We start from the raw sequence: 143628 nt of genomic DNA, 5'->3' as shown, positions 1-143628 counted from the left end.
AACACACTAAGCCACATCTCAGGCCTGAGAATTTTGACCGATTTTGAGTAAATGTTTATATATGGAGTGAGGTTGGGGTACAAATTCATTTCCTTTATGTAAATATCCAGCTGTCTTCCTAGTTGGAATGTTGATAGGAATTGTGCTGAAATTACTCCCAAAAAGTAAAGAATGGAATCTAGTTTTAAAAAGAAAAATGTGGGCCCGGCGCGGTGGCGCAAGTGGTTAAGGTCCTCGCCTTGCACCCCCGGGATCACATATGGGAGCCGGTTTTAATCCCGGCAGCCCCACTTCCCTTCCAGCTCCCTGCCTGTGGCCCGGGAAAGCAGTCGAGGACAGCCCAAAGCTTTGGGAACCTGCACCCACGTGGGAGACCTGGAGGAGGCTCCTGGCTTCGGATCGGCATAGCATCGGCCGTTGCGCTCACTTGGGGAGTGGATCATCGGATGGAGGATCTTCCTCTCTGTCTCTCCTCTCTGTATATCCACCTTTCCAATAAAAAAATAAAATAAATCTTTAAAAAAAGAAAAGAAAAGAAAAGAAAAATGTAGGAGGGATTGAGGGATTGTTTAAGAAAAGCCAAAAACAGTTTTTATGCAAAAGAATTTAGGAGAGGGCTGGTGCAATAGCTCAACTGGCTAATCCTCCAACTGCAAGCACCAGCAGCCCATATGGGGGCCAATTTGTATCCCCGCTGTTCTACTTCCCATCCAGCTCCTGCTGTGGCCTGGGAAAGCAGAGGAGGATGTCCCAAAGCTTTGGGAGCCTGCACCTGCGTGGAAGATCCAGAAGAAACTCCTGGCTTCAGCTTAGCTCAGCTCCAGCCATAGCAGCCATTTGGTGAGTGAACCAGCAAAGGAAGGATCTTTTCTCTGTCTTTCCTTCTCTCTGTAATCTGATCTGCCTTTCTAATGAAAATAAACAAGCCTTAAAAAAGAAAAGCTAGGATGGGTTGGGTCTGATGCTGTGGCCACTGGTCATGACACCAGCATCATCTCCTGTGGGGCCCCATTCAAGTCCTGGCTGCTTTCATTTCATTGCAGCTCCCTGCTGAGGGCCTGGAAAGCAGCAGCTGGCCTGGCTGTTGAACCCCGAACCTATAGGGAGATCATGAAGCTCTCGGTTCTGGCTTCAGCCTGGCTCAGTCTCACTCACTACCATCACTTGGTGAGTGAACAGGCAGATGGAAGATCTCTCTGCGTCTCTCTCTCTCTCTCTCTCTCTCTCTCTCTCACTTTGTAACTCTGCCTTTGAGATAAGTAAAATAAATCTTAATTTCAAAAGGTTTGGGAACATAAAAGAAAGTTCAAGAGCATGTGATATCAGAAACTCCAAGGGAAGACAAAGTGGATGTGGAAAAGAGGGCAGTTAACAATCTTGAAATCTGTAAGAACCTAGTCAATGTAAGAACTGGGAGCATCCATTGAGTTCGGTGACAAGGTAGCGAATGGAAACATCACTAGCGCAGTGTTTGTGGAGAGGTTAGAACTCACACTGGTCAAGGGTGAAGCAGATGAGGCAGACATTTGGTGCCGTGACTGAACTTCAGCTTGGGCCCCCAGTCCTGTCGCTGAGAGCCTGGGCTGGGGTTGAGGCTCCTCTCCCTGCCCCAGCCGTCTGGTTGTGTGCACAGCTGGAGGGAAGCAGCGGTGCGTCTTAGGTAATTGGATTCCTGCCACCCAAGTGGGGGGCCCAGATTAAACTTCCAGCTAACAGCTTCATCCTGGCCCAGCCCTGGCTTTGGGACAATGGGAAATGAACTAGCAAACCAAACATCTTTTTCCATCTGTCTGTTTCTATCTCTCTGAGTTTCAAACAATTACATTAAAAAAAGAAGAAGAAGAAGAATTTATTTGACACTTACACAGAGGGATAAACGGAGAGATCTTTAATTCGCTGGTTCACAGCTCAAATAGCCACAGCAGCTGGAGCTGGGCAGGTCAGAAGTCAGGAGGCAAGAGCTTCTTCCAGGTGCGGGGTCCCGGAAACTTGGTCCACCCTCTGCTGGTTTCTCAGGCACATTAGCAGAGAGTTAGGGCAGAAGTGGAGAAGTGTTTTCCCCTCCCTGCTGCCCCACCCAGACTTCAAGATCACAATCGTCCCTTCCCAGATGACCCTTACAGAGGCTCCCCGACTTCTTCCTGACATTTAGGGCAGCTGGACCAAAACCCAAAAGACACCATGCAAATTGTGTTCCTTAGTTCTATTCTCTCCCCTCTTCTCTGTTTCCTGAGGCTGCTGGATGGTTTTTAAATCGGCTCAGCTCTCATTTCCTCCAGGCATCTGGGTCCAGGGTTGATTTTCTGAACTTGTTTTCAGCACAACGGGGCATTCTCCTTTCAGACCAAAAAAAAAGAAAGAAAAAGAAAAACACCTCCCTCATCCTTTCTTCACCTGCTCAAAGATGCAATCCCACAAGCCCCATCTCCCTAAAAGCTTTCTGCAGCCCACTAAAAATATCCAATGTTGACAGATGCAAGCTATCAATACAGAGACTCAAGATCCCAGGGTGAGAAGTGGCCAGAGGCGAAGTCTTGATAAACAGCTCAAATGGGCTCTTACTCCACAGGTGACGCCTAGTTTATCTGGGTAATTGTAAAGGGCATTTTACAGCAAATCAATTAAATGAAAATCTTTTAAAGCCTTTTTAAATGGGGAAGTGAAGGGAGGGTGGAGAGAGTCAACCTTTGTAAGCTAACAGGTGATTTTAATTGGAACCAGCAGTGTTATACCATGGTTTTGACCCATTCGGGAAAGGCAGAAAAAGAAATCAATAAATTTCCATCAGCATTTGCCCTCCTGGAGTCTTATAAGTAGAATGGAGACACGAACCCCAGTTAATGGCTTCATCAAGCACCTCACTGATTCTTTAACAGAATTAAATAGGTTGCAGGTCTCTCACCCTTGTCCTGTTCCATTGAGATTCCAAATGCCCGGCGTGCGGGGTGCTTCTAGGTGACACGTCTGGTGCCATCCTGGACTTTACACACACACACAGATCCCCCACCCCTGCAGCCCACCACAGCACCTCCTAAAATCAGCCCGAGATCAGAGCTGTGGATCCATGCACTGGTTCTTCAGTACAAGCACGACACAGAAACTCTTCAGTTTTACCCTTGGAAATAGATGCACAGAGCAAGCACGGGATCTCGCAACCGGGCAGTTTGATGCCAGCCACATACTAGCTGTGTAACCTTGGACGCATGACTTAACCTTACTCATATGCTGTTTTCACATCTGTGTAAGTTAACAGTAACCCCAGCCCTCACTTCATTGTATTATTGCATGTCAAATTAGTTAGGAAGAATCCGTGTAAAAGATGGTTTTGTTTACTACCTTGATTTAGTCATGGCTCATTACATGCATGGACCACAGCATGCTAGGTGGCCCCTGAGTGTGTATGATTATAACTTATTAAAAATGTAACATATTTGCAGTATACTGGGTAAGGCGCCACCAGGGAAGTCCGCTTTGCCTACCAGAGTACCCGAGTTCGAGCCCTGGCTCTGCTTGCAATTCCCATTTCCTATGAAAGCTTTTCCTGGGACCTAGCAGGGATGGCTCCAGTTGCTGCATCTCTGCCACCATGGGGGAGGCACAGATTGAGCGTCTGGCTCCTGACTTTGAACCTGTGCCAGCCCCAGCTGCAGTGGGCATTTCAAGAGTGAGCTAGCAGATGGGAGATCTTTCTTTCTGTCTGTTTGTCTCACTCTTTGTTTTCCAAATTAAAAAGCAAAAATTATATTTTTAATTAGCTAATAAATTAATTTAAAAAATAATAAAAGCCCAGGCCCAGCACAATGGCTCAGTGTATACATTCTTGCCTTGCACACGCCAGAATCCCACATGAGTGCCAGCTCATATCCCACTTGCTTCACTTTCCATCCGGCTCACTGCTTATAATCTAGTAAAGCAATGGTGGATGACCCAAAGCTTCGGGACCCCGTACTCACATGGGAAACCTTGAAGAAGCTCCTGACTTCTGGGTTCAGCTCAGCTCAGCTCCAGTTGTTGCAGCCATTTGCTGAGTGATCCATGGATGAAATATATTTCTGGGACTTGATGCAGTAGCCTAATGGCTGAAATTTTGCCTAGTATGCACCGGGATCCCATATAGGTGCCAGTTCGTGTCCTGGCTTCTCTATTTCACACCCAACTTCCTGCCTGTGGCCTGGGAAAGCAGTTGGAGGACAGCTTGAAGCCTTGGGACCCTGCACCTGCGTGGGAGACCCAGAAAAAGCTCCTGGATCCTAGTTTCAGATCAGCTCAGCTCTGGCTGTTGTGGCCACTTGGGGAGTGTACCCACTGGGGACAGAAGATCTTCCTCTCCTCCTCTCTGCATATCTGCCTTTCCAATAAAAATAAATACATCTTTCCAGAAAATAAAAAGAAAAGAAAAATAGTTCTTTCTTCTCTGCAAATCTGACTTTTCAATAAAAATGAATAAATCTTAAAAAACCTGGCCCTCTCTTGCTTCCCTTTAGCACAACTAAAAAAAATACCAAAATTCAGGGCCCAAAAATGTTTGCCTACATCTCAAAGGGAACAAGGGGTTTTTAAATAAAAAGGCAAGTATGCAATCGTTTAAGTAACAAACCTTCTGGTGTGTGCTAGCTAAGCATGATGACAAACGAAAGGAAATGTACTAGCCGTCCCTTCTTGCTGTCTAGGGCTACTTTGTGCCCTGCTGCTGTCCAGCAGCTTGTCAGCATCCCAACCACACTACACACAGGCCTATAGGACATGATCGGCTCTGCGAACATCCCTTTGCCAGTTCCACGAGAGGAAATTCTATCTGTGGGGAGAAGGTGCTGTGGTGTTTAATTGAAGGGCTGGCACAATGGCATAACAAGCTCATCCCCTGCCAGTGGCTCTGGCATCCCTTATGGGCTCTAATTCGCATCTGGGTTGCTCCATTTCCGATCCAGCTCTCTGCTTATGACTTGATCAGTTCGTGGAGGAGGACGCAAGAGATGGGTCCCTGCGCCCACAGGGCAGACATGGGAGAAGCACTCGGTTCCAGGCTGCAGACTGTCTCAGCTCTGACCAGTGGGGACATTTGAAGAATGAGCCAGGGGATGAAAGATCTCTCCAATTAGTGTCTCTCCTTCTCTCTCTCTCGCTCTCAGTAAAGTCTGCCTTTCAAATAAAAATAAATACACCTTTAAGAGTCAAATATCCTCCTTTATAAAACGGGCAAAAAAACCCGTAGCCTAACATGTAGGATTGTGGTAAGGGATTAAATGAAAGCCAACCTGTACAGGCTTTAGCTAAGTTGGCATGTAGTAAGTTCTGGAAAAATATTTATTAGTAGTGATACACTGAGAAGAGCTTTGAGCACAGGAACACGAATCTATCACACTGCTAGCAATAAATGCTCACTGGATGAGTCGCTGTCTCGGGGGGCAAGGGAGCAGGAGGCCTGCCAGCAATAAAATCATTTGCCCAAGGTCACCACGCCACATAGCCACTTGAAAGCAGAACTTATAAATCTCTACAGTGTGGGGTGCCCTTTAAGTCTCTTGCTTCCTAAGTGTTTAGATTGGACCTGACTGAGCATAAGACTCAGGGAGAAAAGATTCAATCAAAGTTCCAAGTCTGATTCTATTCCAGCCCGAGCTGAGTGAGTGGTCTGTTTCTCTTTTTTCCCTGGGCCTGTCACAATCTCAACAAATAGGCTTTTAAATTAAGTAGTGATTTGGAATGTAAGTGAGTGCATTTAAGATGATAAGAGACAGAGAGATCCTAATGGCTGAAATATTTGTCATATCACAAGTAAACGGAGTGTTTCGGGGACTCACTAATATAACTAATTTTTTCCAAATCCTCCTCTGCTCGGTGTGAGAAGATGAGGTCAGTGCAGGTTGAGCCAGCCCGGAGCGAGCAGCTGTCGGGGGACTGAAGAGAATACTGATGGATGGCTAAGGCGCCCAGGCTGTTTTCTTCGGGAAGCCAGAGCCCAATTGTTCAAATTAAGCTGTGGCTGCCCAACAACCACAGAGCGTGGCTGCAGACAAAAAGATGGGGAGATGTTTGTGCAGCCCCCCACTGCCTCCCCAAGAGAGCAGGCAGGTACCGATGGTCTGGGCTCAGCACCTGTGCTGGGGGCCGTCAGAAGTAATGTAACGTGGCTCCCTTTCCTACCCCCACTCTTGACGTTCCTCCGCAGCTAATCTAAACCGTGTTCCTCAAGCCTCTGCTTGGACACTCTCAGGGCCTGGAATCTCACCATCTCCATTCCAGCCCGTTCCAGTCGGCTTAGCAGAACCCAGAGGCATCCTCTACTGCAGCCACACTGAGCTTCTTCTTGTGTTGATAGGGAACTAAAGCCACAAAACAGCTGCCTAAGGGGCACCCCGTGCCCAGGTCAGACAGTGCTGCTCAGTTCAGCTGTGCACATTGAGTGTTATATGTTTACAACTGAAAACCTCAGTTCAAGTCTTAGCCTCACCAACCGATCTACTGTGATGTCCTCAAGCAGGGAGACACCTGCTGAGACTCTTTCCTGATCGGTAAAAACAGCACGGCATCTGCCCACGTGCCTTCAACTTGGGCAAAGGAAGACACAGTCATTCTAAGGTCAATGGCATGGCTCAGCTGGCTAATCCTCTGCCTGCAGTGGGTGCCAGTTCTTGTTCTGCCTGTTCCACTTCCCATCCAGCTCCCTGCTTGTGGCCTGGGAAAGCAGTTGAGGACAGCCCAAAGCCTTGGGAAACAACACCCACCCACACAGGAGACTAGAAGAAGCTCTTGGTTCCTGGCTTCGGATTGGCTCAGTTCCAGCCGTCGCGGCCGCTTGGGGAGTGAACCATCGGACGGAAGATCTTCCTCTCTGTCTCTCCTCCTCCATATATCTGCCTTTCCAATAAAAATAAATAAATCTTTAAAAAAACACAAATACATAAAATAAGTCATTTAAAATATAATAAAATTAGTATTTCAGCGTGGTAACATTCTGCAATTTGGGAGTCTTTCCTACCGTCAGTAAGGTGGTGGGAAAATATTATAATAGAAGTCCATAGTCTGAGACTGTTCTGGACACTACTGCTATTTAAGAACAACAGAGGAAATGGTTTGGAGTAGCAATTCAAGCCATAAATCTCTGTGCCTAAGCTGAGCTCTCTCTGCTCCTTACCCTTGCATGACAATCCCTGGCACATGGACAAACTGTTCCTTCCACTTAGTTGCCTCATGGGCACCAGTTCTGACACGCAGAGTCACAGCAAATGGACCCACAGTTTGAGCTGTTCATCAGTAACTCTCCCAGCCTCGTCATGCTCTGCTTTGTCCAACTTTTCAGAGCCTTCAATTCGTGCCTCCCCCGAGGGCTCCTCAGGACAAGGAGTCCTCCATGACTCATTTCTGCGGCACTCTGCAGCCAGCCTGTTGCTGTTCGTATCATCAGGCGCTGTCTCAGGATCCATTTGAGTCATCAGGGTGCTACGCGTTAGGCAGCGTGTCTTTGTATTGCCCCCAAATCATCCTTTCTTTAAAATAAATAGCCTGCCCCAGCTATAGGCAACTGCCCAGGCCAGGTTGCATTGTACCTAGGCAAGTATTGCAATGCTGGCAGAAAAGCAGCTAATAGGTGATGGGAATTCTGGGTCTGGAATTTGTGTTAACTATACCGGTATGCCAGCATAGTTGCCTATTCTTTTTTTTTTTTTTTCAATATATGTGGATAACAGATGCCCATGCCCTGGCAGATGAGGTCTCTGGAATCATGCCCAAGCCTGCATGGGCCTCAGGCAGGCAGGAAGGGTCCCAGGACAACCTGGGCTTATGGATCTGCACCCTTGCTGGTTCATGTGGGTGATGGACTGAGCTGGAGGAGTCGGATCTGGGGTCCCCTCTGGTAGGATTTCTTTGGGAACCCTCCCAACTGGACCATGGAGAGACTCACAGGATGTGACCGTGGAATGCATGTGTCAGAACTGGCTGAGTCTCCATGCTTGAAGCCTGTGCAGCAGACACAGAGTGAATCAGTGGATGGAAGATCTTCCCCTCAGTCTCTCCTTCTCTCTGTATATCTGACCTTCCAATAAAAAAAATAAACAAAATTTTAAAACTAACACACAAACAAACCAGCCTTAGATTGGTGAGTGGCCATGTTAATATGGCTGAACTTGAAAGATTAATTGTTCTGAAGATTCGCTTATTTTTGTTGGGAAGGCAGACTTATAGAGAGCGAGACTGAAAAAAAGATCTTCCATCCACTGGCTCACTCCCCTGAGCGATTGCAACGGCTGGAGCTGAGCTGATCAGAGCTGACCCGATCTGAAACCAGGAATCAAGACGTTCTGGGTTTCCCACCTAAGTGCAGGGTCCCAAAGTTTTGGACTGTCCTCCACTGCTTTCCCAGTCCACAAGCAGGGCCACTGGGATTAGAACCAGTGCCCATGAGATCCATATGGGATTCATGTAAGCTGAGGACTTTAGCTGCTAGGCTATCATGCTGGGCCCTAAAGCTGGATTTTCTCTCATGTGATAGCCATTCAGGTTGAGAACTTTCAGTCACGCTTGAGTAAGTGGCAAAGGGAGAGTAGAAGGGTGTGGTGAAATGCCCCTTGTCCCTTTGCTGTGCTTGCCTTTTCCTCCTGGATCTCCTCACACTGTGGAGAGCTAGCCAAGGAGACCCTCTGGAACCGCAGTGAGATCTCAGGACCGGAGCCCACTTGGAACAACACTAACAGACCCTTGCCTGGGAGTCTTCCCTGGATGGAGTCATTCTGGTGTGAAGATTAACCAGACGGACCTTGGAGTCAGACTGCGTGTGTTCAAAATCCCAATCAAAGCTCACGTCAGAATTAATGTGATATGCTAAGTGGTAGGTTGGAAACAAAGCAACTGTGACTTTTTAAGGATTTATTTACTTATTTATTTATATTAGAAAAGCAGAGTTACACAGAAAAGAAGAGACAGAAAGATCTTCCATCTGGGGCCTAGTGCAGTAGCTTAGCGGCTAGAGTCCTTGCCATACATGCACCGGGATCCCATATGGGCACCGGTTCGTATCCTGGATGCTCCACTTCCCAGCCTGCTCTCTGCTTGTGGCCTGGAAAAGCCATGGAAGATAGCCCAAAGCCTTGGGACCCTGCACCCACGTGGCAGACCTGGAGGAGGTTCCAAGCTTTGTATCAGCTCAGCTCCAGCCGTTGCGGCCACTTAGGGAGTGAAATCAGTGGACAGAAGATCTTCCTCTCTATCTCCTTTTCTCTGTAAATCTGACTTTTCAATTAAAAAAAAAAAACTTTATAAAGAAAATAAGTATCTTCCATTCAAGCCATTAGTCAAGAGCCTCTTCTAGGTTTCCCACTAGGGTTCAAGTGCCCAAGGCTTTTGGTCCTCCTCCACTGGTTTCCCAGGCCATAAGGCTGAAGCTGGATGGCAAAGAGAGTAGCTGGGGCATGAACTGGTGTCCATCCGAGATGCTGGTACTTGCATTGGGAGGATTAGCCAGTTGAGCTATCATGCCAGGCTCATACTTAATAAGGACATATTACATTGTAGGTTGAAAGCAAATCAACTGTTTTGTCACTGTGGTCACCATTTTACTGAAGTGCTAGATAACACATTAAGAAAAGGAAGTAGAAGACCTTTCGCACTGATGGTCTAGAAAGAATGAGAAAGAGCATATTTACTTAAAGATTACAATAGTGCTTACAGAAAAAAAAATCTTAAGGAACCCAGCAAGCAGCAATTAGGGTTGATAAGTGAATGTCGCATGATCAAACAACATTTGGTAAATAACCTACATAGAAGTTACTGCAGTATGAAATTTAAAGACAAGCCCCTTTACTATAACATAAAACCAATAAAAATAGGAATCAATTTAAGAAGTTTCTTTGGGCCCAGTGTGATAGCTTAGCAACCAAAGACCTTGCCTTGCATGTGCCAGGATCCCATATGGTCGCCGGTTCTAATCCCAGGAGCCCCACTTCTCATCCAGCTCTCTGCTTGTGGCCTAGAAAAACAGTTGAGGATGGCCCAAATCCCTCACCTGCACCCACGTGGGAGCTGCGGAAGAGGCTCTGGGCTCCTGGCTTCGGTTCAGATCAGCTCTAGTCGTTGTGGCCACCTAGGGAGTGAACGATTGAACGGATCTTCCTCTCTGTCTATCTGACTTTCCAATAAAAATAAATTAAAAAAAAGTTTCTTTAAAACTTTAAGTTTTGGGCCCGGCGCGGTGGCGCAAGTGGTTAAGGTCCTCGCCTTGCACCCCCGGGATCCCATATGGGCGCCGGTTCTAATCCCGGCAGCCCCGCTTCCCTTCCAGCTCCCTGCCTGTGGCCTGGGAAAGCAGTCGAGGACGGCCCAAAGCTTTGGGAACCTGCACCCGCGTGGGAGACCCGGAAGAGGCTCCTGGCTTCGGATTGGCATAGCATCGGCCGTTGCGCTCACTTGGGGAGTGAATCATCGGATGGAAGATCTTCCTCTCTGTCTCTCCTCTCTGTATATCCGCTTTTCCAATAAAAAAAAAATAATAATAAAAATAAATCTAAAGAAAAAAACCTTTGTTTTAAAAAAGTTTCTTTAAAAACTTTCTTTTTTTTTCTTAAAAAAAAAGTTTCTTCATTTTGAGCTATGAAACATTGTTGACACAGATCAAAGAAGACACAGATGGAGAGATGCACCATATTTGGGAACGGGGATGCAATGTTGCTAAGATGTCACTTCTTCCCAATTTGGTGGCATGCTCTGTATGCAAAAGTCAAAGATCTAGAAGAACCAAAACGTTCTAGAAGGAGAATATCATTGGGGGGCTCATTCTGCTGGGTGTAAGGACTTCCTGTAAGGCCTAGGAATCACACTCAATTGAAGTCTATTCTAGTCAGCTCTCACTGTGCCACAAACTACCCCGAAACAATCACTTCAAGCCAGTGTGCATTTTTCCTGTGAAGCTGCAAGCGAGCTGAGCTGAGCTGAACGGCGCTGTTGGAGTCTGTGCTGAAGGAGCACTCAAGCGGTGACCGGGCAGCGGCCATCTCCAAGGCTTCTCCACTCCCGTCTGGTGCCTGCGCTAGGCTCTGCTCAGTGGGGCGAGGGGAGCCAAACCTCCTAAGAAGGTCTCCGTGCGGATATTCCCAATCGGCACTTGTGGCTAGGGGAGCGAGAATGACACCGGCTACAGGACAGCTGCAGCGCACAGCCAGGGAAAGGTGCAAGCAGCCTGGTGGCAATCACCTGGCCCGGGGAAGCCACCTTTCCCCACAGCGTCCCTTCCCCAAAGCTCCTGAGGCCAGCCCATATTCAAAGGGAAACTGGGTGCACTTGAACAAGAAACATGCCAAAAGAACACTGTAAATGTGTTAAAGCCACCTCATGAACTAAAGGAAAGGACCTGAAATAAAAACCACTCTTGGCCTTTAAAAAGGATGGGACAAGCAAGAATGGCGCTGAGTGACACTCGGGACTGGAGGTTTTCGTCAGGCTCTCACTTTGTTAGAATGAGGCCTGGGGGAGGCACCTTTCCTACCCACCTACCAAGTGTGAGCCCACTCAAGTCCAGGAGGCCCCCAAATCTCATGTGTTCTCTCCACTGTTAGACCTTTGGAAAACGCTGTTCTTAAAGATTTATTATGATTGGGGCCTGGTGCAGTGGCTACAGTCCTCACCTTGAATGCACCGGGATCCCACGCAGCTCTGACGGTTACGGTCACTTGGGGAGTGAATTATCAGACAGAAGATCTTCCTGTCTTTTCTTCTTACGGTATATCTAACTTTAAAATAAAAAATAAATCTTTTTTAAAAAAAGTTATTATTGGGGCTGGAGCTGTGGCATAGTGCATAAAGCCACCATCTGCAGTACCAGTACCTCATATGGGAACCAGTTTAAACACCACTTCCGATCCAGTTCCTTGCTCATGCACTTGGGAAAGCAGTGGGTGGCCCAAGGACTTGAGCCCCTGCACCCGTGTAGGAGACCTGGAAGAAGCTCCTGGCTCCTGCCTTCATCCCGGCTGGAGATCTCCCTTTATCATTCTGCCTGTCAAATAATAATTTTTTTTTTCTTTCAAAGGCACAGTTGCAGAGAGGGAGGCAGTGGGTGAACGAGGGAAGAGCAGAGGGAGGACTTCCATCTGCTGGTTCACTCCCCAAAAGGCTGCAACCGTAGGAAGTGGACCAGGACAAAGCCAGGAATCCAGCAATCCTGGAGCTCCCTCTGGGTTTCCTGTCTGGGCAGCAGGGCCCCAAGCACGCAGCCTGCTGTCTGCCTGCCGCTCTGCCAGGAGCATCAGCCGGAAGCCGCACAGGGAGCAGAGCTCCGCGATGCCGGCATCAGAGAGGGCAGCTTGCCTGACTCTCACACAGTGCCAGTCCCTGTCTCGTGGCCATCTCCTCCTTCAGGCTCAGCGTAGGCACTTATTTGTTCTTCTGGAAACCTGCTCGAGTGGTAAGGCTGGATCGAGGGGTACTCCCCACAAAGTGCCTTAACACCCTGTACTTTGCTCTTTCCCAGTGTGCCAAGTGTAGCTTCCTTGAGGGAACAAGGCCGGGGTGCACACTGCACCCTAGCAAGAACCACGAAATGTCTTCAGTGAGGTAGTTTCCTGAGCTCAGAGAACTCGCAGCCACATGGACAGATGCAAGGGCCCTCGCCCTGCCGCCGGATCTGGCCGACCGCCTCCCCGCACAGACCTACTGGAGTGGGCAAAGAAGGTCTGGCGGGATGATTATCTAGTCCCTAGTGTGAGCAGCCAGCATTGCAATCTGCTCAACCGTGCCCTTGCCTCCAGTCTCCCCAAATCAGCCAACTCTTCCCAGTTCCTCTCTAGGGGTAGATCGACCTGCTTCCCACTAAAACCTTAGACGCGATAATAGGAGAGAAAAATATAAAGGGCTAGAGTAGGACAATTGGTGGCAATGAGAGGAACAGATTAGTGCTGCAGACCTCGCCCTGGCCTCCCCGGCCTGGCCTGGGGAAGGTTCATAGTTGATACCCATTAAAGGGATTAATGAAGTAATTATAATTCACACCCCAGAGCATCAAAGATTCAATGCTGGGGAACTGTGAGCCACTCTGGGGGTGGCCTCCCACTGCTTTCACAGTCAGGGCGGCGGGCAGAGCTGGCCAAGTAAATGCAGCTGAGCTGGATGCTGCATTAAGAGGGCTGTAAGAGATTAAAAGCTGCCGGGATCCCAGGGAGTGGCTGTCAATACCCTTTCTTCCCTACCTCGCCCCAATCCTGTCCCTTCCACGCCGTTAGTCCCAATCGATGGGCTGTCAATTGCCATCACTAGCTTCAGCATGACCGCCAGCTCACAAAAGCAGCACAGCCCTTGTCCCATCACTTTTCTTGCTGCCAAATCACCATGTAACCCAGAACTTGGCAGTTTGTTTCATGTGGAATTGGACTTAACATTTCACAGCCAAGTCTCATCACAAACCTGATGACAAGCTGCTCCCCGAGGGGTTACCACTGGAAATTTAATTCGGCATGGTTTGGAAAGTTGGGGGAGATACAAGAGGAACTTGACCTTCAGCTGGGGGCCTGCTGTAGTAGCAGCTTCAGATAGATTGCAATTACAAGCTCCTCTTTGTTGACCATTCGTTCCATTACAGAGCAGTATCCCACGTTTCCCAGCACTTAAGTTTGACTGCAAGGAGCATTACTTCCTATCTTCTGACCAATAACCTCAGAACACTGGAATCAAGCAACGCTGCAGTCCTAACCCCTAAAACCTCACACTTATTCAAGGCCCCAGGAAAACAGAAAATGGTGGACTGCAAGAATTTGGGGCCTCCACACACAGGGGACATTGATAATCCCAATTTAGCAAGCGCTTCACTGCAACTGTGGGAGAACGGTTCACTTGTAGTTTTGAAATTAATGAAATTGCAAATTTGTTGGCACCTCCCCACTCAAAAATGCAATTTTTCATGCCTTCCAACTTCTCTAAGGTCTAGTAAGCCCTACTGCACAGCCCTGCACGTTAGAGTACCTTACACTTCACTTATATGCCCCAACTGTTTACCCCTACCAGCCACTTACAAGTGGCTTAAAATTTTTCATGAAAGTTACTGTGGGTGCTAGGTCCTGTCGTTTTATACTACTGCCACCTAGTGGTCAAATAGACCATTACAGCATTAATAAGCAAGGATTTTTTGCACTGAGGTCTATGAACTTGGAAAATTTGCACCCAGCTGCTATTTCCTGTGCTTAAAACATCCAAATGCTGAGACATGGTTTTCACTAACTACACTGATTAATGTGCTGCTACTGTACAGGACTGTCCTCCCTAACACCAACTAGTCATACTACCCCATCTCAGACCTCAGGACTGCCTTAAGTTGTGAAAACAGCTGTAATACTGTTCATAACAAAGACCTCCTTCAAGTTAGGGCCACCTGACTGGAGCAGTGCTGCCAGAAGCCTCCTACCTACACAATAGGGAGGTAGGACATTCAAGACATGGTCATTTTAAGTGTTTAACACAAGTCCAAGAATCAGCTGTACCCACTGCTGAAAGTAACCACTAGCTGGCAGATTAACACAAGCATTAAAACCATCTGAAATCCTTAAAATCGCTCTATTGGAGCCATCATTCTAACCCCTTATTCTAGAATCTCCAAACCCAAAGCCTGTCCAATCAGGACAAATCAGTTATAAATCCACCCACAGTTCTGTGGCTACAGTACACTACACAGGCTCACCGCTCCCAGCACATCCAGCACCTGGCTGCACCTACCCAGGTACTTTAGAAAGCCAGACGACCATTCAGTGCCAATTTTAAAGTTTTATTTGACATTGCATTTTCCACTTAGACACAGTGCATATAAAGTGCAATGTTACTTCTTTTCCCTGTGCACATGTTCCATATTCAAGTATTGAGAATGCCCAGTAATTTACTATAGCAGCCGAAACTTTAAAACGGCCAGAATTTGCTACAAATTTGGGTCCTTCCATCTTTTAGTGTGGAACAATGCTGCATCTACACTGGGGTTGGTTTAATCCACCTCCTCAATGGTGGGCCCCGAGGAAGCGCCCCCAGAGGGAGGAGCTCCTCCACCAGGGAAGCCGCCTGGCATCCCTCCTGGCATGCCCCCTGCACTCTGGTACAGCTTGGTGATGATGGGGTTGCAGACTTTCTCCAGCTCCTTCTGCTGATGTTCAAACTCCTCCTTTTCTGCAGTCTGAAAACAAGAAAAAACGACTTTTAGTGTAATCTAAAAGTGGGGAAGCCTAGTAACAAAGCCTGAGTAAGCCTCTAGCCAGGACAGAAACCTTGGTCACTCAGACATCCAAGGAAGGTAATTGCCAACAGCGTTTAATTCTGGTGGAAACCGCGAATGTTTGGACCATTCATCATTGTGACCCCATCTTTTCCTAAGCCCACCCCGTCACCTCGTAAATGACAGACCTGGTTCTTATCCAGCCAATTGATGATCTCATTGCACTTATCAAGAATCTTCTGTTTGTCCTCATCATTGATCTTGCCCTGAAGTTTTTCATCTTCAACAGTTGCTTTCATGTTGAATGCGTAAGACTCGAGGGAATTCTTGGAAGACACCTTGTCTCTCTGCTTCTCATCTTCAGCTTTGTACTTCTCAGCTTCCTGCACCATCCGCTCAATATCTTCCTTGCTCAAACGGCCTGTAAATAATGCAATGGTTTAAATGCTGCCTTTGTTTACGATGCGGCCTATAACCTGTCAAAGATGGCACCTTGAAGCCCAAGCCTTACCCTTGTCATTGGTGATGGTGATCTTGTTCTCTTTGCCAGTGCTCTTGTCCACAGCAGAGACGTTAAGGATGCCGTTGGCATCAATATCGAAGGTGACTTCAATCTGAGGAACACCACGGGGTGCAGGTGGTATGCCTGTGAGTTCAAACTTGCCAAGCAAGTTGTTATCCTTGGTCATAGCGCGTTCACCTTCATAGACCTTTAAAAGAACACATATACATGAAAATGAGGTTTTCGTCCTAGTTCCAAGCATCTAAGCCCAACTGGGAAGACTGATCGCTCAGACATCCAAGGAAGGAACTTGCCAACAAGGATTGTTCTGGTGGAAACTACGAATGGTTTTGGAGTCAATCATCACAGCGGCCCTTCCCCCAACCTCCTGGACTGTCTACACTGTGCCCCACAAACCTGAATGAGCACACCAGGCTGGTTGTCCGAGTAGGTGGTGAAGGTCTGCGTCTGCTTGGTGGGAATGGTGGTGTTGCGTTTGATGAGCACGGTCATGACTCCACCAGCAGTCTCGATGCCAAGGGAGAGAGGAGTGACGTCCAACAGCAACAGATCCTGAACGTTCTCGGACTTGTCTCCAGAAAGGATGGCTGCCTGCACAGCTGGCAAAATACAGTCAAGGTTAAAATCTGGTGCCATACACACACATAACCTCTTATGAACTGATCTGTCGCTCAGACATCCAAGGAAGTTAGGCCATCATCAGCCAAGCTTTCGGTGGAAACTACGAATGTTTAAGAATCATTCATCATAGCGGTCAGCTTGGTCCCCCCTCCACCCCTGGCTGAGTTAAAATGATTACCTGCACCATAGGCCACAGCCTCATCGGGGTTGATGCTCTTGTTCAGCTCTTTCCCATTGAAGAAATCCTGAAGCAGTTTCTGGATCTTGGGAATTCTGGTGGAACCACCCACCAGGACTATGTCATGGATCTGCGACTTGTCTAACTTGGCATCTCGAAGGGCCTTCTCGACGGGGTCCAGGGTGCCACGGAAAAGGTCAGCATTCAACTCTTCAAATCGAGCCCGGGTAATGGAGGTGTAGAAGTCGATTCCCTCATACAGGGAATCTATCTCAATGCTTGCCTGGGTGCTGGAAGACAGGGTGCGCTTAGCCCGCTCACAAGCAGTGCGCAGGCGCCTGACTGCTCTCTTGTTCTCACTGATGTCCTTCTTATGCTTGCGCTTGAACTCTGCGATGAAATGGTTGACCATGCGGTTATCAAAGTCTTCTCCACCCAGATGGGTGTCTCCAGCTGTGGACTTGACCTCAAAGATTCCATCTTCAATTGTGAGGATAGACACATCAAAAGTGCCACCTCCCAGGTCAAAAATCAGCACATTCCTTTCAGCTCCAACCTACAATTTAAGTTTTAAGATGATGAACTTAATGTAACAGGCCTTGCTATTCCTCATCTGAAGTTGTGATCAGATGTCACCTACCTTCTTGTCCAAGCCATAAGCAATGGCAGCAGCAGTTGGCTCATTGATGATCCGAAGGACATTGAGACCGGCGATGGTTCCAGCGTCCTTGGTGGCCTGGCGCTGAGAGTCGTTGAAGTAGGCGGGCACTGTGACCACAGCGTTGGTAACAGTCTAGGAAGGAAAGCAAGACTCCAAGTTATTGCTCATGCCAGGAAATGTTAACCCAGTCCAAAGCTCATTCTTCCCAGAATCACAAATCCAGCCAGCTAAGCACCCACTTTGGAATTCTCAAAAATACCCATCAGGGAATACAAATTATTGCTGCATAATAAAATCACTCCAGCCTTAAGCTCACCTTGCCAAGGTAGGCTTCCGCGATCTCCTTCATTTTGGTCAGAACCATGGAGGACACCTCCTCCGGATAGAAGCTCTTCGTCTCCCCCTTGTATTCCACCTGCACCTTGGGCCTGCCAGCATCATTCACCACCATGAAGGGCCAGTGCTTCATGTCAGACTGGACGACAGCATCATCGAATCTACGTCCAATCAGTCGTTTGGCATCTAATAAAGGGTTAAGCATGTCTTAATACTTTCCTAATCCGTACAATAAAAGCAAGCCCTTACGTGCAATCTCACAGTAACATCCAAATGTTCGTAGCAGACCAACTGCTTCCTGGAAGCGGCCCAATATCCCCCGCCACATCTAGGCCCTTAAAAAAATTACTGAAGAAAAATCAGCGGCTCACCAAAAACCGTGTTGGTGGGGTTCATCGCCACTTGGTTCTTTGCAGCGTCACCGATGAGTCGCTCGGTGTCAGTGAAGGCGACATAGCTCGGGGTGGTTCGGTTGCCCTGATCATTGGCGATGATCTCCACCTTGCCGTGCTGGAAGACGCCCACGCACGAGTAGGTGGTGCCAAGATCGATGCCGACAGCGGGTCCCTTAGACATGGCTGCTGTAAGAGGAACGGGAGCGTGAGGCGGGGCGCTCAGCACGCGGCTCCTCGGGGCTGCGGAAGCGCCCGTCGCGGCAGCCCGGGTTGCCGTGCCAACGCAGCGGGGCGCGCCCGGCCGCCATGGCCGCGAGCACGTGGAGCGCCCCCGCCGCCTGCAGGCCCCGCGTCCCCCCAGCCGCAGCCCGGTGCTGGGCGCCCGCCAAGGCCGGCGGCCCCTCGGAAGGACGGGCTCCCCGAGACGGGGGCGAGCGCCGACGCCATGGGCGCGCCCGGGGCCGAGCGGGCGGCGATGCCCCCGGCCGCGCGCCAAGGCCTGCCCCGCAGCGGCCACCCCGCGGAGGACACCGCCCGGCCATCCCGCCTGCGAGGACACCGCCTCGCTCACCACCGCCCGCCCCGGAGCCTCTCCCTGCACACACCCCGCTCGGCTCGCGCCTCGTCCCCGCCCAACAACCCCGACGGCTCGAAGGACAAAGGCCTTACCGCGCGCGTAGGCCCGGCTCCGCTCAAAAGCACGGCAAGCCCAGCAGCTGAGAGCGACCCCAATGAGACCGGTTTCCGCCCGCCACCCTCTCTCTTATACCCCGTCTCAGAACCTTCCAGAAGGGGCCCGCCCCTGCCGGCCGTCCATCATGGGGCCTCGGCCAATAGCGTCCAAGATCAGCCGCGCGCTCCAATGGCCAGCCCGGCTCCACTCCCCGGGCCCCGCCCAGCCCCGCCCCGCGATGACGCACCACCGCGGCGTTCTGGAACTTTCAGGCTCGCCCCCGCTCTCCGAGCGGTCCCGGGGAAAGCGCGGGCGGGGCGGACGGAGCCCGCGCGCGGGAGTCCTCAGTCACCCCGGGCGCGGGGAGGGGCGCGGGCCGCTGCTGCGCACGCGCGTCAGGTCGGCGCGGGCGGGGCGGCCGGAAGGAGCGCGAGGAAGGAGGGCGGGCGCACTGGCAGGTGACCAATGAGAGCAGCGTGAGCCGGGCTCCTGGCGGTCTCGGAACCGGGAGACAGGCAGGGCCTGAAGGGAGGAGAAGACGGAAGTGGAGCGAGGACAAAATGGCTGCGAAGGTTGTTGCTCCCCTCCCCCATCCAGGTTTTCCTTCACCCTCATCCAGCTAGTGCACTCTGTCCTCTAGACCCATTCGGTTCTCACGGAGGCTCGCTTCGTAGCAGCGTGTCTTCGCGCCTGGGCTGACCTCGAGGGGCTGCAGCCGACCATCCGTTTGCGAGAAGGAGGGGGGGGTTCTGCTGAAGTTAACGTGTCTGGGGGGCACCCCGATTTGCCGTTGGAGGGAGCCGCCGGGCCGCTGCGGTCTCACCTTTTGCGCCGAGCGGGATAGTTAGCAGGTTCCCGGGAGACTCATTGCACTGCACCGCCGTTGGCAGGCAGCCCAGCAGCGGAGGTTGGAGGGCCTCGACCTTTCAAAGACCCCCCCAAAATATGATCCTATGCACGAGCAAATAGGTGGCCAAACCCGTTTGAGTTTGGATCCTGGCGTTTTTCCCTTCCTTTGGACGGAACTCATTCACTTTTTGATGCATCCCCTCCCCCACGTGCCCTAGCCCAACAGCTCTGTTATTATGAAAGAAATACTGAAGGTGCAATCGTTCCCCGTCCTCCCCCCCTTGAAATCGGCAGACATTAGAAAAATCCTAGTTTCGGTAGCGACATAGGTTTTTCTTTTTGTGCGTTTTTACTCTCCAGAAACGATTTCTTGCCTACCTTTCATAAGAAAATTAAATGGCAAGCAATGCCGAGACGCCTTTAGGAAAAAAAAAAAAAGCGTGACTAAGCCCAGTACGGGAAACAATGGTGCCTCGACCTGTTGGTGGGGCGGGCTGGCAGGCCCTTGGGGCCGTGTTGTGAAGGCCCCAAGTGTTCCTTGGGTGCTTGCCAGGTGACCTTTCTTACCGGTCAGGGCAGCTAGTATTCCTGCTTTGTAGATGCCTGTTTAGTAGGTGCGGGTGGGGGAGGCGGTCTTTTTAAGGCTACCCAGCAGAATTTTCAGGAGAGCTAGAATTCCACACAGCAGGAATGAAGCAGGCCAAGGCGTTAAGGACACCTTGTCCTTGGCAGCGCCCAGTACAGCCAGGACACTGCCGACTTGAGTGTGAAGGGTGTTTTCTCATCTGCCTTTGGCGGGGAAGATGTGCTTGGAGTTTGGGGGAGAGAGAGAGATTCAGCTTGTCCCAACAATTTAATTTTTCCTCCCCCGTGTGCATACTGCTCGTTGGTTATGTCATCATTAAAACGGTTTTCGGAGGTGTATTATTCACCCCTATCAAAAAAAAAATAGAGTTTGTAAATGTTACTGTTGTGGAGATAAACAGCTGGCCGAGGTGGAGAAAAACCTAGCGCTTTTTGTGTCCCAAATCTTCGGTCTTTTTTTTATTAATTGGACTGCAGTGTAATTCAGGGAACACTCCAGAAGGAGGAAGATGTGTGCTGCGGGCCACTCCTTTCAGTTTCCTTTGGTGTGTGTGGTCTTTCTTGGTACACCGGAAGTGCAAATCTGAGGAAGTCGTTTCTGAACAATAGTCTGCATTTTTTCAGTTAGCCTTTGAAAGGCATAGAGCATCTTAGTTTTAAGAGATTTTCTATCACTGACTTTGAAATAAGTAAGCATGGTTCAATCCCCAGATGGTGGCAGTGCCTGGGAGCCAAGAGCTTCTTGCAGGTTTCCCATCAAGGCAGCAGAGACGCAGGCACTTGGGCCACCTTCTACTGCTTTTCCCAGCTGTTTGCCTTATCTGAAGTGGGGCAGACAGACAGGCACATAGGGGCTGCCAGCTCACAGGTGGCTGCCTGTATCGCTGGCCTGCTTTTTAGTTACTGAATCACGGGGTAATAGAACTGGGGTTAGCCTCCACTGGTTTTGCAGCATTCCACCCAATAGCAGTGATTAAGGCAGAACAAATAACCTGTTTCTGATCACTCCCAAAATAGGTGCTAAGATTTGGACTTTGTTCTTTATAAATGGAATGATTCAAAGTTTATGCATTTAAAGCTCAAGGTAAGAGGTCTGTCTGCGTCTCTTGCAGCATTCATTCACATTCATTCACGATCTAGGGTTGAACTTTAGGTACAGGAGACCGCAGTGGAGTGTGCTGCCTAGTGCTCTGGACGGAGAGTAGGGTATTGACTAATATTTTTGTGTGTCTGTCACATGGCAAGCCGTGGCTTTAAGCTCGGCATGTGTTTGATTCTCACTGCAAATCTGAGGCGTAGCAGCTGTTGGGGTCCTCATTTTGTAGATGAGGAAATGTAATGTGCTGACCCAACATGGGATTGTGCAACCTGGAATTCACACCCAGTCTGGCTATGGCGCCTTCAGAAAACATCTGCTTCCTGCTGTGTGAAACACCATGAGAACATGTGGAAGTCATTAAGATGAAGATTGAATATTCCAGTTGGAGAGAGTAAACTAACACTCCCTTTCTCTGGCACTCAAATAAATAAAAACTACAAATCAAAAAGGGCCCAGTGCGGTAGCTCAGCAGCTAAAGTCCTTGCCTGGCATGTGTTCGGATCCCATATAGGTGCCAGTTCTAATCCCAGTGGTCCTGCTTCCCATCCGGCTCCCTGCTTGTGGCCTGGGAAAACAGTGGAGGGCAGCTTGGTGGGATGGGCCCCGCACATGGGAGACCTGGAAGAGGCTCCAGGCTCCTGGCTTTGGATCAGCTCAACTCTGACTGTTGCAGTCACTTGGGGAGTGAATCATCGGATGGAAGATCTTCCTCTATATCTGACTTTCCAATAAAAATAAATAAATCTTTAAAAAAATACAAATCAAGTGCTTAGAGTCTTGTTCTGTGCAATAAAACAGCAGTGACAAGGATTTCACTGTCAGTTACTAATCCAGGCACCGGAGTTCTAACACATAATGTGGTTAGAGAGACAACAGGGAAAAAGATACTGAGGTTACTCGGTATGCTGTTCAACAGTGATGATCAGTGCTTGGCTGGGTTATCCCTTAGTCCTCAGTTGTGTCCAGCTGCAATGTGCCTTTGCAGTTGTTTTCTCAGTATCAAGGATCTGTCTTTGTTTCAAGATTTATTTATTTTTATTGAAAAGTCAGATATACAGATAGAAGGAGACAGGGAAAGATCTTCTGTTCACTGATTTACTCCCCAAGTGGCCACAGCAGCCAGAGCTTAGCTGAGCTGAACCAAACTAAGGAGTCGGGAGCTTCTTCTAGGTCTCCCACGTGGGTGCAGGATCCCAAGGCTTTGGGCTGTCCTCGACTGCTTTCCCAGGCCACAAGCAGGGAGCTGGATGGGGAAGTGGAGTAGCCAGGATTAGAACCAGTGCCCATATGGGATCCTGGCACATGCAAAGCGAGGACTTGAACCACTAGGCTACTGCGCCAGCCCAAGAATCTGCTTTTGTTGTGAGAAGCATGGTGGGATGGAAAGAATATGGACTTTTATTTAGATCCAAAGCTGAATGAAAATTTAAAACTTTTATATGCCAAAGAGATTGTTTCCTTGGATTTTTTTTTTAACTCTTCAGGATTGCTGTAGGAATAAATAAAAATAACTAGGAAAGCAGGTTATTCCTGTGCATTCCTTCGCTTGAGCCCAAGGATTCTTAAAGGTGCTGTCAGGATCCAGCGTCTCTCACATCCTCAGACATCTGAGAGCCAGGAAGGCAGGAACTTGATTTGATCTCTTTCAAAGCTGTCGTGCCAAGGGAGGTATGGTAGGGGCCGTGGACTGGGTACTCGGTTTGCTTGTAGCTGAAAGGCCCATAGAACATGAATTCAGAGCAAGTCCTTTCTGGGATAGCTGTTGGGGCAGCAACTTCAAGTGTTTCAGAAGAAGGGGAAGCACACCTTAAAATGGCCAGGCCAGAGCAAGGAAGGACGAACTAAGGGTTATTTTTGTGTCGTTACTGGTTATTAAGGTAATTGTTAGAGTACTGTTGATTGAATAAACTTTTAAATCAGTATTTTTTTCATGTAGTTTTTGTTTTTAATGTTTACATAGTTGAGAGAGATGCATGCCCATTTGGGCCTCTGATTAGGGTGGGGAGGATCAAGGTATGGAGAGGTGGGTGGAACAAATATTTCAGGTTTTTTGTTTTCCTTTTATTCTCCTGTGTCTGCAGGGAGTGGGGAAGGGGTTGGGGCTGTGCTTGGCTGGATGGGGTAAAGTCATTTGATAACATTCCAGAGACCTCTGCGTGGGGAAGAACCTGCCGAGGGTGGCATTTGAGTCGTTTTCATTGTTCTGAGATATCATTGGCTTCATTGCCAACCAGGGTTGAAAAAGGTCTGTTGGCTGAACAGGTCCCCCCAGCCCAGCCCAGCACTGACCCAGTCCTCATGTACACCATTGGGTGCCACAACGTAGTCAGGGCAACCCCCTAATAACTCCGTCCCCTGCCTCGCTCCCTGGTTTTTGCCTGTGCTGGCGTGTTCCACAGCCTAGCCTGACCCATCCAGCACTCGTCGAACTCATGCATACCCTCAATCCTGTGGCTCAGCTCAGCCTGCCTACCTCCAGCCCTTGTGCTTCTGGTAAGCAGCAGGAGATACAGCCTAGCAGGGTAGACTAAATAAATGACTGAAATTACCATAAATTCAGGCCTGGCACAATAGTGTAGTGGTTAATGTCCTCGCCTTGATCGCACTGGGATCCCATATGGGTGCCGGTTCTAATCCTGGCGGCCCCATTTCCCATCCAGCTCCCTGCTTGTGACCTGGGAAAGCAGTTGAGGACAGCCCAAAGCCTTGGGACCCTGCACCTGCATAGGAGACCTGGAGGAGAGTTCCTGGCTCCTGGCTTCAGATCGGCGTAGCACCGGCTGTTGTGGTCACTTGGAGAGTGAATCATTGGATGGAAGATCATCTTCTCTGTCTCTCCTCCTCTCAGTATATCTGACTTTGCAATAAAAAAAGAATGAATAAATAAATATTAAAAAAGAAAAAAAAAACCTCAGATGTTAAAAACAGCCTTTGTTGAACCCAATGACATGATTAAAAGACGCAGTTCATGTGCTGACTGTCCCAAGACTTTATTGATTGCACTTCCTCAGAGAAATTTGAAACCAGAAGAATGTCTTGAGCTGTTCTGAATACTTTGGCTTTCCAAATGCCACTAAACAAATTATGGCTGCTGGAGAACAGCATCCAAGTAGCCCCAGCCTCTTCCCCACCGTGTCTTACCTGTCTAACCAGACCATGCCTGAGAACACACTAAGCCCAGTGAGTGGACGCTTACTGATAATGAAGTCCTCGCTGTGTTGGCTTGATTGTGCAGGATGTGCTAAAAGGTTCTGTTCTCTGTTTAGCTGACAGGGAGAGAAAGGGACCCGTCAGCACTGGTTCAGTCCCCCAATGTCTACACGGGAGCAGGGCAGAGTTCAGAGCTGGGATCGAGGACCTAAGCCACATCTCTTGTGCCTTGAGCTTTTAAAATATCTTGTTAAGCCCCACCCAGCAGTCAGATGCGCTATATAAGCTTGACTGTGTATTATTGTATGTATATGTTGGTGATGCTTTCAAGTAGCAAACTAATTGAATTTCCTTTTTTTCTTCTTCTTCTAACATTTGTCCATTTGGAAGTATGCTAAATGCAGGATATAAAAACTACACGAGGGGTCCAGTGCAGTAGCCTAGTGGCTAAAGTCCTTGCCTTGAATGCGCTGGGATCCCATATGGGTACCGGTTCGTGTCCTGGCTACTCCACTTCCCATCCAGCCCCCTGCTGATGGCCTGGGAAAGCAGTTGAGGAAGGCCCAAAGCCTTGGGACCCTGCACCTATGCAGAAGACCCAGAAAGAAGCTCCTGGCTTCTGATTGACTCAAGCATTGCAGACACTTGGGGAGTGGATCAGCAGAGAGATCTTCCTCTCTGTCTCTACTCTCTTTATATCTGATTTTCTAATAAAATAAATAAATACGAAAAAATCTTTAAAAAAAAAACCTACATGAGGGCCCAGCATGGTAGCCTAGTGGCTAGATCACTTAGCATGTGCCACAATCCCATGTGGCACCGGTTCATGTCCCGGCTGCCCCACTTCCCTTCCAACTCTCTGCTTGTGGCCTGGGAAAGCAGTAGAAGATGGCCCAAAGCCTTGGGACCCTGCATTCACGTGGGAGACCTGGAGGAGGCTCCTGGCTCCTTGGCTTTGGATAGGCCTAGCTATGATTTTACTCATTTGGGTAGTGAACTTGCAGATGAAAATCTTTCTTCCTCTGTAAATTTGACTTTCCAATAAAAATAAGTAAATATTTAAAAAAAAAAAAACTACAGGGAGAACAAAGTCCTAAGTGTGGAATGCGTGAGGGTTTTAATGTCTGTATTTATTTATTTAAAGATTCATCTACTTTTTGAAAAGGCAGATTTATGTAGAGTGGGAGAGACAAAGATCTTCCATCTACCTGTTTAGTCCCCATATGGTTGCAGCAACTGGATCTGAGCTGATCCAAAACCAGGAACTAGGAGCTCCTCCAGGTCTCCCATGCGGATGCAGGGTCCCAAGGTCTTGAGCCATCCTCCACTGCTTTCCCAGGCCACAGGCAGGGAGCTGGATGGGAAGCGGGGCATCCAGGATTAGAACTGGCGCCCATATGGGATCCTGGCACTTCACAAGTGGTGGATTAGTTGAGCCATTACTCTGGAACTAGTGTTTAGTCTTTTAAAACATTTTTACTAAATTTATTTCCTTTAAGAATCTTTGGAGAATCAACTGTGTGTATTTGCATTTTTTTTTTTTTTTTAGTATTCACATATTTTTCTATTGGAAAAGCATATTTCTGTAAGAGGTTTTACCCACTGGTTCACTCCCCAAATGGTCCCCTGCTGCTTTCCCAGGCCATGAGCAGGGAGCTGGATGGGAAGTGGAGCAGTGGTGCTGGGGCTGACACCCCTGTGGGATGCCAGGGTCCCAGTGGAGGATTATTAGCCTGCTGCACCTGCGCACCAGCCACTGCTTGGGAGTTTTCAGTGTGGTTGATGTGTTCACCGCACTCTGGTTAACATTCAGCGAAAATTATGTGAGTCATCATAAGCTAAGCCCAACATTATAACTTTACCATATGAAAAGTCATAGGGCCTGGCCTGGCACGATGGCTCAGTGGGTAAATTCTTTCCTTGCATCCACCAGGATCCCATATGAGGCCAGTTCATGCTCCAGCTGCTCCGCTTCCCATCTAGCTCCCTGCTTGCCTGGGAAAGCAGTAGAGGACAGGTTAAAATCCTGGGATCTCACACTCATGTGGGAGACCTGGAGGAAACTCCTGGCTCCTGGCTTCAGATTGACTCATACCTGGCTGTTGCCACCACTTGGGGAGTAAGCCAGAGGGTGGAAGATCTTTGTCTCTCTTTTTCTCTGTTAATCTGACTTTACAATTAAACACATACACACACATACATACACACACACTATAGGGATAGGGCCAGCATGATGGCTCAATTGGCTAATCCTCTACCTACAAGTGCAAGCATCCCATATGAGCATCAGTTTGTGTACTGGCTGCTTCTCTTTTACCTGTCCAAGAAAAATAAATAAAAATCTTTTCTAAAATATTTTAATTTATTTTTCATTGCAAAGTCAGATACACAGAGAGGAGGAGAGACGAAGAGGAAGATCTTCCATCTGTTGATTCACTCCCTGTGACCGCAACGGTGGGCCAATCCAAAGCCAGGAGGCTGGAGCTCTTCTGGGTCTGCTACATGGGTGCAGGTCCCAAGGCTTTGGGCCGTCCTCTACTGCTTTCCCAGGCCACAAGCAGGGAGCTGGATGGGAAGTGGGGCTGCCAGGTTAGAACTGGCACCCATATGGGATCCCAGCATGTTTAAGGCAAGAGGCAAGTACTGTAGCCACTAGGTCACTGTGCTGGGCCCAAAAATAAATAAATCTTTTTTAAAAAAAAGCATGGACAGTGTTGTAAATTTAATACTAATGTGCAAACCAAAGGCAGCCTATAACAATTTGGGCTTCACTGTATAAGTGAAAAGCTTTAAGGCAATGAAGAAAGCAAGAAGAGAAAAGCCAGTTTGGCATAAAGGTTTGAGGCTATCAGGAGTGAAAGTGGTGACTAATCTGTGGCAGTTCTGATGGAATATGCTGCATGGAAGCTGGGTTTACATCCTGGTTGTGCTACTGACTTAACCACTGTGACTTGGTTTCCTGAAATCCTTCCCTATGGGGTTAGACTGTGCACAGAGTGTCTGGCACAAGACGATGGCTCAGTGAGTGACTGCTGTCACTGCTGCTCTGCTGTTCTCACGACCCTCCACTGTTTCTCAGTTATATCTGAGTCTTTCAGTGTGGACTTCCCTTTCCAGCGTATTTGAATCCCTTTACTGTGTGCGTCTCTGTTGGCACTTTATCACACACACAATCAGCTAAACCCTCCTCCACATTTCTTAGCATTTTACCTTCTGGGAGAAAAGTACTTTGTATATTTGGAATGAAATCAATAAATAGTTGATGATATTCAGTCTCCTTGTTGGAACAAGCTGATAAACAAGTTTCCAGGGTTAGTTATATGAGTTTCAGCCTCTCCTACAGTATCACCTTCTTTATTCTTTCTTAAATTGCTGATACAGATGCATTTATAATCAATAGTTGGTTTTTGTGATGCTTAAACACAGTCCCAATTACAAGGCAATTTATAAGTTGAAATATAAACAGCTTAACACCAGAAAGGAAGCAAAATTGTATATGTGTTTTTGGAACAGTTTTGACATTTTTATGCAGCATAACAACAAAGTCTTTAACCTCTGTATTTTACAAATTTATGATTGATGTAAGTATTTTACTGAAATGGTTATTTTCTAGACATCCACATCCTACCATCTACTTTTTTCTGTTTTGTTTGTTTCATATAAAAGAATTGGATTTCTTTGACTTGGCAGAATTGATGGAATATGATTTGGAGCCAGTATGGTTCTCTACCTTTATTGTAAGGCCCAGAGACTGTGTTATCTGAAACCCAGATATCTGACGTGAGAAGTACAGTATCATCGCCAAGACTTAAGGGTCTTATGTCTCAGAATCTTCAGTTCTGCAGAATTTCCGGGGCTTTTAGTGTACTCTGTTTTGTTTTGTTGTTGTTGTTGTAGATTTTCACTGTCAGTATAGTTAGAAAATAATTTCTATATTCAACTGGTGCTGTAGTCTTCTGGTAACTAACATGTTCAGACTAAACGTTCCTTTCATGCACAAGCAATTCCTGCTTTCAAAGACCTAGGCAGGCAACCTCAGGCTCAAAAGTACTAAACAGTAAGAACAGATTACTGGTGACGACACAGTTGCAGTTTCCACAGCATACTTGCTTGCTCCAGTACTCTAGGAATGAAAATTTCTGAGTTACATACCAGGAGAGATATGTTGCCTGGATACCACACTGCCAGAGAATAAAAATGTAGTTAGATCAAGGGATTTTATCTCTTACAATGAGGCAGTGCAGAAAGCATTCCAAATATGTGAGTAGTCTTAAGCTAGTAGCAGGCACTCTTTGTTTCTTCCTCAGGTCTCGTTTCCTACCCTTCTTAAAGGATAAAACATTCTCCCAAAGACAAATTGCTAGGGACTTTGAGAGGACTCTATGGTGAGCATTAAACTTTATAGGAATGGAAACCGGAAAAATGGGGCAGAATTTCAAATCAGCCTTACTTTTTAAGTATCTGCTTTACCTTTCAGAAATAATGCATTCATCACCATATTCAGCATTACGCTTTCTTTCCTCTAGCCTTTCTTAATAAGAAGAAATACTCTGCTCTACCAAGGGTGACCAGTTGATACTTGTGCCAGTTCCTTGATGGGCAATTTTGCAGCTGTATTGTAGTGTCTTAGTCAAAAAGGCAGGAGACCTTTTACTTTCTTTTTATTTCTCAGATATCTTTCTTCTGTGCATCAACTTTGCATATAGCTGTATTGGCGAATCTTTTCTGTCAATTCTAGATTTCATATTTTTAAAGATTGATTTTTTTTTTATTTGAAAGGGAGATTTGTACAGAGGAGAGAGAGATTGAGCTTCTGTTTGCTGGTTCGCTCCCCAGATGGCCACAGTGGTTAGAGTTGAGCTGATCTGAAGCCAGGAGCTTCCTCTAGGTCTCCATGTGGGTGCAGGGGCCCAAGGACCTCAGCCATCCTTTTACTGCTTTCCCAGATTGTAAGCAAGGAGCTGGATTGGAAGTGGAACTGCTGGTGCCATAGGCAGAGGATTAGCCTGTGATGCTCCTGCAACAGCCCCTAGACTTTATTTTTTTTAAAAAAAATTTAATTTATGTATTTGAAAGGAAGAAAGAAAGAGAAAGAAACAGGTCTTTGATTTGTTTGTTCATTCCCCAAATGGTCACAGTGGTGGAGCAGAGCCAGGCTGAAACCAGGAGTCCAGAATGTTGGCCGGGTCTGCTATGGGTAGCAAGAGCCCAAGTACTTGAGCTGTCTTATGCTGCCTTCTCAGACACGTTGGTTGGAATCTGAGCTGGAAACACAGCAGTGGGGGCTCATGTAGTTGCTCATAGGGGATGTCCAGTGTTGCTAATACACTCCTCTTTTGCCTATTTGCTTGATACTGAGTACCAAAATATCAGTAGGTATTTGCCCACCTTCTCTCTTGACTCACAAGTTACTTTCATCATCTCTCATCTGTCTCCTAATTGTTAATTCCCTTTCTTTGCAGTGCCAAGCTAGATTTCCTTAGCCTCCCAAGAGGAATTGATTTTAGCATATACTTGCAATGTCTTTAGGAAATGTTAGCAACTTCTGATCTTTTTGATGTTTTAAGACCTAGGATTATTAAAAGTCTTCATTTCACATCCTTCTAAAATGAAAGAAATGGAGAAAGCTGCATGTGTGGTACAATGCTAAACTTCCTTATTATCAGCCTTACCATATTCAAAGGAAATGGATCAAATCTTTTGCACTCTATGGAATTGTACAATAAAATTCAAAATTCAGAATAAAAAAAAAAGAAAGGTATAGAGAAGAAGATAATTAAAGCAAAAAAAAATGTTCTGCAGTATAGTCATTCTTCAAATTCTGGTTTCACATGTTCTTAGAAGAGATTATAGTAGTATATTAGTTAATTTCCCAGCCTTCCCAGATCTCTCTTTATCTAGATTTCTTTCTTGGGATATGGTTAAATGGCATATAATGAATATTTTCTTTCTCTTAAGCAGGAAAAAGCCCTTGAGGGGCATCTAATTTGAGAGAAAACTCCTCAGTTACTCCAGTATATATTTCTGGTGTTGGCCGGCAATCACGAAGACATCATTAGGATGGAAAGCTTTTCATTGTCCCTTGTCACATTCTAGACTCACTTCTTAGTGTACTTCAGGGTTTAGTTAACTAGGAAGATCATCAATAGATAGAGTGTGAGAAAATCTTCATCATCTTCCACTGTTTAAACCCCTGGGAACCTAGGACAAATGCAGTCAAGTCAAAATAGAAGAGATGTGTTTTGTTTTTTGGAGTTTCTTACAGGTGGTTATATGGTAAAGATGGGTGTGATAGAATAAGGCTGTGGGTTCTGCTTCAGTATCTGTATAATTACAGTAATCCAGTAGATTTCAGAAATGCATAGAAAATTTACAAACAATACCCCTCATCTTCTTGACAATGATGTGTACAACATCCAGGTAAGAAGTTTTGGTGTATTCACCTCATATTTACCCAACATTTTCATCATAGTTCCTGGTCAACAAATAGATCTGAACACCTGCTTTCCCACTAATCTAAAGGCATAGTGGCATGCCTTTGTGGGGATGATCAGCTTGCATCCCTTTGCTCATCTGGTGTCACACAAGGAAAGCATGCATCAGTCTATTCCACACAATGCTCACTGCAACTTAAATGACACCTTATCTGATCTGAAAGGGGGTGTGGCTGGTGGCTGAGCTCCAATGGCTAGTAGAGTCCTAAGACCTGATTCTAGGCAAGCATGGGAGTCAAGTTCACGTTAATTCACACAGTTTGGAAGGCTCTGCTCTGGCTGGGGGTCATGCTGGATACGGTTTCTGCTTTGGTCAGAGTAGCGTGATGGACTTTCTTTGGTTCAGAAGCTTTTGCCTCTGGCCTCATTAGGCCGTACGCCCGGGTGGCCAGCCCTGGCTGGGGTGCTGCATCAGTCGACAGTGTCCGTTGGCTGCGTGAGGTACTGTTTGCTGTGGAACGAGTAGAGGAAGAGCCAGAGCGTGAGCTCTGAGAGCCTGAGGAAGAGGAGCTGGGTTTCACAAGGCGGGCTTTCGGGGCTTCAGCGTCTTCTCTGAAGAGAAACACAGCAAAGATAAACTTTATTACTGGCAGGACCTGGCATAGCTTCTACTATGGTTGCTTCATCTGAGGTTTCCTAATCAATTCCTCGACCCGTAAACCTCTAATAATACCACTGGGAAGCAGCCAAGTGAGTCAGTAGGCACTTGGTCATTTCTAATGCTTACCTCAGGCAAAGTGTATGTTTTGTTAACACAGAGTGCCACCCTGTTATCCTGGGAAGGTCTATACCCTCTTGTCAATGAGAAAAATGTAATGGGCTGTCTCCTGTGTGCCCCTTACAAATAGAAGTAAACCAGACGCAATGGGAAACACAACATTTAAGACTGTGTTGTGGACAGTTTCATGATGAAGACAGGTAGGGAAACCACACCTTGCATCCCTAGGCTAGAACGTCACCCTGAGTAATCCTTTAGCAGATTCATGGGAGGACACTGGGGACAGAGCTGGCCTCAGAAAAGAATCCTGGCAGAAGTGGGGACTTACCGAATCTCATTAGGTCTCTCTTCTTCCTCATATCTCTTTTTATCTTTCCTTCGGATTAGCAGCCATATCAAGAGGAAAATGAGCAGAGCTCCAGCTACTATGCCTGTCACTGCTCCTGCAACCATGCCGATGCTTTGTACATCTGTTTTCTCAGAAGCAAAAGCACAAGAAAAAGCAACAATAAGCTGGGAAATACAGGAACTCCAAAAACAAGCAAACAAAAACCACTGGACAGGCTTAGTATTTCTAGGACCCCATCACTGTTTGTCTTCCTGAGTAGAACTCACTTGGATGACTATCTCAATATTCTTGCAGTTGGCAGTTACTAAATCACACTCTTCATCAGTGTTTGGTGCAGACTTTACTGGAGGAGACTGAGTTGATTCAAAAGATAAAGCTAGGGTGGGGAGGGTAGACATATATGCTGTATATTCAAAGATTTGTCAACCTTGCTGGGGCAATGTTTGAGGGGTCCTCTGGCTCTGTGAAGTTCTTGCCCTGCTTCCTCTAAATTGCCCTTCTCCCATCAATAAAATAAAGGGAAGTATAATGTTAGACTCTGTATAGGATTTGCCTATGGGTCCTCAAAATTCAGAACTCAAGGTCAATGCGATTTGCACATTAGTTAACACCGATTGGTAACTGGCTCATCAGAAGGTAGCCATTCTTTGTTTCATACACCAGATACTTATTATCACCTTGCTCTAGGCACATCCCAAGGCAATGGTGAAGACTGGCAAGGTTTCTGCTTTTGTGAGTTTACCTTCCAGAAAGGAAAAAACAGGTAACACAATAAAGGTAATTTCAGACCATAGATAAATTCTATGAAGGCAGAGGATGAGTAACATTTCAGAGGAGGATTGGAGAATTAACTGCTTAAATTTGGGTTATCAGAACTCTGAGGAGGTGACACTGGAAACATGAATGACATGAAAGACTGTATTACGATGATCAAGGCACAGAGCATCCCAGGCAGAAGGAATGTCCAGTGTGACGCACGTGAGTAGGTCTGAAGCACAGCACGGAGAGTGATGGGAGCTGAGGTGCTGGTCACGGAACTAGACGGGAACAGCTCACACCATGCCCTGCGGAAGCAGTGCAGGAGTCACAGGAGCCACTCCAGCTGAGAAAGTGTGCCCTGATGACTCAGGAAGAGTGCACTGTGAGGTAAGGGAGGAGGCAAGGACATGGGCTAAGATGCTGCCGGAGTACACACTAGGTACATTTCATTTGTGTTTTCAAGGTATAATCAGCAGACTTCGCTGTTTACTCATGTCCTACTACCTTTATAAGAACTAAATCACGGGCCTGGTGGCATGGCCTAGTGGCTAAAGTCCTCGCCTTGAAAGCGCCAGGATTCCATATGGGCGCCTGTTCTAATCCTGGCACCGGCCGTTGTGGCTCACTTGAGGAGTGAATCATCTGATGGAAGATCTTCCCCTCTGTCTCTCCTCCTCTCTGTATATCTGACTTTGTAACAAAAAGTAAATAAATCTTTTTTTTTAAAAAAAAAAGAACAAAATTACCACTTGATATAAAACTCATTATTAAGGAATTGAGCTTCAAAAATATTTACTACCTGAGTACTTTACAATTAGAGAATGCTAATTATCAGGTAATAGAATGCACTTTCTCCATCTGAAGTAGACTTCATCATAAATTTTGGTAAATAAATTTCATAGAAGAAGGAAAATGAACACAGATCTAAGAAGCAACAGTACTAAATCTTAAAAACGTTATGAACAGTGAAAGATGCCAGTCAGAGATGAAATGACTTTATTTAAGATTCTACTACAAATATTTATTTATTTGGAAGGCAGAATGACAGAGAACGAGAGAGGCTGAGTTCAGTCTTCTGTCTGTTTGGCTCATTCCTCAAATATGCCCAAAGTCACCAGGCTAATCCAGGCCCAAGCCAGGAACCTGGAACTGCTTCCAGGTCTCAGTGACAGGAGTCATCTTCCATGCTTTCCCAGGTGTGTTAGCAGGGAGCTGGTCAGTAGCACAGCAGCCAGGAGTCAAACTGGCAGTGTGAGATGGGATGCCAGTGTAGCAAGTAACAGCTTCTTACATTTTTTTTTTTCAAAAAGGCAGATGTACAGAGGAAGATCTGCCTGCTTATTCACTCCCCAAGCAGCCACAACAGCTGGTGTTGAGCTGATCCGAAAGGAAGGAGCCTGCAGCTTCATCCAAGTCTCCCATTCAGGTACAGGGTCCCAAAACTTTGGGCTGTCCTCAATTGCTTTCACAAGCTGCAAGCAGGGAGCTGGATGGGAAATGGGGCCGCTGGGATTAGAAGTGGTGCCCATAATGAAGGCCCATAATCACCTACCTTTTTAAAATTTTTAAATGGGGACCCAGTGCAGTAGTCCAGTGGCTAAAGTCCTCGCTCGCATGTACCAGGATCCCATAGGGGCACTGGTTTGTATCCCAGCTGCTCCACTTCCCATCCAGCTCCCTGCTTGTGACCTGGGAATGCAGTCAAGGTCAGCCCAAAGCCTTGGGAGTGTGCACCCGTATGGAATACCTGGAAGAAGTTCCTGATGCCTGGCTTTAGATCAGTACAGCACCGGCCATTGCGTTCACTTGAGGAGTGAATTGTCAGATGGAAGATCTTCCTCTCTGTCTCTCTTCCTCTCTGTATATCTGATTTTCCCATAAAAATAAAATAAATCTTTAAAAAGATAAATAGACCAAAAAGTACATTGGTAGGCAATTTTTAAAAAGATTTCTTTATTTTATTGGAAAGGCAGATGAGATTTATAGACAGGAGACTAGTCTATCACTTCCCCAGGCCATAAGCAGGGAGCAGGATGGGAAGTGGAACAACTGGGACACAGACTGGTGCCCATATGGATCCTGGTGCTTACTCCAGGATTAGTGAGTTAAGCTAACACACTTGGCCCAGTAGGCAAGTGTCAACTCTAAAGGTAACTGGTAGACCTCTGTCCAACAGAGGTGGAAGTAATTATTCCAGCTAAACTAACAACCCCGGAACGTGGTCTGTGATGTAGCTTTGTAGGACATTAACCTGATGGATGCCTAAACTAGCATTTTTTTTTTTTTGCTTGCTTGTTAAATTGTTTCTATTTACCTAACTTCTTAATGCACTTTGGACCAGTTTTTACATTTTACTGGCCTTCTGAGTAAAGCACTAAACAAAACCTTTAATTTGTCATTGTCAATATTTTACTTATTTAGAAATTACACTTCAACAGTAGTCTGCTTAGTTTGAATAGCGAGTTCACGGTTTTGAAAGTTCTTTATTATGTGTTTTTATGCTTTATTAGATTTTCCACTCCTGTGGCTTCATAAATATGTCCACAGAATTATTATTTTTATTTGTAAAGATTTATTTATTTTATTTTTATTGCAAAGTCAGATATACAGAGAGGAGGAAAGACAGAGAGGAAGATCTTCCACCCAAAGATTCACTCCCCAAGTGACCACAACAGCCAGTGCTGCGCCAATCCAAAGCCAGGAACCTGGAGCTCTTCTGGGTCTGCTATGTGGGTGCAGGACCCCAGGCTTCGGGCCGTCCTCGACTGCTTTCCCAGGCCACAAGCAGGGAGCTGGATGGGAAGTACAGCTGCCAGGATTAGAACCAGCGCCCTAATGGGATTCTGGTGTTTTCAAGTCAAGGACTTTAGCTGCTAGGCCACATCGCCGGGCCCTGCCCATAGAATTATTTACTTCATTTTTCTTCTTTAGAATGTGGTCTGGACTTTGTAAACCAATTTAAATGAATATAATATAGTAAAAGTGATGGTATGTCAAATCTGAGCCCATATCATAATGAAGTTTTGCAGATCTTTCTCGGGTCTTGAATTTCTAAGATCTCAGATCACTCATTTTGTGGAAGCCAGATGCTATGTTTACAAGCCTTATGTGGCAGTCCATGTGGTAAACTGAGGCCTCCAGTCACAGCCATGTGAATGAACTGTCTTAGAGGCCGAACTTGCTGCACCAGGCAAGCCTCGCCGTAACTATCACTGGTTGGTCTTATTGGCAGTATCTCCTGAGAAAATGGTGAGCAGGCCACCCCCCCAGTGAAGCCATTCTCAAATTCTGATCGACTTACACAAGTTAAGGGGTAATAAAGATAATTTAAGATACTAAGTCTTGGAGTATTTGGTTATATAACAATAGATACCAGAGACATAATAGATACCAAAAACAGTTTTATGGCTCAACTGACTAATCATCTACCTGCAAGCGACAGGATAACATATGGGTGCTCCACTTCCCATCCAGCTCCTTGCTTGTGGCCTGGGAAAGCCGTAGAGCATGGATCAAAACCTTGGGAACCTGAACCCACATGGACGACCCAGAAGAGACTGCTGGCTCCTGGCTTTTGATCAGCTAAGCTCTGTTGTGGCCATTCAAACAGATGGCAGATGTAAGCTGTTTGTCTCTCCTTTCCATTAATCTGCCTTTCCAGGAATAAATAAATCTTTAAAAATAAAAAGGCCCTGGATGTGGTACACAGGCATTTGAACAAGTAGACAAAATGCTCATGGTTACTTTTGTCTTTTAATTTGGTTTATCCTGTCTTGTCTTTAAGATTTATTTTATTTATCTGAAAGACAGAGAGACAAAGATCTTCCATCAACTGGTTTATTCCCCTAAAAGACCACAGCAGGCGGGACTGGGCCAGCCTGAAGCCAGGAACCAGAACTCCATTTGGTCTCCTACATGGGTGATCAGGGCACAAGCACTGGGGGGACTATATTCCAGTGTTTTCCTAGGAGCAGGGAACTGTAGTTAACAGAGAGCTAAACCAGAAATGTAACAGCTAAGACCTGAACCAGCACCACCACATAAAATGCATAGTTTAATGTGCTGTGCCACAATACTAATGGCTATGCTGTCATTTTTGAAGACTCAAACTCTAGATTATGAGCCCAGAGTATGATGTATTACACGGAATAAATGCTTACACTGCCAGCATGTTTTGAGGACACGGGCTTTGGTTCAGAGCTGATTAGCAGAAAATAATAATAGCTAATGTTATTGAATACACATTAGTTGTCAGCCACTGTTCCTAGGCAGTGATGTGTAAATATACAGTTTACTTTGTTTTCATGACTCCATGAACCAGATACTGTTTTTCTGCTGTATAGATTCAAAATATGGAACAGTTAGGTAGCAGGAGTATATAGTTATATTATACATATACTATATAGTATATATATATATATTATAACCCAGGCTAGTATATAGTTAATAGATGAGATTAAAATCCAGGCAGTTGCCTGATTCCAAAGCTAATGTTCTTAATCACCTTCATGCTGCCTGACATCTATAATTTGAAGCAATTCTAATTCTAATTCTGGATTATAACACATGCATACACATGTGTTCACTCACAAGGACTTTGGGGAACAAATAAATGTATCTATTTGCCTAGGATAGTGAGTGGGATATTAGTAGCTGGGTAGTTTTGCTTTTGTTTTGTTCCCCTCTTGGGTATAGTAAGTTTCACATTTTCTAGGTATTGAGTCAGCAACAGTTGTTGAAAGGTCCACACAACTACTGAGTTTATTTTGAAGGTATCTGTAGCATTCTGGAAATAAAGACTCTGATTTTGACGTCATGATCTCAGTCATGACTGAAATGTCTTCCGTGGAATGATGACGCAAACACGAAACAGCCCTGTGGGATACTTACACTGCACCGTGACTCGTACCACACAACTTTCCTTTCCAGCCTCGTTGCCTGCCGTGCACTGATAGAGTCCGGAAGAGGACATGGTGAGATTCTGCAGCAGAACTCGCCCAGGGTTGTTGTAGTCTGCACAAACAGAGTGACATTAAATCCCCCGTGTCCACGTTGTGCTGCATCATCAACATCAAATTCTCATGAAACTGGATAAGAATGAAATGGTAGAGCCCTTTTTGGAGTATGAGAAGAAGGGAAAACATTCTTGTAAACTGTGGCTCATCCTCAAACGCTTCTGAAGATTATGAACAGTAAATAAATGCTAAACAAGGTAATGATAATGGACTTATACAGTACTTTGTTATTTTACATCCCATTTGAGGAAAGAAATTTCATAGTTAATGGATGAAGAAATGGAAGTTGAAGAGGTTCAGCAGTGTGTCCAGGCCCAATGATGTAGAGTTCATGAGTAGAGTACTATTGTGCTGGCTCACTGGCATGGTAGAAAGACGCCTTACCAATTCTGGATTTGGGAGGCAGATGTTCATCTTCTCCCTCCTTCTCCTTGATCCGCTGCCAGTAGTAGACAATGGGCTTTGTGCCAGAGGATGACTCGCACTGTAAAGTCAGGTCGCTTCCTTCTGTCAGCTCTCCTTCCAGCTCACACTTGGGCTTAGATGGTCTCACTGGTAAGAGAAAAGTCATGATTCAAAGACCCCCCACACACCAGATTCCACTGAGAACGATTCTCTGTTGCTTCTCTAGTCATCCTGTAAGGTCAGCTTCAGAGTGGAGACTCTTCTAGCCATGATTTATATTGCTCTCTTTAAGTAGCCTTCACACACACACACGTACATGTCCTGGTGCTATTAGTGGTACTGTAATTTTCAGGAATAGCCTCAGAAATCTGCTCATTACTTTTTAAAGAAGAGGTTTTTATTATTTATTAGAAATTTAGAGAAACTTGAGTGTCATTTTACTGATGCTAAAACAGGGATAGACATTCATTAATTTAGAAGCAATTAAGTAGGACCATGTAACTCTTGCTGCCAAAACCCAGAAATGAATTTAAATCATAGATGAAAACTCAATGGTCAATATAAGGATGCTATTCAAACATTAGAGGGGACCTCAGTTGCTTAAAGAGGCTACCATAGGAAATTATGATCATACTTTTTTATCTTTATGGCTAAAACACTTCTTCCAGGAAACTGGGCTCACTGACTTTTTACTGTAAGCTTGCTTGTAAGCTTGAACTTCCGTAGCACCATGATGCATTCAGCTGTCCAGACTAGAGAGCTTATAAAAAGATGTGGGTATTTACCTTGGCATCATTCCTTACCTAAGACTTTTAGGATGACATGGCTCCACACATAGCGCCCTGAATTCTTCACCTTACAGGTGTACCTGCCCTCATCACTGGGCTTCAAAGGCTCAATCTGCAGAGAGGCATCTCCTGCCAGGAAATTGGAAGCAAAGGCTACTCGGCCCTTCTGTTCCTCAGTCAGGTTGTTGTAGACATGACGGCTGGAGTAAGTGATCACCTGTGGGACGCGAAAGGCAAGGGCAAGCAGTGTGGCTGTCAGCATTCCTCTTTTGTCAAGATGACAGAAAGGGGGCCTGGAGTGATGGCTCAGTGGCTAAATCTTTGCCTTGCACATGCCAGGATCCCATAGGGGACCGATTTGTGTCCCAGATATTTCACTTCCCATCCAGCTTTCTACTTTTGGCCTGGGAAAGCAGTAGAGGATGGCCCAAAGCCTTGGGACCCTGCACCCACGTGGGAGACCCAGAAGAAATTTTGGGCTCCTGGCTTTGGATTGGCTCAGCTCTGGCTGTTGCAGCCACTTGGAGGAATAAACCAGTGGACAAAAGATCTTTCTCTCTGTATCTCCTTCTCTCTGTAAATCTGCCTTCGGTACAAATTGATAAATCGTAAAAAAAAAAAAATTAGTCTCTGAGGGGGTCATGCAGTATCTCAACATGTTAATCTCTGCCTTGCCTGTGCGCTGTGATCCTAGATGGGTGCCAGTTCATGTCCCAGATGTTCCACCTCCCATCCAGTTCTCTGATTATAGCCTAGAAAAGCAGTGGATGATGAACCAAGTCCTTGGGATCTTGCACCAAACGGAAGACCCAGAAAAGCTCCTGGCTTCAGATCAGCTCAGCTTCAGCCATTGTGGCCATTTGAGGAGTAAACCAGTGGATAGAAGATCTTTCTGTCTATCCTCTCTGTAAATCCACCTTTCATTTCATGCATCTGAAATGTATCAGTCTTATTTTGGCTTGAGTAACACCTATACAGGCTCTAGGTACTAGGGCCTCCCTTTCTTATGTACATAGTATTTCTTGGATCTGTATTTATTTATTCAGTAAACAAATCAAGATTTATTAAAGATATTAAAAATGGAAATCTGTCAGGGGCAGGAGAGGGTTTTCAGAAGAGAAAAATCAGGGCATGATGCAATAGTTCATCTGGCTAATCCTCTACCTCCAGGAGCTGGGCTCCCATATGGGTGCTGGTTAGTGCCCCCGCTGCTCCATTTCCCATCCGGCCCCCTGCTTATGGCCTGGGGAAAGTAGTTGAGGATGATCCAAAGCCTTGGGACCCTGTACCTGCATGGGAGACCTAGAGTAAGCTCCTGGCTTCAGATAAGCTCAGCTTCAGCCATTGTGGGCAACTGGGGAGTGAACCAACACGTGAAAAAAATCTTTGCTTATCTAAAAATAAGAAAATTTTTTAAAAGGGAGAGAAAATTCCTTGGATTTCCATTTAGAATGGTGACTCCATCCTCAAAGCATCAGTGTTTGGGGCATAGCTCTAACATAGTGTTTAGCACATTCAAGTATACCTTTGTGTATTTTCTTCTCTTCCCCCATATTCTGTTCCAATAGTTTTTTTTTTTTTAAAGAATTGTTTCTTTTTATTGTAAAGTCAGCTTTACAGACAGGAGAGACAGAGAGGAAGATCTTCCATCCGATGATTTAGTCCCCAAGTGGCTGAAACAGAGCTGAGCTGATCAGAAGCTAGGAGCCTGGAGCCTCTTCTGGGTCTCCCATGTGGATGCAGGGTCCCAAGGTTTTGGGCTGTCCTCTACTGCTTTTCCAGGCCACAAGCAAGGAGCTGGAAGGAAAGGAATTGGAGCAGTCGGGATTAGAATCGGTACTTGTATGGGATCCCCGTGCATGCAAGGTGAAGACATTAGCTACTAGACTATCACACTGGAATTCACCACTACCACCCCTTTTTTTAAGGATTTATTTTGTATTTATTTGAAAGGCAGAGCAGGGCCCGGCGCGGTGGCATAGTGGTTAAAGTCATCACCTTGCAAGCGCCAGGATCCCATATGGTCACTGGTTCTAGTCCCGATGGCCCTGCTTCCCATCCAGCTCCCTGCTTGTGGCCTGGGAGAGCAGTGGAGGATGGCCCAAAAACCTTGGGACCCTGCACCTGCATTGGAGACCCAGAAGAGCTCCTGGTTCCTGGCTTCGAATTGGCTCAGCTCCAGCCGTTGCAGCCACTGGGGAGTGAATCATCAGACAGAGGGTCTTCCTCTCTGTCTCTCCTTCTCTGTATATCTGCCTTTCCAATAAAAATAAATAAATCTTAAAAAAAAAAAAAAGAAAGGAAGGAAAGGCAGAGCAACAGAGAGAAAGAAAGTGGTCTTCCATCCGCCTGTCACTGCTCAAATGGCCACAGCGGTTGGAGCTGAACTAATCTGAAGCCAGAAGTTTCTTTGAGATCTCCCACATGGCTGCGGGGGCCTAAGGACTTAGGCCATCCTCCACTGCTTTCCAAGGCCATATGTCAGGAGGTGGATGGGAAGCAGCCAAAACACAAACCTGGCAGAAGCTTAACCCACTATGGTACAGTGCTGCCCTCCTACTGAAGAACCAAAATCCCAACCATTTGTTAATGGCACATTGCTACTAAGAAACTGTGTGAGCTTGCAGGCTGAACGGCCTATGTGACCTTTAGCACTAATGGGTCTCAATTCTTATGAATCAAGGCCCACCTAAGTCTGGTTATCTTACAGGTGACTTCAAGTAATTAAGTGGGTGCTTACTTTAGTAGCTGGAGACATGGGCTGTCCAGATAGGTAGGGAATGTATGGTATTTCCCCTCAGCTTACAGGCTATTGTGAATTGCCACTTTTCAAGCTATGTGGACTGCCCCTAGAAAAACCCTATGGATGTGCTATTCGGGGCCACACTCCAGTAAGGGGTGTTGGTCCCGGCTGGCCGGTTGGTCAGGCAGCTGCCTGCTCTCAACCAAGAACCCAGGTTCGGATGTGCTGAGCTTGAATAAACCATCCTTGTGCACTTGGATCAACTTCAGACTCCTGGTGATTTCTGGGGATCTCAAAATCTGTGCGCAACACTACCAGCCCCCACCATATTTCATGAAGTAAAACCAGGCAACATACAGATAAGAATGTGCCAGCACTGTGGCACAGCAGCAGAAACTACCTGCAATGCTGGCAGCCCACATGGTGCCAGTGTGTCCCAGCTCTTCTGATCCAGCTTCTTGTAGATGACCAACCACATAGGAGACCTTGATGAAGCTCCTGGTTTGGTTCGGCCAGCCCTGGGCATCATGGCCATCTGGGGCAATGAATCGGCTTAGGGAAAAATCTCTTTCTCTCTCTAATTCATTCATTGATTCATTCTTTCTTTCTTTTAAAGATTTATTTATTTTTATTGGAAAGGTAGATGTACAGAGAGGAGGAGAGACAAAGAGGAAGATCTTCCATCCAGTGATTTACTCCCCAAGTGACTGCAATGGCTGCTGCTGTACCAATCTGAAGCCAGGATCCAGGAACTTCTTTTGGGTCTCCCATGTGGGTGCAGGGTCCCAATGCTCTGGGCCGTCCTCGACTGCTTTCCCAGGCCACAAGCAGGGAGCTAGATGGGAAGTAGAGCTGCCGGGATTAGATCCGGTGCCCATATGGGATCCCAGTGCATTTAAGGCGAGGACCTTAACCATTACGCTATCGCGTTTGGCCCTCTCTAATTCTTTCAAATAAGTAAATTATGTTTTATTAACATTTTGGGGGTAGTCTGCTAGTTCAGGGTCACCAGCTTGGAAGTCACTCCTCCCACCACCTAGGTGTTCCCTCCTGCCCACCTGTTAGTCTCACCCACCATCATCTGGAACCGGGGAGGGGGCGGCACTGCATTGTTGTGTAACCACTCCCCTCGGAGCCCCCAGAAAGGCCCATGACAGGGAAGGGCTCGCCGTCTTGGTCACAAGCTTCCATCACTCTAGCGTCGTCAACTCTTTGCCTCCCTAGTACCTGCTTACTCTCTGCTTCCTGTAGACAGACTCCAAGGACAGGTAAGCCCCTGCACATGCCCCTGTGTGTCTGTATTCCTCACCCTCTGTTCACTGCTTTGGCGGGACAGTAAAGATAGCAATGCTAAGATGCTTTGTATTTCTAATTGGTGTACTTTTAAGAGTTCCAGGAGAGGTTAGGCCTAGCAGTAATGGAATGTGGGCAGAGAAGCCAGAGAAAGGTGAATGCCTGCAGCATTTTAAGTGTGTCCTGATTATTCACTGCATGTCTCTTAGGGTAAGTTACATTGCTGAGGAAGCTGGGACATAGTCTTCAGTGTAATGGATGGCCTTCATGGTAATGACTGTTTGTTCCTCTTGGGGTTTCGGTTATATGGACTTGTGATTTGGTATCTCTAATGGGCCCTGTTATCACCAAGCTCGGTTAATAGACTCCTTAACACACCTTAGACTTGTCTGGCATGGTCTTGCTCACACCTTGCAAAGGTTAATAAATAATATATATTTTTAAAGAATTTGACATCTTCAGGAAGCACAGATAATAAATTAGCAGAGTAACCTTACAACTATTTAAGGTGAAAATTTCACACACACTTCAGACAGGCACTGAGGCTCAGTTATAGCCTTGCTGCTGAGCTGTTTGATGTTACACTTTGAATCCCAGATGCTTACATGCCTCTTTGCTTTTTTCGTTTTTGATATTTTATTTATTTTTATTGGAAAAGCAAAGAGGAGGAAAGACAGAGAGGAAGAACTTCTGTCCGTTGATTCACACCCAAAAAGGCAGTAATGGCTGGAGCTGAGCCAGTCCGAAGCCAGGAGCCAGGAGCCCGTTTCAGGTCTCCCATGTGGATGCAGGGTCCCAAGGCTTTGGGCCATCCTCAGCTGCCTTCCTGGGTCACAGGTAGGGAGCTGGATGGGAGGCTGGGCCACCAGGATTAGAACCAGCGCCCATATGGGAGCCTGGCATGGTCAAGGTGAGGACTTTAGCCACTAGGCTACCGTGCCAAGCCCTTTTTGTTTTATTTTGATTGTAATTCCAGGAAATGTAGTGTTGAGATAAAGCCATTCATCAGGGCATGATGGAATAACAATGAACATCAGTTTAATCCTTTTGCAAACAAGCCCAAAAAATCATACACATGGATTTCAGCTGCTATGAGACTGTTGGTTTTATGACATTCCTGGTGGAGCTAAAACAATCTGTTAGGACTTGAATGTGGAAGGTGAGTCAGCCTAATCTGGCAGTTGCTGTGCTGTGCCATGGCCTGCCTGCTTAGCAATCACAGAGCTGCTCTTAACAGCGATGAATTCAGATCTCTGTTCAGGTCAGGACTTATGTTGAGCAAAGCCAAAGGGAAGGAGAAAGTGCAGTGAGAGAGGCTAGGCACAGGAACTGGACACCCCTGTCCTCCCCTCTCCACCTGGAAATAAAGAATGATATCTACGGGGTGTTCCTGATGGGCCTTGCCTGCCTTGGACATTTTGGAAAACTGGTTTCCATTCCTTCATCAGGAAGAAAACTCCAGGTTTTAGTTGCTGTGTTATCAAGATGGAAATTCAAATATTCTGGAAGCTCTAACATTCTCCAAATGTTCCCTGCCTACTCTGAGCATCCTAGATAAAAGGGATGAAAACATTTCTCCTCAGACTGCAATGCAAGGCTAAACTTGGGACCTGCGTCATTGCTTAACCTACTTTGAGCACCAGTCATTGCAGTACTTCCTTCTCCAGTCACCCTCACTCTCGTTCCCAACATCCTGCCAGTGCACGTCTTGGCAGCTTTACCCACTAAATAGTAATCCTCTTGGTATTCCAACTTAACCGTCACTGTTATTTAAGCCCTTTATGTGTAGTCTTTTTTTTTAAAAAAAAAAAATTATTTTATTTTTTATTGTGAAGTCCGATATACAGAGAAGAAGAGAAACAGGAAGATCTTCCATTTGATGATGCACTTCCCAAATGACCACAATGGCCAGTGCTGAGCTGATTCGAAGCAGGAGCCTGGAGCTTCATCTGGGTCTCCTGTGTGGGTGCAGGGTCCCAAGGCATTGGGTCGTCCTCGACTGCTTTCCCTGGCCACAAACAGGGAGCTGGATGGGAAGCGGGCTGCCATCCAGGGATTAGAACCGGTGCCTATATGGGATCCTGGCACTTTCAAGGCGAGAACATTAGGCACTAGGCCAACGCACTGGGCCCTTGTGTAGTCCTAACTTGCTCAACTGATCTTGGTTTTGCTTAAGTCTCTCTTTACTATGCAGTATCACTGATTGGTACAAAATGAAAATACGTTCCTTGCACTTTAAAAAATCATTTATTTATTTGAAACATAGATGGACAAAGATTGAGAATCTTGCATCCACTAATTTGTTCCCCAGATGGCAGCAACCACCAGGACCAGAAGCCAGGAACTCCATCCAGGTCTCCCAGACGCAGGAACCCCAGTTACCTGAGCCATTGTTCTCTGTGAGGCACATTAACAGGGAGCCGGGTCAGAGTAGGCAGCTGGAACTGAGAACAGCACTTTCATATGGGATGTTGGTGTTGCAATCAGTGGTTTAACTTGTTACACCACAACGTCAGTTCCTGTTCCTCGCAATGTTTAAATCTTTTGAGAATTCATGGCATTAGAAGGAAAAAGCTAAGCCCCATAGCAGGTTGGTCTGATCCTACAATTCTGAAAGTTAATATCTGACACTCTGTCAGCTGCTTAGGATCTCCCAGCATTGGTATTTGCACTGTCTTGATTTATTCAGGGCAGTCTCTTCCATCAAGACTTAGATCAGCTGTGCCTCTCACAGATAGAATTCCGGGCCTCTTCCTTCCTTCAGCTACTCTTGCACAGCGATTTCTTCATAAAATAGTTTTCTTATCTCCTTGATTTCAGTTACATATTGTCATCTCTGATCTCTGAAAATGTTAAATGAAAAATTCCAGAATAGCTAATTCCTGAGTTTGAAATTGTGCATTTTTCTGAGTAGTATGATGAGATCTTGTGCCATCCTACCCAAGATATGAACCATCCCCTTGTCGAGTGCATTGACACAGTGTACGCGACCTGCCCATTAGTCATTTCATAGCTGTCTTGGTTAATGGATAGATGGTAGTGTTAATCACATTGCTTGTGTCCAAGTAACTTTTACTTTAGTTCATAATGTCCCCAAAATACAGGACTAGTGGTGCAGCCAATTCAGATATGCCAAAAAGAAGCTTAAAAAGTTATTCCTTTAGGTGAAAACTCCCAGCAATGAAAGAAAAAAAAAATCAAATGGTGAGGTTACCAATATCTGCAGTAAAAATCAATCTTCTATGTATGAAATTGTGAGGGAGGAAAATTGTATAGTATCACTCCTCTCACTGCAAAATGGGGCCGGTGCTGTGACATATCAAGCTAAACCTCTGACTGCAGTGCTGGCATCCCAAATGGGCACCAGTTTGAGTCCTGGCTGCTCCACTTCCAATGCAGCTTCCTGCCAATGCACCTGGGAAAACAGATGATGGCCCAAGTGCTTGGTCCCTGTACCCACATGAGAAACCTGGAAGAATTTCCTGCTTGACTCCTGGCTTCAAACCAGTTCAGCTCTGGCTGTTTCAGCCACTTGGCAAGTAAACCAGTTGATGAAAGCTCTCTTTCTCTCTCCATCTCTAACTCTGCCTTTCAAATTAATTCAATAAATAAATAAATATGTCCAAGTCAGATATACAGAGAGCAAGATTTTCCATCCGATGATTCACCCCCAAGTGACCACATGGGCTGGAACTGCGCCAATCTGAAACCAGGAGCCAGGAACTTCTTTTGGATCTCCCAGGCGGATGCAGGATCCCAAGGCTTTGGGTCATCCTCGACTGCTTTCCCAGGCCACAAGCAGGGAGCTGGATGGCAAGCAGGGCTGCCAGGCTTAGAACCAGCGCCCATATGGGATCCTGGCACATTCAACAAGAGGACTTTAGCTGCTAGGCCACTGTACCATGCCCAATGAATAAATCTTTAAAAAAAAAGTTATGGCCAGAGGCTGGCACTGTGGTGTAGCAGGTGAAACCAGTGCCTGTGTGTTGGCCTCCCAAATAGGTGTTGGTTTGCTGCTTCCCTTCCAATCCAGCTCCCTGTTAGTGAGTCTGGGAAATCAGCAAAGGATAGCCCAAACCCCTGGGGCCCTAGACCCATGCGGGGGGCCCTAAACAAGCTCCTGGCTCTTGGCTTTAGGCCAACCCAGCTGCAGCTGCTGCGGCCACTGGGAAATGAACCAGCAGATGTAAGATTTCTCTGTCTCTCCCTCGTCTCTCCAACTCTGCCTTTCAAATAGTCTTTAAAGGAATTATTTAATATATATTAATTAAAGAAATTTAAATATGTGTATATATATATATCACCTATGCCCTAAGGTTATTTATGAAGGTGATATAGCTAGTGCTTAATACCTGATATCAAAATGCATAATTTAAAAATGCAAAATGGATGATCTGAGGCAGTTTGCTTACTTGGTGCCTGAGTGTGTGCCAGCACATACAAGCTTCAGGTTTTGACTGTGGATGGGCCTAACAATCCCGGTCTCACAGAGTAAATTAAGAGGCACTACCTGAAACACCAATTTCTGTCTGGAACGTAGCGAATTTTGCCCCTCAGTCTTTCCCTTTTCCTCCTGCTTTCTGCTGTCACTCCCATTCTTCCTTCTTCCTAATGTCTGTCTTCGCTGAGAGCCCCAAGAAGGCAGGGCATGTGCTGTTTTCTTCATTGCTGTGTCTCGCAGTATCTCGTAAGTGCTACCTAAAGTTGTATACTTAGAGCATCAGCTAAAGACAAACAGGGAATTGTGACCACTGAAAGTCCTGTCGGTGAGCTTTCAAAATCAACAGTTCTTTTTTAAATTGTTGTAGTCACTTGGCTACATTAATTGATCAGCTTTTTTTTTTTTAAGTTGAGTTCCAATGCAAACACTTGGGTGAAAAGTATGTGGAGCTACTAAGAAAATTACTTCATGATATTTGTTAAAGATGGTATAGCAGATTTTCTTCAAGGTACCTTTGTATGTGGGTCTTGCAGTGGAGAAACAGAGCTTGGGTCAGTGGATGGAAAACTAAGAAAAAACGTCAGTAGGGAGGGGATCCTGACAGGAGTTCATGCTGGAAGCAGGCCAGGGTGATAAGACAGAGTAATCGGATACCAAAGGTGGGATTGCCACCAACCAGGCAGAGCTGGATTCTTGCTCAAACTGGATTCCACAGGGGCAGGAAGGAAGGCACAAGATAAGTCCAATCAGATAGCACTCCGGGGCCTGGCGCAATGGCCTAGTGGCTAAAGTCTTTGTCTTGAAGGTGTCCAGATCCTACATGGGTGCTGGTTCTAATCCCAGCAGCTCCACTTCCCTTCCAGCTCCCTGCTTGTGGCCTGGGAAAGCAGTCGAGGACGGCCCAAAGCCTTTGGATCCTGCACCCGTGTGGGAGACCTGGAAGAGGCTCCAGGCTTGTGGCATCGGACTGGCTTAGCTCCGGCCGTTGCAGCCACTTGGGGAGTAAATCAGCGGACAAATCTTCCTCTCTGTCTCTCCTCCTCTCTGTACATCTGACTTTCCAATAAATAAATAAATCTTTACAAAAAAAGAAAAAAAAAAGAAAACACTCCGGATCCTGATCCAGGCACGATCAAAGGAATTTTTATGAGAGCCATTCCTGGATTATTATTATTATCTATTTTCATGTAAATTTTTAAATTTCACTTTTATTATTTATTTATTTTTACAGGAACCTGAGCTTAATTCTTACTTTATTGAGAACCAAGAATGTCATATCTAAGAATGATGAAGAAGTTGCTGGAATAAATATGTTCAGGTTAAGGTGACCTTGCTCTTAGGAGAGAATAGATTATTTTAGGATGATACGTTATGAGAACAAAGCAGGATCAAAATAACAAGGTGACATAAATAGCTGTTCAAACAAGTTAAATTCCAACAGAGCGCCTGGACTTCATTCTCGGAAACCTTGGCATTTCTCAGTACAAACCCTCGGTGGAAATGAGTATAGACAGAGAAGAGGAAAGGAGGTATGTACACACACAGAGATTTAGCAGGGCAAGAAGTAAAGCGAAAAAAGGAAAGGCTTTCCAAAGATACAGATTTTTAATTCAAAACATTTTTAACAAAAACATACATATGTTTTAAAGATTTACTTATCTTTTACTGGAAAGGCAGATTTACAGGGAGAAGTAGAGACACAGAAAGAAGTATCTTCCATCCACTGTTCACTCCCCAAACAGCTGCAACAGTTAGAATTGAGCCAATCCAAAGCCAGGAGCCAGGAACACCTTCCGGGTCTCTGCGTGGGTGCAGAGGCACCCTCTACTGCCTTCCCAGGCCATCAGCAGGGATACGGATGGGAAGTGGAGAAGCCAAGACATGAACCAGCTCCCACATGGGATGCCAGCGGTTGCAGATGGAGGATTAATCATTGAGCCATTGCACCAGTCCCCCAAAAAGGTATATAGTTATTTTTATCAGAAAGTCAGTATACAGAGAGAGGGAGAGATCAAGAGAAAAATTTTCCATCCACCAGTTCACTCCCCAAGTAGCCACAATGACCAGAGTTGAACCAATCTGAATCCAGGAGCCAGGAGCCTCTTCTGGGTCTCCCACATGGGTGCAGGGTCTCAAGGTTTTGGGCCATCCTTGACTGTTTTCTCAGACCACAAGCAGAGAGCTGGATGGGAAGTGGAGCAGCCGGGACATGAACCAGCGCTCATGTGGGATCGCAACACATGCAAGGTGAGGATTTAGCCACTAGGCTTTCACGCCAGACCCCCAAAAGATATATTTTAACAAGAACAACAAAATAAGTCAATGGACAAAGGAAGTGAGAGTAGTTACACTACAAAACCTGGATTAAGGAGAGCTTCTATGGTTCTAGACAGACTGGGGAGAAAGGGCAGTAAGGGAGGTTATTTATTTGTCATTCTCTAGTTCAGGCTTCCCCTTGGGCTGTCAGGAGGGAGAGTACTGTACATTCTCACGCTGCCACCGGTGAGCATGAGAACGAGGTGTGTATGAGAGCCGAATGGGATGCAGGATGGACTGGACCAGTCTGCTGTACACACCAGCTTATGCAGGAGCTGAGGTTGTGGGGCGGGCATGGGGGCAGATATTAGAGGCCACTCCGACTAGGCTGTAGTTCTGGCTGGTGTGCATGAGGACTGAGGGCGCAGAGGGCAGTGTTAGGCTGGGCCACAGTATCCATTGGTTTGGATATGAGATGGGGTTGGGGACAGAACTAACCAGGTAACTACAGTCAGTATGAGTGATGGACTGAGCCAGACCCTGCACTGGCTGGCACACACAGCAGTCAGGTCTGGGGTCACTTGCGGTGAGATTTCTTCGGGAACACTCCCACCCCGCAACTGGACTGTGAGACTCAGGACTCCAACCATGGGGAAGATCACAGGCTCTGTGGTCCGAGTGGAGTGTGCCAGAACCAAGCCTGCTTGGTTGCTGAAGCCTGTGCAGCGAATGCCAGATGCACATGAGGACATGTCAGGTCATTGAGGCCTGCAGAGACCTTCTAGTACCGTGGAGGGCAGAACAAGTTCAGCTCTCCTGGTCAAACTTTTAGAGTGAGTATCTGGGTGAGTGGATGCACTAGGGTGGTCTATGTCAGCCAGTGGACCTTGGAAAGATTTCCTGAACCTTGAAGCAACAAAAACAACAGCATTTCAGAACTATCGAAACCACTTGAGCAATACCCTTGGAACATGTTCCACATCGGGGACCTTGGAATAACATCGAGTGGCTGCCCCCTATCCCCAGGTACTGGCACTGCTGGATTTCTGGGGGTGGCCTTCTTCCCTTCCCTCCCCCTTCTCCAAGATACAAGAAGGAAAATGGAGATTGGAGATAGTTGTCTTATCCACTTTCCCTGTTCCTTGACCCTTCCCACTCTGATCAGACCCACATTGGCATGCATCCTTCTCAATTATGTAAACATCATCAATAATAAAATAAATAATTATTAAAAATAACATATGAACTAAAAGCATATGAACCTATTGACCACTGTGGTTCCCTTCAATCTGGGACCCCAAACCAAGGGCCTGCTCCTTTGCTTTCTAGCTTCAGAACCAGTGTCAGTGCTCTGGCCAAGTATGCTTGCATGAAGCATTTCATTCTGTCCTCCCTTTGGTCCTCTCCACATCTTTTCCTTAGTCATGTATCTTGCAAGTCATGACTTTGCAAAGGTGAACCATAAGCAGGTGGCAGTGTCTTAAAGGGAAGGAGAGCAAGGCCTAATATGGGTCTTGGATTCTGGCTGATTATCGCAGGAAATCAAGCTGCTGCATCTTAGTCTCCTTACGTGAAATATATTAGTAGTGAAGATTTCTCTCTTACAGCAAATGTTGATGGTTTTCTTATATTTCTGGCTTGCTCAAAGAATGTACAGGCCCTTACAACCCAAATATCTCTTGCTCTAGAGTATTGTATCTACAGTTTTAAATATAAGCCAAGTCTTTGAGTCTTAGTGGGAATGGCAGGAAGATGGACACAAGGCAAGCACGGGAGGACGAGGTGGAAGGGGCTTTCAGCCAGCGGACACTTACCACTTTTTGATTGCCTTCATTATCGGTGAGCAGCCATTCAATATCCAGGGTGTCTTTTTCTGGGAGCCCCAGTTGATGGTGACAGGGCAGAGTGACCTTCTCCTCTGCCACTCTCTTGATCTCAGTGTGAGTCCCCAAGGTTCCAACATAAAAGGAAACTGGAAGAGATAAACCTCTAATGAGCAATGTGGAAACTGGGTGGCTATGGATGGAGAGGAAACATCACAGCAAACGATTGTTGAATGTCCCATGGGCAAGAAGAAGGTCAAGGTGTTGGGGAAGAATCCTGTTGTCGCTCACAGTCTCCCCTGTTAATGGAATTCATCATGTCTTGAACCCCCTAAGTTACTCCAGCTTACACTATTTTTTTTTTACCTCATCCAATTTTTTATAGATAATGAAATCACTGGGGTCAACTATCGTGCCTTTTATCTCTCAGTCTTCCAGCAGAGCCTTCCAAAAGAACATTGCTCATGGAAACCACACACCAGGTGTCCCAATAACTCACATTTTTTAACGTATAGAATCAGAATCTTGGGAGGCTATAGAAAACTCAAGACGAATCTTCTTACTTTACCAGAGGCTTTCTTTTTTTCAAGATTTTTTTTTTTCCTTTTTTTTGGAAAGGCAGATTTATAGAGGAGAGATAGAGAGAAAGATCTTCCATCTGCTGGCTGGTTCCCCAAGTGTCCACAATGGCCAGAGCTGAGCTGATTCAAAGCCAGGAGCTTCTTCCAGGTATCCCAGTGCGGGTGCAGGGTCCCAAGGCTTTGGGCTATCCTTGACTGCTTTCCTAGGTCACAAACAGGGAGATGGATGGGAAGTGGAGCAGCCAGGACACGAACTGGTGTTCATATGGGATCCCAGTGCTTGCAAGGCAAGGATTTAGCCACTAGGCCATCACACTGAGCCCTAAAGGCTTTTTAAAATCCAACAGCAGTTGTTGCGACCAGTAGCATATACTTTAGAGTATGAAAAGACAACTACACAAGCATCATAATTTGAAGGGAATTTATTCATCATCCAAGGACTGCAATTTGGGGACGGTAATTACAGGCAATTAATTATAGGGTTCAGGAGGAACATAAATCTTTCAAGAATTTTATAAATATTAGGCATACTCTATGTAAATCATCTGATATAGTATTTAACACTTAATGACTCTGAATAAAAGTAATTGATTTTATTATCAAGAAGATGGTATTTCATTTACACTCTGGAAAGCAGAATTCACTTGGATAGAAATAGAAGAAGAGGAAAGGTTAAGGGGAGGAAGGCGTAGGAAGGAACAGTCTTGCATGGGATGTTGGGGGCTATGGGTGGGACTGCTAACAAATAGCTTGGCTGGCATGAAGATGTGGGAAGGAAGTAACACATTACACAGATCAGTGAAGCAGGTGAAGTGGTGAAAGAAAGGCCTTGTTTGCGGCAGTGGGCTTCATGATATAATTCCTTGCCTTGCTTGAGGAAGAGAGGTTTAGGAGCTGTACACACACGTACACATAAAAAGGATACTAAAACATGCCTTTGGGAAAGCTGCTACATTTTGGAGAGCAAATCTCCAGGATAAGTTATAAAAATGATTTTAAAGAAATGAGAAGTAATGAAGTCGAAGCGATATAACACAAATGGAATTAAGAAAATGATGACTGGTCCTGGTGCGGTGGCCTAGCGGCTAAAGTCCATGCCTTGAAGGTGCCGGGATCCCATATGGGCACCGGTTCTAATCCAGGCAGCTCCACTTCCCATCCAGCTCCCTGCTTGTAGCCTGGGAAAGCAGTCGAGGACGGCTCAAAGCCTTGGGACCATGCACCTGCGTGGGATACCTGGAGCAAGTTCCTGGCTCCTAGCTTTGGATTGGCACAGCACTAGCTGTTGCGGTCACTTGGAGTGAGTCATCGGATGGAAGATCTTCCTCTTTGTCTCTCCTCCTTTCTGTATATCTGACTTTCCAATAAAAATAAATAAATCTTTAAAAAAGAAGATGATGATGACTGCATAGGCAGTAATAGGAGCACCAGGAACACACTGTGTTTTCTTTGGTTGGGAAATCGAAATGATAGACACTAAGTCTGAATTTAAATATGTTGTGTAGTCTAGGCAGCAATGCCCAAAAGACAGCTCTGGGCTCTGTTTTTGACCACAGTGCCTCCCTTTGCCCTGCAGATAACCCATAGAGCTCCTCCATGACAAGCTTCAATTGATATATTGGAGAAAACTCCAGCACCCTGGGCATGGCTTGCTTATCCAGTGTCTCATAAATCAAGCTCCTGCAGATACTCCTGCTCCATCTGTTGTGCTAAATCGTGTCAGGTCCCTACATGTCCATTGGTTATTCCATGGAAGCATCGTTATGTGGGAGTTGGCATCTTCCCTACACAGATTCCAGTGTTAAATCATGTAAAGGAAACATCCTCAGGCACATTTTAAGAATAAAAAAATGCAAAGAATCCATCCTCCCTCAATCCCCATGAAGCATTTGTAGAGCAGCTGGGAAATCTGCCAGTCTGCCTGGTGCTAAACGAAGCTTGTAAGGAGGCGATCTGACTTCTGTTACTGCTGAACACAGCAGTGCTCGGACGGTCCTGCTAGGGACCAGACAAAGCTAGGGAAGGGGAGAGATGAAGGGAGAGGCCCCACCCATTCCCAACCATCCCAGGGTCCCCAGATGTGGTGCTCCTGGGGCCCTGCTCAAGCGGTTTTGATAGTTCAGCTATTCTGAATTGCTGACAATCTCGCCATTCCAAGCACGATGAAATCTCTCCAGAATCCACTGGCTGACATAGTCCATCTTGGAGTCTCCGTTTGGACTTTGGGCATTTAGTAAGCATTTACTATCCAAAATAATAATTTTTAAAAAGAGACTGACTCTGCTTTGAAAGTTGCTCAGTTCAGCCGCTAGAGGGAATCAAAGGCTCAGATTTGGTTGATGTCCTTTTAGGACAGGAACCTAGTGGTGGGTGGTGTGCTTTGCAGCACACCAAGCTCTATTTATATCACACCCAGAATTAAATAGAGCAGTGTGGCAAGTGGGCCCTGGTGAATACAAACGCTCCTCGCGAGGCACAGAGCCTCAACCAAAGCACTTGAACATATAATCTCACCTAAACCTCAGCATCTCAGTCTTAGGATTTCACAAGGGTTCCCACAAATCTCTAGGGTCCTTCAACACCTCGTGTCTCTATACTCTTATCCACATCCTGAATGGCCAGGGCCCGGGTTCTCCGTTTCATTCTCAGACTTGGCAGTGATCACGGGGCTGACGAATGTGCATCTTCCATCCAGGGCTAAGAAGGATGCAAGGGGCAGTCCGCCACCCTGAAGCTGGGCTAGGATTCTCTGGGCATTGAGACAGCCATCTTCATTAAGAACTTGGAGATCATCCTTTAACTTAGGGGGACATTCTTAGCTCAGAGAAGTGAAATATCGAGTCACAAATGTAGTAAGTGGCAAAACAGTATCCAACTAAGTACCTGGGATTTTAAGGCAATATTTTTGCTTGTGGGAAGAGTTGCTGGATGCTGTTCATGGTAAGGAGGACCTCTGTATACACGTGCAAAATGCATCTCTGGAAGCTGCAAGCTCTTCCTAACTCAAGGTTCTACATGCAGCTCAGGTGCTTAACTGATAGTCGGTGGGAGCTTGGGAGAATTACCTGCTTTGAGCCTTAATTTTCTCAGCTGCAGAATAGAAAGAACTGAGGTAATACATGAGGTAGCACAATGACATGATAGGGTCTTCCTTCCAGCATGCCATTTGCTTTCCTTTGCTTACCTGGGACTTTATGTCAGATGCCTGCTGCCTACATTCAGCTAAGATGGGCTGAAGGTTTGACTCTCTAAAGGTAACAACAGCATTTTATTAATGATTCTCTTGGACCTGCAATACCTCCAAAGAGATAGGCCGGGGTAACTTTTAATAGCAACAAGAATGCTGCTTTTAAAAAATCGATTTCTCGGGCCCGGCGCGGTGGCGCAAGTGGTTAAGGTCCTCGCCTTGCACGCCCGGGATCCCATATGGGCGCCGGTTCTAATCCCGGCAGCCTCGCTTCCCTTCCAGCTCCCTGCCTGTGGCCGGGGAAAGCAGTCGAGGACGGCCCAAAGCTTTGGGAACCTGCACCCACGTGGGAGACCTGGAAGAGGCTCCTGGCTTCGGATCGGCATAGCATCGGCCGTTGCGCTCACTTGGGGAGTGAAACATCGGACGGAAGATCTTCCTCTCTGTCTCTCCTCTCTGTATATCCGCCTTTCCAATAAAAAAATAATAATAAAAATAAATCTTAAAAAAAATCGATTTCTCTCTTAATTTCCTAACAGAAAGTTCTTCAGTTTGGCAAATGCTTATTAGATGCCTACAAGGCATGATTTTCCCTCTAGATCCCCATACTGTGTCCGCCAGCATGGTCACTATCAGATGGGCACCCAACATTTCTTGGGACAGGAACAGGTTGCTTCTTTCCTTAGAAGTGAGTTATTCTGCAAGTTGTATAGACCAATAGTTCACAAGTCACAGAGTCAGGGAACCACAGAGGGCTGTCTAATGCCAGGGGCAGGAACTGTGCCTTGCATGCAGCCTAGTGGCTGAAGGAGCACCCTCCCGGGTGCCTGGGGTAGGGAAGCAGCTCCTTCTGCGCGGTGAGTGCACCCTTTTCAGGGCACTTCATACAGTCCACTGTTCACTGACAGGAAAGCGGATGTGACACTTCTCATGGAATAGTTGAGAAAGCCTCAGGAAAATCGATCACTAAATGCCAGTCATAAAAATAAAGAGACTGCAGAAACCTTCCACTCAATCTCTGTCATAATATAGATCAAGAAACTGAGGCTTGGAGAGAAGCGACTCAGTCCTGATCATATCCTGTGTTTATATTATGTATATAACATATACCATATACATGCTTATATGTGTTTATATCCATATATTATATATCCACATATTTAAACTCTGCAGGTATTTTTTTGTGTGTATGCATATGCATAAACTTTTAGATTGTTTGTGGAACACCGTATGTAATTAAGACAGCATGATATAAAGCAGGCAGTTTGTATACAGACTTGGGTTTAAGTAGTTTCTGTAAGACAAGGTCACTCCCGGATCACTCTGAGCCTTTTCCTTCTCACAAACTGAGAATGAAAGCATGGACTTTGAGAGGCTGCTATAAGGACTGTACTTTTACCTACCGTATGCAAAGGATCTAGCACTGGCAAGGGATATGCAGTACACCCTCACCACTGACTATTATTAGTATCAATAATGTATGCACTGCATCTTCAATGACAAGAAAACCACAAGGCACATCAAAAAGGTAAACCAGGAGCTTGAAGATTCTGAAAATCATTCTACTTGACAACTATTTGTCCACACATACTTGATTTCTATGTCTCTCTTCATGGTATCATGTGCCAGCTAAAGGTAAGTTCCAGAAGGTATGATGCTTTACTTTCACATGTTTGAGCACATATCTCCTGAAAATAAAGATGTTCTTCCCCAAACCACAGCATCACTAAGAAAGTTACACAGGGACCAGCGCTGTGCTCTGGTGGATAAAGCCACTTCCTGTGGCACCAGCATCCCATGTGGGCACTAGTTTGAGTGCCAGTTGCTCCACTTCTGATCCAGCTCCCTGATGATGTGCCTGGGAAAAGCTGTGGGGCATGGCCTAAACACAAGGGCCCATGCAGCCATGTGGGAAACCTAAAAGAGTTGGCTTCAGCCCAGCCAAACTCACTGTAGTGGCCATTTGGGGAGTGAACCAGAGGATGGAAAAACCCTGTATTTGTCTCCCTCTCTCCTGTAACTCTCCTTTTCAAATAAATAACTTTAAAAATCTATTAAAAAATTCCATTGGGGCCCAGCACGATAGTGTAGTGGTTAAAATTCTTGCCTTGAACGCACCAGGATCCCATACGGGCGCTGGTTTTAATCCCAGTGGCCCAGTTTCTATCCAGCTCTCTGCTTGTGGCCTGGGAAAGCAATAGAGGACGGCCAAAAGCCTTGGGACCTTGCATCCACGTAGGAGACCTGAAAGAAGCTCCTGGCTCCTGGCTTCGGATTGGCTCAGCTCCAGCCATTGTGGTCACTTGGGGAGTGAATCAATGGACAGAAGATCTTCCTCTCTGTCTCTCCTCTTCTCTGTATATCTGACTTTCCAATAGAAACAACTCTTTTTTTTTTTTAAAGATTTATTTTTATTATTTTCTTATTGGAAAGGCGGATATACAGAGAGGAGAGACAGAGAGGAAGATCTTCTGTCCATTGATTCACTCCCCAAGTGAGTACAACAGCCAATGCTATGCCGATCCAAAGCCGATCCGAAGCCAGGAGCCTCTTCCGGGTCTCCCACATGGGTGCAGATTCCCAAAGCCTTGGGCCGTCCTTGACTGCCTTCCCGGGCCACAGGCAGGGAGCTGGAAGGGAAGCGAGGCTGCCGGGATTAGAACCGGCGCCCATATGGGATCCCGGGCGTGCAAGGCGAGGACCTTAACCACTTGCACCACCGCGCCGGGCCCCAATAGAAACAAATCTTAAAAAAAAAAATTCTATTAACCACTAGCGTGACGTGGCCTGGGGCCGTGATGTTCTAAACATGAAGACAACACCACTGTGTTCATTTCTAGATGCCTCACACTGGAGGGATTTTGACAAAAAAGCATTTAAAGGGTTATATGATGCAGTGCTACGGCCTAGAGAATATAGCACGAGGAATAGCTTCTCACGAGGCCAGAGGCCCAATTATACACACAACAGCTAGGAAGGTGGAGTAAGGGGCAGCTCGTAGCTGCCCTCCTTCGTTCAAATGCTACCAAGCAAATAATAATTGAGCTTTGTATCATAGGGTACAATAAGGTACAGATGGTGTCATAAATTCAACCATAAAATGACAGGTTGAGAGGCCTTCATAACTCTTTCTCAATTCTGTTTTGTGATTCTGTCACAAAAGACTTATGTGATTTGGGCTTAACCTGATGACAGAAGAATGAGTTGTATCATTTAGCAAATTTTCTATGTCATACGAGTAGAATATTTCAAGGGCTTTGAAAGGGATCCTTAGCTGTGGATGTTAAACTCAATATTGAAAGTTCTAACTATAATGTTCCAAGTAATACTTGAAGTTCGTGGTATATTTAAGCCACCGTCAGCAGAATGTGATACAAAATATAAAATGAAAACGTATGCCATCAGCTATTATATGTATTTTGTCACCATCAACGAACTCTCTCAAAGACAGAGAGTCTTTGTTTTGTTCCTTTGTCAACCTGCCGTTTGAAGATTCTTAATGGCTCTTTGCAAGAATTGAAAGGAACGCGCCCACAGGAACTGTATCATTTCCCATCTGTGGATGTTTCTTCCACCAGGGGGCAGAATCTACCTAGGCAAAATTAGCCATCTTTCAACTTTTTATTACAAGAAACAAGGATTTTTAAAAAAGATTTATTTATTTTTATTGGAAAGTCAGATATACAGAGAGGAGGAGAGACAGAGAAGAAGATCTTCCATCCATGATTCACTCCACAAGTGGCCCCAATGGTCGGAGCTGAGCTGATCAGGAGCCAGAAGCCACCTCTGGGGTCACCCAAGTGGGTGCAGGGTGCCAAGGCTTCAACCACCTTCCCAGGCCACAAGCAGGGAGCTGGATGGAAAGTGGGGCCACTAGGATTAGAACCAGTGCCCACACTGGATCCCGGTATGCACACAGTGAAGACTTTAGCCACTAGACCACTGCGTTGGGCCAGAAACAAGGACTTTAATTGACAAAAATTGTGTACTATTTTGAATTCTGATTCAATAAGTATTTTGTTCCCACGTGTGGTCCTGTAATACACTTCCAACCACAGGCAGTTAATTTTCAAGGATCTGTGGCCAAAACGAATATCTTAGAAAATACAGTCAGGTATTTTGAGAGAAACTTTACCCAGGAAATGAAAACATTCATTATTTCAGTAATTTTTAGTAGTACTAGGTCACCGTTTTTTACTTCTTTCAACTGAAACAGATGTTTACTTTGTCTAAAGCCAAAACACATTTAAATTGCCGAATCTGTTATGAAGTAAATAATTTACTCAGATGCTGTCCAATATTGCTCTAGGGAGTTAATAAGAACAAGCAAAGAAGGAGGAATAAAAATCTGCCCCAGGTGGTTCAGAGGAGCTAAAGAATCTTGAAGCTTAGTCTTTGTTCTAGGCCAACAATTTAACCTGAATTATAAAGTTCTAGAATACTCTGCCTATCTGTAATCCAGGTGTTTAGCTGGCATACACCTGCAAAAAGTTGATGAGGCTTACCGAGGTGTTGGCTCCATCAGTTCCCTGTGTGAAACTGGTCTAGGGACTGGCATTGTGGTGTAGCAGGTCAAGCCAATGCCTGAGATTAGTGATCTAGGAAAGCAGCAACAGATGATCCAAGTGCTGGGCCTCTGTGCATGTGGGAGACCCAGGAGCAGCTCTGGTTTCCTGGCTTCAGTCTGGTATAGCCCCTCTGCTGCAGCCACATGGGGAGTAAAACAGCAAATGGAAGTGGGTCAAACTGTTCATATTCTCTTGTCACTGAGAATGCGAAATCACAGCACAACTGTGATCCTGATGAGATTGCAGTAGCTATCCTTTTATTATTGTGTGTCCTAAGCTATTCGGGGAACATGATTCTACAAGCTTTCCTTAACTATTATCTTTTCCCCTCTGCTTCTGGTTCTGGGTGCCAGTACTAACAAAATACTAAAATAATAACAAAATGCCAGTACTGATAAAATAACTGGCATTCAGACAGAAGTAACCAGAAGGGAGCACTTATTTAAAAGATCTAAGTGATTGGAGCTGGCAGCACGGCTCAATTGGCTAATCCTCCACCGTCAAGCACTAGCATCTCATATGGGCACCTTTTCATGTCCCGGCTGCTCCACTTCCCATCCAGTTCCTTGTTTATGACCTGAAAAAGTGGGGTGACCAAGTCCTTGGGACCTTGCATGTGTGGGATAACTGGAAGATTAGCTCAGCTCCGGCTGTTGTAGCCATGTGGGGAGTGAATCAGTCAGTGGAAGCTCTTTCCCTCTCTATCCTTCTCTCTGCAAAAGTGCCTTTTGAATAAAAATAGATAAATCTAAAAAAAAAAGGTAAGAGATTCTCCTGTTACCTTACTCGATGCTATAGAGATAAATGTCCTTGTTTTTAGAGATGACAGTCTAATAGAGGAATAAAGCAGGCACTCAACAAGCTCACTTCAAGGCATTGCATAGCCTACATTGTGTGGATCAGAAAAGGGAACTGGCGAACCAAGGTTCCTACGGCCATCAGGGTGGCTTCATGCAAAGGAAGTATGCCTGTGTCCTGGAGGACAGATTGAATTTTGACAATTATAAATGATAGACAGTGACTTCCAAATCCTGTGAGTGGCAGCCTGCCTGGTCAACAAACCGATCACCGAGCCAATGTCAGCATCAGGCGGAGGGATGGGAGGGGTGCTCGGTCTGACAGGGAGAAGGCGGAAGGTCAGTGACACCACATACTCAGCGTGTGGCTGTGTTACCGGGCCACGGGCTGGAGACGGGTTAACTCAACATCATGCTTATCCCATTTTTCCCACAAAGCTACAGATCCAGTCCACAGAAATCATCCCACCATTCAGAAACCCAGCAGTAAAGTCGTTAGAATTCTGCCTACAGCTCTATGTTCGTACATGTTCCATGCATTATGTACATAGGGACATACACAGAGTATCAGTGCAGATCAGGCCAGGAGGCATGCATGCCGTTATTCCTCGACTCTCAGAGAACTAGAGCCCACGCTAACCTGCTTCATAGACCTGTCATCTACTTATAGCTTCTATCACATTCCAAATGCTGAAGCTTTTATTACCTTCAGTAGAAAGATCTGAACAGTAGGAAAAGTTCAAAATAGGTACAGACTTACTACTGAGAGTAACAGTCCATTCTTAGTAATCCTTGGCCGTGAAGAAATGAGAGTATGTGGATAATTTAAATTCTATTGATAAATCAAAACCTCAGCTCAGCCTTCAAGTGTGTTCTCTCCTCTCTATGAAAGCCAATAGCACAGAGCTGGTGACTGGGCTGGCCTCCATCCCCGCCCCGCAGTCACTGCCTCCCTGGAAAGGGACAGAAGAGCCAGGAGGGAAGAAAAAAGAGAGAGTTCGGAGGAAGCTTCACTTTCTACTCAGAAGAACCACCTCCTAGGAGATAAAAATAACGCATGGTACAAATTTGTTTTCCTGTGTATTATCAATTCCCTCTGATGGAAACATTTTTTTGAAGATATGACAAATTTCTCAAAATTTCTTGGAAGTCTCCTTATACAAGCTTGTTCTCTCCTTCTCTCTCTTTAAGTTCTACTTATTTTTATTTGAAAGGTAGTTTGCAGAGAGAAAGAGAAACAGAGGGAGAGGTATTCCATCCATTGGTTCACACCCCAGATGGCTGTAACAGCCAGAACTGAGCTGTTCTGAAGCCAGGAGCCAGGGGTTTCTTCCGGATCTCCCATGAGGGTGCAGGGTCCTAAGCACCTGAGCCATCTTCTACTGCTTTTTCTGGCCATAAGCAGGGACCTGAATCAGAAATAGAGCCGGGCCTAGTGCAGCAGTTTAGTGGTAAAGGTCCTTGCCTTGCATGCACCAGGATCCCATATGGGTGTCAGTTCTAATCCCGACGGCCCTGCTTCCAACCAGCTCCCTGCTTGTGGCCTGGGAAAACAATCAAAGATGATCCAAAGCCTTGCATCCGCGTGGGAGACCCAGAAGAGGCTCCTGGCTTCGGATCAGTGCAGCTCTGAGTGTGGCGGCCTCTTGGGGAGTGAATCATTAAACAGAAGATTTTCCTCTCTGTCTCTCCTCTCTGTATATCTGCCTTTCCAATAAAAATAAATGAATCTTTAAAAAGAAAGAAAGAAAGAAATGGAGCAGCCTGGGGCCTGGTGCAATAGCCAAGTGTCTAAAGTCCTTGCCTTGCATCTGTCAATATCCCACATGTGCCCCGCTTTGTATCCCAGCTGCTCTGCTTCCCTTCCAGCTCCCTGCTTGTGGCCTGGGAAAGCAGTAAAGAAGAGCCCAAAGCCTTGGGACCCCGTGACCACGTGGCAGACCTGGAAGAGGCTCCTGGCCACTTGGGGGGTGTACCAGCGGCTGGAGGATCTTTCTGTTTCTGCATCACTTTGTAAATCTGCCTTTCCAATGAAAATAAGTAAATCTTAAAAAAAAAAAAAAAGGAGCAGCCAGGATTTTAACTGGCACCCATATGTGATACTGGTGCCGCAGGGAGAGGATTAATTTGTTTAGCTGCTACATCACCACAAAACATTTTTTATAATAGGCAGCAATTGTTGGACACTTATTACATGCAAAGGGTTGCTACTTGACTCATTCATTTCTATTTTTCATCTTCAGAATTACCTTGTGAGCTAAGAACTATAATTATCCTCATTCTACAGAGAATGAAATATGGAAAAATGAATTGCTCACACAATTAGAAGTCCACCTAATTCACTGAGCTCTAAGAGCCCTTCTTAACAGTTTTTTATGTTGCTTCCCGGCACACACAGTTGACATTTCATGCTGTAGAGAGTCCTCGGAGCTCCTCATCCTCTCCTCCATTCTTGGTCACGTAGAACTGTGTCTCTCAGGCTTTACCTAATTGCATATGTTCTCACACACTCTTCCCTACCATGGCTGGGACAAGTCAAACAATGCCATTTTAGAAACAGCTTTCAAAGACAACACAGAGGGAAGCAGTGCTGGTGGAAAGAACATTCTATGCGATTCCACTCACGTAAGGCACAGAAAGCTAGAACACTGATCGGGGCTCTTATAAATCTTAGACGTGGGCATTTGTTAATCTGGGCACATTCATGTTGTAAAATTCATCAAGCTGTACAGAATGGGCTTCATTTCTCCACATGACTGTTACACTTTGCGTGGTCTATTGCTACATGAAAAAATACTTCGCCGTTTGCAACAACACCCGGCTGTTAGCTCAGAGTTGCGGTTGGTGAGGAGTCTGGCCTGAGTCAGATGGGTAGCTCAGGCTCAGGAGCTCGCATGCAGGCCGTCACGGCTGCGCTCAGTCTCCACTGAGGTGGACGGAGCTTGTGGACAGGGAGCGACTTCTTAGTCCTCTACCAAAGGAACATTTCCACAGGACCCGCTGGTTCTCCCCAGAGAGAGGGACGCGCAGAAGCCCGCAGTGGCGACTCCGACGAGGCACTTAATCACCACTGCTTTCCATGGGTCTATATAATTAATTCAAACATCCCAACACACACTCCAGGAGTGGGCCCCATCCCAGACACTGCCGCCACATACTGTAGAAGATATTTTAGGAAGTATGTTATGGGGCTGCTGTGGTGCGTTGTGGGCTAAGCTTCTGCCTGTGGCACTGGCATCCCATTAAGGCACTGGATTGGGTCCTACTTGTTCTAGGTCTGATCCAGCTCTCTGCTATGGCCTGGAGAACAGCAGAGGATGGCCCAAAACCCTGGGTCACTGCACCTATGTGGGAGTCCTCGAAGAAGCTCCTGGTTCCTGCCTTTGGATCGGCTCAGCTCCGGCCATTGCAGCCACTTGGGGAATGAAATCAGCAGATGGAAGATCTGTCTCTCCTTCTCTCTGTAAGCCTGCCTTTCCAATAAAAACCAAAAACTCTTAAAAAAAATCTTCTCTGCACTAGTTGACTCCCCTAGTGGCCACAATGGCTGGAGATGCACCAATCCAAAGTCAGGAGCCATGAGCCTCCTCCGAGTCTCCAAGCAGCTACAGGGTCCTAGAGCTTTGAGCCATTCTCCACTGCCCTCCCAGGTCACAAACATGGAGTTGGATGGAAGTGGGGCAGCTGGGACATGTGGGATCCTGGTGGGTGCAAGGCGAGGACCTTAGCCACTAGGCTATGGCACTGGGCCTACAATGAATAACTTAAAAAAAAAAACAGAGAAAGAGAAAGTATGCATGCACTTCCTCTGCCTCTCCATTTGCAATAATTAAAATGCTTTAACATCTCCCTCGTTTTTTTGGTAATCACAGCATCTCTTAATGATATGAGCTATAATGTTGTTCTATTTTATATAAATGTAATAAGCTTCTATTTCTTTATGCTGTCTAGCAGTTTTTAGACTTTACAACCATTTTCCAAGCATACTGTGAATCTTTAAAATGCAGAATAGGTGGGAAAGGTAGTTTGGTGTTAGTTAATCTGATAACACTCTAAATTTATAAAAAAAATTGCTCACAATATTAGTACCTATCATATGAATGTTTTCCATATGTCAGCTACCATACACTAAGGGATACACATGGAATATATACACATGTATCGCCTACATTATGCAAATTGGAAACCCCATGAAGCAAAATTTTGCCTCAGTTTTACAGAGCAAAATCTAAAACCCAGACAGGATAAGTAATTGGTTAAGATCTCAGAACCAATGATTAATAGGATAAAAATTCCAACATGAAGAGGCAGACTTTAAACCGAAGCCCTCCAAGTGACGTCAAGTAACATGTTCACGTTACTGCGGTGAGACATTTTACTGGAATATGTCACGGAGGCATTTACAAAGGCTGTGGCATCCCTGTCCCACGGGGTTGGAGAATCATCTTCAAAGATGATAGCAAGTACACTGTGAAAGACAGTCATTAATTGTCTGCATGGCATTTGTATCTAATATGAAAGAAAGAATAGTCTTTCTCCAAGAGGTTTATGCTATTAACCTAAGGATCATTTGGGATAAATGTTTAGAAAATATTCTTGGTAACATATTCATTAAATTTGGCCATTGATCATATGACTTAAGAACAACAGCGGAGCCAGATGAGTGTTTCAAAGGTACAATGGGTTTAGAGCCTGGTGACGTGGCCTAGTGGCTAAAGTTCTCACCTTGAACGCGCCAGTATCCCATATGGGTGCTGGTTCTAATCCCAGCAGCTCCACTTCCCATCCAGCTCCCTGCTTGTGGCCTGGAAAAGCAGTCAAGGACGGCCCAAAGCCTTGGGACCCTGTACCCGCATGGGAGACCTGGAGGAAGCTCCAGGCTCCTGGCTTCGGATTGGCTCAGCTCCAGCCGTTGCAGCCGCATGGGGAGTGAATCATCAGACGGAAGATATTTCTCTCTATCTCTCCTCCTCTCTGTATATCTGACTTTCCAATAAAAAGTATCTTTTTTTTTTTTTAAAGTACAATGGATTTAAGAAGCTTCTTGCATCCAGAGTGTGAGCCATAATCGGAGTTAGCTCATGCTTGGCCAGCGATGTCTTGGAGCTTCTTTTCTCTCAGGAATAGATAATGGTGATTAAAATCCTGGACTTGATGTGCACATTACTTAATGATGCTATGCAGAGAAATGAGCTTCTCACATTAAGGTGGCGAGAACAGACCCAGCTTTGCAGCCCGGCTCCGGCACCAATCCACATCTCTGCAAAAAGTGGCAAGTCTCAGCCAGGGAGGATTTGTAATCCCAAGTAATTGCTCGGAACTTGATTCTCTTCCTGTCACTCAGCCACACCCAAATGACTCAGAGAGCTGCCTCACAGTCGAAGAAGTGAAGATTCATGCACTCACGAATTTGTTCAAATGATCTAACTATGAGATTGGGTCTTGCCTGGGGGTAGTCTTCACAAGTAATCTTCGCATTTTTCATCAGGGCGCAGATCTGTTCGGGCTGACCTCCCTTCCCACGGATGAGGTGTACTTCATGCTTGTAGTATGAAGCATGTACCCTGTTCCTGTGGCTAGTGAGGAACAAGAAGTCACCTATATAGAATATAGGCACTTTCAAGGATAGCCCATTGTTAGCACTCCTTAGAAAGCTTTAAAAATCTTTGTGCTGGTATGGCGGCTTGTCAAGTTAATCCTCTGCCTGCAGCGCTAACATTCAATGTGGGCACTGGTTCTAATCCCAGCAGCTCCACTTCCCATCCAGTTCCCTGCTTGTGGCCTGGAAAAACAGTGGAAGATGGCCCCAAAACAGATTGGGTAATGTCAGCATATGATAAACATTCAAACAGAGCAAAATGATACACAGTAAAAGGTTAAGTTCCTCCTGCCCTGTTAACCTCCCTTCCCCTCCTGCAGCTAACACCTGTCTCATGTGGGTCCTAGGATACACGCCCGATTCATTATTTGACTGGACATACAATGTTAGGTTGGATCTAGTTTCCACTCGAATTTTACAAGCTGTTGCTGCACTGATTTCTAGCTTCCAATTACTACGGAGACATCTAACGTCACTTTTCTCATGCCAGTATTTTATAAATCACCTTTTGTTCTCTGGGAGTTTTTAGGATCTTATCTTTGACTCTGGAGCGATAAAATTTTACAATTCCGGGTTTTGGTGTAGGGTTCCACTTTTCTTTATTTAGTGTGATCGGCTATTTTACCTGTAGACTCGTTTAAGTGCCAGAAAGTGCAGTACCATTTAAAACATATTTCTTGTCATTTTCTCTTCTTGGTATTTTATCTCCAGATGTTGGACCACCTGTGTTGATCTCTAATTTTTCCATCTTTTCCCTCATGTTATTCACCGAGTTACCCGGAGGTGTTTCTCCAGTGAGCTCTTGGAAGACATTGTAAGAAGGTTGTTAAATACCAGATATGCTCCTTCCTAGTTAAATAGCCTTTGGAAAAGTCATTATCCTTCCTATCTCTGTCTTCTCATCTATAAGATGGGGGAAATAATTGTACACAGTTCATGAGCATGAAAGAAGGATTATGGCATAGGATGAGAATTAAATTGATTTTAAAACATACCTGCTCTACAGCGGATGTTCAACAACACATTCCTGTGATTATTGCTGTTCCTCTGTTCTTGTTCTAATGCCTACAGTGTCTTCCCTCTGTCCCTGGGGACATGAATCATAGTGTTCCTTGCTTAGTCTCTGCATCTCTGATCTGTTTTCCATTGTCATAAGTTGGAGAACTACAAAGAAGCTGTCTGGAGATGCTGCTGGTGAACAGGGCGTGGGGCTCGCTGTAGCTTTCTCCATTGTGGACTTCCAAACGCCCATGTGTGTAGGCACTTTTTTTTGGAGCTGACGCAGATTCTTGGAGAACAACTCTTCAGGCACCAGTGTGTCAGCGGGAGGTGGGAAATGCTGTCTTCTCCGAGCTGGGTAAGTTGGGCGGCCATGGGAGTCCCACCCAGCTTCAGCACTGCTCTTCCTGGTGCCTGACGTACCCCAAAATGTCCCTTCTCCTGAGATGGCAGAGAACTCAAAAAACCCTGGAGAGCTTTTTAAAAATAGATTGGTCGGGCCCGGCGCGGTGGCGCAAGTGGTTAAAGGTCCTCGACTTGCACGCCCGGGATCCCATATGGGCGCCGGTTCTAATCCCGGCAGCCCCACTTCCCTTCCAGCTCCCTGCCTGGGGCCTGGGAGGGAGGACGGCCCAAGGCCTTGGGAACCTGCACCCGCGTGGGAGACCCAGAGGAGGCTCCTGGCTTCAGATCGGCATAGTATCGGCCCGTTGCGCTCACTTGGGGAGTGAATCATCGGACGGAGGATCTTCCTCTCTGTCTCTCCTCTCTATATATCCGCCTTTCCAATAAAAAAATAATAAAAATAAATCTTAAAAAAAAATAGATTTGTCACCTGATCCCCCAGCTTTGGGCCCCTTGCTGCAGCCCGTACCTCTGTAATTTCTAGCGCTTGAGGCCTTGGATGAACTGGTGCGGCCTCCCATCCGCCCTGGGGTGTCAGCCACCTGTTCCTCATCTGCCGTTCTCAGCCAGACACCTGTCAACATCTTCCTTTCACATTTAGTTCCGCCCTCAGCGCCTTCTGCTTGTGGATAACCTTGGTTTTATTCCTTAATTTTCATCCTTGTTGCTTTTGGAGAGGAAAGGAGTGAAAAACACACGTGTGCCGCCCATCTCATTACATCAGATACCAGGAAGTGTTTGGCTGGGGGACACTTATTGTCTGCTAGACTGTAGATGTCTCAGCTCACTTCTGAGAACTGAACGTGTGGTTATACTATGTCTTTTTAGCCTCCCACTCCTATCCGACATGAGCACTTTGTCCTAGCTGAGTCTTGATTATGACACTGCTCTTTAACTGTAGCCCAGGTAGACCATCCTTCTGGAAATGGGATAGCTTGTCTTTGGACTTAACATGCTCATTTGGGTATAGGGTGGCTCCACTACAAGGAAGTAATCTTTTAAAATAAAGATTTATTGGGCCCGGCAATGTGGCCTAGTGGCTAAAATCCTCGCCTTGAATGTGCTGAGATCCCATATGGGCGCCGGTTCTAATCCCGGCAGCTCTATTTCCCATCCAGCTCCCTGCTTGTGGTCTGGGAAAGCAGTTGAGGACGGCCCAATGCTTTGGGACCCTGCACCCACATGGAAGACCTGGAAGAGGTTCCTGGTTCCCGGCTTCAGATTGGCGCAGCTCACTTGGGAATGACTCATCGGATGGAAGATCTTCCTCTCTGTCTCTCCTTCTCTCTGTATATCTGACTTTGTAAACAAAATAAATAAATCTTAAAAAAAAAAACCCCAAAGATTTATTTATTTTTTGGAAACGTGGATTTACAGAGAGAAGGAGAGACAGAGAAAGATCTTCCATTTATTGGCTCACTCTCCAAGTGGCCGCAACAGCCGGGTCTGAGCCTATCTGAACTCTGGAGCCAGGAGTTTCTCTCGGGTCTCTCAGGTGGGTGAAGGTTCCCAAGGCTTTGGACTGTTCTCAACTGCTTTCCCATGGCACAAGCAAGGAGCTGGATGGGAAGTGGAGCAGCTGGGACTCAAACCAGTACGCATATGGGATTCCAACGCTTGCAAGGTGAGGTGTTTAACCACTAGGCTATTCCACTCGGCCCCGGAAATAATTTCTGCTGCAACAGCCCCTGCTCAGCGTGATAGAAAAGGAGGCGAGGCTGCTGTCTCCCTCTTGTTTCCTGGGAGGCAGGCAACAGAAAGGGGAAAGCAGGTCTCATCAGGAATGAAGTTTTCCACCACAGTGCCAATTTTGACCTAAGAAGGAAAAAGCAGAAGGGGTTTTGCGGTATAGCAACTTAATCCATCACTTAGGACCCCACCAATCCGTGCTGGAGTGCTGGTTCAAGTCCCAAACACTTCATGGTCCCCGACATCTACGTGAGGAATCCAGATGGAGTCTTAGGTTCCTGGCTTCAGTGTGGCCCAGTCCTGGCCGTTGTTGAGTAAACCAGCAGATGCAAGATCTCGCCCTCTCTCTTTGTACCTTTGCCTTTCAAATAAATTGCATAAATCATTAAAAAAAAATAAAAAGAAGCATGGAGGGGCAGTTTAAACACTATTGTGCTTTTTCATTCTGTTACTCCCTCCCTTCTTCCTTCCTTTGCTCTTTCTGTCTCCCAGGAATGTTGTATTTAAGCTATCTAGTTTCAGAGTAGGGGAAATGAATCAAGGGTTTCAGATCCCTTTAAAGCAGTACAGAAATCCTCAGGACGATGCCACCCCACCCACCATAAATGCAGCCCTGTTCTTCCCAGCAGCCCTCTTTTCTCCACCCTCATGTCTTTTGCTGTGTTTGCAGCTAGGAAATCTACCAGAGTCAGGCCTTCCTAAGAAAAATATTTGTTTAAAACTCCCATTTTTCTTTTTTCCAGTCTTTAAAAGCCACTATGGTTTGTGAGTTCTGGAATCAGCTTTCTCGGCATGTGTCACTGGCCTCCAGCTGCGGTCTCTGCGAGGGCATGAACTGTGCTGCATTCCAGCTGAGATCTGAAGGTTCTTGTGCATGAGAAAGTGGTCAGGAGTCCTATGAAGACCAACAGGGAACGTGCAGCCAGTTATCCTGGCCTGCTGTCTATCAGGCACGGATCGACCGGGAAGCGGCAGCTTGACCACCTGCTGTGTTCCGGAGTGGTACAGCAATTCTGTAGACGATCGCAGAGTCAAGATGAACACGCAATATCTGAATTTCCAATAAAATTAAATAAATCTTTAAAAAAAATTCACTCTTGCCTATATGTATCAGGTTTAAAAAAAAAAAAAGATGCACACACAAGTGCTGACTATTGCTATCATGATGCATCCAACACAGTCTCACGTACACAAGAATTAATCAATCCTGCAAGATGGTACCAAATTAGCACTTCCTCTCTAGCCACAGGAGTAGGAGGAGACGGCAGCCAATGATTCAGTGAAGGAGACAAGATCTGGGGTCTGAGGGTCATGGCATTTCAGCAGGAAGGGCGGGAGGAGGGGTGGATGGACCTTGCAGAGGCTGAGAGTTTGGGATGAGGCTGTGAGGGGAAACGGTGGGAATGAATTGATCAATCAAGGCTGGATTGCAAGGGAAAGAAAAGGAGCAGAGAGCTGGCAGCGTTCACCAAGCCGACTTAAAAGTAGCAAGTGTCTAGATAAATGTGGCTACAACTGCCCCTTTTAGAACAGCTCTAATTTTTCAGGGGGTTGTTGTCTGGCTGAATATGAAATCCCTGCCTCTGTCTACAGTCTCCCTCGCTGGTTTTTCTGCAGTTCTTTGAGATTGTTCTGGAAGCAGGTAGAGCTCTGTGTCTGCCCCTGTGTTTCTGTAGAACCTCCTAAATCTTCCAGCTCTTGGTGGGCTGCAGTGAAGCAGGGAGGTGAATTGAAATGGAAGGGATTTGTATACATTTCATTCAGTATACAGACCTGCCTGGCAGCAGACAGTGTAAGGGCCGAATCCCAACAGTCATTTTGCCTCTTCACTAATCTAATAGCCTTCTGTAAGATCTATTTAATCATCATATCATTCCATGTGCAGCATTCATTCACTTAATAAAAATGTATCAAACATCTGCAGTGATGGGTCAGGCATTATTTGAGGTGCTGGGGATACGGATATTCTCTCTCTCTCTCTCTCTCTCTCTCTCTGTGTTAAAGACTTACTTATTTTCATTGGAAAGTCAGATTTTACAGAGTGAAGGAGAGACAGAAAGAAAGATCTTTTCTCCATGGATTCACTCAGCAAGTGCCTACAACAGTTGGAGCTGAACCAATCTGAATTCTGGAGCTAGGAGCTTCTTTCGGGTCTCACACGCAGGTGTAGGGTCCCAAGGTCTGGGCCATCCACTACTGCTTTCCCAGGCCACAACCAGGGAACTGGAAACGAAGTAGAAAAGCCTGGAAATGAACCAGTGCCCATATGGGATCCCAAGGCATGCAAGGCAAGGGCTTTGCCCACTTAGCTACCGCGCCAGGTCCACAGATATTCCCTTTTTAAAAAATGATTTCTTTTCAAGGTCTTGGGACATCTGCTGCCTTCCCAGCACATTAACAGGGAGCTGGATCAGAAGTGGAACAATCAGGACTCAATTGGTTCCCATCTGGGCTGCTCACATTTCAGGTGTTAGCATCCCTCACTATGTCACAGCACCAATCCCTTGCGATTTTCCTTCTCTGATCCTTTTCAACAGGGTGTTTGCAGTGAGACACTGTCACACTGAGAGAATAATTATACAGTCAATGTATTTTCTTGTGGTGTCATTTTATTGAATGGCAACTGAAAACCAAGCCCTGCATTCAAAATATGTATGTATGTATGTATGTACGTATAGAGGGCTGATAAAATGGGTCAATGGCTAAATCCTCAGCTTGCAAACACCATGATCCCAAAGAGGTACTGGTTTTTGTCCTGGCTGCTCCACTTCCTAGCTAGTTCCCTGTTTGTGGCCTGGGAGGGCAGTCGAGGATGGTTCAAAGTTTTGGGACCCTGCACCTGCATGGGAGACCTGGAAGAGGCGCCTGGTTCTGGCTCCAGATTGGCTCAGCTCCAGCTGTTGCGGCCACTTGGAGCGTGAACCAGCAGACACAAGATCTTTCTTTCTGTTTCTACTTCTCTCTGTAAATCTGCCTTCCCAATAAAAAGAAATACGACTTAAAAAAAAATCTTTTGCTTACCTCATTCAAATATTTTTGAACTGTATCTTTAGCTGTTTCAGCTCTAGAGACAATGATTTTCTTGTTGGTAAGTGAGACTTACTGTATAAGACAAATCAGAGGGGCAGGCTTTTTCATATTTATAGGCTAAAGCTAACCATTCCCAAGGAAGAGAAATAGAAAACTTCTCACAAACTCTTTTCAGAATATAGAGGAAGGCGCCCTTTCCAACACATTTTTACAGCATTGCTCTGATGCCCCAAACCAGAAAAAGATACCATACACACAAGGAAATTACAGGCCATGTCATTCATGAATACAGATGCAATCGTCCTTTAAGAAATCAAATCGAAGAGCAGAAGCAAAGAATAAAGCATCAGACCATGGGGGCTTTATGCTTGATTTAACATTAAAAAAAAAAAAACCCACAATCATTGCAATTCTCCAGATATATAAAGAAAAAAAAAAGCAGTGTTAGTGTAGCAGATGCAAAAAAAAAAAAAAAGCAAGTTAAACAAACTTGATTGGTTCATGAGTTCTCTCACCGTCTGTTTCACTCTCTCAAATGCCCTGAACAAGGGGGAGGGTTGTGCCCAGGCTGCAAGTCAGGAATCTGATGCAGGTCTCCCAGGCAGGGAGCAGGCAGCGATCACTGATGCTCCAGTTGGTGCTTCCCAGCAGCTGCTTGACCTGACGGCAGGATGCTAGAACTGCACCATGGCGAACCCAGCTCTCTGACGTCGCAATACAGACTTCCTAACCACCAGGCAGACGCCCACCCTGAAAGGACACGTGTTTTGTCCCCCTAAAGATTTATTTATCATTTTAAAGGCAAAGATACAGAGAGAAGGGGAGGATACACAAAGAGAGGTCTTCCATCTGGCTCACTCCTCAAATAGCCACGATGGTTAAGCGTGGGGTCAGGCTGAAGCCAGGAGCCTGGAGCTCCCTCCTGATCTCCTATAAGGTTGCCAGGGACCCATGTACTTCAGCTGTCATCTGCTGCCTTCGTAGGCACATTAGCAGAGGCCTAGATCAGAACGGGAGCAGTTAGCACTTGAACTGTTGCTCTACATGGGATGCCAGCATTGCAGGTGGAGGCTTAACTTACTGTATCCCAGCATTGACTTTGAAAATAAACTTTGGGACTCTGCTGGACGGAACCCTGCCGGGGTCTCGGCCACAAGGCGGGGACAGAGACCCAGGCCTTGGGCGGCCATTGCACCAAGTGGTGCCAGGCTCTGCCTGCTGGCCGCCCAGCGGCGAGCTCTGGGGTTTTGATGATATGAAATAGCTGCTTTGGGACACCCATAAGTAAGACCAGCGTTAGCGTAGGTTAGACACTAATTTCTGGTGGTTCCCAGGAACAGGGACATGAAACCTCAATGCAAGTGTGGGACTGAGAGCTGAATGTTCGGACTAAGCAAACCTTAGTCCACAAACATGATTGGAACACAGGGTGCAGCACAGGACATGCCCAGCTTGGTTTTGGCTCCAACTGGTCCACATTAAGCACAGAGTTGAGCCACAGTATCTAAGGCAGGGGTCGTGACAGGTGGATGGGGCTGCGGCCGGGTCTGGATACAGTTGTCGTCTCCCTTGGCACAAGTGTGGACTGGAAAAAGACGTACCGGGCCAGGCCAGACCATAACACCTTCTGGTGCCTTGGAGTACCAGGGTAGATGTGGGACGGACTAGGCTAAGTCCCAATCTCAACTGAGCCATATACGAGCTATATGGGGGTGTGGACGACCGTGGCTGGGCTGAAACACTCTACAGCAAGAACCAGAACGGGATGATGGCCAGTTAGGAAAGGCCACTGTTCCTGCTAGGACAGGAGGCGAACTGGCACATGGACCCACTGGTATGTGCGAAACCTGGCACATGGAGGGGTTCTGATGGAGGAGCCCGGGCAACTCCTCTGGCAGGACACAGACCCCGCAGGTCAGCGCAAGGAACATGGAAGGTAACAGCCAAGAGGTCATAGAAAGTGTCCCATTGGCATGCATTTGGCATGGGTCAGGGGCAGACCAGGCTGAATCTGTTCCTGTCATCCACTGGTAAATCCGAACGCCAGAACAGAGTGTGGGTCGAACCAGGTCCGGTCGTGACAAAAGCAACACACAATTTGGAATGCCAAGGCAAGGTAGCCTGAGCTGGATGCAGCCGCAGCACCCAACCAGCACACGTGAGAACCAGGAAAGGAGGAGGCAGAGCTGACAGGGGAATAAGGGGTGGTTCCCTAGCCGAACAGCAACTTACACTGAGGAGCGTGAGCTGGGTAGGGGGTAGACCAGACCAGGCAGGGACACAGCACCTGCGCACATCATGTGGACCAGATTGGGGTGAAAACCAGGCTGGGCTGACTATTCCCACTGGTGCAAGCTACAATCAGAGTTGGTGAGGGTTGTTGGGGCTTAGTTGTAGCATCAGCTGGCGGAAGCTGGCACAAAGGGTTAGACATGTTGAGTTGAACCACAGGGCCAACTGGAGAGGGCACAACTGGAATGGGAGCGACCTGGGAGGGAAATAGTGGGCTCCTCCCTCGTGGGTCATCACCTTCCACGGGAGGGCATGGGAACTAGGACAGGGGCTGGGGTGGCTAGACAGACACCCAACAACATCCGTTAGGGACGGTTGGATGAGATGGTTGGATGGAAGTAGGTTGCAACACTTGTTGGCAAGTATATGAACAGAAGGGTATTTGGGACAGACTGGACTAGTATGCCATACATACTGGCAAGCCAGGGTAGGGGGTGGGCCTGGTTGGGGTTACTGTGGGCCGCCCTGACTGGGCTGCAACTCCTACTGGTACGTGCGAGGGCCAAGTGTGTCCAGGGCGGAACCAGGCCGGACTGCAAGAGGACACGGGTGGAGACAGAACCGACCCAGCAACTGCAACCACCAGCTGATCGGAACAATGGACTGTGCCGGGCCCTGTGCTTACTAGAACACACAGGAATCTGGACTGGGAATACCTCAAAATTTCTTTGAGGATCTCCCCAGTCGAGACACTGGACTCAGAGTCCTAACCAAGAAAAGACAGAACAAGTCAAGCAACAACCTCAGCTATCTGTTGGCAGCAAAATACTGGGCAAATGGAGACTCTAGAAGGGACTGTGTCAATCAATGGACTCTTCAACGACCACATGGTGCTTGGAGTGGTGAGACTGGCAGCGCCCCATGAATGGTGAACTATTGGAACCACTTGATCGAGTATCTCAGAGCATGCCCCACATCCGGGACTTAGGGTGGGTGGGAAACTGGGTGGGGCTTCTTCCTCTATATCCCCCTTTAGGCCTTGAACCTTTTTTAACCCCAATTAAATATGTAAGGATTGTCAAAATAAAAAAAAAAAGAAAAGAAAAAAAAAAAAAGAAAAGAAACTTTGGGGACCGGCGTGATAGCCAAGTGGCTAAATGCCTCGTTTTGCATCTGCAGGATCCCATATGGGCACCGGTTCATGGCCTGGCTGCTCTACTTCTCTTCCAGCTTCCTGCTTGTAGCCTGGGGAAGCAGTCCAGGGTGGCCCAAAGCCTTAGGACCTTGTACTTGCATAGGAGACCCAGAAGAAGCTCCTGGCTCCAGACTTCAGACTGGCTCAGTTCCAATCATTGCAGCCACCTGGGGAGCCAGCCGACAGAAGACCTTTCTCTCTGTCTCTCTCTAAATCTGCCTTTCCAATAAAATTTAATAATTTTTTTTTAAAAATTCTTTTAAAAAACTGTGTATTAAAAAGTGAAAATAAAATTTAATCATCAAGATGACTAATAAATTTAGTCATCAAACAATTAATTTTCTTTTTTTTAAGATTTATTTTTTTTTTATTGGAAAGTCAGATATACAGAGAGGAGGTGAGACAGAGAGGAAGATCTTCCATCCAAGGATTCACTCCCCAAGTGAGTGCAACAGCCAGTGTTGCGCCGATCCGAAGCCAGGAGCCAGGAATTTCCTCCAGGTCTCCCACGAAGGTGCAGGGTCCCAAAGCTTTGTGCTACCCTCAACTGCTTTCCCAGACCACAAGCAGGGAGCTGGATGGGAAGTGGAGCTGCCGGGATTAGAACCGACGCCCATGTGGGATCCCGGCATGTTCAAGGTGAGGACTTTAACCACTAGGCCATCATACCAGGCCCTCAAACAATTTTCAAATAGAATCTTAAAATACATGTGGAGTGGGATGGGCATTTGGCACAACAGGGTTAAGCCACTCCCTGCAATGCCAGTATTTCCTATGGCCACCAGTTTGAGTCCCAGCTGCTCCACTTCCAATCCAGTTCCTTGCTAATTGCCTAGGAAAGCAGTGGGAGATGGCCCAAGAGCTTAGATCCTTGCACCTATGTGGGAGACCCAGAAGAAGTTTCTGAGTCCTAGTTTCAGCCTGGTCTCTTGGCAACCATTTGTGAAGTGAACCAGTGAATGGAAGACCTCTCTCTGTATTTCTCTCTCTCCATAACTCTTTCAAGTAAGTAAGTAAGTAAATCCTTATACAGTAAAATGTAGTTGGAAAGAACTTTACTGAATCACTGTGCTAACAGCTAACTTTGAGTCCTTACTAAGCGTCCTCCATGAACACCACCTTATTGATCCTTACAGCAACCCTGTGCGACATGGGCTTTCATCTCTGTGTAACAGACGAGGAAGCTGAGGCCTAGAGAAGAAATCAACTGAATTTTTAAGGAAATACTGCTAGTGAATGGCATAACCTGTATTTGAATGGAAGATCAATCCATTTTGGGGTTGGTGCTTGTCAAACATTTTTGTATAACTTCTCATGTGAAAATTTCACTTTCTAAATTGGGCAGCTGCGTGTCAAGTCACAGTGGTGAAGTGAATGGTAAAGTTAGGACCAAAACCAAGGCTTTCTGCCACCCTGGACACTATTTTTTTTTTCTAGAAACTGTTACATTCACATTTAATCCACCAACTCCTTCCTTTTCGTCAAAATACACATTTTTCCTCTTTGGAAGCTCCAGGTCTGAAACACTAGAGCAATAACTACAGCTTACAGAGCCAAGGATTCAATTTCACCTCTGGCTCTGTTTAGCACTCACAACCACCAAGCCACACAGCAAACTCCTCCCACCCTCAGAAAAGAACATGTTAAAGCAAGACTGAGCAGGATCCTCCCCTCACAGGAATGCTGATGGTGGAAAAGAGTAAAAATATCGACGGGAAAGGGATGTAAAGAAAATTACGGTTGGGCCTGGAGAACACTTCATGCATTCATCTCTCCAAAACTGGCAACGCTGCACCTGTACAGGGGAGTCCCCCGGGGCTGCAAGTGCCCAAGGAGGCCCCAGAACGGCCCTTTTGTGGAGAAAAATCAGTCGCCATCATCCCCTCTCACAGCCACCAGGGTTTCCGAGTGATGCCGGGGAGAGATAAAATTAAAAACGAAGAATTCTTTGCCTTCCAAGCAATGTTAAATCAAGAGAAAAAACAATGCCGGCCGTGTGGTCAGACCAAGTCAAAGATGAAAACCTCATTCTCCTTTGCTTTTATGTCCTCACCCAGGTGGAGAGAAGCCTGCCTTCTCTGGTAGGTGCCGTCTCAACTGCATCCTTGTGCCCACCCAGCGCAGGGGTCTGCAGAGCAAGCAGGAGTGAGGGTTGAGCGGTTGGGGTTGGTTGGGAGAAAAAGTGGCTCAGGAGTTAGAAGTGAATTCACAAATCACAAGCTCCATTGAAGCTTACTTTAAAGCACCATAAAACAGTACAGGCGATAGTCACACAACGACAGTGGGCAGTCCTTTAAGGCCACCACTGTGACTGACGCAGCAACTGTGGGAAGGAAGTTCATGCCCAGCCACCTACTTCAGAGGAAACAAGTGGCCCTGCACTTCCTTCCCCCATGGCAAGGCGACAGCTAAAATGTGTCGGAACCACACCAGGAGTTATCTTTGTACCTAGATTCAGAACCTGTTTTGCTGGTGGCAAGACCACTGGCTTTGGTACGATTTGTGAGTTCATGGGTTATGCAGAGAAAAATGAACCTCAACGTAGACTTACTTCATGAGAAGAAAAAGGCCATAAAAAACACCAAAAGTAATGTAAGAGCAAAACTAAGGGAGTCTAGGGGACTGTGAAGGCCAGTGTGTGTGCTGGCAACAAGTGAGCTACAGCACCGGAGGAAAGATTCCACAAGGACTCTACCAGCAGAGCCTGGATTTTTCACAAGATTGATAAACAATAAAGAAATGTGGTTGGGAGTGCTGGTGCGGCGGCATAGTGAGTTAAACTGCCACCTGAAGTACTGGAATCCACGTGAGTTCCTTGCTAAAGCATCTGGGAAAGCAGCTCCTGGAACTTGTCTTCAGCCTGCCACCCCTGCTCACTGTGGCCACCTAGAGGCTGAGTCAGTGCATAGATCTCCCTCAGTCTCCACCTCTCTGTAACTCTGCCTTTCAAATAAATAAATCTTACACACACACTCATATACACACACTAATAGGATGAGATAACCAAAGAACAATAAAGATAGGTCATCAAGGACTCACTCATGTACTATTAGATGGAACATAAAGAACAAGTACCCATCAGCAAGGTATGAGAGATTTCTCTGCAACACCCCCCAAAATCGTTGCACACCTCAATTGATGAGGTGTCATTGAAATAGTTGTAGGAGGTAGTCAAGAACTTACATGTAATTTTAACATATTGTCTACTCAATACTATGTCAGACATCTAATGTTTGCCTTGATTTAACCTGTGATTTATGCTTGGTTGATTGTTACTTTTTGAACCTGTCACTGATACTGTCTAAACCCGGATGTTTTGAAGAATTGAACTTTTTTTTTTTAACATATTGTTCACTCAATACTATACCAATTAATCCCATAACATTGTATATCGACGCTGAAGTTTCGTTGGGGGTTTTAACTGACCGGATCTTTACTCTGTTAGCTCTACCTTCAGACCAGAGAAGGTCTTCCCAAGAGGCCACTGAACTTATCTGGACAATAAGATGCTGGACTTTATGCTAGGTATATGCTTGCAATGAAGGAATTTCAACTGCAGCAAGGTGGAGGAATCCACTATGGGAGGAGGGGTGTGGGAGGGGTGGGGGGACTCCCCAGTGCTTATAAAACTGTATCACATAATACAATGTTAATAACAAATAAAAAAAATAAATCTTTAGAAAAAAAAAGTAGAAGTAGTGTTCGATCTTTGTTTCTCTTCTCCAAAATGGGTTTCAGAATATGTCATTTCAACAAAGAATTTGCATGACTGTTTTTCTTCCCTCAAAGTAATTTGTTTGTTTGTTTCTTTAAAGATGTATTTATTTTTATTGGAAAGGCAGATATACAGAGAGGAGGAGAGACAGAGAGAAAGATCTTCCACCTGATGATTCACTCTCCAAGTGGCCGCAATGGCCGGAGCTGAGCCAATCTGAAGCTGGGAGCTAGGAGCTCTTCTGGGTCTTCCACGCGGGTGCAGGGTCCCAAAACTTTGGGCCGTCTTTGACTGCTTTCCCAGGCCACAAGCAGGGAGCTGGATGGGAAACAGGGCCACCGGGATTAGAACCGGCACCCATATGGGATTCCAACACATTCAAGGAGAGGGCTTTAACCGCTACACTACGCTATCGTGCCGGATCCACCCTCAAAGTAATTTGACCACTCAGTTTTAGATGTTTGTTTCCTGCCTCAAATGTAAAGGGTGTAGGAATTTCACTTGATCTTTCAGTTCTGATAACAAGCATTTTGGACAGGCTAGTATGATGGCTCAATTGGCTAATCCTCTCCTTGCAAGCACGGACATCCTTTATGGGTATTGGTTTGTGTCCCAGCTGCTCCACTTCCCATCCAGCTCCCTGCTTGTGCCCTGGGAAAGCAGTCGAGGATGGCCCAAAGCCTTCAGACCCTGTATCCACATGGGAGACCTGGAAGAAGCTCTTGGCTCCCATTTTTGGATAGGCTCAGCTCTGGTCATCGTGGCCGTTTGGGGGAGTAAACCAGTGGAACCTTTTTCTCTCTGTACCTCCTCTCTGTAAATCTGCCTTTCCAATAAAAATAAATGAAAAAGAAGTGGCATTCTGAGTAGCCAGAAAGACTAGGAAAAAATAGAAAAAAGAATAGTTTGAGTCTTGAAGGGAATTTTTAACTCCTCTTAGTTTAATTGTATGTATTTCAGATTAGAAATGAACAACCCAATGAACAACAACAAAAATGAGAACATTCCACACTGACCTTCAGACTTTTAACATACTAGGTTTGACAACTGTGGAAGTGGTTGCCTGAGCTGGTTTGGGTCGGATGGGAGTTCTGATGCTGCCTATTCACTATACTGGCCTTAAGAAGATCCTTAATTTTTTGAAACCCAGTCGGGCTAATAGTAGGACTTTCCCCGTATGACTTTGTAAGAATCAGACACAATAATACATGTCTTAGAGTGCATAACACATGGTAGCAAAGAATTCTGTCTTGGCTGTGATTGGAACTACAGAAGGAAGCCGGGGGAGGAGTCATATGTGTAAGAAATCTCTAAGGCGACAGAACCAAACCTTTGCTCACACAAATAGCACTTTTATAAAAAAAGGCAATTTGCAGGAAAACGTGAGTTCTGCTTCCTCCCAGCTGAGGCTCAGGGCACATGGCCGATGAGTGGCAGCAGCCCTATTAAGGGACTCAACAAAGGTATGATTATTTTGGGGGAACTGTCAACAGGGAGAGCTGTTCAGAGGGTCCACATAGACACAGCTGCGTTCTAAATAACAGTTTCCGTTGCATTTCCTGTTGCTCTGAGGTCATGACTGCCCACTAAAGAATCCTAGAATTATTGGGATGATCTGCAAATATGTGCTGGGGGGTGGGGGGAGATGAGAAGTTTCCAATGACTTCAGTATAGAATCAACAAGGATCGAATGACTAGATCTGATCCTCAGCATGCAAACACCAGCATCCCAAATGGGCTAAAGTTCATGTCCCGGATGCTTTACTTCCCTTCCAGCTTGTGGATTGGGAAGGCAGCAGAGGACGGCCCAAAGCCTTGGGACCCTCAAGGAAAGCTCTTGGCTTCAGATCAGCTCAGCTCTGGCCATTGTGGCCACTCGGGAAGTGATAGAGCAGCAGATGGAAGATCTCTTTTTCTGTCTCTCCTTCTCTGTCTGTAACTCTGCTTTTCAAATAAACATAATTAAATCTTTAAAAAAGGGGGGAGAGGAGAGGGTCAGCTCAGGGAAAAATTGCACAGTGTAACTAATGTATGAGACACTTTCCTTAGTCTAATTCAAGTCAGTGCTTTTGAGTCTTCCTTTTCACTCGGCCTGAACTTGGGCTGCATTTTGGCCCACTAGCGCCAGGTTTAGCAAGGGTCTTGAAGAATGATCTCAGTGAAAAATCCCCAGCACTTGGTCTGATCACCTTCAATGATGTATCGCCCTGGCCTGCCTCCCAGCAAAATGTTACAGTTAGGTCAATTTAGTGAAGAATCGCCCTATTCCATAGCAACTTCCCAACAGCCCATCCCTCTACCCTGCTTGTTGGGCTAGTAATTTCCACTTTTCCTTACTGCAATCAGAGTTGATCTTTCACTCTCCTGCTACAAAACCCGTACGGACTATCCACTAGTTTGGGACATGCTGCTTCGAAACAGGATGCGTTTCTGTACTGCGTGCTCAAGCTGAACGAATCCTACACAGCCAGTGTAGGAAGGAGTCTTGGCAGCTCACCAGACCCTCACCAGAGAGGTGCCCTCTGTGTACTGTGAGCAAAGCTCAAGGCAGAGGAACAGAGAGGAATCTAAACAAGCAGCCTTTGCGAAATTTCCCTCCGTTTATGACTCCTAGCTTATCCCCTTTTTCCATGACACCCACTCCGTCAAGCCTAACGCAGAAACACTGAGGGTTCACCATTTTGTTTCCTCATGAACAATCACACGTTGTGTAAAACTTACACTCAATAAAATTCTACGCTTTTCTCTTGCTGATCAATACATTGTTCCAGGACCCCAGCTGAGAACCAAGATTTCATTCCTTTCTTGGGACAAAAACGTCCTGACCCTCTTTGACATGTGCCACATTTTTTTTTCCTGTAAGGATAATATGCTAAAGTTTATCCTTGGTGCACAGGCAAAGGGAAGCCAATGGGGTTTTGAAGTATGCCTGTTTGATGTTCAAGTTCATCTTCCATGTGCACTCTGTGAGCCGTGTGACTAATGCACTGCGGAGGAGGGTTTGCTTGCACAGGGACCAGCTGCAAGAAATCCAAGAGCAGCAACCAACACATTAACTCTTGTCGATCCTGTGAAATTTTCCTTCTGTCTCTGTCACCTGGGGGACAACCGCGTGCAAGAGAGAGTTGTCAAACATCTTCGCAGTGTTGGTGCTGACGTTCTCGACACTAATGATTTCAGTAAGAATGTCAACCCTGACTCACGAAGCCTATACACTCTGTGTATGAAGTCAGAGCTAGGGACCAACAGCGGGTCATGTCACAAGAAGGAACAAGAAGCAGAATGGGCGCGGGGGTCACACGTGTTTCACCGGGTGCAGGTCAGGTTGTTGGAAGTAAGGCGATTACCTCTGTGTTTCTAGAGTAACATTTAATGGTATTATTACTTTTGAAATACAGCCTCAAAGAAGGACTTTAACTAGTAGGTTACCATAAATGGAGCCTTACTTATGGGCCGCCTAACAGCGTTTGGTTTCAGATGTGGCAGGCTGCCAACATAGGCCGACTGCACATTAGTCTGCTTTCCAAACTGGGAAAGTAAACCCTGTGTGTCCCTGAGTTCCATAGAACCTTTGCATTCAGTACTTTTCTTCCAGCAAACCAACTAATCTTTCCACAGTGGAATGCTGAATTCTCCTTGCAGATCCTTTTTCAATTCACAAAGTGGTATCAAATTCAGAAGCACCATTCAGAAAGAGCAAGGGGGAGATCTGGGAGTGAAAGGCAGAGAAGGCTGGTGGAACGGCCAGCAGGGTCCCACGGGGCAGATGGCCATCTCCTAAGGATAAACAGTTTCACCAGAGGCCGACTTGGACCATGTGCTCAGTATTTGCTTTGGACAACCTTGGCCAAGAGGTCTCAGGGTTAGGCTGTCCCCCGAGATCAGGAGCGGCCCCTTGCAGCCACAGCTCCCTGGAGCCTGCTGCCTGTAGTCTGTCGCGGCGGGGGGGGGGGGGGGGGGGGGGGTAGGCCGCCCTGTGATTTCCGGAATTTTCTACAAAGTGGAAGGCCAAACTGAAAATTTCTCCCAAAGGCAGTCACCCCAGCTGGGCCCTGCTCCCTGCAAACAAAGCAGTTGGTTGGACACCCCCCACCACCACCACCCCGCCCTAACTGCTGGGTTTGTGCACTGGGCGGAAGGCGCCAGGCATGGTGATTGAAACCACATGTGCTGGAAGTTTCCGAGAGCAGTGACCCAGACACCAGGGCCCAGGACAGGCTGCTGCTGCTGCATTTCTTCTGTCCCTTGGGTCTCCAGAGTCAGATCCTTTCTAAGAGCTCTAGACCACCACGATCCCGGCAGAAAGAGCAGTTAAGTTTTGCTTTTTTATTTAATGAAAGGGCATTTTCTTACACACACACGTATCACATGACAGAATGACCAGAAGTCCCCAAGGCCCAGGCCTCAGCCTCCAAGCCGGCCCTGGATTTGTTCAGTTCTGGGAGGTCTCCTAGCTTGCTCAGATAGACAGCAAGAAAAGATGGACTTTATTTTTTTGGTGGGAGGCAAGTTGACTTAATTTACATTACAGCATACATATGTGTGTTTAGAGATTTCTTCATTTATTTGTTTGAAAGGCAGCATTACAGAGAAAGAAGGAGACGACAACAGACAGATCTCCCATCCGCTGTCTTAGTCTCTCAATGGCTGGAACGTGGCAGTTTGAAGCCAGGAGCCTCGAGCCTCTTCAGGGTCTTTGAGAGAACACAGGGGCCTAAGCTACAACAATCCTACCATCAAAACAAGCTGAATACAGATGGCCCCTAACTTACCAGGACTCAGAGTAATGTTTCAACTCTAGGAAGGTACAAAAGCAACAAGCATTCAGTGGAAACCATCCTTCCAGCTTTCATCTCTTCCCAGGCTAGCACAACTCTGTCCAGTGGTTTTTTCACTGTGCACAAGTGGCAGCAGCTGCAGGTCCCCACCAGCTCCATGATCACTTGGGGAAGCAGTTGGTCCTCCACGGCATGCTCTGGGGCCATGCTGTGGTGTTCGGCAGGTTAGGTGCATTCCTTGCACTGCTGACTTTCATCTTGCCATGGCTTTATTGGGTTTTACCCCATTGTAAGCCAAGGAACATCCATACTACCAAAAGACACATTGCTCCCCACTGAGCCTCCAGATGAAAGCCATGCTCAGGCTTATACGTCATTGTAACCTTTGGGAACTCTTGGCAAAGGATCCTGCTGAACTGTGTCTGATCTCCTGACCCACTGACATGAGGCCATAATAAATCTGTGTTGTTTGAAATTGCAACGTCCGTGGTCATTTGTTACACAGCAACGGATAACTATTACAGCTCCTTTTCTGGTCTGTGCTGTGAGAACTTTGTAAACCACAGTGCATGAGTATATTCATGAGTGACTGCTAGATCTGGTATTCAGTACAGTGACAGGCGCACTGTACTTGCAATAAGTATATGTGGATGTGTGGTTTTGGTTAAATAAGGTTATGATCATGATAGGAAAGAAATCCTATGAAGTGACAGGTGGAGGGTTTTCTGGAATCCAGAGTGCCCTTTTCCTTGCAGATTCGTTGGCTGGCTGCACGTGGGCCTCAGATCCCAGCTGGCTTCCTTCTAGTGCATCTCAGGCTGTATGGCGGAGCCTAGCCATCCCTACTGTCGTAGCTCCCTAGATCTACAAGGTCTAGGACTTCATTAGCAACTCAACCACATGTGGCAGTTAAGCATTTGAGACATGGCTACATAGAACTGAGATGGGCTATTAAAATGAAACACATCCTGGAGTGCAAAAAGAATGTAAGCTATTGTGTTGGCAATTTTTTGTATTGATTATAAGGTTGGTAATAAATATTTTTAAAGTTTATTATTATTTTTTAAAAAGCAGCCTGGCAATGGTGGTGAGGTGTATAGGAGCTTTCTGTCTGCTGGGTTACTCCTCAGATGCCCACAGCAGCTGGGGCCGGCAGAAATGCCATCTGTGGCTCCCTTAGGAGTCGTAGGGACCCAAGTATCTAAGCCATCATCTTCTTCCTCCCAAGATGAGAATTAACAGGAAGCCAGATAGGAAGCAGAGGTGGGATTTATTCCGTAGCACTCCAACATGGGATGTGGACCCCCTCAAGCAGCAGCTTAACCCGCAGTGTCACAACACCCACCCTAAACTAATGTTTCATGGAGTGTTAAGTACAGCATTAAAAATTCACTCCACCTGTTTCTCTTTGATCTTCCTACCACCATGGCTCTGAAAACCTTAAATTGCATGTGGGCTTGCACCATATTTCTGCCTTTTATGGTGGCCTACACTGTTATGGAGTGCAATTTATGGGTTAACTTTGTGCTCTGATTTCTGCCAACCAACCATGACTCCCTGGTTGAAAACTACTGCTCAGTCAGTGTTATCAGCTCTATTAACCCAACTGACAGGGTCTGGGTCCCTGGAGCCTGAAGTGAGAGGATCCTCGGTTCACTTGCACACCGTTGAGTGTGCCAGCACGGGCTCAGTGGTGGTTTCAGTTCAGCTATGGGTTTAAATGTGCCGAGAGCGCTGTGCTGCTCACCACATAATGCAGAATGACACTGCATCTGTGGCCTCCGTGAGCTTGCTGAACGTGATGGGAAATCGGCACCTAGCACATCGTCTCATCTGTCACCTGGCATATCTCCCCCTGCTCCTCAGCTCACACCTGTAGTCCTCCCTGGAGGTAAACATCTATGGTAGCAGCAAACTTGTCTGGGCCAGGCACAGGTAGCCACTAAATGCCCATTGTGGCCAGTCAGAGGACAGGCATCATGACTGCTCACGCGAGAAGCTTTGCTGTAAACCTCCCTGCATGATTCCCTCATAATTCTCGCAATGGTGTTTGCAACTCTACCAGAGAGATACTCATAATGGCATTAGAATCTTTTTTTTTTCCTGTTAAAAGCCAGATATCCTTGCAAAGAGCAGTAACTTCCACTATTATCTTTCATTTGATGGAAGGCAGTCTCAGGTGGGGATTAAAATAAGGGCACTGGAGTTAAGACTGCCTGGGATTGAAATGAAATCTGATTACTTAACAGCTGTGCGCTCTCTAGCATGTTGCTTAACTTCTCTGTGCCTACAGAATGCAGCTAAGCATTCCCTTTGTGTCATATTGTATTGCATTGTGGAAAGAACACTTAATGAGATCTACTTTCTTAACAAACATTTGACGTGTGCACTACATTACCACTGACAATAGGTACAGAGCCTTCCAGCAGGTCTCTCCTATTCATTTTGCCTGACTGGCACCTTACGGCCATTGATCAGTAGCTGCCAGGCTCCCCTCCACATTCTGTCCCCTGCTCCTCTGGGTCTGCCCGTGTTCCCTCCCGTAAATGGAGCCATGAGCTAGCTGTCCTTGCGTGGCTTGAGTGCCCTGCTCTGAATTCTCATTGCTCCAGCTGCATATTTCAGCCCTGTACTCTGTACTGTGATACCTAACTCCAACAGGATGCTAGTGCCCAGAGTGTCTTCCTCACTGGATCTTCAGCTTCTTCGGCAGTGCTGAGCAGGAAGCTGGTGCTCAGGACATGGGTATTGAAGACGTAAATGGAGATGATGCAACTTACAGCAGGCAGTATGTGCAGAGGATAAAGACACTGACTCAATGTAAAGTCAACACCAATCCAAATCTTGGCTCTGCAGCTTACTCAGAAACAAGCGTCATCTCAGACCCCCATTTATGAAGAGGAGATAACAATAGTACAAATCTCATGAACTTGTGTTAAGAATTGAACCAGGTGATATTTGTAGGATATAGAGAATAGTGTATGGCATGGGCTAAGTGCTCTGTAATGTAGCTTTGTGCTTAGTTTCAGAGCTGTGCAGTAGCATCCAAAGCTTCACCCGGGGCTGTCTGGCCTCAGAGCTTATGCAGCAACTACACCATGCCGTTGCAGATTAGAAAGAGAAAAAGCATCAGTCTACAACTCAGGCAGCTTCAAGCTTAGCATGCAAGGACATGCTAATAGCAAAAGAACTAAGAGAAACTTGACTCCCTAAATAAAGAACATTGGAAATATATGCATTCATAACATTAGGGTGGTTCCTGTTCTACTTTTTTTTTAAAGAGAGATTTATTTATTTATTTATTTATTTATTTATATTGTAAAGTCAGATTTACAGAGAGAAGGAGAGACAGAGAGAAAGAGATTCCATCCACTAGTTCACTCCCCAAGTGGCCACAACAGCTGGAATTGAGCTGGTCTGAAGCCAGCAATCAGGAGCTTCTTCTGGATCTCCCACAAGGGTGCAGGGTCCCAAGGCTTTGAGCTGTCCTCGACTGCTTTCCCAGGCCACAAGCAGGAAGCAGGAAGGGAAGTGGAGCAGCTGGGACAAGAACTAGTGCCCTTATGGGATCCCAATGCATTCTTTTTTTTTAAGACTTATTTATTTTTATTGGAAAGATAGATATACAGAGAGGAAGATCTTCCATCTGATGTTTCTGTGCTGATCCGAAGCCGGGAACCTGGAACTTCCTCCAGGTCTCTTATGTGGGTGCAGGGTCCCAAGGCTTTGGGCTGTCCTCGACTGCTTTCCCAGGCCACAAGCAGGGAGCTGGATGGGAAGTGGAGCTGCCAGGATTAGAACCAGTGACCATATGGGATCCTGGCGCGTGCAAGGCGAGGACTTTAACCACTGTGCTATCGCGCTGGGCCCCTCAATGCATTCTTGTTGTACCTTTCTTCACTTTCGTGTAGCAATACATAATTGGTTTGGCTGAGCAGGAGCGAAGAGCACTGGATGCCCAGCACTGTGTCCTTGGGCAATGGGGATCAGAAGCCTCAGACTGCAGACTTTCTAAGACATGAAAAGATCCTGTACTAAAAAACTCCAAGGCTGGAAGCCAAATCCCCGACACGTCCATCCTCCTACCCTGGAGGCCACGTCCACATCTTCCCGACATTTACAGAAGGGAAGACAGTTGGTGCATGGCCCAGATTCTGTTCATTACTAAAATACATACATTAGCAAGATGTCTTCTTGGCCGACTTACAGCCTATGTTGTACTCCAGAGTGTGCCTAATGTCTTGGCTTCTTTTTGAAAAATCAGCCCTTTGCTAGAAGAACATCTTAGTGGTGAAGTCCATGCAGTTACGACTACAGCCCAACAGAATATTCTTTTCAAGGGAAGAATTATATCCTGTCTCCTGTATTGTCAAATCAAGGGCTCAAACAAGGGAAGATAGTGGTGAGGGAGATATTAGGGGTCCTGCATTGTTATGGAGCAGTCTCTAAACCATCACCAGAAGGTATGGGCATAAAGGGAGTGCTACCACATGGCTCTGAAGAGCTCACTGGGCTGTGATCAGAACATGATGTTCAGTTTCTCAAAATCTTTGCCCTTTTGTCTCATGCATGAGAATGGCATTAGCTCATTGGTAGTAGAAAAGGGCATAGCACAAATTCAGCACCAGCCAAGAAGACAATTTTCTTCCTCTAGGATGAATCCCTGGAAGGCAGGGACTCTTGTTACTGTCTCTGTGGCTCCCCCAGTGCTTACTTACAGCAACTAGCTGATTTAGGAGCCGCTGGGCAGTTACAGCTCAGTGGAATAAAAGAGTGGTGGACCAAGACAAGCCACATGACCTTGTAGAGAGAAGTGTTAAGAGGAGAATCAAGTCAGTCTGATTTCAGGACTTTCCATGCCATCCCACCACCATGCCTGTACCCAGCAGACTGCGCCATGCGGGTGGCAGCAGGAAGGTCAGGGTACCCTAGGGCACCTATAGCAAGGGACCTCTACAGAGCTAATGGGGCAGAGCCACAACAAAGGAATTATTGATTTATGCCTAGAAACCTTATCTAAGAAAAGCCTGTGTCAGATCATCTTTGCCATTTGCCCCAGCAGCTCCGAGTGCTAAAGTCCCTGCGAGAACAAGGCAATCAAGCTGGAGGTCAAGGTCACTCTGTGCTTCCTGGTGCTATAGAGTTTTGCTTCAGGTTAGATCTACCTAATTGCTCCTAAGGTTGCCTTGGGGTTCCTGTAAAATCAATGGGCACCCTCTTCAAGGTCCTTGGTCTCTGTTCCCTCTCATTCATTCATTCAAAAGGTGTTTACCACAGAAGCATTTCACTAGGTATTAGATATGCAAAGATGAATAAAATCTGTCACCATCCAGCTGAGAGCTCCTACTATGGTGAGGAAGATGGGTGTATGAATGTATAGTAACAGCTCAAGCGCTATATGCCTACAGCAGGCATGAGAACACAGCTATACCTACTGTCTCCCCGTTTCTGCTTAACCAAGTCAGGGCAGAAAAACTGAAAACTTCATTCCAAAGTCAGATGGGAGCTATATGTGCAATTTTTCCCAGGGACATTTTGACTAGTTCATAGTATCTTCAGTTTTAGCATGTTTATTAATTAGAGCCAACAACTCTGTTAATTTTTTTTAGTTCTAGTATCATTCTCCTACTGCCAGCTTTTACCACTTTACTCCTAATTTTGAATGGCTCTCTGCCTCCTGCCTCTTCTCTCCCCAGAGCATCCTTCACAAGCCTGTCAGACTAATTCACTTATAGCACAGCTCCAACTGTAGCGCTGAAATCTGCCAACCCAGCCATTTCAGCTCCCTCCAGCTCACTTTCCTACAGTAACCAATGCTGCTGAATGGTTAAAATGAGCCCCTGATGATTTCATTGAATATCAGGAGTCACAAAAATGAAATACGTCTGAAAAACCTTCAAAACAGTAAAAGGCTATCCATGTGGGTTTTTATTGTTTGGCCAGTGTCAGCGTTGGGGTTATCTCCAGGCCCACCCTGCACACTTTGGTTTCTGCTCTCTTCCCAAGGTATTTCCCTGGCCCACACAGTGACTGCAGGTTCCAGCTGCCCCAGGTTCACCTGGTCAGCATCCATGCAGCCACATCTGCACATCTGCAGTATTGAGTATTCATACTCAGCCCTGCACCCTGCTCCCTGCTGCTGCCTTCTCTCTAGTCACTTGCCTTCCCTGCTCACTCAGCTCCCACCTCCAGGGTGGGGCCTTCATTTCAGCCCTGCCTTGGCTGTTGGCAATGTCTCCATTTCCTGAGTTCTCACCGGTGATACCACAGGCAGGGCAGGTAGCACAGCAGCCCTGTTGACATGACCTATTTGTATAAATTTTCACATTTGTGAGAACTGTTTTTTTCTCTAAATCCAAAGACCCTCATTACAGGCTGCATTGTGTCTTCCTAAAATTCATATGTTGATGTCCTAAACCCAGTCCCTCAGAACATAATTCTGCTTAAGAGAAGGCCTTTCTGGTTCCTGTCTTAGCTGCTCCACTTATGATCCGCTTCTGTGTCTACAGCCAGGGAAAGCAGCAGAGGATGGCTCAAGGCCTAGGGATCATGTACCCTCTTGAGAGATACAGAGTAACCTCTGGGCTCCTGGCTTCAGATTAGCTCAATGTACAACATAAACAGTTCTAGCCAGTGCAGCCATTTGGGAAGTGAACCAGAGGATGGAAGGTCTTTGTTACTCCTTCTCTCTGTAATGCTGCCATTCCAATAAAATTAGCATGCATCAAACCCAGTGCAACGGGTGTCCTAAGAAGAGAGACCAGGCACAGAAAGATGGGAAAACAAGCCAAAGAGAGTCCTCAGAAGAAACCAACCCAGCTTTGCTCTTAGACTTCTCACTTCCAAGAAAACAAATGTCTTTATGCCCCAGTACCACAGATTGAGCGGATTAGAATAGAGTCTCACAAAGTGACACCCCTCACCAAGGAAAGCCACTTTTGATTGGCCTCGCCGCCAGCTATCTTGTCACTGTGTCCCTTTGCCCCAGTATTTCCCTGTATACCTGTTTATGTTGTACATTGTAGGTATAAATTCTTCCAAAAGGTTCCTGAAAGTGGAACGAAATAATTTCGATGCAAAGTTTTTTAAAAAAAATTCTTCCGTTTTTTCATAACACACATTTTCAGGAACTTTTCAAAAACTTCTCACATGCATAAATTTCAAATTCCTCACTTTTAAATATGTATTTATTGGAGAGAGACAGAGCAAGTCACCACTGACTGATTCACTGCTCAAATGCCTGCCGCGGCCAGGGCTAGACTAGGGGCTGACGCTAGGAGGTAGGAACTCAATCCTGCCCTCCAACACGGGAGACAGGAACCCAATCATCTGAGCCGCCACTGCTGCCTCCAAGGGCCTGCATCAGCAGGAAGCCGACGTCATGAGCCAGAGCCAGATATTTGATTCATAACCTCTAGTGTGGGACATGGGCTTCTTACCTATGGTCTTAACCAACACAGTAAAAACCTGCTCCCTCAAAATCATTTTGTACCAAAATAAACTTTTCTTTTAATTCCATGTTCATCAGCCCTTTTTGAAATACCCTCATATACGCCCCCAGCCACAGGCTCCCTGGTGCCTCGTAAGGGACCCCAAGCACTGAGGCTGCGTGAGAAGTGCCTGGCAGGGAAGCAGATTGGGAAAAGCATCCGAACCGCTGATGACTCTCCCAGAAAGCTCACTGAGGACATCTGTTCTTCTTTTCTGAAGGTTTTCCTCTAGAAAACAGATCCTCCTGCCATGAAATACATCTGGCTGTGGCAGTATGGAGCAGTGACATTAAGTGCAATTGACATTAGAGCATCTCTCTGGACCACTGCTGATGGGGCTCCCAAGGTTTCAGGGCTGGCATGTGCAGCAAGCACTGACATTCAAGCTTGCCAGTCATCTGGAACACTGAACTCCTTCTCTCCCCAGGCCCAGCGCAGCCTCCAGGGTTTGAGCAAATAAGTTTCACATATTTCCTCTCCAGGGGAGAAGGGCTCCGCTAAAAACTTTGATCTGATCTGGTTCTTTAATGGTCCTTTTTTTCTTTGACAACTTGTGTCATGACTGTCCCCAGGGATTTACCCCTTCTGCTTGGTTGTTTGGCCCATGTATAGAAAATACAAAGTGTTCTTTCCTTATGCCCCTAAATAAAGCTGAGGCAGGCTGGAACATTCACAAAGCAAATCTTACTAAAAACTAGAGCTGAATGGGATTCCCCATCCCCAAACCCATTGTCAGCACACACACAGAAGGAGCAAAATAACAAGGAAACTGCCTTGCACCCTACCCTGACCTATTTTCCAATTTGTACTTGTTTAAGGAGCGGAAAAAAGAGAGCACGCCCATCTAGTGTTCATTTCCCCAAATTCCCATAATGACAGTGGCCAGGCCAAGGCTGGGCCGGGTCAAAGGTGGGAGTTGGGGAGCACCAACCAGGCCTCCCATGTTGGGGGCAGGAACCCAGTTACCTGATCCTTGAGAAGTGTCCTACGGTGCACTCTGGCAGGAAGCTGAAGTCAGGAGCTGGTCTTGAACCCAGACCCTCAAATATGGGACAAGGGCTGCACTAAATGCCCACTCCTGATTTGGCTTTTGATTAGTTGATGAGAAGCTGGTTTCCCTTTGTGATGGGAATACAGGCCAATGAATAGGCAGACACAAAATTGGCCCCTGTCCTAAAGCTCTGACAAAACAGCTGTAGAACTTCCCAGGCTTGTGGCCAGGTGAGAAGATCTACACACAGTAGCACAGCAATGTGGGCCCAAACTCACAGTTTTGTGACTGCCCTATAATCAAGGCTTTGACATTTTATCATGGAGTTTTACAATGTTGTGCTGGATGAGATGTTATCTGTCTTATTGCAGATGTCATGCAATGTTGCATGATATATCATGTCAAAATAGAGTGAGCACTCAGAATCAGGGATCCATCATTGGTTCGGAACCAGAAGGTCCAGGCTTGAATTCTGCTCTGTCATTAGTTATGCTGGATGACCCTGGATAAAGCTCTCTCCTCCAGGACCCCTAACATAATAATCATTTTACTTTTCACTGAAATAAATGGTCACTTTGCCTCCGATGGGCCATTGTATATGTATATTGAAACGTTTTTGTCTTGTACTATCATCATACAAGGAAAGTATGTGAAGGCTGGATAAGTGCTGAAGGTGGCAATAGCAGCTTGTCGGGGACCAGAGAAGGTTCGAGGAAAGAAAGAGTGTTTTCCTGATGACCACTGTTCAGTTTACAGCAAACCCTATTCTCTTATTCAATATTTACAGGGAAAGTATCATCCTGCTGATACAGAAGCAGATGCAGGCAGATACAGGTTTTGCACAGCTTACAAGTGGGAGCTAAGATTTAATTCCAGCTGCAGGTTCTGATGGTTCACAGGCTTTTTCAAACAACACAGGGTCTTTTTATCCATGGATATGGCAGCCATCCTCCAAGTGGCTTCCAGTGACTCTTACCCTCTCAGAATATCCCCGGCAGCAGTGCATAAACCTCACAGATATCAGCATTTGCACTTTTTCTAGCTAGGACCCGTTTCTTACTTTGCTAAAAAAATTATCTTGCTAAACATTTCTATTGAATGTGCTTAACAGCTGATAGGAGAAGAAACTGGGGGATGCAGCCATTCCTGGGAGCCTGGAAAATCAATGCGCAGAGGTCATACACCTGGGGCCAACTGATCAGCTGGCCTTGCATTCTAAACTAACAGTCGGAGGGGCCTGAAGAGCTGGCTGGGGGAGCTCCAGCAGGGCAGGGTGCTATGAGTCATATTGGGACATCAGGCTTCACTTCAAAGAACAAAAGTGCCCCAAGAGTCCTGGGATATCAGAACAAGAATATTTTCTAAATCACATCACAAACAAAGAATAAATGAAGGCACAGAGGTTGTGTCACTGGCACAAGTGTTCAGGTACACAAATAATGGAGCGGAGATTGTTCTATGACCCTCCAGGGCTAGGAGTGGAGTCTGGAGCCACTTTCTCCTTCTTTTTTTCTTTTTGAAATTTATTTTTATTGCAAAGTCAGATTTACAGAGAGAAGGAGAGACAAAGAGAAAGATCTTTCTTCCACTGGTTCACTCCCTAAATGGCTGCAATGGCCAGACTTGACCCAATCTGAAGCCAGAAACCAGGAGCATCTTCTAGGTCTCCCATGTGGGTGCAGGGACCCAAGGCACTGGGTCATCCTTAACTGCCCTCCCAGGCCACAGGCAGGGAGCTGGATGGGAAGTGGAGCTGCCAGGATATGAACCAGCACCGATATGGGATTCCAGCACATCGAAGGCAAGAACTAGGCTACCGTGCCGGGCTCACACTTTCTTTTTCTAAGGGACCTTGGAAGGGACTCAGTACTCTATCACTACCCTTCCAGCAGACATTTTTTTTTTTTATTATTAAACAAATTTATCCTGGTCATTCCTATCTGGTGCCTTTTGCACAAATCTCTCAGATTTGGATTTAACACATCACTCAGTCAACCTGCAAAGTACTGTATGGTGCTTTGTTGAAACTCTGGCACCCAGCCAGCATTTGTCAGAGTTTTGTTATAGGACATGGTGTAAGAGACAGGTTTGGACTGCATGGTTAGACCGGACTTTAATATTGGCCACTGGTCCACCATAGAATCCTAGGCAAGTCACGTACTGCTTCTCAGCCTCTAAGTGCCCTTCCATTTATAGCATGCCGTCCCATCCATCAAGAAGCAATCCCTTTTAATGAGTTGGCTAGCTAACTCTGAACACACCTAGATAATATAATGCTGCAATCTTGATCAAATGCCTCTTTCCTGGAGAGAATGATCTCAGAGCAAGGACAGTGGTGCAGAATTCAAGCACTGTGGTAGATTTTCATGTCAGTCTCCATGGCCAAAAATCAAACCCAGGTACTCCAGGAAGAGTGCTGCCTCAGCCTGGTGGCTTGGAAGCCCTAGGTGGCTTGTTCACTTGTCTGACACTCACCTCTGCTTCTCTCTTGAAAAGGGCCCTGCTCAGGAACCAGCACTGTGGGACAGCAGTTTAAGCTGCCACTTGGGATGCTGGTTCAAGTCTTGACTGCTCCACTTCTGATTTAACGTTCTGTTAATGTGCCTGGGAAGGAAGAAAAAGATGGCCCATGTACTTGGGCCTCTGCACCCACACAGGAGAGACCATGATGGAGCTCCTGGCTCCTGAATTCAGTCTGGCTCCTATCTGGGTGTTCTGGCCATTTGGGGAATGAATCAGTGAATGAAAGATATCTGTCTTTCCTTCTCTCACTTTTGCTCTGCTTTCTAAATAAATAAATAGGTTCTACTCAACTTTTCTCATATGTGTCATAGTTGTACGATGTATTTTGCAACATTTCATGAAGCCAGAAGGCAACCAGAATATTTAATACATTCCCAAGTCAGAGATAGTTCAACTTTTGTCCTTGTTTTGTGTTGCATTAAACACAGGGACTTTGGAACTAGGTAGGTCTGGGTTTTATCACTTCCTGGCTGTTGAACTTGAGCAAGTTCATCTCACAGAGCCCCACATTGTTTTCAACTGCAAAGTATCATGCTAGTAATATACAGTGCCTGATGTGCTAGTGAGTAGAGTCGATAACATAATTCCATAATGGGCTGCACAGGGTGTTGCACAGAGAAAATAATCAATTAATATTAGCCATGCCTATTGCTGTCACATCTCATTCATTAAGTTCCCTTGAGGAGCTATGTTTGACATTGGGGCTTCAACTGTAAGACAGCTGTTCCCTTAGAAGTCCATGAAGTAGTTGCAATTCAGGCTTGGTTCCAAATATTTGGAAAATGTAGGGAAAGACCAAAGATTCATCAGAGCATTAAAGAAATGAATGTGTTGAAGTTTGTATGTGAGTTAAAAAAAATAAAGATGATTAAAACAGCATTCTGAAAGCCCAGCAAAAATGCTCTATCTCCTGGGAATACTAAGCAATCACTGTGACTGAGAAGATAAAATCAGCCTGCGTTCCCTCCAGAATGAGCTCGGGTGAGATTCCCAAGCTAGCCCATGTGGGAGCCCACAGAAGGGGAAACTGCCTGCTCTCTCCATGGGGAAAGCCTACACATGATGGATAGGAAGATTAAACAGGACCTCATGAAGTCTCCGTAGTCCCCAGCTGCAGGGACCACCCCAGGCAGGTGCGAGAAGCATTCGAGTGTGGAACATTTGCATGAGAGCATGAGAAACTGTCGCTGGTGAGTACGCCAAGAAGCACTAAACACTGGGCAGCTGTGTCAGTTTTAATTTATACTAGCTTTTCTATCCTGTCTCACTCTTGGGTAATTATCACATGCCTAACAAATAGGGGATGGGCAAGTGACAACCATAGGGCAGTGAAGCACATGTTTGGACAGTGGGGACATGCTCTGCCATGCCACTGAGCACATGAGGGAAGTGGCTTCCGGAAGACATTCCAAGCCCACAAGGAGGAATAGGTGTTTTCTATCATGTTATAGAGCACTCTGAGTTGATTCAAAAAGTTCCTGACAATTTCTAGCCCAAATGGGAAAATATGAAAAATCCTGACTTTTTTTTTTACATCTGCCAAATTTGCTACTGAAGTTTTCTGTCTGATGATTATGGTGATGATGATGATTTTGTTTTTGCAACAAGATATTAACTGAAAACAGATTCCAATAAGAATTTACTTCAATAATATACTTACACTCTCATTAATTAAATAATCTTTTTCCTGAGAAGGCAAATATATCCTGGCATCTGGGGAAGGGGATTCCTGACAAACATGCTTTCCTAAGTGTTTTCACTGTGCTTTTTTTCCCCTTTCTTCTTTCACAAAGAACTTATTCAAGGGGCAGACAGAACAAGCTGCCATCTGCTGATTCACTCCCCTAAATGCCCACATTGGCCATGATTGGGCCAGGCTGAAGCTAAAACCAAGAACTCAATCCAGCCTCTCTCATAGTTGGCAGGATACCAACTACTTGTACCAACCTCCAAGGGGTCTGCGCTGGCAGGAAGCTAGAGGCAGGAGCCACAGCTGTCTACTCAGACACACCAAGATGGGGTGCATCTGAATCAAGGTATTTACCTCTACGCAAACACCCACTATCACTGCACTATTTTAATGACCTCCTAAAGGCTGGGTCCCATGAACCATTAAACTGTTGATTTCAAGAGGAAGTCAGAGCACAGTGGATGTACAATTCGAGAACCTTGGTTATGAGAGCTGACTGAGCAGGATTATTTGGGATGGTTGGGGTTAAACACGATTCTTTCATGTATGGGTTTTCTGAGATATGTAGAGTGGCTTGGTCCTGCTTCAGTTCTCCAACTGAAGCTGCCTGTGTGGTTAACATCCAGGTACAAACCCTTTAGAGAAGTCAACAAGGGGTTGTGCCTTTCTGTTTCTTGACTGAAACAAGTAGCATTAGGTTTCCATGGCTTCTGTCGGCCCATAGCACTCCAAAGGTCAGAAAGGCAGTAACAGGAGCGTTGAGTGCTCACATGGAACCCAGCCCTGGGTCCTGCCCTGTCACACCTGCAAGAGCAAGTCTTCAACCACAAATTACTTATAATATGTTTGGGGCCTTGAAACCAAGATGGATGGGGTAAATAACTTGACCTGTTAAACATTTTTAAGCTTTTTCCACATACTAAACCAATCGCACTCTGCCTGCTCCTAAGATGATTTTTTTATTTAAATACAACTATTTAAAGTTTACTAGGCCTCACCACCAGAAAAGTCCATCAAGAATAACTTTCAAATCGGCATTAACATAAACTTGTTACACATGCAAATTCTTGGCTCCAGATTTCCAGGCAGTGGGTTCCAGCAATCTGTGTCTCAACAAGCCCTCCAGGTGTTTAGAATGTACTGTGCATGTTCAAATTCCAACACCACTTGATTGAGCAGGACAAGTACAAGATGAAGGGGTTTGGGATCTTGAATATTTGCAAAGCTTCACAGATGTGCAGCCAGCATTGAGACCCACGGTGCTGGCAAATGGAAGACACAGGGATGGAGGGAACATCGCCCTGATATGACAGAGCTGTAATTTAGTGGAAGATATTAAGCTGAATGCCACTGAATAGCTTTTTGCAGGGTTGAGTTCCCCTGGGATGCTGGAGCTCCCCTTAGAGGTGAGTAGAAGAGAGCTGTAGAAGACCCTTTTAGGAAAAGAGAAGCACAAAGAGATCAAAGCAGGAAGAAGCTAGAGGAGCACACAGCAAACTTGCAGAAGGTATCCATTTATTCATTTGGCGAATGCCTCTTGCATGTCTCTTCTTGCAGCTAATTATTTATGATTTACAGCTCGCCAATTTCCAAAAAAGATTTGAGGTGTATTAGGATGTTAAAAACACATCCAAAACAGGAGCATAAATAATGCAAATAGAACAGAAGTCCATTAAAAGGAACTGGGAAATAGAGTTTTCAGGCACATGGGATGAATGAATTGAGGATTTGCTGGGAGCAGCACACTGTGAAAGGTATGATGGGGTTTACTGAGAGACAGGAAACAGTGTACAAAGATAACCATATTTAAACCAAGAGTTATGGCAGTATTAGGACAACTGGGGACCTGAACCTTGAAGGAGGGAGTGGATACAGGTGCTAAAGAAGGGCAGATAAGGACCACCCACCGTTGGAAATAGAAAGAGCATCAGTGAAGGGAGAGATCCCACAAAATTACTAAGCCAAAGAAGTAATGGAGATAAAGAGTAAAATAAACCAATGGAAATCAAGAGTTCTCACTGCAAAAGCCAAGGCTAACTGCCAGATGATCCCAACCTTTAGTTGGAGACATTTGTGTCCAGTTTGCTGGTTATTGAGTGATGACTGAGTGTTTCTGCAGGAGCTGACGTAGGAGAAGTCACATTTTAGGAAGATTACTCTAGCAGGTGCATATAGGAAGGGCTGCAAAGAGGCTACAGAGACAACGTGGGATGCTGAGCTTAATCTGTACTCTGCAGGAGGCATGGCCTAAGCCAGAGATTGTAGAAGCAAAAGAGAAGAAGACGGTGGCAAGATAATATGAAGTTCAAGTCTACAGCTCACTGCTCAAGGTCTGGGCCAAGACGAGCAGCACAGCAGCACCGACAGGACCTTGAGCTTGTCAGAAACACAGGACTGGAGGCCCCACCCAAGCCCACAGAATCAGATTCTGCCTTTTACCAAGAGCCCTGCACCATCTGGATGCACACTAAGATGGGAACCACCGAGCACCCAGACCTGGCATCTGTCTGAGTATAGGGAGTAGATTCAGGAGACGATCTTAGGTTAGAATGTTTCTAGGATTGGGTCTCAGAAACCTGATTGTTGATAGAGTCATAACAATTCTACACTGAGGCCAAAAGCACCAGACGGATGAGCAACATGTGGGTTCTGAGGATAACAGCTGGAGTCCAGTAAGTTAGCCGAGCTCACTGTTGCTGTCTCCAGATCAGCATTCACTGGGGTCGCTCAAACCACATTCTGTACAGACTCCTATCAGATGGAGAGATGCCAATACTGTCCCATTTTATATTTTGCCTGGAAAAACCCAAACCAATTGAACAAATGTTTGTTTGTGAACAACGACGACAGTGATGATACTAACCACAGCATATTCTTTCCTACCATGTATGTAGTGCTTGCTCTGCTCAGCTGTTTCTAAGCAGACCAATAGTACTATGCCTACCAAGTGTTGCTTTTGTCTATAATGTGCATTTTTACCCCCTTGGTATCGTGTAATTTTCTCAATATTTTCCTCAATAGGTTTTCCTCATGCCTAAAGAACTTACAACTAGTAGGAAATCACTCATATTTAAACTTTCAACATTTATTTTCATTTTATTGGAAGCACTGAGAGGGAAAAAGAAATTCGTTCCATTGGTTCACTCTCCACATATCCACAAAACAGCCAGAGTTGGGCCAAGCCAAAACAGGAGCTCAGGGCTCCAAGTGGGAGCCCTGAATCTCCCACTTGGGCAACAGGGACCCAAGAAGAGCAGTTATGACCTTCTGCCTCCCAGGGTGCAAATTAGCTGAAAACTGGATTGGAAGCACAGGACCACAACTAGAAACAGGCACCCCAATATGGGATACAGTCTCCCCAATAATGTCTTAACCACTGTGCCACATCTCACCCCTGTTTTTTTTTTAATAAATAAAAACTAGTCAAATGAAGATAGTTATCTGCATAACACTTGAAACATCATGATGCTTTGGCACACATTACATTGTACTTGTCCAGATATCTACTTCAGGAAGAGACAAGTTTAGCCATTTCCCTGCTCCCAGTGTTGAACTCACTCTCACTCAATACATTTAGATAAATAAGTGAAGGTGAGGTGTAGTTTTGACTAAAAGGTTTTCAGAATGTGATGATAAAAGTTAATGAAACTGACCTTAGAGTCCTTGAAATTGAAACTAACAAAACACATCGCAACACAATGGAGTGCATTTTCATTTGGCCAAGAATGAAAGGATGTCCTACCAGGAGGCTCACACTCCCCACAAAGTTCTAGAAAGAGGAACTATAGTACTGATTTTGACAATATCATTTCACAGAGCACATAAGACAGGCTGTTGTGAGAAAAACAGACACTTGTTCAGCCTGGAGAAGGCTCCCTCTGGCTCTGAGCAGCCTGCTGAAGGCTCCTTGTCTACACCTCAGCACCTTTCGCTCTGCCAGCTGGCCTCCTGAGGACACGCATCCCCGGGAGGAAGGGCTCCAAACAAAAATCTAACCTTGGTATAAACAGGCTGCTAAAAACAGCCTGCCTGTAGTAGAAAAAAAAAAAAAAGAAACCTTGAATCCCATCTCTATGGTATGCTAAATCTGTTTCACTCCACCTCTTGGAGGTTAGTTCCTCCATCCGCAAATAAGAATGAAACTAACCTTTCAGGGTCATGAACATTAAACAAAACAGTGCGTCCAAAGCCCTTGACCACCTTGGTCTCACCCCTGGATGTCTCTCTCGTAGTTAACGAGGGCATTATTATTATTCTGCATTCTAACAGGTGCATACAAGATCAATGCATCCATGGTGACTATCTTAAAGTATTGATTCCCCTCTGGCCTCAGCAACCAGTAAGCTTGCTTTATTTTAGCATTATTACTGGTAATTTCTGGACTAGCTAGAAATCCACCCAACTGTACAAAGTGCTTCCTTTCCAAAACTGTTCTTTGTACCCAAGGATCTTTCCCAAACCCTCTCCTTAATTTTCCTCCACCCTAGTGACCTAGAGGGCACAGGGCCCATCTAGGACCCATGGAAGCCAGTGCCTGCTCTCTTCCCAAGCAGATACGTTAGAAATCAAAGTGATGCAAAGGGGCAGAACATGTCATGGATAAGTGACCATATTGAACTGACAGCAATGTAAAGCCACATTTCCCTTCCCCAAGCTCTCATAAAGGTCTGTTATTTCTAGTATATTTAAAACGGCTTTCAGTGATGTTTCAAGAGAAGATAAAAATTCAACAGGAAGGAGGGCTGAATTCCCTGCCACAAAGCCATATGGATTTGTCTTACATCATAACTTCATTACAAATTCCTGATTCCTGCCCATCATCCAAGCATTCTGCCCCTTAACCCTCTTTACACAACTGGCTTGTTCTTATCTCCCAGGTCCAAAGGGGGCGCAGTTGAGCCCAAGGTCTGGAAAACTTTGGGCTGGAGGGACATTTCTAGATGTTACCACCTACCTCCTCATGGCCAGGTGCTTCTACTCTAACTTCGTGTCTTTCACTCGCCCTGTTCAAGGGGATTGCCTATAAATGGTCATCAGGGGGACGCAGCCAGAATGCCAAGAGCTGTGAGCCTGACAGAGCTTGTGTATCAGCCTGACAGCTTCAACAGCCTAGAGTCTGCGTGGAATCCCAAACGGCCCTCCTTTCTTCCTTGCTGACCACAGGCCGCCTGCCTGCCTCCCAGGCCTTGTTTAAACAAGTTGGGAGAGCTGCCTGTGTTTGGACTCAAAGATCAGCAGCCTTTCCCCCAAGCAGGGAGTACAGGGCAGCAAGGCATTGCTCGGCCTGTGCGTGAGCGGCTTTCTTGCTCTGGAGTCCCCAGGACTTTCGGCAGCTGGGGACTGCGGGAGCTCCATCAGCTCAGAAGCGAGACGTGCGTGTGGCGGGCGTGGATGAGCGTGAGGGTTGTTGTCATGACAGCTAATGCAGAGCGGGCGGCTCCACAGAGGTCATTCGCTTCAGCTCTGACTGCAAGCCTGACGCCGACAGAAAGATGCTCACACGCCAAGATCAGCACTAGGTACGGGGGCACGTAGTTAAACGACACACAGTGAGTTCTCAAGAAGTAACTGCCACTGCAATCAGTCATCTTTCAGATTCTCTGACAAGGCCTCGTTTGCCTCTATGTTTGGCAGCCTAGGAAAGACACTCGGGAATTCAGTGACATTCTCAGGGTATCAGCACCACCAAGTCAGATAGACATCTTCTGTTGTCCCTTAGTAGCAGGTGGTGCATAAACTTTCCTCTGGAGCAAGCAGCAGAGGGAGGCCCATGTGACATCAACCCTGAAGCTGGGCCAAGGCATTCCAGCTGCCTCCAGAGAGTACCAGGTGGCAACCAGGCCGCTGGCTCTCCCCAGCCATCTGGAGATCCAGCTACCCTTCTGCCATGGCTTTTTTTTTTTTAACCCCGCCTTTTCTCCCAGAAAAGCAACAGCCACACCATTTGGGCCACCCAGTTGGAAATGAGGCAGGACCGAGACTCAGGGACTTTTGGGGAGGCTGATCTCTTTCCCACTACCCTGCCATGGCTCCTGGGAGCAGGCAAGGTCGGCTGCTCAGCATCCCTGCCCAATAGCCCACAGTCTCCCATTCTATCCTTTTCTTGTGGAAAGGCACCTTCTCCAAGAAGCCCTTGGGGATTGTATTGAGTTGCACTTTTTTCTTGTCCTGACCCATGTGTGGGCTTTCCAACAGTCATGTGCCATTAATTAGTGATGCTCTCATTTACATATATTTGAGCTCAATGCTGGATCTTGGGTCTATACTTTCTTCCTTCTTTATTTTGTATCTTCTATAAGATTTGGAGTCCTTGATGGACAGAAAGCTTAAAGTCACCTCTATTCCTTCCCCATTCCTGCCTGTGCCTTCCTTGGGTTATATGGCATCTTGCATGGGCTTCACACCAGAGCACCCAGGCATCCATCTATGGCTGGCACATAGCAGAAGATGCTGGGGAAACCTCCAGCCTTCAGAAACTCCAAGATTTAAAGGGCCACTGTGAGCAAAGGTGGCACAGAGCAGAGATCTGGTCTCCCAAAGGACCAAGTATTTTTCTGCACTTTGAACATGAGCTGCCTGGCCCCTGCTGGGAGCAGCAACAGGGACCTGGGGGAGGGGGCAGCTGGGCTTCGAAGGTCTAGGAGGAGGTGCAGAGAAGGGGCAGTTCTGCTTCGGCCATGATGACCTCCAGGACTCCCTGGGGAGTCCACAGGCCTCACTTGTATTTATATGGACTTGGGATGCTAATGAGTGTTGTGCGGCCAAGGGCCCTGCTGGGCTTCGTGGGCAGTTGGGCCTGCTCTTAACACAGCCTTCTTTGTCTGCAGGGCTTTAAGTTGAAATTGCATCCCTGGGTTTGGAAGTACAGCTTATATGGAAACCTGCCCAAGGCCTACAGCAATCACAGTGGGCTCTGGGACAAAGCCAAGCTTCCACCCTGTTTGTTTGAGCAAGGCAGTCTGGGTTTGGCTAAAGTCATCATGTCTGTCTTCTGGCCTTGGACAGGGAGGCTTTGACTTCACTTCTAAGACACACTTCTGCCCCAGTCATTTATTCATCCATGCCAGTGACAGCAACCTAGGAAAGTTGTTTCGCTAGTTTAAACCCATTGTGTTGCACACTAAGCCTGCTTTTTCTTGCTGCTCTGGCACTTGAGGATGAGCGCACAGCATCTTACAAAGACCATCCGCTGGGCACTTATACTCCCTGCCTCCTTCTCAGTTTCAGCGCAGTCAGCAGTTTCTCTCTGTCATTGGGCAATGACTGTAGGCAGACCAAGCTGAGCAAGTCTCAGACTTCAGCCTCACATGCATGTGGTCCCACGGCAGGGGAGACATTCAAGTACATTTGTCACAGCACATCGTGCCATTTGATAGAGCAGAGCTGGGAGCCAGGTCTTTGAGGAGCAGAGAATTTTGCAAGCAGCTCTGCTTGGGACTGATGGATAAGGCTTCCAGGAGGGCCTTAAGCTCTGAGTAAACACTTCCCAGATAGACAAGGAGAGAAAGGGGATTCTAAGTAGAGGGAAGATCAGTGTCATAGCAAAGAGTAATCCCACTTTGTAGCTTAGAGACAAGTGGCCATGGTCTGCATGAAGCCAGGGGACCAGTCTCATGGTTTGGTGCAGGGAGAAGATAACCTTGGGACAGCATGCAGGATTGAGAAAGAGGCGGGCTGAGCGGAGGGAGGACAGGTGTGAGGCTGTTGCACTAATTATGGCAAAAGGAAAGGATGAGTGGCAGACACTTAGCACTCCTTAGAGTAACATTTTAAAAATAAATATTCTACATGCTTATTATACAAAGCTTGGAGAATAAGAACAAAAATAAAGAAGAAAACAACAGTTGCTTGTAACCTCTCATAGCACTTGGGTGCAAACCTTAACATCTTTTCCCTGTGCATTTACACAAAGGGTCTTTTATAAATTCCTTGGGAAATGCATGTCTTTAAAGGATTGATTGATTGATTTGAAAGGCAAAGTGGTAAAGAGAGGGAGGGGCAGAGACAAAAAAAGGATCTTCCATCTGCTGGCTCACTCACCAAATGCTCACCACTTGCAGGAGTCTAGAACTTGAACTGGGTCTTTCACATGGATCAAAGGGACCATGGGCTGTCTTCTACTGTCTTCCCACCTACACAAGCAAGGAACTGGATCTGAAGTGGAATAGCCAGGACTTGAACCAGCACTCCCAGTATGGGATGCCAGCTACACAGATTGCAGCTTAACTCACTTTGTCACACTGCTGGCCCAGGCAAACACATATTATAAAAAAACTATGCATGCATTTCAAAAATATTCTGTGCCATAATTTCATGTTTTAATTCTATTATCCACAAACATTTTATTGGCTTTATTGCAAAGTTTTAGATTTACGGAAAGATTTACATTTACAGAAACAAGGAGAAACAGAAAGATCTTCCATCCACGGGTTCACTCCCCAAGTGGCACAACAGCTGGAACTGACCCAATCTGAAGAAGCCAGAAACCAGGAGCTTCTTCCGGGTTTCCCACACAGGTGCAGGGTTCCAAGGCTTTGGATTGTCCTCAACTGCTTTCCTAGGCCATAAGCAGGGAGCTAGATGGGAAGTGGAGCAAGTAGAATATGAACTGACCCCCATAGCATATCCTGGCAGATGCAAAGTGAGAATTTTGCCACTAGGCTTTCACACTGGGCCCTCCACAAACTTTTTAAAAAAAAAAAGATTTACTTTTTTTGTATTTGGACAGCAGAGAGAGGGAAAAACAGAGAAAGATCTTCCACCCACTAGTTCACTCCCCAAATGTACACAATGGCCAGACCTGAGCCAATCCAAAGCCAGGAACAAGGAATCTCTTCCAGGTCTTTCAAGTGGGTGCAGGGTCCCAAGGCTTTGGGCAATCATCCACTGCCCTCCCAGGCCACAAACAGGGAGCTAGATTGAAAACAGAACAGCTGAGACACAAACCAACACCCATATGGTATGCCAGTGCTTCAAGGAGGAAGATTAGTCTGCTGAGCTATGGCGCCAGCCCCTTCCATAAAAATTGTTAAGTGTCTGCATATGCAGTCCTTCAGTCATTATATAAGTCAGCATTGTATCATTTACTCAAGTCATAAAAATTCTGTCATCTGTTCCACTAACATCATTCTGTTCAATTGTATGGATTCATGAGTCATAATTTACTCAACCACTGTCCTATTGTAGTATATCTCATTTGTGGCAGTATTTTTATTTTTTTGAGAAGTAAACATTTGTGTAGAGATACTTTTATATTCTATATTTGATTATGCCCTTCCCATAAATTCCTAACAATTGGATTAAGATTGAATGAATAAGATTGGGCCAAGGCTATGAATGTTTTTAAAATTCCCAAGGCAGACTTTTACAAAGCCACGCATGGTCTGCCTGGCAGAAGCGATCCTGGAAGTCCACTGCATCAGGTCCATGCTGTTACCGCCCTCTCCATCAAGGGCATCGCCCCTTCTCCCATGCATGGGACTCAGAGCTCATATACTTGGGCACAGACCAGGAGCTCCAGGCTCCCCTTCTCACTTTCTCAGCCTCGTTTCCCAGACTTGCTCACCATTATTATCCCCAAGAGCAGGTACAGTTTGTTTCCACCTTTTTGAAAGAATTCATTTCTGGATCCCACAGTGGCCCACAGGATCCCTCTGTTGGGTGCACACCAGTACCAGCTGCAGTGCTGGCATGTGTCATTGTCCATGAGATGGGACTGCCTGCCTACAGCCAGGTGCTGGGTTTTGTAGGAAAATCCTTGATCCTATCCTGTCATTTCATAAGTATTGTGCTCCTGCTGGCAAAGCCTGGCTGTCTACAGAGGCATCCGCAGATGCATGGAGATGTGAACTGATGCTCTTTTTGCATGTGCCAGATGGAAGTCTGTACACAATAACCACCAGGGGAATGACTGCACAGGCCCTGGCTCATTCCAAGGCATTTTAATGTGTATGAGCTCATGCCGAGAGTTGTTCACTGTGGTGAAGGAAAACAGAGCAAGCGTGGCAACGAGCGCTGTGCTACGTTGTGCCTTCGCCAAGTGTGCTAACCTCCTGGAGCCTCATCCTCGTCCTCTGTAGAACGGGAGAAGGAAACTGAGGCTCAGGAATGAATGACGCCCTGAGATCAGAACCCTGACAAACCATGGCCGTATCCACGAGGGCCTGTCTCCTACCGCACTGCTCAAATGCGGCAGGTAAGCCCCTAGACTTCATGGAGATTAAATGTCTGCTTTCTGCCTTGAGGCAGAGGTCAGGATGTTGTCCTTCAGAACGAGCGCTTCTTTAAATGCTCTTCCTGGTGCAGTTTCGATCAGATTTTCCTCCATAGCTAGCTCTTCAGGAATAGGAAATAGTTTCAAGATCTTTGGTATGTCCTACATGGAATAGGAAATTCCAATTGTTTCCTTCTTTCCTATTTCAGAAAAACAAGACTGCTGACACACAGCCCATGGACACAGACAGAGATCATGTGGACTCACCCCTAGTTTGTTCTGAACCTGGCATTTTCCCATCAGTACGCTGAAGCGCCGTCTCCCGGAATATGAATGTGTCTAGCCCTGACATTGGGTCTCCTAGAGTTGTTTTGTTAAGCACTGGAAAAACAAATAGCAGCGCCTCCCACACGCTGCCTCCTTCCTCCCCTGCAAGATGTGCTTGGTCTCTGGGGAGTCTGTGCGGTGCATGACCTTGCTGGCTGGCGTGTCCATCCTAAGGCAGCCACTTCACAATCCTTTGTAGTTTTGTAGTGTTTAAGACCCCATGAATTTTCTTTAATCTAGAAAATAGGAAGCATTGGAGATCTTTGTAACAGTTGTTTGGGGTTTATTTAATTTATTTCTTGTTATTCAACCTTTCACTTGGGTTTATAGCCATCTGCTTTGTGTTCACTGGGAAACAAAATACTGGGATGTTCCGGTTTTGCAAGTACAGTCAGGAAAAGGGTGAAGTGGGAGGGAGGGTTACATATTGCAAAAGTATGGCTTTTGCTGCATCTTCCATGCCGCAGGAATGTGGCTGGAAGCATCTGAGCTTTGGCAAGACTATGATTTACTTGGGACGTTGTATCTGTCTCAGTTTCAGTATTGACTGGGAGCAGAACTCCACGGGGCTCATACATCAGACACCTGCAGAGGAAGATGTCTGTCATCTGGATTGTGCTTACAAGAGCTGATCCTGAAGGACCACTTCCTGGCCTCTCTTCAGGTGCAAGATTTAAGGTTCCTAGATGCTTTGACTGCTACAACTCTGAGCTATCTCAAGAAATCTCATCTAATGATTCTTGTTAAAGATTTTACTTATTCTTACTGGAAAGGCAGATATACAGAGAGGCAGAGAGGCAGAGAGGAAGAGAGGCAGAGAGGAAGATCTCCCATCCAATGATTCACTCTCCAAGTGGCTGTAACAGCCAGAACTGAGCCGATCCGAAGCCAGGAGCTTCCTCCGGGTCTCCCACATGGGAGCAGGGTCCCAAGGCTTTGGGCCGTCCTCAACTGCTTTCCCAGGTCACAAGCTGAGAGCTGGATGGGAAGTGGGGCCAGGGAAATGAACTAGCACCCATATGAAATACTGATGGGTGCAAAGTGAGGACTTTAGCCACTAGGCTACCATGCCGGGCCCTCATCTAATGATTTCTTAACACTCAGATAAAATTTCTATAGGTTTACAGGCAAGTAAGAAAAATATGAAGGATACAATACATATGTACATAAAATGAGTTAGTATTAGTAAAATATTTACTTATTTGACATGTACTAACATTCAGGAAACGCCAGCTGTTGTAATACAGCAGTTCATGTATGGGTTGTTCACTGTCTTTTTTATTGTTGTTGAAATGTAATTTCTTTTTACAAATAACTTTAACACCAAGACTACAGCTTTTATTTATTTATTTTTAAAGTCTGTAGCCAGCAATATTATCAAAGTGGGCTTCTGATTTTAATCCCCAAATTTATTTTTGAAAATTTTCGGGACCCTGAAATCTTAATGAAGAAAAAAAAAATCATCTAGTATATCTGCAGTTCAAATACAATGGTCTTATCTGCAGATTGATTCTTCTGCAAATGGAGCTCTTAACAAGTTGGACCTTCCACATCTGTCGGCAAGGAGTAGGTGATTCCTGAAGGGGAACAGTAGGCAGATGGCTTGCAGAGATCACTGCTCTGAAGACTTCCTTTCGGCATTGACCCTAAGCCAATGAGGACCCTGGATGTTGAGACTCCCCACTCCTCTTGCTTAGAGCTCTTGCCTCCTGCTTCCAAGGCCTATTATCTCCCGGCTTCCCAACAGCTGTTGAAACTGTTGAAAACAGGAGCTGTATCTTGCTCCAGTGACAGCCTCCCCGGTGACAGCCACGCTGCACCTTTGCTGAGAACAGTGTGTGTGAGGAAGACAATGTGCGTCTCTCCCTGGTTCTATTTGTATCACACATGTGGCAATCATAATGTGGATGTCAGGGCCTGAAACTTCATGTGTGCCACATGGTAGGAGAGTCACCAGGGTAATGCTAGGCTCCCCTGAGTCCTACCCTGAAGTTTACCACAATGTGGGTCATCCACTGATTTATTCCACAAGCATCTGGGAGTTAGGTGCTGCCAAGGATAAAAAGAAGAATCAGGTCAGAATCACACCTGCGAAGAAATTACAGTACAGAAAGAGAAGGAGCCCGTGTTGTGGAGCAGAGAATGAAGCTGCCACCTGTGATGCTGGCATGCCCTATGAGCACATTTAGTGTCCCAGCTGCTTCCAAGCCAGCTCCATGCTAATAGCCCAAGTCTTTGACCCCCGTCACCCATGTAGGAGACTCAGCTGAAGTTCCTGGTTCCTGGCTTCTACTTGGCCCAGGTTCTGCCATTGAACTATCTAGGGAGTAAAGCAGCAGACAGATCTCTCTGTCTCTTCCTCTCTCTCTAACTCCGCCTTTCAAATAAATAAATACACCTTTTAAAAAGAGAGAGAAGAAAAAGGAAAAACACATGTGTGTAAAGAATTCTATTTCAAAGGGTAGAAACCAATTGTTGAGCTAACAGTAAGTTTGTGGGACTAGGGCAAAGAGATGCAGGAGAGTGAGGGAGGTCTGAGGGCACAGTGTCGAGGCCATTGAGACTGTCCCAGACCAAGCCTTTGTCTTGGCAACCAAAGTCCTTCTCTTGAAATACTCAATGTCTCAGAGTATTTTTTCTCCAAGTGTGTTTTTGGGGTGTGGGGTGGGGATCCCATGGGGCAAAGGGAAACAGCAGATCGGAAATGAATGCTGACCCTTGCCCCTTTATCTCTTGAGAACCTTCTGGGAGGCTCCATTGGATCAGTTCTCTCTTGCTGAATCAGGAATCCTGATTCAGGGTTCTGGAGTCTGAGCTAGAGGACTCCCACCCTGCGATGACCTTTAACTTAATTTTTTGAGCATAAGAACTTGACTGTAAATTAATTTTTAAAAATTATATTTATTTTCATTGTATTTTAAAGGCAGAGACAAAGAAAAAGAGAGATGTCCTCCTTCTACTTGTTCATTCTTCAAACATCCACAAAACCAGGGTTGGATCAGGCCAAAGCTAGGAGCCCGGAGCTGAATCTAGGTAGAAGAAACCCAAGCATCTGATCCATCAAGTACTGCCTCCCAGAATACTCTAACAGAAAGCTGGACCAGGAGAGCAGCCAGGAGTGGGGCCAGGCACTCCCATGAGGCGTGTGGGTATCCACAGTTAAGATATTGGTCTTTCTTTTTTTGTTAAGATATAAATTTCTTTTTATTAAAAAGGAAGATTTATAAAGAGAAGGAGACACAGAAAGATCTATCTGCTGGTTTAGTCATTCCCCAAGGAGCCACAATAGTCAGAGCTAAGCCAATCCAAAGCCAGGAGCCAGGAGCTTCTTCCAGGTCTTCCATATGAATGTAGGATCCCAAGGTTTTGGACCATCCCCCCTGTCTTCCCAGGCCACAAGCAGGGATCTGGGTGGGAAGTGGAACAACTGGGACATGAACCGTTGCCCATATGGGATTCTGGCACTTACAAAACAGAGGATTAATCAGTCGAGCCATCGTGCTGGGTTCCAGAAATGGATTTAAAAGATGAGTTTCTTACATGCAGGAAAAAAGAATTGAAATCTAAGGAAACTTTTCATGATCTTGTTGGAGACTTCATATTTATCAGGATCATGATTTCATAGTTATGACATACACCAAAACTTCAATAATGAAACACTACAAATATGTACAGTTTATTGTATGTCCATCACATTTCCATAAAGCTTTCTAGTTGGTTTTTGATTTTTGTTTTCAAAAAAGACCTCCACAAGGCAAGCCCTGGGTAACCCAGGCCGCATTCTCTTGCACAGAACCAGCCCCCTGAAGAGCCTCTTTAATGCTAGCCTGGTCCGTAGGGGATGCCAGCAGCACAAAGATGACCCAAGTGGGAGGACATCCAAGCCTGCACTCATTTCTCACTTGGATTCCCACTACTTCATTCCATGCCTTCAGCCCAGCATGTTTCTCATTTTCACAGTTGCAGAGACATAGGCTCAGTCCCAGCTCTCTGTCATTTACTAATTGAGTGCCCCTGGACAAATCGCTGCTCTGAGTTTTAGCAATTTGCTCATCTATAAAATGTAGTTATTTTTGGGCTGTAGTAGAGATGAACTTGGTCTACAGACTGGGTGCCTGGCCTAGGCCATGACGAACAGGATGATGGTGAGTACTATTATTATGACAACTAGCAAGGATGAAGGAAATGGCAATATTCAGTTGGTCAAAGAGAGGAGCAGGATGGAACCCAACATGAAAGGACTTCCTGTCACCGATGAAAGGGCTTTGGGGCACAAGGAGCAAGTGTGACTGTGACAACGTAGGAGGCACACTGTGTCTGAAGGTTCTTGGCCCTCTGTCATTGGGCAAACAACTAACACCCTTCTGAATCTGTTTCCATATTTGTAAAGCATATTTGTCCATCTGGTGTGTGACCTGTCCATGAAAACACCCGGCACCAGGCCTTTTCCTGGGTTTTTAAGCTTCACCTTATAAAGCAAAGGGCCCTTGATTGTTAAGGAACTTGTGGCAGTAACTCATCTTTGAGGCGCCAGTTGGTGGCAGTTTGCAGGAGGGGAGACTCCAGCTTGGAGCAGAAGGTCATTGCTCATGGTAAGAGCTGTCTTAGAGTGGAAAGTGCTCCCCCCAAGTGCTGAGCTCCTGTTGCCTGCTCAAAGGGAGGGTGGATGAGCATCTTCCAGAAAGTGGTGTTTGCTCGGTGGCGGGAGGGACAGTTGCATAAGCATGTCAAGTATCTATACCTAAGCTTCTGTACCAGGAAGAAAAAGCAGGGAAGAGGGATGCAGGGTAGAGGTGTACAGGCAAGCTGACATTCATTACAACAAACAGCATGATGGCAAAACTAGAGCAAGGGAGGGAACGCAGCAATCCCAAGCAAAGTTGTCCCCCTCAATCCCCCGTGAGGCCGAGGGAGTAGTAACGCTGCAGCTCAGTAATACACAGCCAGAGGTTGGGCATTTTGCTTGAGGAGGCTGGAAATTCTGGGGAAACCTGTCCTGCCCTGATCTGGAAAGGCCTCCACAGGCCCTGCTTGCATTCTCTACTGCATGTCTCTGCATTTCTACAAATGGTCTTTGAAGATGGATGTATGCTTTGAAACATTTGATCTTGTCGATGTGTTCAAGGAGCTCTGGGCTGGGAGCCAAGCTGGAGCCTTCAGGTTCTCGGTGCCTCAGTTTCTCTCCCATCCCCACTTCTCTTTTCTCCTTGAAAGCTGTGTATTCCAGAACCCACCAGCACCGGCTGTGAACTTAGTGGAAAACCAGGATCTTGTGCCCTATCACAGACTTAGTAAATCAGAACTTGCATCTGAACAAGATTCCCAGGTAAGTCCTAAAACTCTGAGAAGCACTGCCTTAGCTGACACAAGCAGCAATTAACACATGGCACCAGCTCCAACATCAAAACGCCTGGGTCCAAATCCAGCTTTTACTGCTTACTAGATGTGTGGCCCTAAGCAAGTTCTCAACCTGTAATACTGAGTGTCTTCGGCTGTCAGTTGGACTCCTGGTGGGACCAACTTGGTAGAGTTGTCAGGAAGCTGAAGTGACACAATGTCTATGAAGTGATTTACACATAAAGGGCCATAAAATGCCTTTGGTTATCTAAAACCTCTCTTTGTTATGTATGCTATATGAAAAGGGCATTACATCTGTACTCATCATGAATGGATTGAGCCGTGCTATGGAAGGCACTTTCCAAGCACTAGGACACAGGAGGGAACAAGGTACACAAAGCTAGGATGTCACAGAGACAGACAGGAGAAGGCTACATTGCGATAGCCTGAATGTTGCTCCCCTTCTGCCCTGAAGTAGCTGATGAAATCCTGACCCCCAACCGGTGCAGGATGGCATGTGGGGCAGGGACTTTGCAATTAGACCATGACAGTGAAGCCCTCGTGAATGGAGTTAGTGCCCTGATAAAAGAGATCCTGGAAAGCTCTCTCTCCTTCCTCCGTTGAAGTCACAGCAAGAAGATGACCCTACAAGGCAGACACTGAATCTACCAGAACCTTGACTGTGAACTTCTCCGTCTCCAGAACAGTAAGAAATAAATTTCTATTGTTTGTAAATCACTGAATTTATAGTAGTTTCTTATAACAACCATGAGGATTAAGACAGAAAGGGATATTAAAAAAAAAAAAAAAAAAAAGAGTGTGGGGCCCAGCACGATGGCTTAACAGGCTAATCCTCCCCTTCAAGAGCCGAGATCCCATTTGGGTGCTGGTTCATGTTCCAGCTGCCCCACTTCCCCTTAACTCCCTGCTTGTAGTCTTGGAAGATAGTAGAGGATGACTGAAGTCCTCGGGATTTTGCACCCTTGTGGGAGATCCAGAAGAAGCTATTGGCTTCGGAACAGCTTGCTCTGGCTATTGTGGTCATTTGGGGAGTGAACTAGCGGATGGACGATATTTCTTTCTATCTCTCCTTTTCTTTGTAAATCTACCTTTCCAATAAAAATAAATATATCTTTTAAAAAGTGTGGAAAATGTCAGGGAGAAATGGGCTATGTGATACAGGCTCGGAACAAGTTGCTATTGGACTAAGAAGGAGGTTCAGACAAGGTCTCAGGAAACTGGTGTTTGCGGTGAAATTTGAGAGACAGGAACCAACTTTGTAAAGAGCTGGAGCAAGAAACTCCAGAGTGAGGAACAAACAGGTGCAATGACCTGAGACAGAAATGCAGTGGGCACAGTCCCCTCACAGTGGGGACTATAAGGTCTAGGAAGAAAGTGAGGTTCCATTCGTGGCAAAGAAAGCTTTCCAGTGGGGTCCGAGCCAGAGCCTGGAGCGGCAGGGAAACCAGTGAGCATGCAGAGAGAGGGGCTCTCCTCCCCAGCTCAAGGCAAGAGCATGAGGTGTCTAAGCTGGGATCAGGTGCCCCAGAAAGGAATACTGCAGAGCCCTACATCTGCCACATGTGACGATGCTTAGACTCCACAGGCTCTCCTGAAAACTAAACCAAGAGGCACATCACCCTGGAAGACAGCCCATACTGCACAGTAGAGTGCCGGGGTCCAAGTCCCAGCTCTGCTCATGACTCCAGCTTCCTGTAAATGCAAACCCTTGGATAGAGCAGGTGATGGCTCCAGTAGCTGAGCACCTGTTGGAGATCTAAGCCGAGTTCCTGGCTGTCGGCTAGGGCTACCGACTCAGCCCCAGTCATTCAGAGCACCTGGGGGAATGAACCGGTGGACAGAAGCTCACTCTCTCCATCATGCTCTCTCTCTCTGCCTCTCAGATAAAGGGAGAAAAATGAGAACCAGAAAGTGAGATGCCCACCATCACTTACCACCACCTTAGCTGGGACTAGAAATTGACCCATAAACTAGAAATGTGCCTGGTTCCCAGAATCAGACTGAACAGCGATTTCTCAACAGCCTCCGCCCCCACACATCTCCCTGGTCTCTCCCAGGCCCCAGGCTCCCTGTGCCTCTTCGCTCCACTCCCTCCCCACACAGTGGCCTCCAGCAATGGAGACTGTGCCTCCTGCTACACACGTCCCTGCTTCACAGCTCAGGAAATAAACCTTTCCTTTTACTGACTACTATTTTCCAAATCTCTCATTTCACTCATTGTGTGGATCTTTTGTCCTTGAATTTCACTCCACTTGGCCTTATTCCTGTTGCTTCTCCTTCTGTCCATCTGGGCCCCCATCAGACTGTGAAGAACTGGGTCATGGGTCCCAGACAACCACCCCACAGCACACCGTAGTTGCGCCATAATTGAGATCTGTAATTTCTTCCAAGATCCACCCCTCAAACAAACCCTTTGAGAGCCCAGGGAAAGCAGCATGCATGGAAAAACTGTTCTTAGAGCCAACCTAGGTCAGAAATATCTCCCCTGTTTATGAGTAAAGCGACAGTTTGATTTCTCCATGTCAGGGTCGGATTAATATCACAGCAGAAATCTGCTGTGGTTGAGCACATTCATCTACAGGCCTGCCTGTCAGCTCCTCCCTTGGGCTGCCCTTATTTCCAGCTCCCTACTGGGCATGTGACTTGCAAGAGAGAGAAAAATTGACAAATGTGGGTTGTGCTTCTTTCCTTTCAAGGCTGTTCTGTAATCCCAGAAAGACAAATATCATTTCCTACCCTGCTTGGCACCCTTTTTTTCCCCTTTTAATACCTGACAGGTCAGAAGGTTCTCAGAAGATAATATAAGGGAGTCAGTGCTGTGGCTTTGCAAGCTAATCCTCTGCCTGCAGTGTCCTTATCCCATATGGGCACCAGTTTATGTCATGACTGCTTTATTTCTGATCCAGTTTCCTGCCTACGACTAGGAAAAGCAGCAGAGGTTTGCCTAAGTCCTTGAGCCCCTGCATCTATGCGAGAGATCTAGAGGATGCTCTTGGCTCCTGGCTTTGGATCAGTTCAGTTCTGGCCATTGTGCCCACTTGGGGAGTGAACCAGTGGATGAATGCCCTCTCTCTTTTTCTCCTTCTTTCTGTAAATCTACATTTCCAATTATCACAAATAAATCCACTTGAAACCTTGACCAACTGCCTTGACCCAGGTTGACTCGGAGGTAAGCTAAGGCTGGAAAAGGTGTTGAAGTGTATCGAGTGTATAGCCAAGCATCTTTTCATCTGCAGCTTTGATTTGGTCACTTCGGTTTGTGTCCAGGCTGTGTAATCCCCATGGGAAGGGCACACAGGGTAGGCAGGCCATAGCAGTTTGCAGAGCTAGGCTAGCTCTTCCGGATCAGAAATCAGGCCTCAAACAGGAAAACGGGTAGCAACGGGTACTTCTGACTAACAACCTCCTCTTCCCATCAATTCACAACAGTCAAGAATTAAGTCTACTATTTGCCAAACACAGGCCCAGCTGTAGGCCTCAGTTTCTGTGCACGTCACGTCTCTGAACCCTGGGCCCCAAGGGCGCAGCTTGCTGCTGTTCTCGCACATATCCCAGTTCATCTGCTGTCAGCTCCGACACTCGCGCCTCCCCAAGCAGAGGGCCTAGGCTGGGAAGCAAGAACAGCATCATTTGCAGGCAGCACAGAAAGGCTCAAGCACTACTGACTCACTGCCCCATTGCCTCAGCACCCTGCAGGCCTCTCACGCCCCAAGCGAGTTGCCGAGGGGACTTGTATTCCTCTCTCCATGAGCATGTAAGCCTCAGTCTTCCGTGGCACAGCTAAAATGTCCCAGGTCAGACCATCCCAGTGTGCACCTTCCTTTGCCCCGTCCTCAAGTATGTTGTAAGTGCAGCTCGAGAGGCGTTCAGGTTTTCATTCCATTTTTATTCTGTTGTTTTCTCCAAGGGGATCTTGCTACGATGCAGACTCTGACTCAGTGATGCCACATTGGGGATGGGATCTGCATTTCCAGTAAGCTCCCTGGTGAAACCACTGGTGATAGTGTGAGGAACACACCATGAGTGGGGACCAACGGAAGGGTGTTCCCAAGACCGCTGGCACTGAAAGTCCTGCAGTCCACATGCTCGGAAAGCCCTCCTTGTCCTGAGCCTAACAGGGTGCTCAGTCACTGCCCACCGAACAAATCTCAGGCCTCCCTGGAGCAGCAAGGAAGCCCAGAGCGGGCTTTAGGCCCTGCTGCTTCATCCCAGAGGACCTACCAAAGGCCAGAGAAGCAGCAAGCCAGTATCGCTGGGTTGACCTTGTCCATAACAAGGCTAAAGTTCGGGATAATGCTGGAAGAAGAAGCGACAGGCCCTGAAAATTACTAAACAGAAGTGAAATCACCAAAATATGAAAGGACTGAATGGCACTGCCTCCCTCGTGCACAGCTGGAAAGCAGAGGATCTTGCCATGCCTGGCACCTGCCTCTGGGGTCTGCTCCTGCACAGTGCTATTAAACCTCCAGCACCGAAGGCCTTAGTCTCTCTCAAGATTTTTATTTGGGGCCCAGTGCCATGGCCTAGCGGCTAAAGTCCTTGCCTTGAACGCACTGGAATCCCATATGGTCGCCAGTTCTATTCCCGGCTGCTCCACTTCCCATCCAGCTTGTGGCCTGGGAAAGCAGCTGAGGACTGCCCAAAGCTTAGGACTCTGCACGCGTGTGAGACCTGGAAGAAGCTCTTGGCTCCTGTTTTTGAACGGCGCAGCAGCGGCCCTTGCGGTCACTTGGGGAGTGAATCATCAGGTGGAAGATCTTTCTCTCTGTCTCTCCTCCTATCTGTGTATGTGACTTTCCAATAAAAATCAAATGAATCTTTAAAAAAAAAAAAGATTTTTATAGGACTGGCAGAGTTATAAAGAAGAGAGACAGAAGGAACTTCCATCCATTGGTTCACTCACAAGGTCCCAAGGCTTTGGGCCATCCTCTGCTGCTTTCCCAGGCCTCAAGCAGGGAGCTGGACGGGAAGTAGAGCAGCCAGGATATGAACCAGTGCCCATATGGGATCCCAGTGCTTGCAAGATGAGGATTTAGCCAATCAAGCCTTCGTGCCAGGCCCAAGAGCTGAGATCTTGAGACTGGAAAAGGCCCTCTGCCTGTAGCATCTTCTCTTCCATGTCCCAAATGATCATTTCTATTGGGTCTTTAGTAAGGCAAAGAATTCCTGAATGGGGCCATCACTGTGGAGCAACAGATAAAACACTTGTATCAGTTTTCTGTACAGGTGCCCTTCTGTGTCCCAGCTGCTCTACTTCTGGTCCAGGTTTCCTGATACTGTGCCCAGAAAAAGCAGTGGAGAATGGCCCAACTGCTTAGGGCCCTGCCTCTGGAGATCCAGAGGAAGCGCCTAGCATCAGACCAGCTCAGTTCTGGCCATTGTTGCCACTTGGAGAGTGAACCAGTGGATACAAGTTCCCTTCCCACCCATAATTTTGCCTGTCAAATAAACAAATCTTAAAATTTTCTTTTTTTTTTTATTAAAGATGTGTTTTTTTTTTTTGAAAGGCAGATTTTACAGAGAGAAGAGACAGAGGAAAAGATCTTCCATCCACTTAGGGTTTACTCCTTAAGTGACCACAATGGCCAGAGCTGTGCCGATCTGAAGCCAGGAACCAGAAGCTTCTTCCTGGTCTCCCACAAGGGTGCAGGGTCCCAAGGCTTGGATTGTCCTTGACTGTTTCCCCAGGCCACCAGGAGGGAGCTGGATGGAGAGTAGAGCAGCCAGAACATGATCTGGCACCCATATGGGATCTTGGTTCATGCAAGGTGAGGATTTAGCCCGTAGGCTATCATACTGGGATCAATAAATAAATCAGTGAAAATCAGTGCTTGTTTCGGCAGTACATATACTAAAAGAAAAAAATAAATACCCATTAAAGATTCTTGAGGGAGAAGTAACATTTTAAACTTTCGACAACTTTTACATTCATTAATTGTGCATTTGTAAATGTGCTTATTTATTCCTTTATTCATTCACTTTCCAACACATGCTAGCCATTGGACTTGACACTACCGATAATACTGTCACCTGCTTCCTGGCAATACAGAAAAGACAGGGCCACAAACCACCCACCACAGTGTGACCTATGCTCTTCCAAAGGTGTGAACAAGGTATTCTGGGCTTACCAACAGGACAGCAGAGTTCTCCACCTGGGGAGAGCAGAGTATGGGAGGGTGGTCGGGGAGAGGAAGAGGCACTGGGTCCAGGGAGATGAAAGGTTCTTGTAAGCAAGGGTCAGTGGTCAGCATTCCGTTGGCTTATGGCTAGTGGAAGCCAAATCATTCAGGAGTGGTGCTATGTTTTGAACATTTATCCCCAGAATTGACACGTTGAGACCTTCATCCCCAACATCCCATGTTAGTGGGGTTTGGAGGGGCCTTTGTGAGATTACTGGCATTACATGAGGTCAGGAGGACATTCAATCATGGCTTCATGAGAAGAGAATGAGACCTTGGCTGGCATGCCTGCTGTGCCTCCCTATGGGTTGCCAACACAGACGCACCCATTGGATGCTGGGACCCTGATTTTGGACTTCTCAACCTCCGAAACCAGGTGCCAAATAAACCCCTATCTACTCTTTAGAAGTTTCCTGGCTTCAACTGTTTCATTATACAACAGAAAATGCTAAGACAGGTGTGCACTGGGAGAGGTGGGGGAGGACAGCAGAAGAAATGATGGTGAAAGCTGAGGGCTCCAAAGTTCCCATTGTCTCTTCCCCCTCTATCTCTCATTAAGTACGGGATCTGGGAGCAAGAGAAAGGCGAGGATGGCAGCATGTGGAGGAATGTCACCTGGCTTGCTTCTGGCTTTGGAAGTGGCAGGGCTCCTGGAACAGCAGGCAAGAGGCAATGGAGCAAGAAAATAGCTACAGAGAGGTGCCCTCCTTTCCCAGCCCTCTTCCTGAGGGAGTGACTGTTGCAGAGTGGGAGCCTGGCGCACTTCCCTATTGGCTAGCACTGGGGGGAATGGAACTCCCCCAGAGGAGCGCAAATGGGGAGGAGGTCTCTGCCTGTCCCGCTGGGCACTTCCTAGCGGAACTCCTGGGTCCTTAGGGATCTGAGGCATCAGTTTAGCCCTCTTTTCATTGGGAGAAAAGCCGTACTTACTGTTCAAGTCAGTGGGAAAATAAACATTATTCTTCTCACCTTCTTTCTCAAATTCAAAGAGTAACTGTAATTCAGCACATCTTGATTATGACTTGGGCACATTAGAGTTTACCTTTAGTTAGGACAAATAACTACACAAGAAATGGAAAGCGAAGCGAGACCAAGTCCTCAAAGACCAAGTCCAAGCTGTGTCCAGGATCAGTGCTGAGGCAGAAGGTAAACTCATTTCACACCTGCCATTTGGCTGTCTTCAGGCTATACAGCATAGGAGAGACTGTATTACTAATTAAGCCTCATTTTTCCAAATTGTAGCTAGGGACTACACCAGGCCCACAGGTTGTTTGTAAGGAGAAAAGAAATTACTTGCATGAAAGTCCCTCGTACAATGCCAGTTACGGAGCAGTTGCTCAATAAGACATCGATGTTGAAAGTAGAAATGAACTAACCAGTTATTTGACCCAGCTGGGCCAATCCAGGTTGGCACAAGCACTAATGAGCAGGGTGCAGAGAACGCACAGCCTGGGGAAAAAGAAAGATTACTGGCTATGCAAATGCTGCAGCACCTGCCAGCCTGTGCACTGAACAGCCTAGCAAGGACACCATTTGCCCAGGGCAAGATAACACAAAAGTTACTCTCTCAGAGTAGTGGCCGGCAGATGGGACACAGATGGGGTCTATGAGTCTCTGGGTCCTGGAGCAAAGCAATACTCCCTGAAGGACACTAGAAACTTCCCTTTAGGGTAGAGAAGCGACAACAACCAGAGCCCTGAGGCTGACTCTGATGATCAAACGTCAGCAAGACAGTAAGTGGACCTTCCAAATATTCATAGACTGATTGACCCTCAGCCAGCAATACCAATCATGATCATAACAACAGCTGTGCATTCACTGGGTTCTCTCCTTTAATTTTCACACACACACACACACACACACACACACACACACACACACACCCTGTGACACTGCTACAAATGTCACAACTAAAGAGAACAGTAAGGTTAGAGAGGTGAAGTCCCTTGCTCAAGGTCATGCAATTATGAAGCGGCTGAGCTAGGCAGCCAGCCTGACTCTGGGGACCCTAGGGGCCAGGCTCGTACAGCAGTTGCTCCATGGCTAGTCCACGTGGAAGCCTTCTGTGCCTTCCCCCACTCTTCCCTTGAAGAATGATTGGAAATAATTGGAACTGTCATTGGAAGTAATGAGAAGTGACAGAGGTTGGGATAGAAGGCGTATTGCTCCAAGTCTGATCCCTACCAACCCAGGCCTAAATTTAAACAATGAAGTCACAAAGCAATTTCCCTCTCAGGGATTTTATTTTCTTTTTTTTTCCTTCCAGCTCCAGACCAAGAAATAGAAGTAAGAAAACATCAGGGGCTGAGTCCCTATTCCATGCATGGATTTCTTTTGAGACTGAGAAGGCCTTTGTGGTTTAATCCCATTTGCTCTGTGCTCTGAGTACCCTACAGACCTTGGGTGAACAGACCTTGGCCAGTGTAAATTAAAAGATCAAATTTATAGATTTATTTCTTCTTCTTTTTAGCATCCCCCAAGGGATGCAGAAAGAGAGATAGCCCTGCAGCTGGCAGGTTGTGATGAAGAATAAAGCTGTAACTTTCAACAGGCAAGGACACAGGAGATACAATCCCTCCATGAAACAGCTGGCGGAAGGCCAAGGACACACACTGATTGATCCATCCTTTCTGACGCGGGTGGAGTTGTCCATCACCCCACCAACTTCACTTGTTCACAAGAGCTGAGCGGGATAGAGGAGTATTAGGCAGTCTTTGCAGACATGTTCAAAAAGAAAGACACTGTTTCCACTGATAGCAGGTCATTAAGTGCTTCCTTCTTGGAATTCTGAGAAACCTGGGTACTTTCCTCCATGATCGCCCTTGCATACATCACTAACTACTTGTTTACAAATACACTTCCCCACCAGGCTGAATTCTTAGATCCTGTGACTTTTGTCTTGCTGGTGTCTCAGAGCTGTCCTCAGTGTCACTGCTGCAGGAGTGAGTGTGTGAGTGAAGCCGGAAGTGTGACAGCTCAGATGTGAGTGCCACAGATCTCCAACAGGAGGTCGGTAGGCAACTGCCCCCATCAGCAAGGGAACGAGCTCACAGAAACTGCTCTGCAAGGACCAGGAAGCCAGTTCAGCCATCCCCTTTCCTCTTTTATCATCTCTATCCCCTCCTTCTCTTCTTTCTCTCCTCTCTTCCCAACTGTTGCTTTCACGCCCCAAACCCCTAGACTCCAAGCACTACCCCTCTGCAGAAAAGCCTCCAATATTCCATGTTGAGAGGAACAATTCTAAAACTGTCCATTTTTTCCTCTCAACGTGGGCCCAAGGAAAGAGCGTTCTCCTGCCTTCTTCCTGAACAAAGCAGCATTCAGCCTTATCACCGCCAGACTTGGGCTGAGTCTATACAGACAGGGATCCAACAGATTGCCGCCAATGAAATAAAGGTTGGACTTCAGCTCTCTGCCGTTTTGGTCTGCAGGGTGCCAAAGAAAATAAGCTTTCTCTCTCTCTCTCTCCCTCCATCCCTCTCTTTCTCTCTCTCTCTAGGCTCCAGGAAGCTCAGATAACCAGAATGTGTGGGTTGGGATAGGGGAGAGTCAGTCTGCACTGTTTCTCTAGGAAACAAGTGAGAACTGCTAGAATCAGGAGTTTAACTAGAAAAAGCAACACTCAATGTGAAGTTATCCTCAGTCTAGAGACTTCTCAACATCCACAGCCTGGGGACTATGTCCTAATAAGAGGGAAGCTCACGCACTCAACCCCAAAAGCAGGGCAAGTCCCTACAATGGTAACTCTGAGTATCGACAGAGTCTTCCAGATAATTAGGGAGAGTGAATAATCCATGTCTGGAGAATATAGTAACTCCAGGCTTTTGAGCAATGATCCTTAATGCAAATACACTGTCAGCCATTTGAGTGGTGCAGGGAATGGGCTTGGTGAGCGTTCCAATAGCATTTTCTACTTTGGGATTTATTATTTGGCACTCTGAAACCAAAGTGCTGACTCCCCCAGATACCCTCTTCTCAGCAGCACAAGGCCTTGATTGCAGAAAAACTGGTAAGGAGAGACCACGTGGTCTCTAGAATCCAAAGTCCTGGGTGGATGTCCAGGCTCAGATGTTGACTGATGGGAGTCAAGAGACACGCACTTTATTTCTCTGCACCTCTGTTTATTCATCTGTTCAGTGGAGCAATACTGTCATTTACTGTCAAAGAACAACTTGAGGATAATAAGGTGGGTGAATACATTCCATAAACTGCTCACAACTGTGCCAATATGAGAAATGACATTGTCATAATAATCCTAGCCAAATAACCTCTTCTTGGGAAATGCTAAGTGAACGACATATACATTTCATATTTCAAATCCCAACCACAAATCTAAATCCACAAAAGGAATCTATTGTGCTATACACTTTTAATGGGTATGGTTTATTAAATGAGTAGGCAAATTATGCCTTAATCTTAAAAAAATTTTTTTAAGTTAAAAAAAAACATGAGAAAGTGCTTGATGCTTACATATACTTCTAGACAATAGATGCGTTACACCAAAATCATTCCTGGATGTTCCATAGCCGAAGTGGAATGAGGTCCTTTTGTGAGCATTCCCACTGTTCAACTTTCTGGCCAGGTGATCTGGTCATCACTCTGACCCTGAATGGAGCTGCCTGGATAATGAGTCCACCATGCATTTCTACCAGAGATCGTTGCCTCTCTCACTTTAGTTAGCTGCTGCTTCTGGGTTTATAATTATATATGTTACCAATTGCCACAACTGGATAATGCTTGAACAAAATCAGGTTAAATAAGGTGATACCCGTATGTTCTTGATCTCAACTACATCTTGACCAAATTCTCAGAGACTTAGAAAAATGTTAGTGGTATAAGGAAACTTAGAGATAGGCTTAGTCTAATACCCTCATTTGACAAAGGCAGAAACTGAAGCTCAGAGTGGTTTCATGTGCCTGGGATAGCCCAGCAAAATGATGAAGGACCTGGAATTATTCATGTGTAGTCCTGCTTCTTACACAAGCACACTCAACCTTTAGGGCTTAGAGTACCAATTCCCTTATCTTGAACATAGCAGACGCTATACATGACACCACAGAAGTTTCCAGAATTTCCAGTTATGATGGCTAAATTAAACTGTTACGACATCTGCCCTATTTTCAGGCAATTTCTCAACATAAAAAGCTATGCCAATTATTCACTGTTGAGCTCATTTAGCTGAAGCATGGGAAGAGCAACTGGGATCTTGATGCTTATTCCATGAGCTGAAGGGAGGAGAGAGCCATTCTCCTGAACATATTCTATCACCCAAGACAAATATCTCTGAACTCTGGTTTCTTCTTCATCATAACACAAAATTAAGTTTAGATTAAGGATTAACTTGAGTTCCTAGGAAGCAGATCCAGAAGCCAATGAGCACTCAGAAATTACTGGCAAAATTATGTGTGTGTGTGTGTGTGTGTGTGTGTGTGTATTTCTTCTTCTAAGAAATGGGTTCATATTTTTTTACCAGATTTTCAGAGGTGTTTATGATTCAAAATTATTAGAATCATTAATTTAGTTTCTTAGCTTTTCCCCAGTTCTGATAGTCTTCAACTCTACCTTTAAAAAGTCTGTCTAGTTCATTACCATTAGATATGTTCATGAAAGACACTTATGTGTACACTGTCTGGCTGAGCACAAGACAAAAACAGAATGAGACAGGAATGAGCCCACTGGGGACATATCATTATTATGACCACCACCATCAACGTAGGAAAATGAAGGAAGGATATGGAACTCCACTGAGACCTGTTTTTATGCTACAGACCAATGGACTACACATTCAAGTTCCTCAAACTCATTTTATGGAAAATCAAGCTCTTTCCTCACATTGGCAAAAGTTTCTGTGATAAAATCTATTGGTAATCCAGACCAAACACATTCAATACAACACAGTAAGTTTATGTAACAAATTATAAGACAGCTTCAAAATGTTCTAGGAAAAGGGACTTAGAATAACATAAATGTCCCACAGACTTGGTGAAGCCCCACTCTATTATCAGGTCCATGCCCCTGTAACGTTCTATGTATTTTTACAAAGCACTCGTGCTGTTTGAGTCAATGGACAAGGCAGCAGAGGTGCAAGTGGAACCAAAAACTGGGATCCTCACCTTTGTGTTGTCTCACAGTCAAGCAGCAGGAATGCTCCAAACCTTACACATCTCTTAACCTTAAATGTTTCAAAAATTTAATTCTCTTTTAAGAAAAAATGCATAGGTTCTTAGTGCAGTACCAAAGATAATATACAGATGAATGAGACCCAATCTCTGTGTTCCAGGAGCTTGCACACTAATGGGAGCATTAGATAACCCTGTGAATCATCACTGCATTACAGGAAGGCTACTGGAATTGCAAGGAAGCAAATAAAGAGGGGATCCACAGGTGAAACGGTGAACACGTTCATAAAGGAAGTGGTATTAGGGGTAACACCTGGAGGGTGGGGAGTATGATGGCATTTTTGGTGGTGGGCAAAAAAAAAAAAGGGCAAAAACATAGAATCAGAAAGAATTAGGGCACCGAAAATAATTCACATTCCCTGGAGAGTTATCCAGGAATGAGGAGAGTTTTGAATTATTACAACTATAAAACCCTTACTATGGGAATGAAGGGCTGGTTCGCAATCATAAAAGCTAGGAAGCCTAGTGAAGGTTTTTGGAAGGCAGAAGAATGAATGCAGAATTACAGAAACTGAATTCAAGATCCTCCACCACTAACTCCTTTTTTGAGACAAACGACTCAGAAGAACACAGAGAGCCTGCCAGGCTCCTGAAGCCAAGCTTTTTACCTCGTACCAGCTGCCTCAAAAGGTCACTCTGGTGGCAGTGTGCAGGGTGAAGAGGGACCAGGCAGGAGACATATTGTGGCAGCTACCACAGAAGACGGGAGGAGGAAGGAAGATGGAACTACTAAGGGCCTGGACAGCAGGCAGGTTGACAGAGACCCCCACGTTCTCCCTTCCACTGAACTCTCAGAGCATTCCTGTCCATTCACATCACAGAGCCAGGCCAAGCGAGCATGCAGTCAACGGGCTCATCTTGTTTTAGGCTCTGTACTGCCTCAGTCCCACCAACTCCTCAACCTGTAGAGCAAAGAACAGGATGTCAAATCCTGTGCTTGCCCTGATCAGAAGCTCCACACCGTTAAGAGTGGTTAACTCTGCAGGTCTCCCCAAACCACTTTGCAAAGGCTAAACCGTCCCACAGCACCGCCTTCCCTTTGGGCCTCTTTGGGCCCATGCAGGGGTGTCAGTTTACTCAGTGCCCTCCCTTACTGCCAGTCTCTTATTTGAACAAATAAATCCACTCAAAGCCAGAATGTCATGAGCCTGAGGATGCCTGACAAAGGCCCAAGACATGGTGACAGCTTAAGAGGGGGCATGAAGGATGAAAACCTAGTGCTGTAAAATTCCATCAGCAGTCCTCTTTTCTGCTCAGCATTTAGTGTACATTTATTTATTTGAAAGGCAGAGTGACAAAAAGAGGAAGAGACAGTGAGAGAAGGGAGGGGGAGAATCTTTCATTCCCTAACTCACTCCTCAAATGTCCACATTAGCTGGTACTGAACCAGGCTAAAGCAATGCCAACATGCGGGTCTCCCACATAGGGAGGGACCCCAATGCTTGTGCCGCTGTAAGAAAGAGAACAACAGACCCATTAACAGGAAGCTGGATGAAAAGTGGAGGAGCTGGGACTCGAACTAGCTATCTGATAGGGGACACAAGCATACAAACTGACAGCCTAACTTGCTGCTTGACACTGCCCGCCGTGGCTGCACAAAGCCAGATCCAAAAAGTAAACCACAAGTGGGAGCTGCTATGCTGTAGCAGAGTAGCCACCTGATAAGCTTGTCAAACAGCAGATGCACACTTGCACATAGTAGGCGCTCGGTAAGGATGAGCTGGCAAATCGCTGACACTTTGCAAACCTTGTCAAGCTCAGTTTCTCCTTTCTTCTTAACTAAGAATGTGACCATTACCTGGCTTACATCCTGTCATGCCACATGACCACATGACTTCAACTGACCATGGGGACCAAAGTCGCTCTCTCTTCCCACTCTAAACAGGGACCCCGCTGTACCAATTTCACTTCTGCTAACTGCCAACACAAGGCGCTGAACTCTTTATATCATGATTTTCTCAACTATAAAATGAGAATAACGACAACTGGTAGCCAATAGTGTTGGTGTGAAGAATAAATGACTTAAGAGACGCCACACATGAAACAAGGCATAAAAGGGATTTGCAGGAATGCTACTTTTTGACAAGGCAGCCTGGACATTTGATTGCACAGAACACCTGAGTGTCACGCTTAGGGTAAGACGCCGGTGACAGCGAAGATGGTGCCACCCAGCTATGCTAGATGTGCACAGCAACAGCACTGCAGTACCTGGCTAGTATCTGAAAGGGCTTAGCAAACAGAACCTCCCTAGTTGTCCTACTGTAAGCAGCTTAGGTCATTCTGTCTTTGGCTCCTCTGACTTGGGTGACCAGCAGCTGGGGGGTGGCCCAGACACATGTGCTCATGTTCTGGCTGATCTGTAAAGTTTCCAAAAGAAACAAGACAGACAATGTAAGCTACACATTGCCCGGTGTCCTCCCTTTACTGGTCCCTGGTGCTCCTAGACATCAGCCTAGCTCAAACTCCCGGGGGGGGGGGGAGCAAGCTGTCAGAGCTAGAAGAGATTTAGGGACCACCTAGTTTCCTGTTGCAGAATCTCTGGACAGTGAGGGAGTTGTCCAGGGCCACCGGCTCACCAGTCCTGAGCCTGCAGTCACTCTCCAGCGGCCTGGAGGTCCAGGCAGTTCTTGCTCTCCACCCCTGCTCACCGACTCTTGGACCTTCTGAACCAGGCTGACCTTGGCCCCCGCTTTCAGGCCCAGCCACTGCATATCAGGACTTGTTCTCATCTTTTTCTACCTGCCCCACAGCCCACAGATGCCCAGAGATCACCTCCAGTGAGCCCCAGCACGCCATGCATCCCAGATGGTCAGCATCAGGTAAACCTGCCTGCTCCAGGCCAGGGCATCCGCCTTCTGGGGCCCGGGGAGTCCTCCCTGGATGACACTCCCAGGAGACATTCTGAGCCCCAGCCCTGTATTCATAGAAGAGCCGCACTCGCTCCAGTTCCCATTTTCCTGTCCCTTCACACTCCCTTTGCTAAGTCCTCTGTCTAGCTTTTCTGATTCCTATTCCTGTTCTCTTGTTCTCTTTCTCCTCTTCTCTCGCCTTCCCAGCCCTTTCTCTCTCCTCCTTCCTTCCTTCTCCGGGGGCCACTTGCAGCCAGGGCGCCTCCCAGCCTTGGAGGAGCTCTGCAGCTTTCTCCCGTCGTCTCCCCTCTCCTCTCTCCTCCCCTGCCTCCTTCCCCACTCCTTTCCTCCGACTCTTCAGTAACACATCTGTTTCCAATCGGAGCCCTCCGAGGCGCGCCTGTTTGAAACAAAAACGCGTGTCCCTTCCCCCTCCCACTCCCCCAGCCAGGAGGAACCTGGCACAAAAATTCCTTGACAAATCTTTCCTTATCTGATTTTTCAGCTCCGCTAGATACTCCAGAAACTAAATCCCCCCCCCACACACACCCCAAAGGCTCTTCACATCACGCCATTCCGCGGGTCAAACTCTACCGGGATACCTCCACCCCACCCCCACCCCACCCCAGTCCTGCTCCAGGGCCCAGATGTGAGAGGCATTTTCAAGGGCCTTCTGGGCGGTCCTCGGCGACCAGAAGCGCTTATTCGCGGCAGGGAGACGGAGGCCGAGCAAAGGGCTCACCCCACGGGCAGCCTAGGGATCACGGATCGGAACCGGAGTCCTCACGGGACGCAGCGCTCTGCTTGCCCTGGGGTCATCCAAACTCCGGCCCTTCCCAAGGCACTCACCTAGCAAGAGGAGGAGGAGGAACATCCCGGTCCCTGAAAGCGGGCACGTCCCCGCTCAGCTGCAGCCTGGCTCCCTGGCGGCGGGGTGCAGCAGACGCACCTTGGGCGAGCAGGGCGCGGTGCCTCGGGGTGCGCGCGGGGCGGCCGCAGCCATGTGCGGCCGCGGGAGGCGGCCCCGCGTCCGGATCCCCGCGCCCTGCGCTCTGGGGCGCAGAGGGTCTTCCAGCGCTCTCCCGAACAGCTCACGCGGGGACGGAAGCCCGCAGCAGGGTCAGGGAGACACAGGCGAGGCAGAAAGGCGCTACCGCTTCGTGGAACACTTTTCCCTGTTTGGAAAGAAAAAGGAGTGAAGAAAGAGAGAGGGGGGAAAAAGCTGAGCTGGAGCCACATGGTTGCCTCCTCCCGCAGCCCCTCCCTCGCTCGCTCGCGCTCCCTCCTCCCTGCAGCATTGGGGGCTGGCGCGGGGGCCGGTCTGCCCGCAGGCGGCCAGGGGAGGCCGGCCGGGGCCAGGAGCGAGGCCCGGGCAGGGAGCTGGGGCGGCCTGGGGGCGGCTTGGCTGCGACAGGCGCCCGCGCTGCTTGGGGCTGACTCGGAGTAGGCGAGAATCGGCCACTTTTGGGGGTGAGGCCCGGTTGCCGCTCCCCGCGGTCCTCGCTTGTTCCTTCACTCGGCACTTCTTTCTCTCGCAAGCTTTCTGCCTCAGTTTCTCTCCCTGCCTCTCTCCTCTAGCACTTCGCGCGCTGCCTTCCTGTCCTTCTACGGTCTCTTGGCTTCGTGCTCCTCTCCCGTGCCCTCGCCCTCGGACTTTGTCGGGGGAAGCGGGCAGTGGAGATACCACACCACGGGCTCTGGGCAGTCCTTTGGCCCTGACGGCCGTCGGGTACCTCGCGGCCGTTCCTCACCAGCTGTCTGCATTGGCTTCTTTTTGCTACTGGATGCGGGCAGACCAGGCGAGCCGCCACCTCAGAAGCGTGGGGTTTCCTAAGAAGCGTCTGAATAAACCTCTGTGCCAGTGACCTCGGTCAACATGTATCAATCCCCTTGGGGAAGAAAAAGAGGCGGAGGGCGGGGTGTCCCCTCTCGGCTCCCCAGCGCGCCACGACCCCTTGGCTGAGGCGCACGGGCCCTCAGCGCGCCTGGGTAGGCCCCTGCTGCCCTTCGGGGAGGTGGGGAGAGAGGGGAAGAAAGGGCGGTGAGCACCCAGCTCAGGTCGCTGCTTCCTGCAGCTGGTGTCCCGCACCGTCGGGGTCTCTCTGAACACTGCCCCGTCGCAGTGTCTGCACGTCCCCCTAGGGCTTCTCCTCGGGCCGCACTGAGGCGGCTGCGCACGGCCGCTCACCTTCGGCCTCTCCGCAGCCGGTGCCTTGGGCTGGGGCGAGAGTTCTGAGAACCCGGGCTCCCTGAAGAAGGGATCAGCCCCTCCAAGGCTGGTCAGACGCCCGCCCAACTCTGCCCAGCTCTTCCAGCGCTCTCAATTGGGTCGTTCCTTTCCAGCCAGCGAGAAAACCAGCCCCATCTTCGGCGGGAGAACGCTGACGCCTGGAGGGGTGACTTAAAGGCTGGCCAGAGCAGGGACTGTCCTTGGAGCTCCAGTACCACTGCGGACTTGCTGTTGCCGCACCCCCTCCCCTCCTTCCCTAACTACTTAGCATGCATCCCGCCTGTGCAGATGCTCTGTAAGGTGTCAAGGACACAACGGGAAAGGAACTTAGTAATTGACATTTTTAAAAGCTTTGGAGCTAGTATATCAAGGACACCACCATGGGCCAGGAACCACATTAACTACATGATATTTATCATTTTATTTAATGCTCATGACAAAGCTAAGGCAGAGGCATTTTTTTGTTTCATTATCAAGATGAAGAAAACTGCAACTTCGGGTTCAGAATCTTGCCTGAGATCACAAAGTGGTAAGGCATATGTATACCCGTGCTGGTGTTATTTGTGATTTAAGGTTTAAAAATATTATTCCATGCATAATTATATTAGAATATTATAGATAATATTTTATGTGGTCAAGTACTGAAAGATTTCTTTCTGAATAATTTTATTTTCCACCTTATACTTCTTGTCTAATATGGGGCATGAGGTCAGCCTTCCATATTCATGGGTTCTGCAATCATGAATTTAATCAATTGTACTTAGAAATGCATATATTGTATATGTCTGTCTGTGTGTGTGTGTGTGTGTGTATTTAAGAGATAAAGTCAGAGAGAAAAAGATGAGAGAGAGAGGCCAAGATGTTCAATCAGCTGCTGTGCTGCCCAAGTGCCCAGAGTGACCAGGCCCTTGGGAGGGACTGTAAACAGGGATTGGGACTCCGTCTGGGTCTCCCTCCAGTATGAATTGCAGGAAAGCAAACTCTAAAAGCCACCAGCTGGTACTCCTGCTAGCCCCAGAAAGTACCAGCAGGACGTTGGAATTGGGAACAGAGCCAGGGCTCAAACTCAGGGACTCAGAGATGCAATATGGATATGTCCACTGTGTTAACTGGTAGGCCAAGCATTATACCCACTGGAAAATATTATTTAACCACAATTCTGGAGGAGCTGATGTTGTGGCACAGTGGGTTAGTTGTTATTTGCAACACCAGCATCCAATATTGATGTGCCAAACCCAAGTCCGTTGTTTTAGGTGCAGCTCCCTACTAACATGCTGGAAAGACAATGAAAGATAGCCTAGGTACTTGGCCCTGCCACCCATGTGGGAAGCCTGGGTAGAGGGCCCGTCTCCTGGCTTCAGCTTAGCTCAGCCCCTGATATTGTGGCCATTTGGTGAGTGAACCAATTGATGGAGGATCTCAATCAATCTCCTCTGTGTCTAATTCTATCTATCTCTCTGTCTCTGTACCTTCCAGAAAATAATTACACATCTTAAAAAAATACAGAGGGGTTGGTGGGATGGCTCAATTGACTAATCCTCTGCCTGCACACACTGGCCTCCCATACGGGCACTGGTTCATGTCCTGAGGGCCTCACTTCCCATCTAGCTCCCTGCTTGTGGCTGGGAAAATCAGTGAGGATGACCCACAGCCCTGGGACTCTGTACCCACGTGGGAGACCTAGAGGAGGCTCCTGGCTCCTGGGTTGCAATCAGATCAACTCTGCTCATTGCTGTCAATAGGAGACTGAATCAGTAGATGGAAGATTTTTTTCTTTCTGTCTCTGTTCCCTCTGTAAATCTATCTTTCCAATAAAAAATAAATAAATCTTTTTAAAAAGTTCCAAAAAGTAAAACTTAAATTTGGAGTGTGTTAGTCAAGTGGTTTGGTGTAGTTACTGAACCCATGTGAATGAATTGATATGTAGCTTTGTATTAAGTACTTTAAGTAGAGATGGTTTGAAGTGTCTTGGAGAGTGTGTAGGTTTTAAGCAAATACAAAGTGTTTATATAAGAAACACGAGTATCCACAGATTTTGGTATCTGAGGAGAACTTGGAACCAATCCCTTCAAATAAGTATACACAACAATAAGGATGTGCTGGGAGTGTAGGCTAGTGTAGCCACTATGGAAGTCATTATAGAGAGTGCTCAGAGAACTGAAAATGGATAGCTGTATGACCAAGCCACTCCTGGGAGTATATCCCAAGAAGTTTAATCTGTATGCAAGAAAGCAAGATGCAGCCCTATATTTACAGCAGCACAGTCCACAATAACAAAGACATGGAAGCAACCTAGATACCGACTGGAAGAGGAATGGATAAAGAAACCGTGGTATCTACTCCATCGAATACTACACAGCCATTAAAAATGGTTAAATTCTACCATTTGCAACAAAATGGTCCCAGCTAGAAATCATTATGCTCAGTGAAATAAGTTGATTCAAAAAGAACAAGGAGCAGATATCTCTTTGATATCAGGTAACATTCATGCAAAATGTAAAATAAATAGATAAATATATACATATATTCTCCTAGATGAACTGTATAATGAAGACTAGCATACCAAGAAGTGAAGATACACCACAGTCAGCATCCCTACTCCCTAGTAAACGGAGGACTCCCAGTGAAAAAATTAAGTATACCTTACAATATATTACTAGCTATTCTATCGTTCCCTATAACTACCATGCCATGATGTACTTAAATAGCAGACTATACTAGTGTAAGAAAATGAGAATAAACAGGAGGAGGGCAAAATGAGGAAGGAGAAAGGGGAGGGCAAGAAGGAAATCCCTTTACCTACAAAAAAGTATCATGGAAAATAATAAAAATCACTTCTACTTTTATAAAAAGTGAAAAAAAAGTTATTAAAATAGGAAAAAGGATGTGCTGAAAAAAAAAACTCCTTAATTAAAGACAGAAGAAGAGAGAGGAACTATATAAACAAGGTGATGTTTTTGTTGTCATTTCTGTTTCGCAATATTTTAAAATCTTCAGGGTAATTGTAGGCCTACATAAAAGCTACAAAAATAGCACAAAAAGTCTTGAATTCCCTTCATCCACATTTCCCCTTTTTATGTCTCTCCAGAAGAGGCGGTTTTCAAACAAACTTTCCAAATCTTGTTGCTTCTCTACCACCCTCGGTGGCCTTTCTCATGCACCTGGTAACATCATTGCTGTTTGTTGCTTGTGGGCTGGTGTGCATATGAAAACAGATACATGTGGAGGTAGGCAGATGTGTGTTTAAAGCCACATTACTCAAGATGATGGTAACAAGATGCCTTCAGCACTAGGTCACTGGTCACCAGCACAGGAAATGACTAGCCCGAGCTGGGACTGAGCCATCACCAGCCAGTTTTCCTAGGTAAAGATTCTGGTAGCCAGTAGGTGCTTGTTTCACTCTGGAGAGGGTCTTGGGGGGCTAAGTTGACTCTAGCTAATTCTGAAGTGTGTTTTGTGGGACACAAAAAAAGCAGAATGAGAAGACTTGCTGGGGATGGTTTGTGACTCAGCAATGCACAGCCCGTCCACACTGGGCTCTACCAGTCCACACAGGGCTGGAAGCCGGAGAGCCAGAGTTGCACAGCAATGCTCGCCCTGAAGGGTCTTCTCGGTGTGTAAGAAGAAGAAATATCAACATGTGAAATGTGTTAACAACGGAATAAGAAAGCTATGTAGTTCCTTGCCAGAGTCAATTATTCAGACAATAAAAATCACTGGGAATCCCAAGAAAGGCAGGCATAACATGGGCTGGGGCAGCCAAAGGCAAGGAATGCTGGATCCCAGACCAAGGAAGACTGGAATGTCGGAGCCTGGATAGCGTTTCTGGACAAATATGTGAAGTTTGGTTGCATTCAGGTGGCATTGAATGAGATGAAAATTTGGTTTTGGAATAAAAGGCAGAAGGGGAAAATTGGCTTGGAGCAAAACTGCAGAAATATCTGACTGGGAGCTTGTTCTGCTGCTTTTCCAAGTAAAGGGGCTCCCTCTTTCTCTTTGTCTCTCCCTCTCTCTCTTCCTCTTCATCTCAGGAAAAAAAAAAGTCCCTTGATGAGAACCGTATTTTAGGAGGTGTAGCCTGGCAGCTCAGCCTTAAGGACTAGCTGGAGTCGCAGAGTTTTGGCCTCCCTTTCTTACCTGTCAGCTCCTCTCCCTTTCCTGAAATGGGCACAACTGACTTTATCCTAGGGTGTGGTAAAGTGACGGGCATATGCAGCTGCCAAACACTTCCCTAAGGCTCACCACTTTCTACCACCTCCAATTCCGCTACAGGAATTCTGGAGCCACTTTTGGGGAGCACAAGAAAAAAGTGAAGAGGAGCCAGAGGCAGAGATACTGGTTAGGATCACCTGCTTCGGGGCCTGGCAAGATAGCATAGCAGTTAAGGTCCTCTCCTTGAACATGTCGGAATCCCATGTGGGCATGGCCCGGAGTCTTGGGACCCTGCACTCTCTTGGGAGACCCGGAAGGAGGTTCCTGGCTCCTGGCTTCGAATCGGCAAAGCACCGGCTGTTGTGCTCACTTGGGGAGTGAATCATCAGACGGAGATTCTTCCTGTCTGTCCTCCTCTCTTTACATCTGCCTTTCCAATAAAAATAAATAAAAATCTTAAAAAGAAAAAAAAGATCACCTGCTTGGAATGGGCAGACAGCGAGGAAGCCAGCAGGGATGTTTGGTATTTGTCATTGGGGGTGGGAGTGAAAGGCAAAAGATACAGATGGGTGATCTAATAGGATATTATTTATGCTAAAATTAACAACCATCAGACACTCACCATCCAATATATTGCAGATAGTACAGCACCATAAACAAGCCTGCAATGCTATATTAAAATGTGGAATCTAAGGATCAGAGAGATTAAACACACTGCACATTATCTCATGGTTTGCAAGTAATTGACATAGGTATAAAGCCATATTCGAAGCCTTCATACCTCACGGCCTTTTGATGCTGCTGCTAGGAAATCAACTGGGTTAACTTGTTAGGAATGTAAAAGAAAAGTTCAATTTTAGACCTTGTAACTTGGAGCGAGTGATAAACTCTGACAATCCACCTGTCCATCCATATCTCTATTCTCTTTCAATCCACAATTCAGCAAATCTGTGTTAATCCCCCACTACGTCCCAAACAATGGAACACTCATCATGAACAAAGGTCAAGTTGTCTCTCTGGAAGTGAATGGTTAGCTAGAAGTGGGCGGAGGGCAGCAAAAAGCATTCACACGTGGAGATGAGAAAATCTCTACTGGGGACCAAAGCAGGACTCTGGTGTGGATGCCCTGGGAGAAACCCTGATTCTGGGGGCTGGTGCAATGGTTCCACTAGCTAATCCTTCACCTCCAAGCACTGGCATCCCATATGGACATGGGTTTGTATCCTAGCAGCTCCACTTCAGATCCAGCTTTCTGCTTGTGACCTGGGAGAGCAGTGGAGGATGATCCAAGTCCTTCGGATCCTGTATTCGCATGGGAGACCTGGACTGTCTCTCCTTCTCTTGGTAGATCTGCCTTTCCAATGAAAATAAATGAATCTTAAAAAGAGAGAGAGGGAGAAAGGAAAAAGAGAGAGGGAGGGAGGGAAATTTAAAAAAAAGGAAGGAAGGAAAGGAGAGGAAGGGGAGGAGAGGGAAGAGGAAGAAAAGGGAGGGGAGGGGAGGAGAGGGAAGGAAAGGGAAGAGGAGAGAAGGGAAGTGAAGGAAAAAGGAAAGAAAAGAAAAGGAATCTGTATCAGGCAGGGGAAAGGACCCGGTGGGCAGAGGTAGGCCTGTGCTGTTGCCTTGTTCTTCAGGATGCCTGGGAACCACAGGTCGGGTTTTCAGTCTCTTTGCAGCCCAGCCTTCCTCCTGGTGCTTACACACAGACACAGGTCACAGGGCAGTCTAGAAGACAGCTGTGTGTGTGTGGGATGGGGAGATGGAAGCAGTTCTGGGCAAGGAGGCAGGAAGTAGGCCTTGAACAGCCCCGTCACTTCACTGAGCCTCCTTTCCTCTGGGCCTAACACTGTTGCAAGGAAGAAATGAGCCTATGAAGGTACCTCCTGCAGTGTTCAACACGTGAGAGACCCAGGAAATACTTATCTCAACTGAAACTCAAGTCAAATTCATAGGATGCCATTCCTTACCGTCCAAAGAGCACATTTCCGTCTCATTTCCTTTTTCTATTAAAACCAGGTTATCTTTATATGTTCTTTTCCTGTCCTGTAGGCCGTGGTGATCTTTTTCTTTTTATGGCTGGACAGTAAGAAGCCCCAGATGGCTTTCAAGGTCTTAGCCAAACGGCTGTGTGTGAGGACCCTGCATGCTGACAGAGGCAGAGAAATAAGGCGCTCACCTCACCAAGGCAGAGGGAACTGCCGTTCTTACCCCGGAGGACTAGAGGGAGGGAAAGAGGTCAGAGCAGCAGACCCCTGTGCTAAGCATACATCATGCAGGGACAGTGCCCGGCTCCTACCTAGGTGGTCAGCTGGAGAGGCAGGGGCTTCAAGGCACTGCAGCACCTGGGAGCCACAGGCCTGTCTGTCCTTTCAGCTGGTGGGGCTTTAACGTGGCCGCTGGAGGCTGCGAAGTCAGGGTGATGCAAAGGTTCCTGTAACGGCCAGGAGGTCCATCCGGTCTTGGCTTTCCCACCTGCTCCCACCTCCGACTTTAAATCCCTCCAAAGTAATAATTTCGGAGGGACAGATGCTTCTGAATTCCAGCTATTCTGACTACAACCACACCTGGGCAAGATTCTTACCCTCTCTTGGCAGGCGTGGTTTCATTTTCAAGATCCTCTGTTGTAACTGAGGACTTTCCTGGGACTACATTAAAGCAAGCTCCTAGTGTGGGGTACATTAGTGAGCAAGGAAGGTTGGCTGTCTTCTCTGATTCGGTGAAAACTGATTCTAGCCTTATGTTGTCGATGATTTGGACAGGTAGTGGTGGAAGGGTCTTTTCACCTAACAAAGGTGAAGACGGCACCTCCTTCCCACAGGGGTACAATGGAAGTCTGATTTTCTAAGAAATTCCCCAGGAAAGGAGGAGATAAAGTATTCCTCTGCTCTCACCCTTTCTCATAGCATTGCCCACGTGTGAGTCAAAATCAAAAGCAGAATGAGGTTTGTCTTTGTGACACTCAGAATTACCCTCCAGACAAGCTATTCCAAGGCAGCCAAATGAAATAAGAATAAAATTAAGCACTAAATCTCAGAGAATTGGATTGGAGATAGTGCCAGAGGCATCTGATTTAATTTCCTTATTTTACTGGCAAAAACCCAGGTTCAGAGGGGAACAGAACCATTATCAATGACCATCCACTAGTTCGTGCCAGGGAAGGTCAAGAGCACTGGCCTGACCACTGTCTCGCCCCTGTCTCATGCCAACCAACTGCAAGCCCGGGCAATGGCTGCTCTAAAACAGAGACCAACAAGTGGGTGAGCAGAGCCCTGCCTGCTTCATCCTGCAGCCACACGGAGATGCACGTGGTTTTTCTGAGAATCCAATGCCACATTTCCATTGACTCACCTGCAAGCACCTGGACAGAGCAGGAACAGTCAAACCAGCAGAGAGACATTTAGTTCCCATGTTTCCATGATGCGAATGGACAACTCACTGTCCCTGATTGGCATGAGGCCTTTCTGGCATGCAGACCTGAAAGTACTCATTTTTGCCTCAAAGTTGGCAAACAGATTTTCACCCAGTATAGCTACTATGTGCACTATCGAGCTGGATGGGCCATTAGAGGGCCTCTGACTTCCTCATTTCATAGACTGAGACCCAGCCAGACCCATCTCCGGGTCACCCTTCAGTTAGAGGCAGAGCCACGCTTCAAACGAGGTTGCCTAGCGACCAGCCCAGTTTTCTTTCTGCAGTGTGGGCACTTATCACACAGAGTACTTCCACCTCTTCCCAACAGGTCAGGAATGAAAGCAGAATAGTTCATGGTGTCTTTCAGCAGAAGCAAGTTTGAGAGGGACTGGAGAAGAGGATCTGGGGTTCTTACTAAATGGGGCTCAGTGGGAATAAGGTAGTATGTTTCCGCAGATGCCCCTGGTGTCCTGCCATAGGGAACTCACGAATTCTGTGACAGAGAAGCTAGGAGCAGTGATAAGAACAATGTCAGTAGTGGTGGCCAAGCTAAAGAGATGGGAAGGGAGAAGGAAGCTTCTACAGTTCTACCCACCAACAAGCGGCACACGTAGGCTGCTGTCCTGCAGCCTCTGGGACTGTTTGGCACCTTTTGACACACCTGGTGTCCAAGAAGTATGGTGAAATACCAGGGCCTGAAGCCAGTATTCAAGAGAGAGTTGAGAGTGCAGGCAGAACATGAGATGTGGCGTCTGGAGACCAACATGGAGCTTTTCGGGCACTGGACTGTGCTGAGTCAGCTCGGGCAAATTATGAATCCTTAGGAATCTTCGTTCCTTTTCCATGGGGGATTAGGGAAGCAAATGCTCTGTAAATTCTCAAGCTATTTATGAATGTGAGCTAAGCCTGATTAAAAGTATGAACTTTAGGAATTAGTAGAACCTAATCAGAGTTGCCTAATCATACTCTTCTCTGTGTATCTCTTATTTTTCAGCTGGAGAATTCACTACTCCAAAAGAATTCAATGGGGACCCATGATAGAGTGCAACACACATGTAGACCACCCACCCACAGTTCAAAACAAGACTTGAGCCCAGGGCTCAGGCAAGGCCTCTTCTGACACTTCTCAGAAAATGAGCCCAGTGCAAAGATAAGTCCAGTAGAGACCACACACTGTTTTGTCCAGCCCCATTCTGGCACTTTTTCTGGCCCACCTCTACCTTAGCAGCTGAATAGTGCAACTTCCCAGCATCTTTTACCCCTCAAGAGAGCCATGTAGCATGGTCCTATCCAATAAATCATGCCTAGGAGAAGGCTGCTATGGAGCTATGAATAAACATTTGCTTTATGCTTTGTGCAAACCAGAACTGGGTTTTGCCTTTAAGGGGCATCCAGTTTCAAAGCAAGATATAAAATATCCTCCTAAATCTCCAGAAACCTGAGATGCAAAACAGTCAGTTGGCCTAAGAATGCCACAGGTGATGCATTATCAACCTTGAACGAGGAAACTATTTCTTCTATATAGTGGTTAGGAACTATGTTGTAGTGGAAGAGTCATTTGAGTCAGGCAGGTCTTGAACCTCAAAGGCTGGGAATTTTAGACTAGATTCTCAGTTCCCGTCTCAGCAGCTCTGAGTTTGCAGGCTTTCTGAACGCCCAAGCTGTGGGGCACCTAGTTTTGGTCTTGCCAGGTGCTGTAATTGTACCTCTGAAAGTGAGCAAATATAATTACTTCTTGTACTCACAGGGTACTTTCTATTGAAGCCCTTTAAAGATCTAATCTAACGTGTCCCTCTGAAATGGGTGGGGGTGGATAAAGTGTAAAGAACGGCACTCACAAACTTGAAGGGACCAGTAGAATCCTAGAACTGCTTGGAAAAAGCAACCACTTCACCTACACCCACATAGATTCATGCCCTCCCCAAGCGGGTATACATACTCTTTAGTATGGCAGAGGTGCTGTTATCTAACAGGCATCTGCCCAGGGAATCCTTGCTCATATTGCAGCAATCTTATGAGTAGGATTTCTGCTTTGAGCCCATTACCCTAAGAACAAGTCATGGATTTATCCAGTTGCCCAAGGGCTTTTCCTGGTGGTGACTGGAGCTAAGTACTGACATGTCAAGAAGAAGCTAACCTGGCTTCATTAGGACCATTCCCTGGTTAACCAAACTGGACAACTTTGTGTTTAAAATTATCCACCTATATCTCAATTAGGATGGCTGAGGAAGTAAAGAAGGAAGAAAGGAAAGAAGGAAGGGAGGAAGGGAGAAAGGAAGGGAGGGAGGGAGGAAGCAAGAAGGAAAAAACAAATAACAGGGGCTAGTGAAATTGAGACCCTTGGACATACTTGGTAGAAATGTCAAATAGGATAGCCACTGCAGCAATTTCTCAAAAAATTAAAAATAGGATTGCCAAATGTTTCAAGAATTCCACTTCTGAATATATCCCCAAAATAATTGAAAACAGTCTTAAAGACATATCTGCCTATCCATATTCATAGCAGCATTATTCAGAAGAGCAGTCAGAAACAGTTCAGTGGCCCATAAGCCAATGATTGGGTTGACTGTATGTGGTTTAGCCATAGAAGGGGAGAGTGGTCCACCTTATAAAGGAAGGCGATTCAGACATATGCCACGGTGTGGATGACCCTTGAGGACATCATGCTCTGCGAAATAAGGCAGTCACAAAAGAAAATAATTCTGTGTGCTTCTGCTGCTAAAAGGACAAAGAGCAGTCAAAAAGTACAGAGATGTGAAGTAGAATGGTGGCTTCCAGAGGCTGGGAGGAAGCGGTTTGGAGAGAATTGTTTACTTCAGGAAGGTGAAAAGGTTTTGGAGATGAATGGTGTTGATGGCTGTACAACAATGGAATGTACTTCATGCCACTGAACTTTATACATAAAATAGATAAATTGGTAAGTTTCTTTGTGGATACTTTGCCTCCATAAAAAAGAAACCGTCCATCTACAGCATTACTTTCTTAAAAACAAGCCTGTTTCTGAACTGTCCAGTTGTGATCTGTTTCATGTTTTGGGGGATCATCACAGTAGAGCTAAAAGCTAGACGTCAAGTCAGAAAGTGCAAGTTCAAAGCTCAGTGCTGCTGCCCATTAGCCGCTGGATAAATTGTGCTTAGAGAACTTCATTTTCCTTGTCTTATAGCACCTACTTTGACCACGTCACTAGGCAGATGTGAGAATCCAACTGGGTGATTTATGTGAATGTGCTTAGCAAAACAGAGAACACTAAACAAAAGATTTTTGTAAAGATGATGAGGTTCTTTGGAGACCTATTGCAATATTTTCCAACTTTTCTTGCCAAAAAAATTCCTTCTATCTTACCTAAATTCCATCTAATGTATTCAGCCAGCTTGGACACAGTCTTTCCTTTGGGACACTTCCAAATCCCAGGTTTAGAGCTCCTTCCATCTGGCAGGTGTCAAGGGGAGACAGCAGGAACCATAAGCAGAACCATTTGGAACCGCAAAATTCTGGGGCCAAGGACAAAATTCTTCTCCAGGTCGGACTTGGTTTACAAATTCCTGGCTGTCATAGCAACCCCAAAGCAAATGAGGACTGCTTAATGTCATTTTTGACTGTAGCCTGGGCTCAGAGCATGCTCAGGTTGGCCCAGGACAATAGTGTTCACTGCTAACCGCTGTGCCTCTCTCCACTGGGCCCAGAAGTATGTGAGGCTGGGAACTCAGCTACCCCTGTGGCTGCACAGCTCATGCCATGGTGTCTCCCCATGGCTCTGCCAGCTTGCAAGCTGGAAAGGAGTTTCCAGAAGGGGCCTTGGTAGATGGAACTCACTCCCTCATGGTAGCAAATGCCTGCATCCCTTGTGCAGATGTCTGAAAAGGTCTTAGGGATGGAGGGGAGACTGATGGAGTTACCATGGTAACCTTGAGCACTCTCAAGTCATCAGTTATATGGTGCTGACCTATTCAAACCTTTGCAGCCCAAGCTTGGATTAGAGACCTAGAAAGACAGAAGATCTAAAAAAAAAAAAATACTGTTATGTTCACAATATAAAAATAAACATATGAAATTGAATTGAATATGTACTCTTTTATTGATGAGCATATCTATAAATATGTATTATGTTATTTTCATTCATTGTTACAATGATTATTGCAAGATTTTTGCACACTTGAAAATGATTTTCAGAAGGGTTTTTCCTGATTGCAAGAATTCCTGATTAGACACAATGGTTGCCAAAAAAATCATTGTTAGGTTAAAACTCACAAACAAAATGACAAATTATTGTACTATTGTTTGCAGTACAGGGTATATTTTAATATATTAAATGTGATGTGGTATGGGACTATTAAGGGCTTTTGAGGCCTCAAAATATTCCATTTACTGCTTACACATCTGTTCTTCTCTTCTTCCTTTTATTTCCCTCATCTCTCACAGTCAGACATGGAGCAAGGTGGAGTCAGGGAGAAGCTGTGCAGGCTCAGGTGACTAGGGTTCTTGCTGTCGCATCTGGCCAGGTGACCATGCCTCTGCTTTCTTCTTCACTTGTCAAATGAGATTGGAAAACAGTTGCTTCCCAGAGTTCTTCTGAAAAATAATTTTTAAAAAGGACTTATTTTTGTTGGATAGTCAGAGTCACAGAGAGAAGGAGAGACAGAGAGGAAGATCCTCCATCTACTGGTTCACTTCCCAGGTGGATGCAACAGCCGGAGCTGAGCCAATCCAAAGCCAGGAACTAGGAGCTTCTTCCTGGTCTCCCACATTGGTACAGGATCCCAAGGCCTTGGATTGTCCTTGACTGCTTTCCCAGGCCACCAGGAGCTGGAAGGGAAGTAGAGCAGTTGGAATACGAACTGGTGCCCAGTTGGGATCCCAGTGCATGCAAGCTGCGGACTTTAATCACTAGGCTACCACGCTATTCCCTGAAAACTAAATTTGATTTATCAAAGATTATGTGCAGTCCTGGTTGTTACTGTTACTACTAATAGTATTAATCGCCTATTCCTCAATAGCCACTCATAGAAGACTTTATTTAGGAAATCATTTTGGAGTTGGGTTCCTCAAAAACAGAAAATGTTGAATTGTGAGAAAGGAAGGAGCGAAAATTCAGATGTAGAGCGTGGCAAACACAGACTGTAGACTGGAAATGGGCACACTCTAGAAATTTCTTTTCTTTCTTTCTCTCTCTCTCTTTCTTTCTTTTGAAAGACAGAGAGAAGCAGAGCAGACAAAGAGATCTCACCTACTGTTGCATTCCCAAATCACTGGGACAGTACTGGATTGAGCCCAGGAGTCAGGAACTTGATACAGGCATCCCACATGAGTGGCAAGAACCCAAGGACCTGAGCCATCACCGGGGCTTCTCAGGTCTGCATTAGCACGAAGCTGCAGTCAGGAGTCAGAGCTGGAAACTGACCTAGATACTGCACTGTGGCTGGGTGTAAACTCAATAAGGTAGACATAGGGCAGGTAGCTGAAGACTGAAATGTGTGGTCTTCATTCGCTGGCAAAGGACACTGCTGAAAGTTTCCAGCAATACTAAAGAAAGGGAGGTGGGATCACAAGGGTGGGAGGTGGGGAGTGCGGATAGAGTTTGGAAGAAACCAGAAAAAAAAAAAAAACCCAGGCTTATCCTTTACTGTTTCAGATGGGTGGTGGTGGAGGCTGAATGGGGACAGAGGCTGTGTGCCCAGAACAAAGAGGTAAGAGGCTAAACGCCTGAGTGGCAGGGATTGGATTAGACAGGAGGATGGGCTGTGGGGAAGAATGGAGTAAGTTGGTGATAACATCAATTTAAAAATTTTTATTTATTTTTATTGGAAAGTCAGATATACAGAAAGAGGAAGAGAGACAGAGAGGAAGATCTCCTGCCCAATGATTCACTCCCCAAGTAACCGCAACAGCCAGTGCTGTGCTGATCAGAAGCCAAGAGCCTCTTCTGAGTCTCCCA

General features: G+C 46.4%; 2 protein-coding genes across 2 annotated transcripts; both read right to left on the bottom strand.

The window, feature by feature from the left end:
- Window positions 1-14723: 14723 nt before the first annotated feature.
- Window positions 14724-18658, bottom strand: HSPA8 (heat shock protein family A (Hsp70) member 8). Its single transcript, XM_040976796.1, has 9 exons — window positions 18559-18658; window positions 17866-18075; window positions 17475-17680; window positions 17138-17290; window positions 16498-17053; window positions 16095-16297; window positions 15687-15885; window positions 15364-15596; window positions 14724-15136 (listed from the first exon to the last, which is right to left on the bottom strand). Exons 2-9 carry the CDS (start codon window positions 18068-18070, stop codon window positions 14951-14953), a joined length of 1941 nt encoding a protein of 646 aa, XP_040832730.1. The 5' UTR covers window positions 18071-18075; window positions 18559-18658; the 3' UTR covers window positions 14724-14950.
- Window positions 18659-30137: 11479 nt separating this feature from the next.
- On the bottom strand, window positions 30138-129116 carry LOC121154037 (CXADR like membrane protein). Its single transcript, XM_040976795.1, has 7 exons — window positions 128753-129116; window positions 51321-51478; window positions 38789-38990; window positions 37965-38132; window positions 37456-37578; window positions 31786-31927; window positions 30138-31291 (listed from the first exon to the last, which is right to left on the bottom strand). The coding sequence occupies exons 1-7, from the start codon at window positions 128775-128777 to the stop codon at window positions 30991-30993; spliced, it is 1119 nt and encodes a 372-aa protein (XP_040832729.1). The 5' UTR covers window positions 128778-129116; the 3' UTR covers window positions 30138-30990.
- Between the last annotated feature and the right edge of the window lie 14512 nt (window positions 129117-143628).

The sequence above is a fragment of the Ochotona curzoniae genome, unplaced genomic scaffold, assembly GCF_017591425.1.
Source record: "Ochotona curzoniae isolate NIBS_2020 unplaced genomic scaffold, NIBS_Ocur_1.0 contig_2723, whole genome shotgun sequence".
NCBI lineage: Eukaryota > Metazoa > Chordata > Mammalia > Lagomorpha > Ochotonidae > Ochotona > Ochotona curzoniae.
This window is presented reverse-complemented; position numbering and strand designations above follow the sequence as displayed.

What these genes read in the sequence shown, in the direction of transcription:
- HSPA8 (XM_040976796.1), bottom strand. Translation starts at nt 18,070, where the DNA reads ATGTCTAAGGGACCCGCTGTCGGCATCGATCTTGGCACCACCTACTCG. An exon ending in CCCCACCAACACGGTTTTTG is followed by an intron (nt 17,681 to 17,865) that starts GTGAGCCGCTGA and finishes ACCCTTTATTAG; the next exon opens with ATGCCAAACGACTGATTGGA. An exon ending in CACCATCACCAATGACAAGG is followed by an intron (nt 15,597 to 15,686) that starts GTAAGGCTTGGG and finishes CATTATTTACAG; the next exon opens with GCCGTTTGAGCAAGGAAGAT.
- LOC121154037 (XM_040976795.1), bottom strand. Translation starts at nt 128,777, where the DNA reads ATGTTCCTCCTCCTCCTCTTGCTAG. An exon ending in ATGAAGGCAATCAAAAAGTG is followed by an intron (nt 38,991 to 51,320) that starts GTAAGTGTCCGC and finishes CGCGTCCCACAG; the next exon opens with GTGATCACTTACTCCAGCCG. An exon ending in TGTCATCCTAAAAGTCTTAG is followed by an intron (nt 38,133 to 38,788) that starts GTAAGGAATGAT and finishes TTCTCTTACCAG; the next exon opens with TGAGACCATCTAAGCCCAAG.